The 144,179-nt window shown below is 44.9% G+C and overlaps 1 protein-coding gene and 1 long non-coding RNA gene across 3 annotated transcripts in view; one reads left to right on the top strand and one right to left on the bottom strand.

Moving 5' to 3' along the window:
• Nucleotides 1-17,629: 17,629 nt before the first annotated feature.
• Nucleotides 17,630-73,427, top strand: LOC140732657 (uncharacterized). Its single transcript, XR_012100111.1, has 3 exons — nucleotides 17,630-17,818; nucleotides 72,645-72,798; nucleotides 73,262-73,427. It is a non-coding gene; the product is annotated as an uncharacterized lncRNA (long non-coding RNA).
• A 56,958-nt stretch (nucleotides 73,428-130,385) lies between these two features.
• The window catches only part of has2 (hyaluronan synthase 2), a 26,757-nt gene continuing 12,963 nt past the window's right edge, over nucleotides 130,386-144,179 (bottom strand). For both annotated transcript variants that reach the window (XM_073050282.1, XM_073050287.1), the window contains 2 exons: nucleotides 135,605-135,706; nucleotides 130,386-133,111 (listed from right to left, as the gene is read on the bottom strand). In XM_073050282.1, the coding sequence (XP_072906383.1) occupies nucleotides 132,182-133,111; nucleotides 135,605-135,706 (1,032 nt within the window). In that variant the 3' untranslated portion in view covers nucleotides 130,386-132,181. The remainder of the gene's footprint in view (nucleotides 133,112-135,604; nucleotides 135,707-144,179) is intronic.

Consider the following 144,179-nt stretch of genomic DNA (forward strand, 5'->3'; position numbering starts at 1 on the left):
ATTACTATGATTGCACATTTAGATAGAGACATAATGTAAAGATGTTTTACTCATGTATGTGAAGGATGTAAGAAATAAAGTCAATTCAATTCAATAATCACTGCAGTTTAGCAACACCTTGTCCAGTATTGTCACTCAGCACTAGAATGAACTTATGTTTTTTGGTCTAATTGTGTTCTTTCTTGTAAGAATTATTTGTATTTATGTTTAACCTAAGTTTTATTTCCTTGAGAATGCTGCTTATTTGATACTAGATGCCTGTGATATATCCCAGCATGCAAAGCCAATCCGGTGGACTGGGCCGATGAGATCAACTACAAGAACCAACAGCCAAGTAGGCGGTGCTGCGTGGATTCGTGGAGAAAGAAGGGCACAGAATGCATCATGGCTATCCACTGCAGTCAAGGAAGTCCCCAGTTGTGACCATCTTTTGTGCCAGTGGACCAAGATTTCTGAGGCCGAGAGAGTGGAACCGCCCCAGTGCAACAGCTTTTTCACTACAAACTCCTCCCGCACAGGTTATGTCACCGTCGGAAATGACGGACAGCCAACAAGATGTGCCTGTGATGCAGCTGTGAGTCAGTTTTTTCATTGTCTCTGTGCACAGATGTATTTGTGTACATGATAATAAACTGGACTTTAACTTTGATAGCAACTCACCTCTGCTTCTTCCACTAGTCCCGCTGACCTGTGTCCTCCGGTTACGTTTAAAATTCCACAATGGTTTTGAGAATAGCAAAAGGAGGGGGGATAAGATTTCCGAGGACATTGCCCAAACAAGGTGCATTTATTTGCCTGGTGGGGCTTTCCTGCCCATTAGTGTTCTGCTAGCCCTGATGGTTTGTGCATAAGGGAATGGTATCAGGGTGTGATACACGACTGAATACACGGACGCAGTGTGCCGTGGCTGGTGGAGGCACTGCCTTGCACGGCAAGGAGGAGGGTTCAATCCTGACCTCGGGTGCTGTCCGTGTGGAGTCTGCAAATTTCCACTGTGACTGCATGGTCTCTACGTCCTCTGTTCCCTCCCACATGGCAAAGGCACGCAAGCTGGGAGGTTTATTAACATCGACATACTGTGTCGCATGAAATTTGTTGTTTAGTGACAGGACATAAAAATACAGTAAGTTACAATGAATAAAAAAATAAACAGTGCTAAGAGGAATAGTGAGGTAGTGTTTATGGGTTCACAATCGCTTAGGCAGAAGGGAAGGAGCTGTTCCTAAAGATTGAATGTGGGTCTTCAGGCCCCTGGATGGTGAGGGTCCTTTCCCCGAGTGTGTGGGTAGGTGGTAGATTCTGGAAGAGTTGATAAGAAAGTGGTGTCAGTAACATGTGGGATTAGTGTAAGTGGGTGGGTTGATCGTCAGCATGAACTCTGAGGACCACAGGCTCGGTTTCCATGTTCTCTAGTTCACTCTCTATTCCTGATACGGGGATGGTTATCAATCGTACATCCTTCTTATCTTACTGTGCCAGCTAAATTGATTTATCAATAAGCTGAGGGAGGTGTTATTGTTCTTTCAAACCTCAGTGTCAAGCTGTAACACTCGAAGTCTGCCTTCCCGAGTTTCCACCAAGGTCAGGATCACATTGTTTCATTCCAGTCTCCCTGCTTTCAATAAACTGCACAGGATTTTATCCAGAGCTCCCTGACTTCCTCTTTCACTTCCTCTTGTAAATTTGAATGCCGGCCATCTGGGCCTAATCCATTATAAATATTCCAATTTCTTAATAAGAATCGCCTTTGTTTGCCTCTATTTTCATTAACAATCCTGCTGGATTCCTAGCCAAGCTAATTACAGCATGTGGGATATTACTGCCATAGATCTATATACAGTGATGTAGCATGACAGGATGGCCATTTGGCCCACTGTGCCCATGGCAGCCCAATCTGGTTCTCAGGAGGACTCATTGTTTCTACTTTCTGTATTCCTAAGCTCTGCTACTGTTATCCTAACTCCCACCAGGTCCCTTTCACACACCACCCCTGACCTCAAGATAACCAGTAATTCGACTTTAACGTTATCACTCTTCTTTTCAAATCCCTTTCCCTGGCCTTCTAATATCAGTAAACTCCCTGCACAGTGAAGCCTTCCCATATCTGTGTGTTTCACTAACATCTATGCTTCACTTCACCAGTGCTCCTGAGCTCCAGAGCTCTCTCCTAGACCTCCTCACCTCTATCTGTCCTCCTCTAAAACACATCTTCAAACCAACCACTCTTATACATTAAGTGTCTCAATGTTGAAATCTCCCTCATAGAGAGAAACAACATAGAAACTAGTCTGGGCTGACCCATTTATACTAATCTCATTTTATTCTTCCCACATCCCCATTAATTCCTACTAAATTGTCCCAATCTATACACTATGGGCAAAGTACAGTGGCCAATTGTCCTATCACTGACCCAAAATTCTATTTGTTAATCGTTTCCAAGGCTACGACCTAAGTGGAAGTTGTATTTGTTGGAGGTTCAGTGGAAAGTGATTTAGTAGGCGGGGCCTGCACTTTCTGGAATTTGGGCATTGTGAGATGATCACACTGACAGAAATTAAATTCCTGAAGGTTTGCAGGGTGGCGGGGAGTGCGAATTCTGAACGTGCTGCTAAGTAGAAGGGGGTCACAAAATGACTTGTTTGCCTTTTAGGACTGAGAAGAAGGGCAAGGAGCTGTAGCTGCGAATATCTTCCAAACTGGGATTGGCAGATGAGCAGGAGACACTGGAAATGGTCAGAAAAAGGCTTGAAATGGAGGATTTGCAACGATCCTTCAAAATCCTTCAAAAATGATTTGTGGGTTGATTGACTTCTCTCAAGTTCATTGTAAGTTACACAATGCTCAAATCCAGATGCAAGCGAAGCACCTGTGCCTACATACAGCAAGATCTGACCAGCACTCGGGCATGGGCTGATACATGACAAGCAACTTACACCATCGACCAGCAACTCAACATGACCAGGTACATAAACACCACGGTTACAAGGGTTCAGAATCCTGCAGCATGTGACTCATCTCAGGACACCCCAAGGCATTTCCACCATCTTACATGGCACAATTATAGAGCAGTCTCCACTTGTCTGTATGACTGCAGCTCCAGCACCTCCCAAGAAGCTTGACGCTATCCACAGAGCAAAGGACCTGTCTAACGCATCCCATCCACCATCCTGAATATTCATTCCCTCCACTACCAGTGCACAGCACTGGAGTGTGTACATGCACAAAATGCACTCGAACTAACCACTCCCAGTCCTACCCTGGCCCAACCTGACCAAGGCCAATCAAGCCCTAACCATGACCATGTACAAGTCAATCACTTTCTCTCAATTTGCTTTTGTGTTGTATCTTTGTCTTCTCTGTGCACTGTACAGGCCCTTCAGCCCACGATGTTGTACTGATCTTCTACTGCTAGATCAATGTAGCGCTTCCCTCTAAAATAGCCCTTCATTTCTACAGGGGCACAATTGAGAGCATCCTGACTGGCTGCATCACTGCCTGGTATGGGAACTGTACTTTCCTCAATGGCTGGTCTCTGCAGAGAGTGGTGCAGACAGCCCAGCGCATCTGTAGATGTGAACTTCCCACTATTCAGGACGTTTACAGAGACAGGTGTGTACAAAGGGCTTGAAGGATCACTGGGGACCCATGTCACCCCAACCACAAACTGTTCCAGCTGCTACCATCGGAGAAACGGTACCGCAGCATAAAAGCCAGGACCAACAGGCTCCGGGACAGCTTCTTCCACCAGGCCATCAGACTGATTAATTCATGCTGACACATGCTGTATTTCTATGTTATATTGACATACTATTTATTATTATTATTATTATTATTATAAGTGACTATAAATTTCACATTGCACACTTGGATAGTGACATAACATAAATATTTTTACTCATCGTGTATATGAAGGATGTAAGTAATAAAGTCAATTCAATTCAATTTTTTCATCCATATGCCTCTCTAAGAGCCTCTTAAGTGTTCCTAAGATATCTGCCTCAACAACCACCTGCGGCATTCCACACACCCACCATTCTCTGCACAAAAAACTAACTCTGACCCTCAATCCCCCAACTAATGAGGGCCAACACATCATATGCCAGCTTAACAACCCTATCAAATTGCGTGGCAACTTTGAGTGATGTATGGATATGGATTCTAAGATATGTCTGTTCCTCCATACTGCTAAGAATCATGCTATTAACCCTGTACTCGGCCTTCTAATTTGACCCTCCAAAGTGAATTACTTCTTACTTTTCAGGATTGAACTCCATCTGCCACTTCTCAGCCCACCTCTGCATCCTGTCAACATCCTTGTTGTAATCTACAACAACCTTCGACACTATCCACAACTCCACCAACCTTTGTGTCATTGGCAAACTTACTAACTCATTACTCCACTTCCTCAGCCAAGCCATTTATAAAAAACACAACAAGCAGGGGTCCCAGAACAGGTCCTTGCAGGGCACCACTGGTCAGAATATGCTCCAACTACTACCATCCTCAGCCTTCTGTGGGCAAGACAATTCTGAATCCACACAGCCAGGTTTCCATGGATCCCAGGCATCCTGACTTTCTGAAAGAGCTTACCATGGGAAAGCTAATCAAACACCTTGTTAAAATTCATATGCGCCACATCCACTTCTCCAAGTTCATCAATTTGTTTTGTCACTTCCTCAAAGAATTCAGTCAGACTCCAAGCGTAAGCTTGGAATCGTGTGTGCAATATTTTACTTTGAGCCTTCAGAGCAGCAGCAGTTGAACTTCTTGAGTCTGGTGTTCTGTTCAATGTGATCTGCCTCTTGCCTCTGCGATACAACCTCACCTAACCAGGCCGGTCCCTCAGGAATGCAACTCAAATGGTATCAACGTGGGCTGTAGTTCTGGGGGTTCATTCCTGCCTCTGACTAAGAGAGTTGTGACTTCAAGTCCCACTCCTGAACATTCTGGGGAGTAGACTAGAAATGTTATAGGGCCTGTTAGTCCACTGAGTGAACCAGAAGAATCACAGAAGAGAGCACTTTGAGGCTTGTTTCACTGACATGGCTGTCTTTCTGATCAAAATGTAGGGGAAAGGGATCGTTCTGTGGAGCTGGGTGACAGTTCAGCCATAACATTAGTGAATGGCAAAACAGAATGGGCCCTTCTACATTCATTGATTCTCGGGAAGTCAGGACTAGGAGGGACACAGTCTTCAGTTTAAGTGTTTCTCTCACAGTTTTGGAGACTGAGCACCAGAATCCAGACTGCACACCCGTTCCAGTATTGAGGAACTGCTATAGGAGGCACTGCCTGTTTGAAGAACACAAACAGAAGACTGTGTTCCTTCACTCCTGATGATTTCTGCTCTCTGCTGGTCGGATCTGAGATCCTCCAGCCCCCTGTAAACCTCTGCTGTTGATAGCCAATCATTCCCAAGCCCTGCCTCCTGTCCAGGCTCTGTTACCCCCATGATGCCTTTTCACCTGGGTTCTTAAGGCTGTTATAGTTGGGGGGGTGGTAATGGGCATAAACTCCGATTAAATGTTCCCAATGGCATGCGACTCAAATAGTCTCTTCCAGACATCTGATTCCAGCTCCCCGGCCTTTACGTGTGGCTCAGCTACTAAGCCTGGCAGAAACGTTTCTATGGAGAGGAGAAGGGGCAAAGGTGGGTGACTGGCACCTTAAAACCAGTTGCTTTGGGCAGATGGGGCTTATCAGCCACAGTTGGCAGCTCATCTGGGGGAAAGAAAACTCTGATCTCAATCCTCCGCTGCCTTGTGGCTATACCCACTCATGGGGATGGCTCCGGGTGTAAGCCTCGAGGTAAAAGATCCAGAGCTGGAGTCCCTAAGGCAGTCCTTCGTTGAGTTCAGTGCTGACTGGCAACTCCTGCGATGCTGCCAGTGTCAAACTGTGTCTGTCTTTGGGTTATGGAGAGGGGGAGCTTGCTGCATGGGGAACAGCTTGCTCTCCATATTGTAATGCCCTGGCTTGTGTATTTAGACAGCTAGAACGCAACGTCCATGGTCAACCCTGACCTACGGAGGCCTCAACTACTTTCATTTCCCTACTACAGTATTTACTGAAAACCACTGAGTGTGAAAGAGATCATTCTCCTCTGCCATTCGCTAATGTTATGGCTGAACTGACATCAGCTCTATAGACCTCTCCCTTTCCCCTGTACTTTGACTAAGGAGACAGCCAGGTATATGAAACAAGCCTCAAACTACCTTATTCTCTGATCCTTCTTGTTCACTCAATGAACTGTCCGACGCAAAAACATCCCTAGACTAACCCAGAAAAGAATAATCAGGTAAACTTGTTACAGAAAAAGCCAGGAATAAAACTGGCATTTAAAATATACAATCTGTGGATTTCATGCAGTGGTTAGGAGATCCTCTGATTAAATTGGTATTTAATCAGGTCAAAAGTACAGTGAAAACTTAGTTTTGAAAGCCATCTCTTTCAAAATATCAGTGCACCAAGGTAGTAGAAAGGTAAACCAAAAGCAGAATCAGAATATAGTGTTGCAGTTGCAGGGAAAGTGCCTTATAGCTAGACAATAAGGTGCAAAGACCACAACAAGATAGATTGTGAAGACACGTTCCTTTTTAACATACTGAAGGTCCATTCAAGAGTCTTATATTCCCAGGGTGCCTGGAGGCGATCTCGTGCAGCCCAGCTCGATGGATACGATTAAATATCCCTGTTTCCGCCCGATACACAGCTGAGAATCACAACGGCTTCCAAGGTCGGTACAGTTAATAAAGATGTCTTAATGTGATTGAATAATCTGTCGCTGCTTAAAACCGATGGAAACAATGCCGATTGTGGCCATACTTCTCGTTGGACTCCTCGTGGGAAACATGGCTGCCGATCAGGGATACAGGTGGGTTTAAGAAAATGGGGTCCTCAACTCCAAAAACCGATTATCTTGCTGGCAAATGTACAGAATCCAGTAAATAAAATCGAAGATCTCAGAGCTAGGGAGCTGTATCAGAGGGTCGTTAGGACCGCTTGTGTCCTCTGCTTCACGGAATCTGGGTTAACCCCTTCTGTGCTGGACGCAGCAATTCAGATTGACGAGATCATGGTGCACCGTCAGGATAGGATGTCGAGTGGAGAGGTCAGAGGTGGAGGCGTATGCCTCATGATCAACTCCCTTTGGTGCACAAATGTATCAGTGTTGTCCCAATTCTGCTTACCAGACCTAGAATATCTAGCAGTTAAGTACCATCTATTTTATCTGCTGTGGGACATTTCTGCGATCATTTTGGGAATGAGGTACATCCAACCTCAGGCCACTGTCAAGCAGGCTCTGGATGATCTGAACAATGGGATCGACATGCATGAAACAACACACCCTGATGCCTTCACCATCATTTTGGCATTTTGGGGGATTTTAACCAGGTCAGCTTGAAAAAGGTCACTAAATAATTACCATCAACAAATCATTGCATCACCAGAGGAAACAACACTCTGGGCCACTGTTACACTTCCATCAAGAATGCCTACCATGTTATTCCATGCCCTCACTTCGGGAAGTCTGATCACCTGGCTGTACTTCTACTCCCTGAGTATAGGCAGAGACTGAAGACTGCAGCACCAGTAGTGAGGACCAAGAAGGTGTGGACAAGGGAAGCACTGGAGCATCTACAGGACTGCTTCGAATTGGTGGGCTGGACTGTATTCAGGGATTCATCTTCGAACCTGGATGAGTATGCTGCAGTTGTTACCGACTTCATTAAAACCTGCGTGGATGAATGTGTGCCCACGAAAACTTGCTGTACATTCCCAAGCCGAAAGCTGTGGACGAACCAGGAGGTTTAAGTCTGGTGACCCAGATCTGTACGGGAAAAAAACAGGTATGACTTGCGGAGGGTTATTTCAAGAGCGAGAAAACAATTCCAAGCAAGGTTGGAGGCGATATTGGACGCACGTCAACTCTGGCGGGGTTTGCAGGACATAACTTTCTACAAAGCGAAACCCAATAGCTTGAGTGGCAGCGATGCTTCACTACCAGGTGAGCTCAGCGCCGTCTATGCCCGCTTTGAAAGGCAGAACACAACTACAGCTGTGAAGATCCCTGCTGTACATAGCCACCCCATGATCTCTGTCTCAGAGGCCAACATCAGGCTGTCTTTCAGAGGTTGAACTCTCACAAGACAGCAGGCCCCAGTGGAGTAATTGGTAAGGCTCTGAAAACTTGTGCCAACCATCTGGCACTCAAGGATATTTTCAATCTCTCACTACTATGGTTAGAAGTTCCCACCTGCTTCAAAAAGGCAACAATCATACCAGTGCCCAAGAAGAGCAGGGTGAGCTGCCACAATGACTATCATCCAGTAATACTCACATATACAGTGATGAGATCATTTGCGAGGTTGGTCATGGCTTGAATCAATTCCTGATTCAGCAAGGACCTGGACCTACTGCAATCTGCTGATCACCACAATAGGTCTACAACAGACACAATTTCAATGGCTCTTCACATGGCCTTAGACCACCTGGACAACACAAACACCTACGTCAGGATGCTGTTGATTGACTATAGATCAGTATTTAACACCATCATTCCCACAGTCCTGATTGAGAAGTTACAGACCCTGGGCCTCTGTCCATCTCTCTGCAATTGGATCCTTGACTTCCTAACTGAAGGACCGCAATCTGTGCAGATTGGTGATAATATCTCCTCCTTGCTGATGATCAACCCTGGCACACCTCAGGGTGTATGCTTAGCCCACTGCTCTAATCCCTCCATACCCAGCTATATTTTATTAGGAGTTTGAAGGAATTTGGCTTGTCACCTAAAACACTCAAAAACTTCTATAGATGTACCATGAAGAGCATTCTGACAGTCTGCATCACCGTCTGGTATGGGGGGAGGGGTTTGTGAGCTACTGCACAGGACCGAAAGAAGCTACAGAAAGTTGTAAAATTAGTCAGCTCACTAATATCTTAGGTATTTGGCTCTGCAGTATTCAAAACATCTTTTAGGAGCTGTGCCTCAGATAGTTGGTGTTCTTTAGTAAGGACATACCCTCTTCTCAGTGTTCCTGTCAGGAACGCGGTACAGAAACCTGAAGGTGCACACTCAGGAAAAGCTTTCTCCCCTCTGAAAATCCAATTCTTAAATGGACATTAAACCCATGAACACTATCTCACTTTTTTATATATATTATTTCTGTGTTTGCACTATTTTTAATCTAGCTATTTAGCATATATATACTTACTGTAATTGACTTATTTATTTTTTCTTTCTTCATTATCATGTATTGCATTGAACTGCTGCTGCTAAATTAACAAATTTCACAACACATGCCAGTGATAATAAACCTGATTTTGATTAGAACAGTGGGATAGAGACTGTCCCTGAGCCTGGCGGTATATGTTTTCAAACTTCAATCAAAGATTCAAAGTACATTTATTATCAAAGTGTGTGTGCAGTTTACAACCCTAAAATTTGTATTCCCACAGACACCCACGAAACAAAGCAAAACATCAAAGCCCCCAAAGTGCAGGAAAAGAACAAATCGCATAAACAGCAAAAAAAATAAGCAAAAAACAAAGATATAAAACAACAACCCACAGAGTCAATGAAACAGACCAGGAATGTTCAGTTTCAACTCAGTTCAGTTCAATCTAGTGCTGTGTAGTTTGTTGACTACCGGTCGTAGAGCCAGTCTGCCCCAATCAAAATTGCGCAAATTACCCACAAAAAGACTCCAGCATCTTCCACCAGCAGTTCTGAGTGGGAGGGGGAGAGAGAGGCCAATAGAATGCAGACACTTTCTGGGGGCAGTGAGAAAGGAACTTGCCACTCCGAGGCAGACGGCGCTGTACACCTATTCGTCTTCCACTCTCGTCCTCATTGATTTCAGTCTTCCTCGACACTTTAATCAGTGCAGTTCCTGAGAAATGGAGTCCACCATGGGCTTGTGCCCTGTCTCCAGGCCACACACTTCGCTCGAAACCTCCCTCAGAGGCAGCAAAGCGCCAGATTGCTCAATTGGCCCAAAAACACGCCATCAGAATGTAGGCCACAGACTGCAACAGCAGCAGATTCATGTCTGAAAGAAGAAGCAAAGGAAGCAATATTGTGAACTGTCTGAAGGATCTCACCTTTGCTCCCATTGTTTGTTTGTGCCAACTTCTTTTGTGTCTTCTGAAAATGTCTTCAGAAATGAGTTCTGTAGTCTCAACTTCTCATGCTCTTTAATAAGGCAGATTTATCTTGCTCAATATTCCTATGGCTGAAATGTGAGGCCAAAAATGTAACCCCTAGAAGTGGGTGTGCATTGCAGAGTGACTGAGCCGAGACTCATCACTACCACAACTCCTTTTCATGTGGCATCCAAACAAGTCTCAGTCAAATGTGGTTACAGAACACAATCCATCCTTTGCAGACGGGACTGTCTCGAAGCCCCACCAAGTGAAGGGATCAGTCTTCAGGAACGCAGACATGGCTTTTTGAAGACACAATTAAACCATCGAATGTTTAATGTGATATTTTAAAATTCTCACCCTCAGCACTCATGAGAAAGCAAAGAAAAGCTCAAGGTTATTTTTGTTCCTTCCGTTCTTTATACCTGCTCAGCTAGGACAGTAGAGATACCAGGCAGGATAGTGGAATTTCCTCTTGCCAGATGAGGGAATGCAGGGAGACACCTAGTGTCTCTCACAACTACAGCTGTGAGACGTGCATCCAGCTGCAGCTTCTAACAATCTGCATGAAGGAGTTTTAGCTGGAGCTGGATGAACTCCGGATCATTCGGGAGGCTGAGGGGGTGATGGATAGGACATACAGAGAAGTAGTAACAGGACACAGGAGACTAGGTGACAGTCAGGAAGGGGAAAGGAGTTAAGGAGACAATGCAGAGTACCCCTGTGGCTATCCCACTCAACAACAGGTATATCAATTTGGATACTGTCAGGGGGTTGACCTAACAGAGCAAAGTCTCAGTGGTCGGGTCTCCGGCACTGAGTCTGGCTCTGCGACTCAGAAGGGAAGCGGGAGAAGAGGCACGCTGTGTTGATATGGACTTGTTAGGGGAACAGACAGGAGGCTCTGTGGGCGAGAACGAGATTCCCAGATGGTACTTTGCCTCCTGGGTGCCAGGGTCTGGGATATTTCAGATCGGGTTCTCAGCATTCTTAAATGGGAGGGTGAACATTCAGAAGTTGTGGTCCATGTAGATACCAATGACAAGGGTAGGAAGAGTGACAAGGTTCTACATGGGGAGTCAGGGAGATAGGTGCTAAGTTAAAGGACAGGACCCCCAGGGTTGCGATCTCAGGATTGCTACCAGTACCACATGCAAGTGAGACCAGAACTAGGAAGTTTAATACATGTCTAAGGAGTTGGCATAAGATTTTTGGATCATTGGGCTCTCTTCCAGGGAAGGTGGGACCTGTACAGAAGAGAAGGTTTGCACATGAACTAGAGTGGGACTAATATCCTAGCAGGACGTTTTGTTAATGCTGCACGGTGTGGTTTAAACTAGGACTGCGGGGGGATGGGAATCAGAGTCCCAGAACAGTTAGTGGACAGGCTGTGAAGGCAGATGTTGCTGGAGAGGTAGTAATGGGAGCAACGCAATGGCAGACGAACTGAACAAGTATTCTGCATCAGTCTTCACTGTGGAAGACACTAGCAGTATGGTGGAAGGTCCAAGTGTTAGTGGTCATGAAGTGTCCGAAGTTACCATTACTAGAGAGAAGATGCTTGGGAAACTGAAGGTAGATAAGTCACCTGGACCAGATGGACTACACCACAGGTTGCTGAAAGAGGTGCCTGAAGAGATTAGTAATGATCTTTCATGAAACTCTAGATTCTGGAATGGTTCAGGAAGACTGGGAAATTAGAAATATCACTCTACTCTTCAAGAAGGAGAGAGGTAGAAAAAAGGACAAGAATATAAAAGCAAAGATGTAATGCTGAGACTTTATAAAGCACTGGTGAGGCCTCACATGGAGTATTGTGAGCAGTTTTGGGCCCCTTATCTTAGAAAGGATGTGCTGAAACTGGAGGGTTCAAAGAAGGTTTTATGAAAATGATTCCAGGATTGAATGACTTGTCATATCATTGAAGTATTTCCCCCCTGTACTGATGTGATGAAGTAATCTGTATTGTTGACAGCAAAACAAAGTTTTGCACTGTATCTTGGTACATGTGACGATAACAAACCAGTTATCAATTACCAGATTACCAGTCATTGACGACCAACACAACTCAGCTCGGGCAGCGTGTTTAGCCCCCGACTCTGCTCTCTCTATACCTATAGGGTTTATCATTGGTCAAACGCCATGTACAAATTTGCCAATGACACCACCATTGTTGGCAGTATCGCGGGTGGTGATGAGGCAGCACGCAAGGGTTAGCTTGGTCTGCTGATTGAGTGGAGTCGTAACAACAACTTGGCACTCAGTGTCAGCAAAATGAAGGAATGGGTTTCAGGGCAAAATAGACAAAAACATGACAGCCCTCTCTGCAGGAACAGTGGAAAGGGAGAGCAACTTCAATTTCCTTGGTGTCAGCATCTTGGAGGATCTAAACCGGGCACATAGATGCACCCATGTCAGCAACTTTCTCAGAAGTTTAAGGACATGTAGCATATCCTCAAAAACTCTGGAAAACCTCTACAGATGTGCAGACAATACATTCTGACTGGTGACATTACAGCCTGGTATAGAAACTCCAACGCACAGGAATGCAAGAGGGGTGGAGAAGATGGCAGACTCGGCGAGCTCCATCATGGCTACCGCTTTCCCCACATGCGAGGACATCTACAGGAGGTGATGTCTTAGGAAGGCAACATCCATCAGGGACCCTCCCACCGTCTGGGTCATACCGTCTTCTCGATGCTGTCATAAAGCAGGAGGTACAGCAGCCTGAATGCCCTCACTTCCAGGTTCAACAAAGCCTTCTTCCACACAGCCATCAGATTCTCTAACAAATCGGAGAAACCCTAACATTGTCTCAGGCTGTGTATTTCTTTCTCCAGCAACTTTGCATGATCTTGTTGTTTATTTATGCATGCTTAAATTGTGTATAACGTGTTAATTTAAGTTTATGTTATCTTATGTTTGTCATGTTTTTAATGGCGCTATAAAAAGCTAATTTTTATGGCATTTATACACGCTCTGTATGGCCGCCCATGGCAATAAACTTGAACTTGACAGAATAAGGAAAGATAATGCTGGAGAAGCTCAGCAGGACAGGGCTATCATTTTAGGCTGAAGACCTTTGGCAAAACAACAGCATTTATTTGTGTGGTTCCCCTGACAAACAATATTTTTGAGCAAAGCAAGTATCTGTAGATGCTTGAGACAGGGAAGAGAATCGCTGGGGGTACTGAGGCTCTGAAGAGCTGCTTCTCTCCCAGCTGCTGATCTGCTGAGCATCGCTGTTGTTTCCTGCTTTTATAACTGTGCTTTTAGCTGAGTCTGCCCCTGGCCATTGCAACAGAGGAGACCGGGTGAGCAACCAGGCCTGGGCAAGACTCCGTGCTCCACCTGCTTCTCATGTCCAGCTGTGAGAACATCTGCAAATGGGTGCTCCTCACCTGAACATCGCTTCTCCTGGGACAAGCCAGAAAAGAGATCAACGTTCCAGGGCTCATTATCGGGGAGAGGAACTGTGGTTGGTTCTCTACCCAAAGGAAGGACTTGGTTCTGATTGTCATAGGGGTCCTCTTTTGGCACAAAGACACAAATTATATCTGTATGAGCATGCCAGCTGTAAATGGTAGGCATGGGCTGGGGTCACAGCTGAGATGCATTAACTAATTTCCAGGGAGTTTCCCCTGAGATCCTATTTAAATTTGTCAGGTATTTATGACCATTCAGTCTGGTCACTCCCATCTCTTTTGGTTGGCATGCATGAGTCGGGCTGAACGGCCTGTTACTGCACTGTATAATTGTATCGCTCTTCCCAATGTTCAGCCACCCAGCCCAGAGAGGAGTTGAGACCAGCATAGATCACGTTGGGTGATGGGGCAAGTTTGACGGGTTGCGTGACCTTCTCCTGTTCTTATATTCTTGTGTTCTGCCGAGCAAGTCAAAATTAGCATTTCCTACATCAGGATTAAACAATTTGCCAGATGTAACTAATGGATAATTTATTGCGTGGCATTTTGCCAGCAACATTCAGAGTCGGCAGAGACACAAAGATTGTGATCTCATTAGCCCCTCGGCTTTGTGTGTTGTGAGTTGGTGACCAGAACTGTGCAAGATATTTTAACATCTTATTTTATAAGTCTCTCATATTTTCTCACAACACAAGAGACCTTTCAGCCCATCAATGCCAGGTCTCTGAGCAATTCCATCAGTCCCCTTCCCCACTTACTTCCCTGTGACACATTATTTCCCACATTCCCATTAACTCCTTGCCCCCACCCAGATTCTACCACTCACCTATACATCAGGGGCAATTTACAATGGCCAATGAATCTCCCAACCTGCGTGCTTTTGGGACGAGGGAGGAAACTGGAGCACCTGAGGCAAAACTACACGCCCATAAAGAGAGCGTGCAAACACCACTCAGACAGAACCTGAAATGAGGATTTGAAGCTGTGAGGCAGCGCCAATATACTGCCCTAAAGTGTGAGGAAGTTACCAGATGTGGGAAATCTGGAGCCAGGGATTATAAATGTAAAACGATCTCTAAAGGGAAGTTTGGAACGGTCTTCTCTCTCAGAGCATGGGGGGGGGGGGGGGAGTGAGAAGGGGAGGGGAATGTAAAGCTCTCTCCCACAGCAAAGCCTTGAGGTGAGCAGTGGGGATTGAAAAACCCTCAGGAGGGAGAGGGGCCGAGACAGTGATGGGGCCGTGGAGATAGTAGGAGGGAGTGTATGAGGGGCAGGCGCAAAGGAATGGAGTAGTGGGACAGACTGGTCTATTCTGTGCTGTAAGTTTGTGGCGGCTCAATTGGCAGCATAATGAGGCTTCAGTTACTAGGAAAGCATGAGGGATGAGCTCAAATCCCACCATGGTAGCTGTGGAATTTAAATTCAAGTTAATTAAAACATTTGGATCATAAAAGCAAAGCCTCCGTGACAGGACCATGAAACTACCAGAGTTTTATCAAAACCCAGCTGTTCGTTTAGTTTCTTCAGGAAAGTGAATCAGCTGATCTCCTTCCCGCCACCCCCCACAACACCCCTCCCACCTCCCAGCCTGTTTGTACCTTCAGGCCAATTAAGCTGGATGGCATTTAACCACCTATGAGAAGATCCAACGAGACATAGAGCTCACTGCCATCTTCTCAAGGGGACAATCAGAGATGGGTAATAAATGCCAGCTTTATGAGCCATGAGCCAGATTCTAAAAAAAATGCATGAAAGTACCTCCAATGAATTGTGCAGCTATTGGAGAGATCACAATCTTTGTGTGAGAAGCAAGTTAAACCATGGTAACTCAGCTGGTTCGGTGTACCGTCGCCATCCTCACACAGACACCGTGCTAAGCATGACCTGGCAACAGTTGTGCTTTGATTCCGGAATGAGGTCAGACCAGAACACGGACACGTTTAAACCAACTGGCAGAGAGCCCAGCTGTGTCAGGCCCGTCCATTCAGGCTGGGGACTCTACAGTGCCCTTGTGTGTGCTGAGGGAGAGCTTGAACTGGGTCGCTTCCAGCACGGCTGGTCCACCAGGAGCTCACCACGCTCGTGAACCAATCACTCTGTTCCCAGCCAGGGCCTTGCAGATCCAATCCCACACAACCAGTTTCAAGAACCGCTACTTTCCTTCAACCATTCACCTCTTGAACTGACCAGCAGAGTCCTAATCACTACATTTTAGCAATGCTATGAACGTTTTTGCACTAAAATGGACTTTATTGTTCTGTGTTTTACCGTAAGAAATAGTGTATTATTTTTATGCTTTTCTTGTGAATGCTGCTTATATGATGCCATGTGCCTGTGTTGTTGCTGCAAGTGTTTCAAACATGTAACTGTGCATGAGAATGAACTTGACTTTCACAGCTATCAGGTTCTTAAACTGGCCTGAACAGTCCTAACCCCATCTCAGCAACAATATATTACTGATCATCTTTCGCAAGACCACGGACTTGTCTATGATGGTGCATTGTTTTATTGCACTAAGGTCTTCCTCTTGCTCAGTCTTTCTCTTCGTGTATAGTGTAATATTTATGTATTATTAATATCCTGTTAGTTGTCCTTACCTGCGTGCCATGATGCTGTTGCAGGCACCATTTTCATTGTATCTGTAACTCACCATACTTGTTCATGATACATGATGATAAATTCAATTGACTTGTTGGATCACTTTGAGGCAGAGAGCACTACAAAACTTCGACTCATGTCAAAGAGTAATTCTGCCCAGCCCCATCGACCCTCACCTGGACCAAAGCCCTCCATTCTCCTTCCGTTCATGTACTTATCCAAACTTCTCTTAAATGTTGCAATTGAACCCACATCCACCATTCTGCTGATGACAGCCTGTTCTACACTCGCTCCATCCTCTGAGTGCTTAAATATTTCACCTTTCACCCTTAACTATTGACCTCTAGCTCTAGTCTCACCCAACCTCGGTGGAAAACATCTGCTTGCATTTGCTCTATCTATACCCCTCATAATTTCCCAGACTTCTCCGTCTTTAGAAGCAGCTGCCCGTTCTCTCTCAGGGAGTTCCACCTGACGTTCCAGTGGAGGAGAAGGAAGCCAGGGATAATGAATGCAAATAAAATCAAATCAGAATGAGACACTGATGTAGGAAGCAAAGTGCACAACAGGCTCCCACAAGCAAGGACAGGATTATCAGTACTGTATATTCCACATGTTTATTGGACAATAATGGGCCAGACGGCAGGGAAGATAAACACCCAGCACACCTCTGCATTCTCATCTTAGTATCTGAAACATGAGAGGCTGGAGCTCCCCCCTCCACTTTGTTCCTCGTCCATGCATCACTGACCTCCCTAACCGTAAAACCTGACGCCAGGCGTGTGTGAAAGAGAGTGGGTCATAGGGAATGCAGTCTAACACTGTGAATGGTGGTTAGCCTTGAGGAGATAAGCAGCCTCCTCATGTTCCTATTTTCCTGTGTTCATTGGAGACGCAGATGAAGACTTGGTGACAGTCCACTAATTCCATGGGTATTACTGATTTATTTAAATTCCACTGCTGCTGTGGGAGTTGAACACATGCCTGCAGTTTAAGCTTCTGGTAATGTAACCACTGTACTAGCTGCTCCTGCTGACTGGCAAACCATCCATTTTCTTGGGCTCTGGGTGTCATCACTTCTGCCGGCAAAGGAGACTGTGTATAGAAGCAAAAGTAGGTTAGACAGAAGGATTGGTGAGGTCCATCTTCCACATCTGGGCCTGACCAGAGCTGGGATGGAATATTGGAGGCTTATCAGGGAGAAAATCAGGAGCCCGATCTCTGGTTTAACACTGCACAAAAGAGCTGTAGAAAGGGGAATATTTGTGGGATGTTTTGGAATGAAGTATGTCTATTGGCAGCACACCATCTCCAAATGCGGGGTTTATTTCTCCCAGCCATACCCTTCGCTTGAAAGAAGCGCTTCTTTGTTCTGCCAGCAGTCGTTGCATCATTACAGGAAGAGAACCGATTTCCAACTGCTCAGTCTGACACATGGTCTGTGGAGAACAGCGGAGGAACGTGAGAGCCTGGGGCTGCGTCAGATTCTCCAGAAGTAAGGCAGGCAACCTGGACTCCTGGATGGTGGACAGTTTAAACACTGACGTCTTCTGCAAAGTTTCAGACTGGTGAACATTGGATATTCCAAAGCACTCAGCCAAGTATGTGCAGTTTGTGTGCAGCAACCTCCTGAAAACACCGACAAGGTAGTTACTTTGCTTTGTTTTAATTTGCCCAGAAGCCAAAGGAGAACTCTCCCATTGTGAACTACTTGACTCCATACTATGTGGGTCTTAGTTTAATGTTTCAACTATAATGTGCCACAGAGACACCCTCTCTCTGCAATATATTGACAACGCTAACTTAAAGTTAGATGCTCAAGTTACAGAGTGGGACTTGAGCCCACACTACTTTGAAATCCAAGCCATGAGTGGTATTCACCCAAACCTTGTCTGGCCAAGGAAGGTGACAGACAGTATGTAAGGCAAACCTTTGACTGTATGTCAGTACATGTAACATAATAAACCAATTCCAATTCCAATTCCAGACAATTCCAGCTTCAGTATCCCGTCACAGCAGATGCCCAGGGTACGAAGACGTAACAGGGTGGGAGAAGGAAATTGATCCCTTACGTCACAGGAGGCAGGAGAGCCAAAGTATTGACATCTTCAACACAAACCCAAAATGAAAAACTCCTTGATGGAGGAACAGGAAGAAGCCATTCAGCCTCTCTGTCAGCTGATGAGACCTTACCTGATCTGTAAGCTCCTGACTAGTGGAAATAGATTCTCTCTCTCTCTCTCTCTCTCTCTCTCTTCCTCTGTATACCATTGTCTCGGTCTCTCCATCTGTCTGTATCTGAATCTTTCTCTATCTTTATGTCTGTCTGTCTTTTACTATCACTGCCTCTTTGTCCTTCTGTCTTTCTCTCTTTTTCATTCTTCCACCAAATCCTATCAGGCTTCCTTCATATCCTGAAACTTCAAAAACATCACCTCTCAATCTTTCTTATTGCCTTTTGTGTTTATAATCTTCCCTTGTTGTCCAAGTGACACTTCCCTCTTCCTGAGACAAGACATACATATTGTAATTCTGGAGCCCTGAGCCATATACATTGCTCCAGGTGTAACCACACCAGGATTTGCGTTGCTGTGGTGCAACTCTGGCCATTTCCCACTCTTGTGATTCTTCCTGGGTCTGCAGTACCATGTCTCATTCTTTATAAACACACAGAAAGTAGCAAAGCTATTGAGGGTGGGAATTTAAAGGGATACAAATGTCCAAAAATGTTTGTACATTGGAGGACAGTAGATTATCTACTTACTAGGAGTGCTGTTGAAACGTAAATGACAGACCAGCCATAATAGTCGATCCATCACGTGTTCAAACCAACAAATCCTTCGATGGCTGAACCATGTTTAGGGGAATTTGTTGCATCACTGAAGAGAAGGGAGTGGCTCAAAACACAACTGTCTATTATAAAAAACAGAATTTACACTGAAATACTCAACAGATCAGGCCGCATCTGTGGGAAGAGGAACAAATGAGAGCTAACATTTTGGGTTGAAGACTCCTCATCAGAGCCAGGATGCAGAGAAAAGAAGTTTGTTAAGCTGCTGAGAGAGTGGGGACGGGGGTGTATGTGACAGGTAAAACTGGGGTGACCATGGGGATAAGATGTAAGCAAGGTTGTCCGGTCAAAGTGCGAATGGGAGCAGTTACTGAGTGAGGACATAGACAAAAGACCGTGGGAATTGTGAAATGCGGAGCTGGTGGACATATTGGGTTGGTCAGACTGCTCCATGCTCAGAGAGACAAAAACAAAAAAAGGAAAATAAAATACATACTAGAGAGATATCGTTTCCTAAAGTTGTACTTCAATATTGAGTCTCTTCCCATCCAGCCTGGATGAACACTTGACCTCACACTCTACCTGGTTATGGCTTTGCACCTTGTTGTCTGCCTGCTCTGTCCTTTCTCTGGAACGGTTACACCTGATTCTACATTCTGTTACTGTTTTCCTTTGTACAACCTCAACGTATTGCATAATGATCTGACCTGTATAGATGGCTTGCAAAACAAAGTTTTTCCCTGCACCTTGGTACATGAAAATAAACCAGTTTAGCAATTTAAAAAATAGTTAAATTTGCAGAGTTCACTTCAATAATTTTACATGCAGGCAAGTGGAATTACATAGTTGCAATGGGAGCACATCTTATTTGAGAAGATTTTCTTAATTCCTGTTATTTTCATAATTTGTAAGCAATGGCAACTAATTTTAACCACAATATATATGGCAAGACAACAACATAGATGAAAATAAGACATTTCTAGTTTTACCCTAGTTCTCCTTGAAACCTTTTTTGATTCTCCTCTCCTTACTCGGGTGGCAAGGTAGCATAGTGATTAGCAAAATGCGATTACAGCGCCAGCCACATAGGTTCAGTTCTGCCACTGTCTGCAAGGAGTTTGTATGTTCTCCCCATGACCATATGGATAGCTTTTGGGAGCACACTGGTTGGTAAGTTAATTGGTCACTATAATTAGGCTAGGATTAAGTTGGGGGTTTGCTCAGTGGTGCGGCTTGAAGAGTTGGAAGGATCTGTTCCAGGCTGTATCTCAATAAATAAGTAAGACCATTCAATAGTCTTATAACTATAGGATATAAGCTGCCCTTGAACCTGGTGGTATGTGCTTTCAGGGTTATGTCTGATGGTGACTGCTTTGTCGAGACAGTGAGAAGAGCAGGCGGCGTCCATGGAGGCTGAGTGCTGAGTGTGTTCACAACTCCCTGCAGTTTCTTTCAGTTGCCATACCAAGTGCTTGTACATTCAGAGAGGATGCTTTCTGCAGTGCATCAATGTAACTGAAACTCAATTTAATCACCTGCTGCTACCTTTAAGCTTTAAGAGTATAAACTCATTGTACCCTAGGTTCAGAGAGACTCTCCCAAGAGATTTTCTACCAGATATCATCCTGAACGTCTGCTTCAGCTGAATAAAGTCATGCTTTACATCTACGTAGCCCATTGAAAGTCACAACGATGCCTCTCCGTGGTTCTTTTCACCCCACCTACAACCCTTGAAGATCTCTGTCCTCATTTAATCCAGGTTTAAATATGCTGTCTTTGTGATCTCGGTTGCTGTAGTAAGTGGTGAAATAGTTGTATGGTACACTTATCTTCATAGGTCGGGGCTTAGAATATAGGAGTTGGAGTGTTACGTTCCAAATTTCCAAAGCACTGATTAGACTGGACGTACAAACAAGCTGGATGAACTCAGCAGGTCGGGCAGCATCCATTGAAATGAGCAGTCAACGGATGCTGCCCGACCTGCTGAGTTCATCCAGCTTTTTTGTACGTCTTGCTTTGACCACAGCATCTGCAGTGTTCTTTGTGTTTACTGATTAGACTGGCATGGTTAGAGCATTGGCTGATAGGTAGGAGGCAGCGGGTGGGAATAAAAGGATCCTTTTCCGGTTGGCTGCCAGTGACTAGTGGTGTTCTGCAGGGGTTGGTGTTGGGACCGTTTCTTTTTGTGCTGTATATCGATGATTTAAATGGTGGATTAAATAGCTTTGTGGCCAAGTTTGCAGATGATGCGAAGATTGGAGGAGGGGCAGATAGTGTTGAGGAAACAGGTAGGATGCAGAAGGACTTAGACAGATTGGGAAAATGGGCAAGAAAGTGGCAAATGAAATACAATGTTGGAAAATGCATGGTCATGCACTTTGGTAGAAGAAATAAATGTGTGGACTATTTTCTAAACAGGGAGAAAATCCAAAAATCTGAGGTGCAAAGGGACTTGAAAGTCTTTGTGTTGAACACTTTAAAGGTTAACTTGCAGGTCGAGTTGGTGGTGAGGAAGGCAAATGCAATGTTAGCATTCATTACAACAGGTCTAGAACACAAGAGCAGGGATGTGATTCTGAGGCCTTATAAGGCACTGGTGAGACTTCACCCTGAGTATTGTGAACAGTTCTGGGCTCATCATCTTCGAAAAGATGTGCTGGCATTGGAGAGGATTCAGAGGAGGTTTACAAGGATGATTCTGGGAATGAAAGGGTTATCATACGAGGAACATTTGGTGGCTCTAGATCTGTACTTGCTGAAATTTAGAAGGATGAGAGGAGATCTCATTGAAATCTTTCAAATGTTGAAAGGCCTAGACAGAGTAGATGTGGAAAGAATGTTTCCCATGGTGGGGGAGTCTAGGACAAGAGGGCACAGCCTCAGGATAGAGGTGCGTCCATTTAAAAAAGAGATGCTGAGAAATTTCTTTAGCCACAGGAAGGTGAATTTGTGGAATTTGTTACCACAGGCAGGGTGCAGGCCAAGTCTTTGGGTATATTAAGGCACAGATTGATAAGTTCTTAATTGGACACGGCATCAAAGATTCGGAATGAGAAGGCAGTGGGAGAGCACCTAAGGATTTCCAGCAGGAAGACATTTTGAGTTCTCGGGGAAGAGAGAGGCCAAACTGCGCAGGCGTGTGACGTCAGCCAGTTGAGCGCGAACAGTTTAAAAAGAAGGCAGCCATATCCAGCGGGCAGCGTTGGGAGTGGGCAGCGGAGTGAGAGGCAGCAGAGGGAGAGGGCTTTGGCTCCACAAGCTTCGGTGGTAACGGGACGAGGTGAGGCAGTTGTCGATTGCAAAAGGAGGTAGTATGTATGTGAGGCCAGTTTTCTGTGGTCGGTGTCAGATGAGGGAGATCCTGGAGTCTCCCAGCATCCCCGTCGGCCACATCTCCCCCCAGTGCATCGAGATACAACTCCTAAGGGACCGTGTTAGGGAACTGGAGATGCAGCTCGATGACCTTCGTCTGGTCAGGGAGAGTGAGGAGGTGATAGAGAGGAGTTACAGACAGGTGGTCACTCCGGGGCCACGGGGGACAGAGAAATGGGTCACAGTCAGGAGAGGGAAGGGGAAGAGTCAGGTACTAGAGAACACCCCTGTGGCTGTACCCCTTGACAATAAGTACTCCTGTTTGAGTACTGTTGGGGGGGACAGCCTACCTGGGGGAAGTGACACTGGCCGTACCTCTGGGACAGGGTCTGGCCCTGTGGCTCAGAAGGGTCTGGAAAGGAAGAGGAAGGCAGTAGTGATAGGGGACTCTATAGTCAGGGGTCTGACAGGTGATTCTGTGAACGCAGGAAAGAAACTCGGATGGTAGTTTGCTTCCCAGGTGCCAGGGTCCAGGATATTTCTGATCGCGTCCAAGATATCCTACGGTGGGAGGGAGAACAGCCAGAGGTTGTGGTACATATTATTACCAATGACATAGGTAGAAAAAGGGAAGAGGTCCTGAAAGAAGACTACAGGGAGTTAAGAAGGAAGTTGAAAAGCAGGACCTCAAAAGCAGTAATCTCAGGATTACTGCCTGTGCCACGTGACAGTGAGAATAAGAATAGAATGAGGTGGAGGATAAATACGTGGCTGAGGGAATGGAGCAGGGGGTCAGGGATTCAGATTTCTGGATTATTGGGACCTCTTCTGGGGCGGGTGTGACCTGTACAAAAAGGACGGGTTGCACTTGAATCCCAGAGGGACCAATATCCTGGCGGGCAGGTTTGATTGAGCTGTTGGGGAGGGTTTAAACTAGTTTGGCAGGGGGTGGGAATCAGAATGTGAGTGCAGGGATTAAGGTAGAAGGACAAGGGCATGCTAAGAGTTCTGAGTTGATGAGGAAAGACAGGCAGGGGACAGAACATAATTGTAGCCAGTTCAAGGGGTTGAAATGTGTCTATTTCAATGCTAGGAGTATTAGCAACAAGGAGGATGAACTTAGAGCAGTGGTTCCCAACCTTTTTTTGGCCATGCCCCACCTAATCACCTCTAAAATCCTGATGCCCCCTGTGGTGATATATAATTCTTATTATTCAAAAAGTGAACTCCTATTCACCTGGAGGAAGCCTAAAAGACCATTAACTTGGTTTAAACAAGCTTCCAAAGAACATGGCATTCATGAAAGAGAAAAATAAAAGAACCAAAGGTCTGTTAAAGTTCTGAGGAAGAAATTACTAAGAAATTGTAAAAAAAAGAACATTAAGTGATATTAAAATAGTAATAATAATAAATAAATGAAACAATGCCGATTCGTTTCTACAGCATACAAAGACAGATACACCGTTTAAAAGAGATGACGCAATGTACACACCTTCACACCACCAAGAACCGAAAGCTACTGCAAAAAGCAGCATTGGCGCGACCTCGTACGAGTTTCTTACGCGTTTGGACTTGTTCATTCGTTCCTTCCTACATCAGTCAATTCATTAATTTAATTATGAAAGCCATTTGATGGTTGTAATGATGGTGATACACTATATATACAGTATATACGCAATTACACATGTACATACACACAAGTATTTTTATGTATGCATACTGTATATACACATATGTATTAACTCGCACACACACTCATACTCACACAGACTTAACAAGAAAAAATTCACTGTTAATAACTCATTCTCGAATTGCCCCCCTTAAAAATCAAATTACCCCACGTTGGGAACCACTGACTTAGAGCATGGATTAGTACGTGGAACTACGATGTTGTGGCTGTTACTGAAACTTGGCTGGAGGAAGGGCTTAATTAGATGATGCAGGTCCCGGGGTTCAGGTGTTTTACAAAGAATAGGAGGGGGGTAGAAAAGGGGGAGGAGTGGCATTGCTGGTCAGGGATAGTATCATGGCTATAGAAAGGGAGGACGCTGCAGAAGGAGTGTCCACGGAGTCAGTCTGGGTGGAAGTCAGAAATAGGAAGGGATCAATCACTGTGCTGGGAGTAGTCTATAGGCCCCCAAATAGCCCTCGGGACACCGAGGAGCAGATAAGCAGGCAGATTTTAGAATGGGGCAGGAAATACAGGGTCGTAGTTATGGGTAATTTCAACTTCCCTCATATTGACTGGCACCTCCTGAGTGCAAGAGGGATAGATGGGGCTGAATTTGTCAGGTGTGCTCAAGAAGGATTCCTGACACAGTATGCAGACCGGCCAACGAAAGGAGCGGCCATACTGGATCTAGTTCTGGGTGATGAACCTGGTCAGGTGACAGACCTCTTGGTGGGGAGCATTTTGGTGAGAGTGACCACAACTCCCTTAGCTTCAGCATAGCTATGGAAAGGGATAAAGTCAGACGAAATGGTAAAGTGCTTAACTGGGGAAGGGCTAACTTTGAAGGGATGAGGCAGGAACTAGCGAGAGTAAACTGGAAACAGATCTTCAAAGGGGAAAGCACAGAAGTAATGTGGAGGAAGTTTAGGGACCACTTGAGCTGGGTTCAGGATAGGTTTGTCCCACTGAGGCAAGGAAAGAATGGTAGGAAAAGGGAACCGTGGCTGATGAAACACGTGAGGCAACTCGTCAAGAGGTAAAAGGAAGCATATGTTAGGTATAAGAAGCAGGAAGTAGGAGGGGCTCATGAGAAACATAGGGCAGCCAGGAAGGAGCTTAAGAAAGGATTTAGGAGAGCTCGAAGGGGGCATGAGAAGGCCTTGGCATGTAGGATTAAGGAGAACCCCAAGGCATTCTATGCATATGTGAAGAATAGGAGGATGACGAGAAAGAAGGTGGGACCGCTAAAGGATAAAGAGGGCAACATGTGCCTGGAGGCGGAGGAGGTTGGGGAGGTCCTAAATGAATACTTTGCTTCAGTATTCACAAGTGAAAAGGATCTTGATCAGGATGAGGTCGAAGTAGAGCGGGCCTGTGTGCTGGACAATGTGGAGATTAAGGAAGAAATGCTGGATCTTCTTAAAAACATTAAGATTGATAAATCCCCAGGGCCAGATATGATACACCCCAGGTTGTTGTGGGAATTGAGAGAAGAGATCGCAGGAGCATTAGCTATGATCTTTGAATCCTCTTTGGCTACAGGGGAAGTGCCAGAGGACTGGAGAATAGCAAATGTAGTTCCCTTGTTTAGAAAGGGTAATAGGGAGAAACCAGGGAACTATAGACCGGTGAGTCTTACGTCAGTGGTATGCAAACTACTGGAAAGGATTCTTAAGGATAGGATCTACGAGCATTTGGAGAAGTACAGTCTGCTCATGGATAGTCAACATGGCTTTGTGAAGGGAAGATCGTTTCTCATGAGCCCGATTGAGTTTTTTGAAGAGGCAACAAAAAGAATTGATGAGGGTAGTGCAGTGGATGTGGTCTACATGGATTTTAGTAAGGCATTTGACAAGGTCCCTCATGAGAGACTCATCCAGAAAGTCATGAGGCATGGGATAAGTGGAACCTTGTCTGTTTGGATAAAAAATTGGCTTAAAGGAAGAAAGCGGAGGGTAGTTGTGGAAGGAAAGTATTCTGCCTGGAGGTCGGTGACTAGTGGAGTGCCGCAGGGATCTGTCCTGGGACTCCTGCTCTTTGTGATTTTTATAAATGACCTGGATGTAGAGGCGGAAGGATGGGTGTGTAAATTTGCAGATGACACGAAGATTGGAGGAGTTGTGGATGGAGCTGCAGGTTGTCGAAGGTTACGAGAGGATATAGACAGGCTGCAGAGTTGGGCCGAAAAATGGCAGATGGAGTTCAATCCGGACAAGTGTGAGGTGATGCATTTTGGAAGGACAAACCAGAAGACTGAGTACAGGATTAATGGTCAGTTACTTAAGAGTGTGGATGAACGAAGGGACATTGGGGTTCAAATCCATACATCCCTCAAGGTCTCTGCACAGGTTGATAGGGTAGTTAAGAAGGCCTATGGGATGCTAGGCTTCATTAACAGGGGGATTGAGTTCAAGAATAGAGAGGTCATGTTGCAACTCTACAAATCTCTGGTGAGACTGCACTTAGAGTATTGTGTTCAATTTTGGTTACCTGATTATAGGAAGGATGTGGAAGCTATGGAGAGGGTGCAGAGAAGATTTACCAGGATGTTGCCTGGTTTGGAGAACAAGTCATATTAAGCAAGGTTAGCAGAGCTGGGACTTTTCTCTTTGGAGCGTAGAAGAATGAGAGGGAACTTGATAGAAGTCTACAAGATTATGAGAGGCATAGATAGGGTGGATAGTCAGTACCTGTTTCCCAGGGCACCAATAGCAAACACCAGAGGGCATATGTACAAAATTAAGGGAGGAAAGTTTAGGGGAGACATCAGGGGTAAGTTTTTTACACAAAGTGTTGTGAGTGCCTGGAATGACTTGCCAGGGATGGTGGTGGAGGCTAAAACATTGGGGATATTTAAGAACCTCTTGGACAGGCATATGGATGAAAGAAAAATGGAGGGTTATGGGGTAGTGTGGGTTTAGTACTTTTTTTAAGGATTATATGGGTCGGCACAACATGGAGGGCTGAAGGGCCTGTACTGTGCTGTAGTGTTCTATGGTTCTATGGTTCTATAGTTCTAAGGTAGGGACATGTTTGCCACATCTTTGTGGGCCAAAAGGCCTGTATTGTGCTGTATGTTTTCTATGTTTCTGTGTTACAGGGAGAAGGCCGGGGAGTGGAGCTGAGGAGGGTAAAAAAGGATCAACCATGACTAAATGGTGGAGCTGACTGGATGGGCCAAATGGCCTAATTCTACTTCGATGTCTTATGGTATTTTGGTCGAGACCACACACCGAGTACTGCATGCAGTTCTGATCACCAGACAAGAGGAAGGAAGTGCTGGCACTGGACAGAGTGCAGAAGAGGTTCCCCAGGGTGCTGCCTGCTTTGGTGCACTTTAGTTATGGGGAGAAAATGGAAAAGAGAGAATGGACTGGGCTTGTTTATCCTGGAACAAAAGGGGACTGAGGAGCAACCTTATACAATTATACAGCATTTTAATAGGAGAAATGGTAAGAATAATTTACCCCACAGTAAGGGTATCAAAAGCAAGAGAGTTTTGGTTTAAGGTGACAGGATAAATTATTAAAAGGGATTTAAAGGGAAAGTATTTTGATTGTTTGATATCTAGAACTCACTGCTGGGGAAGTGATGAATCAGATACAATCACTATGTCCATCAGACATTTAGACAGTCACTGAAATAGATAAGGCATATATAAGCAGGTTAAAGAGATGGGGAAGAAAAGTTAGCATTGATGTGATTGGCTGACAAATCTACTTCTATACTGTACAGCTCTGAAACTCTCTTCCTCAATGTCAAGAAAAAAGCTCCACAAAATCTACCAGCTAGGCTTGGCTCTCACTCAACTGCTCCAGTACATCTTCGCATGTTCATTATATTTCTCTTGAAAGCATTTCTATAAAGCACTGTGGGATACTTTACTGTGTTCTATAAATACAACTTGTTAGTGTTACTGGCTGTGTTGAGTGCACAATCCTTTCATCATTTTGTGAATGAGCAGTTCTGCTGCATGGCCACAAGATGATTTAAGACTGGTAGTTTGGATTCTAATGAAGCTTAACCACTCTGCTCTCTCGCTGAATGTTCAAAAATGTTTCCTTAGTTGTTCCCAGAAGATGTTACCTTGGTGAGACTATGTTAACTTGTTAATTGAGCTACTGGAACAGGACATTCATAGCATGTATTGTGGGATTATTCAGTGATGACATTACATTCTGTGCCGTGAACAATCCGTTTTAATCATTGAATTCCTCCCTAAATTCTTAAAACAACATCTGAATAGATCAAGAGTCAGTCCAGTGCTGTAAATAAGTTTATGCTATCTACAGGTGTCCCCCCCCCCACCCCGACTTTACAAAAGTAGTGTGTTCCTATGAAACCTTTCTTAAGCCAAAATGGCGTAAAGGGAAGAACCATTAATTTACATGGGAGAAATTTTTGTAAAAACGAGAATCCTCTTCGTAATGCAAAAACAGGTTACCAATGTAGGTCCTTTGTAAAAGCGAAATGGCGTAAAATGAACATTCGTAAAGTGGGGGAGACCTGTACTGGGGTTTGGAAATTTCATAAAATGAATGAAATGATGGTTTTTGTCAGAGAGGGAAACAGAAGCTGGTAATTGGTAGTAGGTTTATTGTTGTAGCATATACTGAGATACAATAAAAAGATTTTGTTTGTATGCCATCAGGACAGATCATTCGAGACAGAAGTTCGCTGAGGTATTATGGAAGGAAAAACAGTAACAAAACTACGTAGAAGCAATAAGGTGCTAAGTCTATGACGAGCCAGACTGAACAATCAAGGGTTCATCTTAGGTCCATTCAAGAGTCTGATAACATGCGATAGTTGATGTCCATAGGCCTAGTGGTAGCATGTTATGCTTTTGTATCTTCTGTCTGATGCAATCCCCCTTCCTCAACTCTTTGAAAAGCACTGACCCAGCTTCTCCTCAGTTTGCTATTTCCTTCACTCCTCCCCCTTGCACTCGACAGTACAGCATTGAGAACTGGCAACAGTGCAGTGAAGGTAGCAGGGCAACACAGTCCAACAGTATTTAGAGTGGGTTTTCTTGTTTATTTGTGTATTTAAAGTTCATAGTTATATATTTGTTGCTGCTTATGTGTGATTCCCTGGCTTTGTTAGCATATGTTTAGTGTTTCTGTTTTCATTTGTGTTCAATAAAAAGAGGAAAATGAGCAACACACAAAAGAGCTGGCGGGACTCCGCAGATCAGACAGCACTGTTCACTTCTCTCCATAAGTGCAGCCTGATCCACTGGGTTCCTCCAGGGTCTTTGTGTGTGATGTCCAGCATCTGCAGTCTATCTTGGATCTCATGCCATGCCATCCATACCGAACAGCTCCTCACATCCGTGCGTTGAAAGTGCAAGTGCTGTAGTTCTAGACAAAGTGCAGTGCAGTCAACGAGGAACGTTGTGAGGTCAAGAATGCATCTTACTGTACTTGGGGCCCATTCAATTGTCGTATAACAGCGAGGTAGAAGCTGGCTTTACGCTGGCTTTCAGGCTTTTGAATTTTCTGCCCAATGGAAGGGCGGCGAAGACAGAATGTTCAGGGTGGGTGGGGTCTTTGATTTGTTGGCTACCTTACCTAGACAGTGAGTATAGAGAGAGTTCACGGTGCTACCACCAAATCTAAAAAAATGTACCCCACCAAACCCAATGAATTATAATGAACCAGATCCTCCAAGTTCTATCCCAGCAACCCTGCTCACAATAATACACCTTACTCATGACTTATACGGTAGAAGTGATCAATTCAGGGCAAAGACTGGAGGCCTGGGGGTGCCCTGGCCTGTCTGGGTGTGTGAGTGGATGTGAAAACGTTGTTTTGCTGCTGTTGTCTTCTCCTGTTTTGTTATTGTTGCCGGGATGGCATGGTAGTGTAAGAGCGCCAATGACCCGGGTTCAATTCCCGCTGCTGTGTATGTTCTCCTTGGCTCTGCGTGGGTTTCCTCCCCCATTCCAAAGACGCACAGGTAATAAGGTTAATTGGTCACATTGGTGCCAATGGGCAGAGTGGGCTCTTTGGGATGGTAGGGCCTGTTACCATGTTGTATCTCTAATCTAAATTAATGAGTGAAAATAAAATAAAGTACATCTCCTTCTTTCTATTCATGTGCTGTCAATTAAAGTTATTTTCCAACAATATGTTCGCAGAATGCAAAACCACCTAATTATATCCCCTAAATACCAGTCCCAGGAACCATGGCCCTTGGACTTTTCAGTAATTATGGGAGCAGCAGTGGTCAGTTTTCACGTCAGACGCAGGAGCAAACTTGTTTGACTATTGACTGAAAGGATGACTTAAAAACCTCTTTGATTCACTTCTGGCATCATTGTTTGACAGGTGGAAATTTCACCCAGCACTGACAGTCTGGAACTGGAACTGAAGTCACTATTTTTTGTCACTAAGTTAAAATAATGATCATTAACACCCAACAACTAGCCGTTGATACATTCAGACTCTTGACAATAGCAAGAAATAGCGGGTGGGACCAACAAGAAATAACAGATTCCTGCAGTGTTAATATTGACAGGACATGCATTAGGTGTTATAGAGCCTGTGCTCTAACTTAAGGTTGCTATATCTGGTTGATTATTCCTGCAGGTTTTAACACCTGACTTTGACCCAGCAGTAGGTCCATCCTCCCACTCTCATCGACGGACCTGGTTCACCATCTCCCAGGCCAACTGTTCTATCTGTGGCTTGGTGGAGTCCGTGTTCCAAGTTCACACTGCGCTCCAGAGGTTGCTGCCTCTCTTTGAGTGTTTGAAGGGACTGCTCCTCAAGTTCTGGTCGCACCTCAGACCCACTCTTGGGGTCCTTGTCCACCCAGTTGGCCAGGGAGCCTCTCTGTCAGTCTTCTCCTGAGCTTTGCCAAGGTAGCTGTTCACAGGTCCAGACAATAGGCTACAGGGGGTTCCAGCTGAGCTAGCACCTGCCAATTTTCCGAGAATACAACAGTGCCCAGGTGTCCTTGGAGAGGGAGTGCTTGATGTCCACAGGATTATTGGGCACTGTAGAGGCTAGAGAGTGCCTGGACCAGAATTTGAATTTGATATATGTGCATATTCTGGCAGAAATATATATTTTGCAAGTTTGCAAATAAATGTTTATATATAAATGTAACACTCGCTTTGCCTAGCAAGCTTAATATAGGGGGTGATAACCCCCGGCCCAGCCGAACTTAAGAAATCTCGATTGAGTGGATGCTGCATGATGTGTCCCCTGTTACAAATCAGTACCCCAAAATAACAAACAGTACACAATATGTGATTAAACAATCAAGCTTTATAACTCTTACTTTGACTATACGGTTAGTAGAGAAACGAAATATAAAAGAAAAAGGGCCCAAATCTTATTAAACAGTCTGTGCACACAAAGTTGGAACTCACAGTTTCACCTTCGCTGATCCTTCTTCGATCATTGCTGCCTTTCGGACCCCCGCTTTGAGTCCACCCCAAATTGTTCCATTTGCGTCTTCTCTCTTCATCTCTCTCTCTCCCTCTGGCAAAAGTCCTCGAAAACAACTGCTTCCAGAATCACAAGACAGGGCAACAAAATCCCGATTGGCTAACATGCATCCACAGTCCTGTTATCTCCAGCCATAACCCAAACATTGCTGCTACAGAGAAACAGTTACCTCAGCGGTGAACATTACAAAAAACCAGTACACTACAGAGAAGCCATTACGTAAATAAGAAACATAGAACTGGAGACAACCCTACAATCTCTTGAACCTGTTGTCATTCAGTGAAGTTATGGCTGAGATGTGAACCCTCCTTCTCACCTTTAATGTCTTTGCTTAACAAAGAACTGTCAATTTCAGTTCCAAAATTAACAGCTGCTTGAGGTGAACCATATTAAGGAGCCTTGCATCCTCTTCCATAGACTCTTGGCAAATCCACACTCCACAAACTTTTTAAAACTAAAACTTTGACAGATGCACAGTGGAGAGTATCCTAATTGGTTTTATTAGTGTCTGGTATGGAAGCAAAAATGGTAAAGGCTACAAAATGTACTGGATACAGTCCAGTCCATCATGGGTAAAGCCCTCACTACCACTGTGCACATCAGCATGGAGTGCTGTCACAGGAAGGCAGCATCCGTCATCTAGGGCCCCCACTATCCAAGCCACGCTCCTTTCTCACTGCTGCCACCAGGAAGGAGGTACTGGAGCCTTAGTTTTCACTCCACCAAGTTCAGGAACAGCTAATACCCTTCAACTATTAGGCTCCTGAAACAGCGTGGGTAGCCTCACTCACCTCAACACAGAACTGATTCCATAGCCTATGGACTCACTTTCAAGGACTCTGCAACCCATGTTCTCGGTATTATTCATTTATTTGTTTGTTTATCCGTTTATTTATTTATTTATTATTTTTATTATCTGTTTTTGTATTTGAACAGTTTGTTTCCTTTTGCACATTGGTTGTCAGTCTCTGTGTGTAGTTGTTCATTGTAGTTTTTTGTTCAGCTGTGAATGCCTGCAAGAAAGCGAATCTCAGGGTTGAATATGGTGACATATACGTACTTTGATAATAAATTTACTTCGAACCTTGAACAAAGAGATAGCTGATGGTCTCATCGTTTTACATTATCGACCCTCAAGACTACTTTAACACAATAGGATCTTGATTCCTATGCCCCTTATCACAGCAGGGATCCTGGTTCCCTTCAGCCAATCAGTGTGTTCTCTTTTCTTCTTAAACTGACTATCTGTTTCTTGCTGACAGAGAAAAGCATAATCTTCATAGCCAATATTTGTTTAAATGGGCCATTGTTATTCTCGAATAAGAATAGCATTTGTAGTTTGCCAAAATGTGCTAAGGATTTTATTTTGTGGATTACTGAGTCACATCAATCAATTAGGATTAGAGGTCGGACAGACAGCCCAGGGTTTTGTGCTCAGTTCCCTAGTGTAGCATTTGAACTCAAAGCCTTCAGAAACAGAGACAAGGGTGTTACCCAGTTATCAACAGCTCTCTGTGAAAGCTTTTAATTATAGAATTACAAAGACGTAAAAAACGTCACATTAACCATAAATTGTAACTAGACGCAAAAAACCAAAGCTCTGCTTCCTCTGCCTAAAAAACTTCAGAATCAGATTTAATATATTGTGAAATTTGTTAAATCAGCGGCAGCAGTACAATGCAATACATCATAAAATACAGAAAAAAGAATAAATAAAATGAATTACAGTAAGTATATACTGTATATGTATATTAAAAAGATAAATAAAAATAGTGCAAAAACAGAAATAATTGAGAAAAAAAGAGAGGTAGTTTTAACAGTTCAATGACCATTTTGAAGTCAGATGGCAGAGGGGAAGAAACTGTTGCTAAATCACTGAGTGTGTGCCTTCCAGCTTCTCCACCTCCTTCCTAATGGCTACAATGAGAAGAGGGCATGTCCTGGGTGATGTGGATCCTTAAAATGGACACCGCCTTTCTCAGGCACTGCTCAGAAAACTTGTCGTAATATTATTCAAAGTTCAAAGTAAATTTATTATCAAAGTGTGTAGTTTGTAGTACATAAAATTCACAGAATTTGAAGTTAAATGTACTGTTGAGGTATACCAAATTGGAAATAGTTTTACGCACAGAGATGGGAGAGGTTTGGAATGGACTCTGCACATTCCAATTCATGGAGAATTGACTGGTAATTTTAGACAAGAGCCTGACAAATTTTTGCTAACCAAAAGACATTTTGCAAAATTTCTTAAATAGATTTCACAGCTGACAATGAACACGCTGGAATATCAGGATATTGCAAAGTTTAAATGTATTTCCAATGGTACAGAGAGAGACAGTCAGCTGCTTGTCACAGTTACAGCAATTGAGGATGGGCCTTGTCAGATGACTGATCTGAAAAAAGAACTTTAAAAAAACAGTAAAGCTCCATTAATCTGGTACACTTGGGACTTCAGTGGTGCTGGGCTGACAGATGTTCCAGAGTGTTGATTAATATTCCAACACAGCTCTAAAGTACTATTTTAGAAAGATTTTGCAAGGGGAATGTGGAAAAGTGAGTTACTAGGATGGGCTGAAATCGGAGCCCTGTCTGTTAAAGGGAGCCTGGTGTGTTAAATGAAATAGGGGAGTTGGGGCCCTAGTGTGTTAGAGGGAGCTTGGGAACAGGGGCTCTGGTGTGTTAAAGGGAGTGTGGGAACTAGAGCCTCAGGTGTTAAAGGGAATTTAAGAACCTGAGCTCTCATTACTAAAGGCAGCATAGGAACTGTGTTAGAGTAAGTGTGGGAACCCGGGCCTGGTGTGTTAAAGGGAATGGAATAGTCAGGGTCCTCGTGTGTTAAAAGAATCCTGGTCTGGATCCCAAAGCACTTGAATTTCCGAAAAAATTGGAATACAGGTTGTAGAATTTCACTGTACTAACCGATAATCCAGTTGAAGTGGAGAATGGACAAACTGAGCAGCTGTGTGGAATGACAAATCATTTGAGAGTGTGGGCTCCCGAAGCAGAGCTCATGAACAGAGAGTGGGGGTCATGGGAAGGATGGAAGATGAGGTACGTGAAGGAATCTGGTACCAAAGGGTGCAGTATGACCAAAAATCAAACCTTTCAGGATCATGGAAATATCTAATCAAGCAATCCCAAATCCACAGCACATTCAGGGCAGAAAGAGACCGCTCAGCCCTTCATACTCGTGTTAGCTGACTGAACAAGCTCCCCAATTAGACCCACTGCCCTCTTTCTTCATAGACTTGCAACTTTTACTAGTGGTCCCAGAGGGTGGTGAACCTTTGTCTACCCCGAGGAGCTGTGGAATCTGAACCTCTGAGCATATTCAGGCCTGATGCTGAATGAGTATTGGTCCATAAGAGATTGAAGGGTTGTGAGGGAGATTAGAGCAGCCATAATCTCAGTGAATGGGGATACAGGATCAAGGCCCAATTCCTTCTCTTGTCAACCTTCGGTTTTTATAATATGTCTTTCCTCTGGCTCTTTATCAATCATCTCAAATTTGATTTCCTACATCACTACACTGTTACCAATCATCTTAAATCTGATGTCCAACACCATGACACTGTTTTCCTACATGACTGCACTTCATTGGCTGAGAAGCATTTTGGAACATTCTGAAACTTCTGAATGGTGGTAGAAGTACAACAAGCTTCCTGTGGGTGGGAATGTTCTTCTTTCCAAACATTTCACACGAGCATCTGTTTGTTTTCAGGGTCCTGGTAATATGGACAATGATGCCATCAGTGCCCAGTATCACAATACAAATCGATAGCCTTGTCTTGTGGGTTGCTGTAGATCAGGTTGGCCCCTTTGTCTGGAACCATTTCGACCCCAGCCACCCAGTGTGACTGGGAGCACCACATCACAGTATTTTAATGATAAAATACTATTTGTGCTTGGGCAGGATAACATTGTTGTCTCTATCATCCACATCTGACTACATCTACATTTTGTAGGAACTGTGGAACTACCTCTGTCCACGTTGGAATATTGGGCTGATAGAGATCTAGTTGATGAGGGAATTGTGTGATGAGTTGGGACTTACATCTCTATGTTCACTAAGATCTTCTTCTAATGGCTTCAGAAGATGAAGAGAAGGAAGAACGTTCATTTTCCCAGTCATGTTTACCTTCTCAGGAGGTCACAGGTCCTCTATGGCCATTTGCACAGTGTGGTCATGACTTAAGAAGCAGTAGTCTCTGTTCTTGTAGTAATATGGTCATGTTGACTGGAGAACAAGTATTAGCCAGGACATCTGTGAGAATGTACCTGTCACTTCAACCTACTTGAGATTAGGCAGTTTGACATCTGAGCTGAAGTTGTCAGATCTTGCTGAGAGTGTTTCTCAGAAACCCACCCAGAGCATCAGCCTGGGTTAAATCCTTGGGACAAGCCTGTGACTTTCTGAATTTGAGCTGAGAGGGAGCCTAACGCTAACACTTGCTTGACTGTTACAAAGAACATTCACAATAGATCCAGTATTAAAGTCTCTATGTTATTCTCATCCTGAAGTAACATATTATTTCACACAGTGTGCAGATCGTAAGAACATCAAAATGGATTATTTTTATATCATGACTAAAACCTTGAGGTGATGATTTATGTGAACATTGTTAACTTATCAAGGCAACGGAAGGCTCTGCTAAGTGTTTATCAGAGGGTGATTTCCTAAGTTAGCAAGTAGAAGCAATATTGCCAGGCCAAATTATTGCTGTTACATCTCAGAAAATTTCCATGTGCCTTGGGCCAATCAACTTTGATTTACTTAGCAACCATAAAAATAACATTACAATAATCACACTGCATAAACATTACAAAAAATTGGACCACTGTAATACAACAGGAAAGTCAGGCAGTATCGCCAACAACAAACAGTACATCCCTTCCTAATGAACTTAACACATTTGGAACAGAAGGGAATGAGTATATCACCACCTACCCAACAACCTCCAGTGCACCTGAATCTACAGTCACCATCGTGAACATAGATCAGTCTTCCGGAACGTGAAGCTGCAGAAAGCATCTGGCCTGAATATCCCCCGGCTGTGTTCTTGGACCGTGTGCGGGTGGGGCATTTGCTGATATTTATAACTTTTCCCTGCCTCAACCTGTGGTTCTCACCTGCTTTACAGACAGACAGACATACTTTATTGATCCCGAGGGAAATTGGATTTCGTTACAGCCGCACTAACCAAGAATAGTGAAGAAATATAGCAATATAAAACCATAAATAATTAAATAATAATAAGTTAATCATGTCAAGTGGAAAAGTAAGTCCAGGACCAGCCTATTGGCTCAGGGTGTCTGACACTCCGAGGGAGGAGTTGTAAAGTTTGATGGCCACAGGCAGGAATGACTTCCTATGACGCTCAGTGTTACATCTCGGTGGAATGAGTCTCTGGCTGAATGTACTCCTGTGCCTAACCAGTACATTATGGAGTGGATGGGAGTCATTGTCCAAGATGGCATGCAACTTGGACAGCATCCTCTTTTCAGACACCACCGTCAGAGAGTCCAGTTCCACCCCCACAACATCACTGGCCTTACAAATGGGTTTGTTGATTCTGTTGGTGTCTGCTACCCTCAGCCTGCTGCCCCAGCACACAACAGCAAACATGATAGCACTGGCCACCACAGACTGGTAGAACATCCTCAGCATCGTCTCAGTCACTATCATCTCAGTACATATTGTAAGAAAAACAGTTGATATGCCTTACGTCGAGAGGCTAGTCATAGTGGCACACACTAACTCCAGCCTTCCAGATACCCTCAGTTCATTGCAATTTGCTTACTGCTGTATCAGGTCGGCTCTGGATACTATCTTCCTGGCCCCAAGCACAGGACTATATCAGACTATTGCTTATTGACTACAACTCTGCCTTCAATAGCTCCAAAGAAACTATAAATCCAAACAAGGTCTTCACCAAAATTCCAGACCTTGGGAATCAACACCTACCTCTGCAAATGGATCATTGTCTTCCTGGCCACTATCAGTGAGGATAGACTGCGAAACCTCCTCCATGATTGTCTGAATACTCGGACTCTACAGGGTTGCATCCTCAGTCCTTTATTCCCTGTGCACTCAGGGCTACTTGGCCAGACTCTGCTCGAATTCCATCTACAGGTTTGCAGATGATACCACCATAGTGGGCGATATCTCAAATAACAATGAGTCGGAAGGAGATAGGGAGCTTAGTAGCTACAATCTTTCTCTCAATGTCAGCAAAACAGAAGATTAAGTCATTGGCATTAGGAAGGGGGATGGTGCACATGCTGCTGCCTACATCAAAGGTGTTGAGGTTGAGAGGCTTCACGTTCCTTGTTCTACCTCAATACACTGTGCAATGATTTGATCTGTGTATGAACTGTATACACAAGACTAGGTTTTCACTGTATTTCAGTACATGTGTCAATAATAAACCAATACCAATAACAATAATGCAGTCCCTTCTGAAAGGAACAGTCAGATTATAAACTACTTCATTGAACCCATATACTGTGACTGTAGGAATGGTTCAAAAAAATCCGAGGAATAGGGACTTTCGGCTCTGTGGATAAACTAGGTTTGTTCTCCTTTGTACAGAGATGTCTAAATGGAGACTTAAGAGTCATAGAGTCATACAGTATGGATTCAACCTGTTGGACTAAATTGTCCATGACAACCAAGTTTCCTATTTCTATTTACCCCTTTGTATCCATGTACCTGTCAAAGCTCTGTTTAAATGATGTTAACATACCTGCCTCAACCACTTTCTCAAGCAGCTCTTTCCATATACTGACCACCCTCTGGTGAAAAAGTTACCCCTGAGGTTCCTATTATATCTTTTCCCTTTCACCTTAAACCTATGACCTCTAGTTCTTGATTCCCCAAACCTGAGATGAAGAGTATGCACGCTGGCCCTTCTGATTTTATACATCTCTATACGATCATTCCTCATTCTCCTACATGCCAGTGAATAAAATCCCAAAGTGCTCAACCTTTCTCTGTAATTCAGTCCCTCAAGCCCCAGGCAATAGTTCCCCAGAGGGATCCACAAGTTCTGTGGTTGTTTTTGTTCAAGGTTGATAATGGATGGATTGTTAGACTCTCTTTCACCTGGTAGATAATGGATGTATTTGTCTGCCGTCAGGCACCATCAAGAACTAAGAATCAGAAAGGGTTGGATGCATGAGTGGATATATACCTCAGTTTCAGTGATGAAAGATAGCACTAGAGGAAAATTCAAGGAGTGGGGTGGCAGACATAAACCAGATCAGCTGAAGAGTCTGAACACACTTGAGCCAAATGGACCACTCCTGCTCCTATTAGTGTTTGCTTACCCAGCACAACCTCATGATCAAACACTGCAGCAGGAGAGAGAGCTTCTGCATATCATTCACCAGGCACACAACATTACCCTTTGCCGATATGACTGCCTGGTTTCAAGTCTTCCTTTCTAAGCATCTGTCTGGAAATTCTGTCAGAGTAACGTTTAATTCCTGATCCATGGGAATGAAAAGGAGTTCTTCCTTCCTTAAGCACCCAGGACTCTGTCAAGACTTGAGGAGCTGAGTTATAGGGAGAGGTTGGGCAGGCTAGGATTTTATTGCTTAGCGCGTAGAAGACCAAGGGGTAAACTTATAGAAGTTTATAAAATCATTAGGGGCATAGACAGGATGAATGCACACAGTCCTGAACCTGAAACTAAAGGGCATAGGTTTAAGCTGAGGGAGAAAACATTTGAAAGGGACCTCCAGAGAAACTTCAAGTGCAGAGATTTCATCTGTAGAACAAGCTGCTAAAGGGAGCAGCTGAAGTAGGTAAAATAACAAAATTAAAAGACATTTGGATAAGTATATGGATAGGAAAGGATCAGAGGGATGTGGGCCAAATGCAGGCAGATGGGATTATCTTAGATTGGCACTTTGGTTGGCATGGACAAGTTGGGACAAAGGACTGTTTCTGCACTACATTACCCTGCGATTCCATGAATCCAAATCACGAGGAGCCCTCTCAAACTCACAGAAAGGAATCCTCCCCCACAGTGTTTCATTGAGAAATGCACGGCCATCACTTTCTGAGGTTAGGGGAGATTAGACTGAGTGTCAGGGCCCGGAGATTGATTCCCAGAGTCAGCCAGAACAAGGTCAGACTCCCACTAATAGCTCTGACGAACTGTCAAACATGAACATTTTGTAAAGTGAGTAACTCACGTCCTTTATTACTGTGTATCTGTGAATGGCTGGTGGCTACAGCCTGTGTGGTCTTGCTAAACTCCACGTTTTCCACAGACACGAAAGCAGCCTTGCTAGTCAGTCTATGGCCTTGTTAAGGACATCAGCTTCATATCCCTGGAAGTGTCCTGAAGCTTGATATACCACGTTCTGTCTCCAGCCAGGAACATCCTTGAGCTGCTCAGTGCACACAGGCAGAGGGAAGGGAGTTGGAGTGGGATTTGTACAGGAAGCAAGAGAGTATTTAGTTTTGCTTTCATGTTACTAATAGCACTCAGGAGAAAGCTCTCGCACAAAGGCGGCACTCACGTCAGCATCCTCATCGTTCCACATCAAAGGAACAGCCTTTCACAATGACACTGGCCTTATTTGAAATCTTTATTAAGAGATTACTCATGCAATAAGTGGCCACGACAAATATATTTTGAAAGAGATATTGTTTTTGAATTAAGATTTATGCAGGTGAAAGGTCATGGTTCAGAAGTCTTCCGAGAATTCCGAATGAAAGGGAAGCATCGCCAGTCCTGATCTCATTGCTGTATGGTCCATGCTGTACCCTGAGAGCACAGCCAACCTGTAATGATCAGAAAGCTCCCACATTCCGAATCATACGACCATCAGACAAAGGAGCAGAATTAGGCTACTTGGCCCATCAAGTCTGCTCTACCATTCAATCATGGCTGACCCTTTTTGTTCTCCTCCTCAACCCCGTTTCCCAGCCTTCTCCCCATAACCTCTGATGACATGTCCAATCAAGAAGCTATCAATCTCTACCTTAAATACACCCAACGACCTGGCCTCCACAAATTCACCACCCTCTGGCTAAAGAAATATCTCTGCATCTCTGTTTTGAATGAACGCCCCTCTATCCTGAGGCTGTGCCCTCTTGTCCTAGACTCTCCCACCATGGGAAACATCCTTTCCACATCTACTCTGTCTAGTCCTTTCAAGATTCGAAAAGTTTCAGTGAGATCCCCCCTCATCCTTCTAAATTCCGGTGAGTACAGACCCAGAGCCATCAAAGGTTTCTTGTATGATAACCCTTTCCTTTCTTGTTGACTGTGGGTATTCATTGATTCAAGGAATCACTGCTGACTGTGGGTAAAAAGGGAGCATCGGTCATGGAGTGCGAGCAGGAGGAATGAGCTACTGAAGGCTGTTGGCGGATAATTCGGCTTCTTGTCAATGCCGTACGTTGCTGATGGCAGGCTCTAGCTTATACGCAGCAGATCAGATTGTACCGATGGAGAGGCCAAAACTGGGCTCATCACAAATGAACGAGTGGCAGATCTCTCACAATTCGGCACTCAGAAGTGTTAGTGAAAATGCAACTTTTAAGCTCATAAAATAACAATGAAGGAACCAGCCACAGATGTTCTTTGGGGAGTCTAGTAGACCTTCAAGTATCTGGGAGTACAGTTGGACGAGAAGCTAGACTGGACTGCCAACACAGATGCCTTGTGCAGGAAGGCACAGAGTCGACTGTACTTCCTTAGAAGGTTGGCGTCATTCAATGTCTGCAGTGAGATGCTGAAGATGTTCTATAGGTCAGTTGTTGAGAGTGCCCTCTTCTTTGTGGTGGCGTGTTGGGGAGGAAGCATTAAGAAGAAGGACGCCTCACGTCTTAATAAGCTGATAAGGAAGGCGGGCTCTGTCGTGGGCAAAGTACTGGAGAGTTTAACATCGGTAGCTGAGCGAAGGGCGCTGAGTAGGCTACGGTCAATTATGGAAAACCCTGAACATCCTCTACATAGCACCATCCAGAGACAGAGAAGCAGTTTCAGCGACAGGTTACTGTCGATGCAATGCTCCTCAGACAGGATGAAGAGGTCAATACTCCCCAATGCCATTAGGCTTTACAATTCAACTGCCAGGACTTAAGAACTTTTTTTTAAAGCTATTATTAATGCTTTTTGAGTTAGTGATTTAGATGCATATCATATTATTACTGAGTTAAGTATTGTATGTAATGAGTTTTTGCTACAACAAGTGTATGGGACATTGGAAAAAATGTTGAATTTCCCCATGGGGATGAATAAAGTATCTATCTATCTATCTATCTATCTATCTATCTATCTATCTATCTATCTAAGTACAGACAGGGTATTATGTGGTAAATCATTTCGGTTCGTCATCAGCAATACGCAAGATTCCCAGCTAACACTGAGGGCCCATAGAGTAAGTCCATATATAGAAGTTGCTCCCTGTCTCAGTGAGCCTCATTCCTGGCCTGCTCATTACCCATTTCCCAAAGATGTGCAGGCTGCTAGGTTGGAATCAGAATCACTCACAAATGTCATGAATTTTGTTGTTTAGTGGCAGGAGTAAAGGACAATATAAAAAATGACTATGTGTTACATTAAAAAATATATATAAATTCATAGGTAGGGCACAAAGAGAGCAAAAACAGAGGTAGATTTCATGGGCTCATGGTCCATTCGGAAATCTGTTGGCAGAGGGGAAGAAGCTGTTCTTAAAATGTTGAGTGTGGGTCTTCATGTCCTATGCCTCCTCCCTGATGGTAGCAATGAGAAGAGGGCATGCCCTGGATGGTGAGAGTCCTTAATAAAGCTGCCTTCTTGAGGTATCGCCCATTGAAGGTGTCCTCGATGGTGGGGAGTAGAGTGCCCATGATGGAGCTGGCTGAGTTTATTTTCATTGGCCGCAGTAAATTGCCCCTGATATGTAGGTGATTAGTAGAATCTAGGAGAGTTTATGGGAACGTAGGAAGAATAAAATGGAATTAGCATAGGAATCGTGTAACTGGGTGTTTGATTGTCAATGTGGACTCAGTGGGACAAAGGGCCCATTTCCATCTATGACTCTATTAGTCAATAGCACAGTTTATATTCTCAGTGATCGTTGGCACAGACTCAGTGGGCGAAGGGCCAGTTTCTGCGCTGGATCAGTCTGTAACATTATACCGAGGGCCAGACTCTGCCAGTTGATCCTTTATTCATTAATTCACAGGACATCAATGTTACTGGTAATGCTGACATTTATTGTATATCCCTCATTGGTCCTGAGCCTGAAATGCTTTTTCTTCGCAAACATCCACGAAAACAGAGAAGTACCCCAAAAAATGAATGACAGATAAACGTAAGAACCCCAAAGTCCCCCCCAGCTCCCCTCCCCCACGCATAAGCGGCAGCGAGCAACGATCCCCCCCTCCCGCCACCGGAGAAAAAGCATCAGTACTGCCACCGAGTGCCCAGCGTGAGCAAAACAACAGCAAAGACACAGACTTGCGGTTACCCCAAAGACTTCGCGTTTCACACGGCATTCGACATACCACAGGTTCTCTCTCTCCCCAATAAGGGGGAAGGAGGTCTCTCCGTTTTTCCCCAGCGAGCAGGGAGAGATAACAAACAACTCACTGGTTTACGATGTTGAAGGTCCATTATGTCACTTTTTCTGAGCTCTTTGCCTGAAATTCGCAAAGATCTCAGATCTTCGGGCCACAGCAGATATCCTGACTCCCCTGATGACACACGGGTCTCCTGCCGTGACACCAACCCTCAATCTGCCCGTCTCCAGGGCCCTGAAATCTTGGGCTTCTGAATTTGAGTCGGACTCTCAGGCCGAACCTTTGGCGTGTCTAACAACGGCCAGTCCTGAAACCTCGAGAACGGGTCCCATTCCCCCAAAGAACCGACGTCAGTGTGTAACTCCAGGTCAGGGTCTTCAAAAGCACCCTGAAAGGGAAAAATAAAGATATTAAAGATTGAAATAGAGCTGTTTCTAAAGATGCAAGCAAAGGAGTCGCTCTTTAGCGCCATCTTAATTTCGCCCTGAAGTTGTGGGTCAAGTCAAGTTTATTTTCAGATGCACCAGTATGGAGAGGTACAGGTACAATGTGAAACTTGCTTATGGTGGCATCACGTGTATGTATGTACAGTCAACACACTGAATATAACTATTGGGAAACCATGGTAATGTAGCGATTAGCGTGACTCTGTTACAGCGCGGGACGCTCTGGAGTTTGGAGTTCAATTCTGTCAGGAGTCCCTGTACATCCTCCTGTGGTAATACATGGGCTTTCCACAGGCACTTTGCTTCCCTCCCACAGTCCAAAGATATACGGGGAAAGATTAATTGATCATTGTAAATTGTCGTTTGATTAGGTTAGGATTAATTGGGGTTGTGGGCCTGCAGGGGCAGTGTGGCAAAAAAACACTGCAACACTTTAATGCAAAGAAAAACGCAATCAGTACGAGAGGTGGTTTACACTGTTCCTTTGCTGATGCTGGGTTAGGCTTCTGAAAGTCAGTTCCGGAACTTGATGGTTGCAGGAAAGTAACCTGGTGGTGTGAAACCTTAGGCTTCTACACTTCTTGCCCAATGGTGTCAGGGAAAAGAGGGCGTGGCCCAGAATGATGAGGTTTCTTTATCATAGATGAAGGCAGCTACTGGAGTCACATTAAAGCCAAGATGGATAAGGAGTCAGATTTCCTCCTCTGGTCCACATTAGTGAAACAGATGGTCCAGTCATTAGATGGTTTTTATTGCTGGGAATAGCCTTATTTCATTAGCTGATTTGAAATTCCCCAGCTGCTGTAGTGGGATTTCAGTTCTTGTGTCTGGATCAATGCTTCTGCCTCTGCCTGCTGATCCAATAAGTCATCAAAGACACCCACAGACTTCTACAGGTGTACTGTGGAAAGCACTCTCATTGGTTGTCTGATTTCCAAATCAGAACTCCAAAGTACAGGACCACAAGAGGCTGCAGAGAATGGCAGACTCAGCCATTTGCAAGCCACACATACAAAACGTAGGAGGAACTCAGCGGGCCAGGCAGTGTCTATGGAAAAGAGTAAACAGTCGACATTTTGGGCCAAGACCCTTCATCAGGACTGGAAGAAAAGATGAGAAGTTAGAACCAGAAGGTGGGGGGGAGGTGAGGTAGATGTACAAGGTGGTAGGTGATAGGTGAAACTGGGAGAGGGGGAGGGGTGATGTAATGGGTGGGGAGCTGATAGGTGAAGGAGACTAAGGGCTGCAGAAGGGAGAATCTGACAAGAGAGGGTAGAAGACCATGGAAGAAGGGAGAGGAACACCAGAGGGAGGTGATGGGCAGGTAAGGAGATGAGGTGAGAGAGGGAAATGGGAATGGGATGTTGAAGGGGTCGGGGCAATTACCAGAAGTTTGAGAAATCAAGGTGCATGCCATCAGGTTGGAAGCTACCCAGAATATAAGGTGTTGTTCCTCCAACCTGAAGATGTCCTCATTGTGGCAGTAGAGGAAGCCATGGACTGACATATCAGAATGGGAAAGGGATGTAAAATTCCAGTGGGTAGCCACCGGAAGATCCCTTTTTTTCTGGCAGACGGAGTGTAGTCACTCGACCAAATGGTCTGCCAATCCGCGTCGGGTCTCCCCGATATATAGGAGGCCACACCGGGAGCATCGGATACCGTAGATGACCTCTGACAGAGTCACAGGTGAAGTGTCACCTCACCTGGAAGGCACGTTTGGGGCCCTGAATGGTACTGAGGGAGGAGGTGTAGGGGCAGTTGTGGTTCTTGTTCCATGTGCAAGGATAAGTACCAGGAGGGAGATCGGGGGGAGGGACAAATGGACAACAGAGTCATATAGGGAGCGATATCTGTGGGAAGTGGAAAGTGGGGGAGAAGGAAAGATGTGCTTGGTGGTGGGATTCCTGCTGGAGATGGTGGAATTTTCTTGTCCTTCAGCCAGTTCCATCATGGGTACAGCTCTTCTCACCATCGAGGACATCTACACGAGGTGATATCTCAGAAAGGGGACATCCATCATTTGGGACTTACCCTCTTCTTGATACTGCTGTCAGGCAGGAAGTACGGGAGCATGAAGACTCGTACCTCTAGGTGTAACAATGGCTTCTTCCAAACTGCCATCAAGTTTGTGTTCTGACTTAAAACACACTCTCTCTCCTTCCCTCTCTCTCTCTCTCTACTGCACAGTGTCATTATGTTTATTTTTTATTTAATTTGCACACATGTAGGTTATGTATAATTTATGTTAATTTAAGTTATTTATTACTGCAGTGTTTCTGCATAAAAACTTACTTTCACAGCATTCATACCCTGTCCCTCTGACAACAGTAGCCCTGAACTTGAACTTGAACTCTTACTGCTAGCAGTCAGACTTGAAGTGGGTGCGAGCTAACCCATGGTGTTGTTTTGAGGAAGAGCAGAGGGGTTCACCCCTGTTCTCTCAGCAGTTATTCCTTCCTGAAAACGGGTGGTCTTTTTACGGGATCTTGCTGAGCACATCCAGCGGCTGTCCTTACTACATTAGAGAGGTCAGCGCACTTCCGAAAAAGCTTGGCTGTCCCTGAGGTAGTCTGGAACATCCTGAGGGCGTGAAGAGCTCTATGTGGCAGAGAACAGGATCAGTTACCCTGCAGAGGATCCCTACCCTGGAGAGAAGAAGAATCAGAATTGCTTTATGTGAGACACTGATCATGGCTCGGTGCCGGTCTTAAATCACAGGACAACACCACAAAAGGCAACACGACCACAGCCAACAATTTGCAAGACAATCGTGCAACCAACAATCTGCAGAATGGTCAGATGTGCAAAGGTCAATAATCAGACTCAATAATTATCAGCAGAACAGGTGGAGCAGGAAAGACCAAAGAGAAGGAACCCAGGGCCATCTCAACCTGTGGGCCCAAGTGATGGCAAGTGGGATTGGTATGGATGGGATCTTGATGGTTGGCACAGACGTGGTAGGTGGAAGGACCTCTTTCTGTGCTGCTGAACTCTAAAACTCAATGTTCTCCAGCGAATAGAAGTGCTGCCATGGTTATATTGTAGAAAAAAGTGGCCACCAATTACCACAGCGCAGGATTCCATAAACTGCATTCCCTCAGATCCTCAGAATCTGAGGTCCGCAGAATCGTCGAGTTTTACAGCCCAGAAAAAGGCTATTCGGCCCAAATCCTCCATGGCAACCAAGCTGTCTGTCTAAGATGGTCCCATTTACCCCTCTAATCCTTTCCTATCCGTGGACCTTTCCAAATGATTTTAATCATCATAGCCGTATGCACCTCTACCAGCTCATTCCAAACACCAATCAGGTCTGTGTGGAGACTTGCTTCTCGAATCTCCTTTAAAACTTTCCCCTCCCAGTTCCAACCTATGCCCTCTAGCTTTTAGATTGGCTTGGGATAAAGACGGTGATCATCCACTTTATCCCTGCTTTTTATGAGTTTATAAACCACTCAGCCTCCGGTGCTTCAAGAAAATGAGTCCCGGTCTACCCATTCTCTTCTTATAACTCAGTCCCTGTGACTCATTTCTGTACCCTTTCTGCCTTAATCACATCCTGTTGGTGGAGTGCATCCTCACCAGCATCTTGCAAGCTGTATTGCAGGAGTAACTGTTTTTGACTTCTTTTGCCCTTTCTTTTCTCTTCTCGCCTGGAAGCACCTTGTGCTGCTTTATTAATAAGTTTGACATTCTTCCCCTCCCTGTGCAACAGATGTTCCCACTCAGCTAAAAGTTTCCAACTCTCTTTTCATGTGGTAGCTCTCCCTTTTAAGTGGGCTCCATTGCATCTACAGAGATCTGGTGCAAGATCTCCTAATCTTCCCTCTAAGGATTATGTGGCCCACGGAGAAAACCTTGGAGAAAGCGTGGGCGAAGATCAGGGTTACAAGTGTGTTTAAGGAAACGGGGTTTTAAACTCCCTATACTGACGATCTTGCTGGCGAACGTGCAGTCTCTAGTGAATAAAATCGATGATCTCAGAGCCAGGGTGCTGCATCAGAGGGACATTAGGACCACATGTGTCCTTTGTTTCACGGAAACCCGGTTAACCCCTTCCATACCGGTTGCAGCAATTCAGATCGACAGGTCTACTATACACTGTCAGGATAGATCTATAGAGTGTCTCAAAAGCAGAGGTGGAGGAGTATGCCTCATAATCAGCTCTTCTTGGTGCACAAATATATCAGTGCTGTCCCAATTCTGCTCACCAGACCTGGAATATCTAGCAGCAAAGTGTCGTCCATTTTACTTACCACGGGAGTTCTCTGGGGTCATTTTGGTAGCAGTTTACATTCCACCTCAGGCCAGTGTCAAGCAGGCTTTAGATGATCTGAGCAATGAGATCAACATGCACGAAACAACGCACCCTAACGCCTTCACCATTATTTTGGGAGATTTTAACCAGGCCGGTCCGAAAAAATCACTAAGCAATTACCATCAACAGATAACTTGCAATACCAGAGAAAACAACACATTGGACCATTGTTACACCACTATCACAAATGCCTACTGTGCTACTCCATGCCCTCACTTCGGGAAGTCTGATCACCTGGCTGTACTTCTACTCCCTGAGTATAGGCAGAGACTGAAGACTGCAGCTCCAGTAGTGAGGACCAAGAAGGTATGGGCAAGGGAAGCACAGGAGCGCCTACAGGACTGCTTTGAATCGGTGGACTGAACTGCATTCAGGGATTCATCTTCGAACCTGGATGAGTATGCTGCAGTTGTTACCGACTTCATTAAAACCTGTGTGGATGAGTGTCTGCCTACAAAGACTTACTGTACATTCCCAAACCAAAAGCCATGGATGAACCAGGAGGTACGTCGTCTGCTGAAGGCTAGATCTGTGGCATTCAAGTCTGGCAACCCAGGCCTGTACCAGAAAACCGGGTATGATTTGCGGAGGGCTATTTCAAGGGCGAAGGAACAATTTCTAATGAGGTTGGAGGCAATATCAGATGTATGGCAACTCTGGCAGGGACTGCAAGACATTACTTCCTACAAAGCAAAACCCAATAGTGTGAATGGCAATGGTGCTTCACTACCAGATGAAATCAACACTTTCGATGCACGCTGTGAAAGGGAGAATATAACTACAGCTGTGAAGATCCCTGCCGCACCTGACAACCCTGTGATCTCTGTCTCACAGGCCGATGTTAGTCTGTCTTTAAAGAGAGTGAACCCTCGCAAGGCAGAAGGTCCTGACAGAGTACCTGGTAAGGCTCTGAAAACTTGTGCCAACCAACTAGCGGGAGTATTCAAAAACATTTTCAACCTCTCACTGCTACGGGCAGAAGTTCCCACTTGCTTCAAAAAGTCAACAGTTATACCAGTGCCTAAGAAGAATAATGTGGGCAGCCTTAATGGCTATCGCCCGGTAGCACTCACATCGACAGTGATGAAATGCTTTGAGAGGTTGGTTATGACTAGACTGAACTCCTGCCTCAGCAAGGACCTGGACCCATTGAAATTTGCCTATCGTCACAATAGGTCAATGGCAGACACAATCTCCATGGCTCTTCACATGGCTTTAGACCACCTAGACAACAGAAGCACCTACGTCAGGATGCTGTTCATTGACTATAGCTCAGTATTTAATACCATCATTCCTACAATCCTGATTGAGAAGTTGCAGAACCTGGACCTCTGTACCTCCCTCTGTAATTGGATCCTTGACTTCCTAACTGGAAGATCACAATCCGTGTGGATTGGTGATAACATATCCTCCTCGCTGACAATCAACACTGGCGCACCTCAGGGGTGTGTGCTTAGCCTACTGCTCTACTCTCTATATACACATGACCGTGTGGCTAGGCATAGTTCAAATACCATCTATAGATTTGCTGATAATACAACCATTGTTGGTACAATCTCAGCTGGTGACAAAAGGGCGTACGGGAATGAGATATGCCAACTAGTGGAGTGGTGCCGCAGCAACAACCTGGCACTCAATGTCAGTAAGACAAAAGAGCTGACTGTGGACTTCAGGAAGGGTAAGACGAAGGAACACATACCAATCCTCATAGAGGGATCAGAAGTGGAGAGAGTGAGCAGCTTCAAGTTCCTGGGTGTCAAGATCTCTAAGGATCTAACTTGGTCCCAACACATTGATGTAATCATAAAGAAGGCAAGACAGCAGCTATACTTTATTAGGAGTTTGAAAAGATTTGGTTTATCAACAAATACACTCAAAAACTTCTATAGTTGTACTGTGGAGAGCATTCTGACAGGCTGCATCGCTATCTGGTATAGGGGCTACTGCACAGGACTGAAAGAAGCTGCAGAAGGTTGTAAATCTAGTCAGCTCCATCTTGGGCATGAGCCTACAAAGTACCCAGGACATCTTTAAGGAGCAGAAAGGCAGAAAGACAGCATCCATTATCAAGGATCTCCAGCACTCCAGCACCCAGAGCATGCCCTTTTCTCACTGTTACCATCAGGTAGGAGGTACTGAAGCCTGAAGGCACACACTCAGCGATTCAGGATCTGCTTCTTCCCCTCCGCCATCTGATTCCTGAATGGACGTTGAAGCTTTGGACACTACCTCACTATTTTAATATACAGTATTTCTGGTTTTGCACATTTTTTGATAATCTATTCAATATACATAATTGATTTACTTGTTTATTATTATGTTTTACTTTATATATTATTTTTTTCTTTTTCTCTCTCTCTCTGCTGGATTATGTATTGCATTGAACTGCTGCTGCTAAGTTAACAAATTTCACGTCGCATGCCAGAGATAATAAACCCGATTCTGATTGAGATTCTGATTCAGACAAAAGTCATTTCTATAGGGGACAGGTTTGTGAAGAAATAAAAAATCAGTACAATTTGCAAAGCTCAGCTCTAATGGCAATAAAACAAAACTATTTCCACAACCCTGGCTCTTCTGCCTTCATTTCCAGTCCTGATGAAGGGTCCCTGCCAAAAACATCAGCTGCTTATTCTTTTCCACAGATACTGCCTGACCTGCTGGGTTCATCCAGCATCTTGTGTGTATTGATTTGGATTTCCAGCATCTGCAAAATCTCTTGTGTTTCTAAACTAGTTCCATCTCTTGTTCCCTCTTCCAGTCGCAGCCCCATTTTGGGAAGTTCTTTTCTGAGCGAGGACAAGGGAGAGTGATGACTCAGTATCACGATAAATTTTGTGTAGAGACAAATAAGAACAGTGCACTCATGCAGGGTTTTGACCCAAAGTGTCAACAATTCCTTCCCCAACCTCCACCACCACAGATGCTCCAGACTCCTGAATTCCACCAACAGATGTTTTGCTGTGTGAAGACAAAACTCCACCTTGCCCACCCGTCATCTGATTGATAGATCAGAGGAAGGAGGAGGAGTGGAATATTTGGCCTCTCTCATACTTGCTTTAACTTCCATAATACTGCTTTAATACTATAGTCAAAGACAGAATAGAATGTGAATGTGAATATAATGTGAACCTGTTGCAAGATGGCGGCGCGACGCAGCGCGCAGCGGCCACTCCAGGAATGAATATCTGTTATTTGTAAGTAGGGGCCGTGTACAATCCTGATTTGATGGAGACGGACGTGTGAAGCACGGAGGAACAACTGGTGAAACTTTTGAAATGCCTGTTTTGCTGCCGCTGCTACTGTGCAATCGGATAAATCTCCGAGAGGAAGGCCCCGAATCCTCGGCTTTGCCTGTTGCTTGGCGGCTGGTGCCGGAGTTGAAGCGCTCGGTGTCGGAGGGCTGGTCGGAGGCTCGAAGTTTTCAGACAGACTCGGAGTTGGCTGTGGTCGGGGCTCCCAAAGTGCTGTATCGGCAAGCTGTGGCGCTGGAGGTTCATGGCAGGAAGAGTTTTTCTTCCTTCTACCGTCTGCATGAGATGATGGGCTGTCGGGACTTTGAGACTTTCCTTTAAACCGTGCATGGACTGCTCTTTATCAGATTACGGTATTCCTTTGCACTGTTGAAACTATGTGTTATAATTATGTGGTCTTTGTCAGTTAGTCTTTTATCAATTATGGTATTGTCTGCACTGTTGAAACTGTATGTTAACTATAACTATATGTAACTATGTGGCTTTGTGTAGGTCTTGTAGCTTTAGGTTTGTCTGATGGGTTTGTAGTTCCTTTCCTGGGAACGTGCTAAGACGGTAGCGCGATATTGATACGCAGCAGCCTCTCAGGACTCTGGATTGGGGATTACCAAACGTTATGTGGTTTTTCTTGTGTGGTCTGTTTTGTGCTTTTTCGTGATAGCATTCCGGAGAACGTTGTCTCATTTTTTAACTGCATTGTATTTGTGGTTTATAAATGACAATAAACTGAATCTGAATCTGAAAATACTTCACTCGGATGGAGGACAGTTACACTCCTGATCATCAGAACCAGGTCATCAGAACCCCAGTGAGTCTTGCACCGTTACATCTGATCTCAGCTCATGGGACAACCTTCTCATCTCTGAAATGGATTCAGTGAGTTTTCTGGGCTCCGTAGGATAATTGCTACCTGTCGTCAAAACCACGGACACTGCTGTGGAGCCCAGGCGCTCTCGCATGCGGGCAGCGGAAGGAAGACGACAATTATAATGTGAGAACACACACATTCCAGCCAATTAGGGATTCACTGTAACTGTATTTAACTCTCTTCCTTTTGTCTCAGTCTTGTCAGGTCTTGCTCGAAGAACAGTGACTACAAAGCTCCCTGCTTACCTTAGTCCGTGTTCCAGGAAAGAAGATTAGTGATTTCGGTAGATACTGTTAAAGGTATAAATGTAGTTGTAGGTATTAATATAGTTATAGTTGTAGCTTTCAAGCTGCAGTAACAGCATCAGTTTGTAGTTTGAGAGTTTTTAGTGGAGCCTGGGTTGCAGAAGTGTGACAACTACCCTCAGAGAGGCAAGCCCAGTTCAAGCAACTCACAACAGTCAGAGTCAGGTGGCAGGTGTTACTGCTCCCACTGCTGCTACTCAGCAGCTCTCTATCAGGCAGCCCCACTTCCAACAGTGGCAACACCCCATCCTCCTCTATTGCATTATCAGCAGCCACAGCCACTAAGGTCCTGATTCCCTTGGCTGCTTCTGGACCCGAACTGAACATTCCTCCACCAGTCAGATACTCCGATGGCCCCAACAGCTGCAGAAACTTTAGTGCCCAGTGTGAGCTGACATTCCAATCCCAGCCAGGCCAGTTCAGTGATGATCTACATAAACTGGTGAGACACTTAAACAGACCTTCACTCTGTCTGCTCAACACCCGACAAGAACAAGGTGCTCTTGCAGCCCGGTCTTTCCGGCAATTTACATTTGAGTTCAAGAGAGTGTTTGACCTTCCAGTAGGGGGTCAGAAGGCTGCCCACTGACTCTTGGGCCTGTACCAAGGAAGAGGGCCAGTGAGAAACTATGCGGTAAAGTTCCGTACTCATGATTGAAATGAGTTGGAAGAAGAGGGCTCTCATTTCTGCTGTCCAACATGGGCTGAGCACAGATTGCAGTTCATGATGAACAGGATAGCCTGGTTGGCCTAATAGATCCACCATTCAGACAACCGGGCAGCTGAATGGCACAGAGAGAGAATGCTCTGAGCCTACTCATCTGATTATGGCCTGTCTTCGTTCTTTCTATCATCATCCAGTACATAGTCTGCTGAGGAGCTCATGCTGGTGAGGGGCCTACACATATTGTATCTCAAGAGAAATGAGATGGTGCAGAAGAATAGATTGTGCCTCTGCTGTGGCTCTCTAGGACACTTCTGGGCATCATGACCCAAGTGTCGAGTTAAAGAGGAGACCAATCAGTAAGAAAGGGAATTCAGATTCTCCCTGCTGGCATCTACCCCTAGTCAAATAATGCTTTCAGCTTTGTTAACGCCCAACCAAAAAGGACACATTTTTCTTTTGTTTGAACAACTTTACATTCAATATCTCCATTCAATACGTGAGGGCTACCAGCTTTACATCCCACAATTCCACCCTCTCCTCCTGTGCACATGTGCATAACAGGGACAGTGTGCACGAGTATTAAATACTCACATAGTCCAAATGAGCAGAACTCAACAATCTCTCATCCTTCTCATGCTTACATTAAAAATCAAATTTGAAAAAAATTTAAGGACAAATCAAATGTCCAAACAATCCAAATTTCCACTAGGATATGAGAATTAGTTCTAATCCTTGATGTTAATACAATTCTTAAAAGTACTGGTTGCCTTCTTCACTAAGTGCCTTTAACAGCACAAGAGCTGGTGCTCCTTCCTTTGTGAGACAGTCAACTAGCTGTTCCTTTGTAGTTGACCGTAAAACGTGATGAATTTTCTGTGCTTGGACAAGTTCTTTGATGCTGTTCTTTCTTTGTAACCGACTTGGTGGAATTGATGGCATCAAACAGAGAGTAGTTGTCTGTGACACAAGTGTTCTGTAGACTGTCCTTCTTTGTGTCACCATGGAAAAGCTCAGAACAGAGCGGCCAGAAAATAGCATTGTCAAAACCTTCAGACATTGCAAGGGCTTCTCCTGCCAGTGTACTCCACACAACTCTTTGGATCCTTTTTGATTGTCAGAAGAGGTGAAAATCTTCCCTGTTCTCCCATCAGTACAATAAAATGTCCCCCTTGAGTATCTTCATCAGGAAGGTTCCCAAATGAGACAATGAGCCTCAGTGAGTTATCTTTTTACAAGCTGTTGAAATTTCAGGACCAGTTTTTCAGATTGAATTCTGCACACTATCTTGCTTTCTTCATGTAAAGATTGTAGAGTGGTACCTTTTGTGCTGGATGCCAAGTTGCAGGCATCAAACATGATATCAGGCCTGTTGTGCCTTGCCACACTTAGAATCTGACATACCTTTGACCTAGGTTACTCAGCTTCAGCTTCTTTGATGGTGCATCCCATTGTGTGGCATGTGATTTCTTGTAGACACTGTCTTTTGGTCAATGTCTCTAGCTTGCTCAAACATTCCATTATTTCTCCAACTTCTGATTTCATCCTGTTCTGCAGATTTAAATGACACCTCTTTAGTCACTAGGACATCTTCAATTGATATTTCCCAGATGGTCCAATATGAAGTCTGTCTACACATGACAAGTCAACTGGCCCTGTAGTGTCAGTGACCATGACTGGTTCTAGGTAAATCAAGTTGTACCAACTTTTGTTTCTCCCAGTGGCTTTGCCTGCTCATCCTAAGACTTCAGCTTTGTATGAGATACCAATGTTTTGGTTTACAAATCTCACAGTTTGTACTGTTTTAAGATGGAAACTTTCATGTTGTCTTTGCACTTGTGATAATCTCTGTTCAGCTAAGTCTGTTGATTTCCCAACTGCACTCTCTTCCCCACTGAGAAGCAACTCTGTTGGGTCCTTAGCTGCACTCTCTGCATCCCTGTCTCTGCTATGTGACTGTGTAAGTGCTTTTCATTTTTTGTGTCATTCTCCATGAAGTCTGATGGTCTTCAGTTTGTGCTTTATGTAGTCTGGAATGATGCACTCTCACATATGTACCTCCATGTCTCACGAATACCATCCTGACATCTCCAGGACCTTTCCATTCTGTACCGTCTGCTCTTTTGTAATACACTCTGTCCCGTGTCATATTTGTCATTTGTAGGACAGACCTGTGCCCTCAGTGCTCTTTGAATTCTTTCTGAACACTCTGCGTTAGTGAAAGCCTTCCTTGATGCATGCAATCTGAAATACGTTTCCCAACCCATTCACTCCTTGTAGTGCCCTCTAGAGCAGGTAATCTGTCAACCAGTACAGAGGGAAGGTTTGGATTCTGACCAAACACCAATTGATACGGGCTCTAGCCATGTACACTGTGCATGGTATTCTTCACCATAAGGGCCCAGTCCAGGGCAGTGTTCCAATCACAGCCATCGCTTTTCTTTACTCTCAGTATTATTTCAGTAAATGTTTGATTGTGTCATCCAGAAGTCCATTACTCCAAGGACTGTATGCCGCTGTTGTCTTTGTTTCAATGTGAAAGTTCTCTGCCATATCTCTGTATTCATCATTATTAAATTCAGGACCATTATCACTGAATACTCTCTGAGGTGGGCCATGCACACTTATCCAGGAATGGATGAAGATTTTCTTTACTGTCTCTGGGGTATTTACAGTGCTACCTGCAATGAAACATGTGAACTCATCAATGATGTGGAGCTACCACACTCCTTGCTCCAGTTCACAATTAAGAGAAAATCTGCAGATACTGGAAATCCGAGTAACATACACAAAGTGCTGAAGGAAATCAGCAGGACTGCCGAAGAGTTTTGGTCTGAGATGTTGACTGCACTTTTTTCCATAGATGCTGCCCTGGCCTGCTGACTTCCTTAAGCATTTTGTGCATGTTGCTCCAGTTCATGTAGGTCTACGGTTACCATTTCATTGTGTTCAGATCTTTGTTTACATCGACGTAGATTGGGAGACCGCTTCGCTAAGCATCTACGCTCTGTCTGCCAGAGCAAGCGGGATCTCCCAGTGGCCACCCATTTTAATTCCACTTCCTAATCTCATTCCGATATGTCCATCCATGGCCTTCTCCACTATCCACATTTAGGTTGGAGGAACAACACCTTATATTCCGTTTGGGTAGCCTCCAACCTGATGGCATGGACATTGATTTCTCAAACTTCCAGCAGCGCCTCGCCCCCTTCACCATTTCCCATCCCCTTTTTCATCTCTTATGTTCTCTCCTTGCCCACCCATCGCCTCCCTCTGGTGCTCCTTCCCCTCACCTCTTTTTCTTCTTTCTTCCATGGTCCTCTGTCTCTTTCACCCATCAATTTCCTTGCTCTTTGCTTCATCCCTCCCCCTCCGAGTTTCACCTATTGCCTAGTGTTTCTCTCTTTCCTCCCCCACCCCACCTTTCAAATCTACCCTGCTAAAGAGTTTCGGCCTGAAATGTTGACTGCTCTTTTGCATAGATGCTGCCTGGCCTGCTGAGATACTCCAGCATTTTGTGTGTGTTGCTCAGATTGCCAGAATCTGCAGATTTTCTCTTGAAAGTGTCAGGAAGTTCCATTTTGTATCTATGCATGCGACTGTTCTTCTGTTAAAAATCAGTAATAAAATCAGCCCTAATTTTAGAATTGTCGCTGTAAATTTTGTCAAAGTCTGAAAATGCCTCATAAATACGATCTTTTTCTTCCTTCAAAAAATACAGTCAAGTGGATTTATTAGCGTATTCATACCGTCATCTTTGTTCATGTCTTCCTCTGAAATTCCCATCGCAGTCTCTCTTGCTCTTCCCAAAATTGACAACACAACAGCCAAGGCTCACTTCATCTTCTCCAGTTCCGTAACACGTCCATATTCCAATTTCACTTCTTCAGCTTTCGTAAGGCTCGCTCTTGTCAAATGCTGGCTGGATCCTATAATTGGAAACCACCTCCTCTGTTACCACTGCTAACGCCCAAACAACAAAGACACGTTTTTCTTTTGTATAAACAACTTTACTTTCAACGTCTCTATTCAATCCCTGAGGGACGACACCTTTATATTCCACAATTGCTCCCTCTCCTCCCATGTGCACGCGCATAACAGGGAGAGTGTGCATGTATACTAAGTACTTCCATAGTCCAAACAAACAGAGTTCAACAGCTTCCCTGGCATTTATTGACTCCGGAAATTTAATGTATATCACTCAGGCTCAAAAGTGGAAAGTTCCCACTCAAGAATTGAGAGAGAATATTGTTATCGAGGTTCTGAATGGTGAGCTTTGGGCACCAACAAGATCACCTTTCCACAGCACCCCTCCAACTTGAGCTAGAGGGCAACCATAAGACAATAGCTCTCTTTCCATCTTGTTGATTTACCTGAACTGCTGCTGATGCTTAGCCTTCCCCGACTCTCTCAACACAACCTATGGACCGATTGGTCCCTAAAAGTGCTCCAAGAGCATGCCCATGCCCATCTACCTGTCTGGGTCCAGCTCCAACCCTTGTCAGCAGCCTGAGTCAACAGTTAGTGTGGACCTGTCTGAATATGCTGACCTTCAGTAAGATTACCACTACTCTGCCTCCATAGGGCCATTGACCTCTTACCTTGTTGAGGCCCTCCTCAGGGCCAGCTCTTTCCCCTCTCTCATCCAGAAAATCTGTGGCCATGGAAGAATTTCAAACATCAGAGGTGCAGAAAGTCCTTGTGCTGGACTCCCAGAAGGTTATTTTACTGGTTGAATCGGTGGTAAAAAGGCAGATGCAATGTTGCTGTTTATTTCAGAAGGAATAGAACATAAAAGCAAGGAGATAATGCTGGGCCTTAATGAGACACTAGTCAGGCCACACTTGGAGTATTGTCTACAGTTTTGGGCCCCATACCTCAGAAAGGATGTGTTGTCATTGGAGAGAGTCCAGAGGAGGTTCACAAGGATGATTCGGGGAATGAATTAACATATGAGGAGTGTTTGGCAGCTTTGGGCCTGAACTCACCGGAATTTAGAAGAATGCAGGGGATCTCATTGAAACCAACTGAAGGTTGAAAGGGCTAGATACGGTGCATGTGAAAAGGATGTTTCGTATGGTGGGGGTATCCAGAACTAGAGGGCACAGCCTCAAAACTGAGAGATGACCTTTTAGAACAGAGGTAAGGAAGAATTTTTTTTTAGCCACAGTAGTGAATCTGTGGAATGTTTAATCCACAAACCGTGTTGGAGGCCAAGTCTGTGGGTACTTCTAAGGTGGAAGTTGATTGTTTCCTAGTTGGTCAGGGCATCAAAGGATATGGCAAGAAGGCAGGTGTTTGGGGTTGAGTGGAATCCAAGATCAGCCATGATGGAATGGTGGAGCAGACCCAATGGGCTGAATGGTCTAATTCTACTCCTATGCCTTATGGTCTTATGGTCTTAATACATCAAGGAGGTATTGCCCTTAGGATCCATCTGGCTCACCAGCAGCGGCAGGCTTCTTTTTGTAGGCAAAAAGGGTGACGAGCTCCACCCCTGCATTGATTACTGGCCCCTCAACAACTTCATGTTGAAGAACTGTTATTCTCTTCCCCGCTTGCCTGTGCATTTGAACATCTGCGTGGAACAACCATATTCCCTAAGATAGATCTGTGCAATGCTTGTAACTGGCTTCACATCCAACAAGGAGATGAGTGGAAGACGGCACTCAACACTCCCATTGACCACTGTGAGTACCTCGTGAAGACATTAGGTCTGGCTAATGCCCCTGTTGTTTTTCAGACCCTGGTCAACGATGTGCTCCAGGACATGTTGAATCAGTTTGTTTTCGTGTAATTGGATGACATTATTACCTATTCCCACTCGCCCCCAGGAACACATCTAGCATGTCTGGAAGGTTCTCAGATGGTGCCTTGAGAGCAACCTTTGTGCTGAATCAGAGGAGAGTGAGTCCACAAAGAGTAGGTGTGGCTCTTGGGCTACATTCTAACTTCTCCGAGAATCAGAAACAGATTTATTATCACCAGCATGTCTTGTGAAATCTGTTAACGTAGCAGCAGCAGTACAATGCTATACATGATAATATAGAAAAATAAATAAATACACTATTAAATAGAGTACAAATAGTGTAAAAACAGAAATTAATAATGGACATCACCTTTCTGAGACACTGCTCCTTGAAGATGTCTTGGATACTATGGAGACTAGTAGCCAGGATGGACCTGACTAATTTTACAGCTTTCTGTAGCTTTTTTCCAGTGTTCAAATGGACCCATGTAAAGTTCAGGTAGGCACAGAATGGACAATGCATCTACAGTCAAACAGATGTGGCATTTCAGGGGTTGGTAAACTTTTATCGCTGCTTTGCAGTTCCATCGTGGCTCCCATAAATGTACTCACCGAGACCTTTGCAAGATTCCAATGGACAAGTGAAGAAGCCCAAACATTCTCAGAGTTCAGATTGAGAGAGTGAATCAGGAGCTGGAGAGAAACCTGTGCTGCCTTGTCTCTTCAACCCCCAGAACCTGGAGCTCCCAACTGGTTTGGGCAGATTGTCCACAATAACCTCCAATTGTCCTCCATGGGTATGTCCAACTTTGAATGGCAAAAGGGATTCCAGCCATCAAGAGATTGGCCTGAGAGTCACTTCTGCTGAACAGTTGGTCCAATGCTACAAATACGCATGGAGACGGACCAAGGCTTCTTCGCTGTGCATCCTGAAACAGTATGCCTCGTGGACACAGGGCTCTGGCACCTCAGGAAGGGGGCCCTCTCACAACTGTAGACACTGCCGTGGAGCCTGGGCGCTCTCGCAGGTGGGCAGCTGAAAGAAGACAGCAATCATGCATGTGAGAATGCACACATTCCAGCCAATTAGGGTTTCTTTGTAATTGTATTTAACTCTCTTCCTTTTGTTCAGTCTTGTCAAGTCTTGATCAAAGCACAGAGACAACATTCCCTGCTTACTTTAGTCCATGTTCTGGGAAGGAAGACTAATGATTTAGTTAGACACCGTTAAAGGAGTGAAGTTAATTTAGTCCTAGTTTACTGCTTTCAAGTCACGGCGACAGTGCCACTGTTTAGTTGGTTTGAGAGTTTTAGATAGTGGTCCTGTTGGCCTAGAGTTCATTGTTTTCCCTTGTTCTCTACAGTTCTTATTGAAACTCAGTGAACTGTTCATTTTGCGTCTGTGTCTCTCCCTTGGCAGTTTGACCCTCACTGAACTCCTGTCACCAATGGATGGCACATTGAGGAGTTTTGAACATTTTCTCATCTCCCTTTTCCATCAGGGAGAAGATATAAGGAATTGAGAATACATTATCACCAGGCTCAAGGACAACTTCTAACCCAGTTATCAGACTCTTGTATGGACTTCTCATATGCTAAAGGACGAACACCTGATCTGATGATCTACCCTTTACACATTCCTTGCATTGGTTTGTTTATGCACACTCAACTTTCACTGTAACTGCAGAACTATATCCTGATTCAGTTTTCTATTGTTGGTGTAGTGACTGTCAATAAAGTCACTAGGGAGACACTGAAGCTGGTGGATATAAAGGTCTTTATTCAGCAAAACAAGCAACAGACATCATACTCGAGACTCTCTTGGAAAAAGAGGCCTGCCTGACCCAATATTACACGACATTTTTATATGCTAAAGATCGAAGGTAACAGCAGGACAATTCTATAGTTCCCATGTATCGACAATGCTTCCTTTGAATTACATATAGTTTTCAAACACATCCATTTTCACACCAACACTCCAGACACCCAAAATAAGACATAGGAGCAGAATCAGGCCATTCAGCCCATCGAATCTACTCTGCCATTCCATCATGCTGATCCTGGATCCCATTCTACCCCATACACCTGCCTTCCCGCCATATCCTTTCATACCAGGACCAATAAGGGAACCATCAGCTTCTGCTTTAAATATACCCACAGACTTGCTCTCCACGGCAGTCTGGGGTAGCGTATTCAACAGATTCACCACTCTCTGGCTAAAAGAAATTTCTCCTTACCTCTGTTCTGAAAGATTGCCCTTCAATTTTGAGGCTGTGCCCTCCAGTTCTGGACACCCTCCAACACAGGAAACATCCTCTCAGCATCCACCTCATCCAGTCCTTTCAGCATTGGGTCGGTTTCAGTGTTAATCACCACTCACTCTGCAGCTGCATCAGGCACACGCAGACCCCTCAGGTGAATGGGTGTTCACTGCCAGGCTGCCGCTCCAGGAAGACTATTGCTCCGGGTGCATCTTTAACTCAATCTACAATCTACTTTCTAGTCTGAAGACTGGCTGCTGTGGAAATTAATATTTGCTGTAACTCCAGAATATGCCCTAACATATGGCATGATCTGTCTGGAAGATACACACACAAAAAAATTATCATTGTGTTTTAGTACCCATGACAATAATATTAGTGAACTAAACTGCATGGTGTGTATGCCAGTTTGGAGAATGAACCTATTTTAAGAGCCAGCAAAGTTACAATAACTGACAGATAAACAATATACTGCTCATTAATTTTCTTGTTTCTTTCAATAATCTCCACTAATCCATATCACTCTGCTCATTTACGCTTCACCAAATACCGTCAGAACTCCGAAGGCCTCTATTGAATCTCTGTTCCAAGGAGAACGTCGGGGGTACCTACACCAAGCAATGCTTCAAGAAAGCAACATGGAGCGTCAAACACACCAGCCATCTGCACCGTACCATGTTCTCACTGCTACCATTGAGCAGAAGGTACTGAAGCATGAAGTCCCACAGCATCACGTTCAAGAACAGTTACTTCCTTTCAACTATTTTTGAACCATGGTGCACAACCATAATCACCACCTCAATAGCAACATTTTGATCACTTTGCAGTACGATGGACTTTATTTTTGTTCGCATTGTGTTCTTTCTTCTATGATTTATGCTTAAATCATTGAGAACGTTGTATCCCAAATGCTATGTGCCTATGATGCTGCTGCAAGTCAATCTTTCACCATATCTCTGCAGATATGTACTTGTACAGATGACATGAACTCAACTTTGATTTTGATTTTAGCCCCAGCCCCTCCGATTTCTCCATACAACCAAAATTCTTCATCACCGAGACCATTCCAGTCAAACTCCTCCATACTTTTGACTAGGGTCTAAACCCTGGAATTCCCTCCCCAGCAGCACCGTGGGGGCTTCACCAGAACAACTGCAGCACTTCAAAAGGGTGACTCACCTTGACCATCTCCAGGGCAGGTGAGGTGAGCAATAAACACCAACTTTGTAAATGACCTTTTCACTTGTCGGCAATGTATACAGGGAATGGATGAATGACCTTAAGATATAGGAGCAGCATTTGGCCATTTTGTCCAGTGAGTCTACGCTGTCACTCAATCATGGCTGATTTTTTTCAATCCCATTCTCCCACCTTATCCCTGTAACCCGTAACTCCCTTACCAATCAAGAACTTATCAATCCCTTCCGACCCAACGACTTGGTCTCCACAGACCTCTGAGGCAATGAATTCCACAGATCCAACACCCTCTGGTTGAGGAAATTCCCACTTCAGTTTTAAAGGGACATCTTTTTGAGACTTTATAAATCTCTGGTGAGGCCTTACTTGGAGTATTGAGAGTAGGTTTGGACCCCTTATCCTAGAAAGGATGACACAAAAGTTAGAGGTGTCGTGGGTAGTGTGGAGGGCTGTCAGAGGTTACAGCAGGACATTGATAGGGTGCAAAACTGGGCTGACAAGTGGCAGATGGAGTTCAACCCAGATAAGTCTGAAGTGGTTCATTTTGGTAGGTCAAATATGATGGCAGAATATAGTATTAATGGTAAGACTTTTGGCAGTCGTGGAGGAGCAGAAGGATCTCAGGGTCCGAGTCCATTGGACACTCAAAGCGGTTGTGCAGGTTGACTCAGTGGTTAAGAAGGTATATGGTGCATTGGGCTTCATCAACTGTGGGATTGAGTTTAAGAGCCGAGAGGTAATGTTGCAGCTATATAGGACCCTGATCAGACCCCACTTGGAGTACTGTGCTCAGTTCTGGTCGCCTCTCTACAGGAAGGATGTGGAAACCATAGAAAGGGTGCAGAGGAGATTTACAAGGTTGTTGCCTGGATTGGGGAGCATGCCTTATGAGAATAGATTGAGTAAACTCGGCCTTTTCTCCTTGGAGAGACAAAGGATGAGAGGTGACCTGATAGAGGTGTATCAGATGATGAGAGGCATTGATCGTGTGGATAGTCAGAGGCTTTTTCCCAGGGCTGAAATGGCTAGCACAAGAGGACACAGTTTTAAGGTGCTTGGAAGTAGGTACAGAGGAGATGTCAGAGGTAAGTTTTTTTATGCAGAGAGTGATGAGTGTGTGGATTTGGCTGCTGGCGACGGTGGTGGAGGCGGATACCATAGGGTCTTTCAAGAGACTCCTGGATAGGTACAAGGAGCTTAGAAAAATAGAGGGCTATGGGTAACCCTGGGTAATTTCTAAGGTAAGGACATGTTTGGCACAGCTTTGTGGCCCAAAGGGCCTGTGTTCTTCTGTAGGTTTTCTACATTTCTACTTTTCTAAAGGATGCGCTGAAACTGGAAAAGGTTCAAAGGAGGTTCACAAAAGTGATTCCAGGATTGAGTGGTTTGTCATATGAAGAGTGTTTGATGGGTCTGGGCCTGTATTCACTAGAATGCTCCTATATCTTATGGTGTTATTCTGAGGCTGTGCTTTTGGCAGCTATACTATTAATGAAAACATCCTCTCCTCATCCACTCTATCTAAGCCTTTCAGTATCCGGTAGGATCCAAGAGATGCACCATCAACTTTCCGAATTCCATTGAGTACAGGCCCATATACCTCAAATTCTCCTCATTCCCGTGGAGCCTTTCATTCCTGAGATCATTCTTGACATTCTTGGCTGTTGGAAGAAAGTACTGCAGAGCTGTTTATAAAGCAGGGTTTAAGATGTTATCTGTTGGGATGCCGATGATCCCAACCTCCGAAAGCCCTATGAAGATTGCTGTCCATTTGACACTGGGCAGTTTCCATAGCATTAAACCTGTCCTAAACATGCAGGCAAGCCAGATGCAGAGTTGTCGGTTTAAGTACGCATTCCCTGCACCACTGTCCCATTAGTGAGTTGTGGCCTGAGCTCCCATCTCCCTCAGCATCCTGTCTGTGACACATTGCCACCTATTAGATCCCCCTACTCAACTCTGACTGCCTGGAGTAAACATTGGGGGGCCATGGGGATGAGGAGGGAAAGACATCCCCCTCAAACCTGGGTGTGAAGGGCAAGGCATCCCCCAATTCCTCACCCACCCCAGAAACACCCAACAGAAATCAGCAAACTTCCCCCACCACGCTCTGAGCAACTGTTGAAACAGTAGACTTCAGAAGAAGAGAGTGGAGGGGATGTGGAGGCTTCTTTTAAACATCATTGTCTGTTCACCGGTTTGCTCTGTAATCATTGCTGGCTCCAAACCTTTTAATGTTTTGGGCTATTGATACAGAAAACAGCAGCCTGCTGCTGAATTCCGACCACCTATTACCGGAAAGATGAAGAGATACACCAGGATGCTGCCTGGATTAGAGAGTATGTGATATAAAGAGGGTTCGGACAAAACTGGTCTGTTGTATCTTGAGCGCCAGAGGCTGAGAAGAGACTGATAAAAGTTTATCAGATTATGAAAGGCATTAATAGGGTAGGTAGCTAATAATTTTTCCCCAGAAATGAAATGTCTAATACTAGAGGCTATGCATTTAAGCCAAGAGGAGAAAAGTACAAAGGAAATGTGCAGGGTTGTTTTTTTACACCCAGTGGCGTGTGCCTAGAATGCACTGTCAGGGGTGGTCGGTAGATATGATAAATGTATCTATAAAGGGCCATGAATATGCAGAGAATAGAGGGATTTTGCTATAATAAGTGTATGGGACATTGGAAAAAATGTTGAATTTCCCCATGGGGATGAATAAAGTATCTATCTATCTATCTATCTATCTATTTGTGGGCAGAAAGGATTAAGTCTTATTACTTAGTCAGTTCAGCACAACATTGTGGACAAATCAGTAGATAAACTCACTGATTCATTAGTGTCTTTCATCAGTCATATACAAACCAATATACAAAGCCTTTGCTGAATAGAATCCCTAATGTGGGGATGATTCACTCTGAAACACCTCGACAGTCTCTGGATCTCCTTCACAAACAGTCTGTGAGCATCGTGGGTGACCTGTTTCCTCACCAGTTCCATGGGTTCTGAACTAACCGATGAAGCCAACATGGGGACTGCAGACATTTCCATGGATGGGGCAGGAGGTGGCTGAGGGCAGCCCGTGATGATCTGCTTCCACACCGACCGGAAATGGAAATGATTCCATGGGGAAGTGTCAGCCGTGGGCCTCCCTCAAACCTCCTAAGTGATCTCATTGAAGGAATGAGTCAAACTGGACTCATTTCAACCCTTCTCCAGAATCACAGAGCACGGAAACTGGACATCAAACTGGCTTGATAGCAGCAGGCTGAGGGCGGTAGGAGAGAGCTGTTTCTCAGATAGGAGAACAGTAACTAATGGTGTGCCACAGAGATTGGTGCTGGCTCCATCGTTGTTCATCACATATATTAATGATTTGGATGAGAATGGAGGTGGTGTGATTAGCAAATTTGCGAATGACACTGAAATTGCTGGCATAGTGGAAAGTGAAGAAGATTGTCTAAGGTTACATAGGATCTAAATCAACAGGGAAGGTGGGTCAAGGAAAGGCAGGTGGAATTTAATTCAGACAAGTGTCAAGTGTTATATATTGGGAAGGTCATGACTTAAACAGTCAATAACTGGGCCCTGGCAAACAGTGTAGAACAGAGAGACCTAGCAATAAAAGTACATAATTCCCAGAAGGTAGACAAGGTGGTGAAGAAGGGTATGGTGTACATGTCTTCACTGGCTGTGACATTGATTACAAGGGTTGGGGCATCGTGTTACGGTTGTGCAAATTATTGGTTAAGTCACACTTCAAGTATTGTGTGCCTTTCAGGTCACCGTGCTATATCAAGTATGTGATTAAGCTAGAGAGAGTTCAGAAATGATTCACAAAGATATTGCCAGGACTGGAGGGCTCGAGTTTTAATGAGAGATTGGATAATCTGGGTCTGTTTTCCCTAGAGCAATGCAGGCTGAGAGGTGACGTGATAAAGGTTTATAAAATTATATGAGGTATAGGGTAGATAGAGTAGGTGACCAGAGTCCGCTTCCTGTGGTCAGAGTGTCTAAAACCTAAAGGGCTTCAGTTTAAGATAAGAGGGCTGAAGTGTAAATGGGGACCAAGGGATAAGTTTTTCACGTAGTGTTGTCTCGTGAACAAAGTCACTGGAAAGATGCAGCTGGTAGAAGCGAAGTGGTCTCGTTATTTGACAAAATGAAACTCAGCAGGCATCATATTGAGACCCTTTCAGAGGAAGAGACCTGCTCGACCCAACACCACTTGACATTTTATATGCTAAAGATCAAAGGACAATTCTATATTTACAACGTATCTACAATACTTCCTTTGAATTATATATAACTTTCATACCTCCTTCTTCACACCCATGCTGCAGACACCCAAAATGCATGTTAAATCAGCATTGTCCGGATTTCCAATTAACTGCAGTTCACAGCTCTTAGGAACCCAGTGTCCAGGACTGCATTTTAAATTTAATCTACAGACCATTTTCAGATCTGAAGATTGGTGGCTGCAGTTAGTTGCTGAATTTATTTGCTATAGGTCCTCTAACGCGCATTATGGCTGGCATCTGGAATGAGCTGCCAGCGGAGGTGTTGGAGGCAGTAGCAGTATTGACATTTAAAAGACATCTGGACAGGGACTTGAATGAACAGGGCATAAAGAGATGCGGAATTAACACAGGCAAGTAGGATTAGTATAGATAGGTATGGAGGTCAGTGGTCTGAATGGCCTGTTTCTATGGTGCACAACTTTAAGACTATAACTTCAAACAGACTATTCAGCCCCTCTTCTCTGTGATGGTTTTCTACACCTCATTACCCTCTTCTGAACTCTTCAGCTCATTCCATCACATCATTCCTTCACTCCCCCCCCCTCTCATGTTTGCAGTCTCCTCTCCAAAGCCATTCACCTCAGCTCCTCGCTGTGGGAGTGACATTCCTATTTTCTTCCATCCCAGGGGAAAGGACTTCTCATGAACTCCCAGCTGGATATTTTTGGGACTCTCTCGTCTTTGTGATCTTATGCCCTGGTCTCTACTTCTTCCTATTGAGCTCCTTTAAGCGTAAACCTCTTTCTATGGGAATACCCGACCTGTCCAGTCTCTCCTGCAGACATATCCTTTCCGCTCTGGTTAATCTATGCTGCACCTTGTCACTTCTGCCCATTTTTTCCAACCTCTGCATTCATTCAAGGGGTGCAACTTATCACTGTTGGTTGCTTCACAGACCTACCTCTTCCCTCCAGTCCTAATTCACAACTTCTTGCTTCAGGCTGCGTATTGTCAAGGATGCCTGCCGCCCTGGTCATTCTCTTCTCACTTTTGCTGTCTGGGAGAAGATACGGGAACTTGAAAGTCCGCACAACAAAACTCAAGAACAGCTTCTTCTCCACTGATTGATCTCTGAACCAGTCACCTCTTTCTCACCCTTTCTCTGAGGTGCTACCATCTTTTCAGACTCTTAATTCTTGGTTGTTCCGTTATTGTCACTTTAGCAATTCTTTTAGCACCACCTCAGATCTACACTGCAATCTTTGCACCATTCTGGTGTTTTGTGATTGTACGTGTTTACTCTCGAGCTTCGTGTGTTATGACCCCAGCCCCATCCTTTGTGAGATTCGCAAGAGCCCTAGTCAAGGGGAGGTCAAATGACCCAAGAGAGAGAGGGAGACGTGCTGAAGACCACGTTCCCCAGGGAAGCAGAATAAAGCGACTCTTTGACTATTGTCTCATGAAAACCACGTGTAAAGCCCTCGGGCAAAGTGGGCTGGTCGCTCAACAAGACAAAAGCCTCGGACATAGCCATTGTCTTGGGAGACACCTTTGTGGGATAAGGAACTGGCCTACGTGCAAAATCTCAGGGCAATGTGAGATGGGTGATGGGGGAAGAATTGCCTCGCCCCCCTACCCTGATGGACATCTACAACCCTGCCAGTCCAGATAAAAGGTGGGCTGCCGAGGTGGGGCGCCAGACGCACCAGAAGATACGCGAGAATTCCTGCGACTGCGTTTAGAGAGCGACAGCCGGTGGTGGGGTTCGTGTGCGTCCTTCCCTTGCCTGGGATTGGCGACCTCACCACGGAAGAACGGCCTAGCTACAGGGGAAGCCACAGATGAGAGTCCATTCCCCAACGAGACTTCCGACTACCTCCTACAGGTTGGAAAACCTGTCGGGTAAATGTTTCATTCTCTCTCTCTCTTTCTAACAAAAGTGCACCAACGCGACACCACAACCGACGGCGGCTGGTGAAACTGCAGTGACCGCAAAAAAACTTTTAAATATCCAGTAAACAATATATATCTACATTACCCCTAGACAACTGTAGAGCTTATTTCTGATTGATTATTACTATACCTGTGCTTTAGATTGAGTTGTGACTACATATATGATCTGAATGTTTTGTATTAACCATACGTTTGTGCCCCTTTATAAATAAAAACGTTTGAAAATAGTAGCATCAGGCTTCAGTGGATCCTTCTATCTTTGCTGGAAAATTACCCGGTTACTGGGGTACGTAACACGTGCAAGAAAGGAGTGCCTTTGCATCAACAGACGAATCTAAGTCAGCAACATGTGGTATCTTTCTTCTTAATGTAGCTGAGTACTACAACAAGTTGTGTTTACATCATCCAAAGGGTGTTCATTAAATGATTCTACATCAAGCCACACAAGGAGATGCTAGTGCTGAGGGCAAGAGTTGTTATGTTCTTGGGAATATGGCATTAAAAGAGGAGAGATGGAAAGGTTTGGAGATGGAATTCCAGAGCTTAGAGCATAGGCAGCTGAAGGGAATAGTTGCCAGGGATGGCTTTGCTCTGGAGATTAGATTTGGACAAATACTGAGATGTGAGAGAATACTGGTGCTAGAGGAAATTACTGAAGATCCCTGCCGAGGTCTGGGCCAGCAAAGGACTAGAACACAAGTCTGGGAATTTTTAAAACTTGCTCTTCCCTCGGTTTACCTTGGAACTGTTCTTCTCCTATTAATGACCTGGAAATAAGTGTTTGAATCAACTAATTAAGGCCATCATCAAGAAATAACTAAAGCTGTACTCTGAAAAGCAGCCTATCAGCAAGTTTTACAAAGCACAGCTGGTTAGTTAAAGCAGAATATAGCTTTCTGATATCCATTAGGTTTTAGCTGCAGTGTTGAGCAGACTGAATTATTGCCAGCTCTTTGCAATGGCCTTAATAATTAACAGGTGACAGGATGACATCAGAATTTAAACTCAAATTAAGATGTTTTGCAAAAGTGTGCCGTCACTGGTTCCATAACAGACTTTGGCTGTCATGGCAACGATTGAATTTGAAATGCTCCTTTATTCCCTCAACTTTATGTCAGTTAGGGAGGGAGGGAGGGAGCCCCATACGTCAGGACCACCGCACAAAGTATCAAGTTACTCTCCACTAAACTGTCCAAGGCTCAGAGAATCTTTGATTTGATGTGTTTTACACAGCACACATAGCCCCGGTCTTTAATAGACATGGTCTCGGAGATGCGATTGAGAGCATGTGCACCACTCCACCCCTCTCACAAACTCTCCAAGGGCAAGTGTTAATTGTCAAAAACATGTCGTAATGGACATAATCACCATACCAACAATGACAACACAGTGTGAATGTACTTAAGCAAGTCAAAACAACAAGTAAAAGTGAAATTTTACAATTAGTGTTAGCTCTGTGTAAGTATCGGGGGACATGGCAAAAGCTACAGACAAGCGACTGAGCCTGGTCGTCCTGAAACCCTACACCTCATGGCCTCTCAAGTGACCCCCAAGCAGCTTGCAGCCAATGAGACATTCTTAAAATCAGAATCAGAATCAGTATCGTGGACTTACGTGTCGAGAAATTTGTTGTGGACAGAAAACCACTATAATTACAAGAAGTAAATTGTGCAAAGGAAAGGAATAATGAGAAAGCACAATGGAGGTAGTGCAAAGGCCAGTCTGTGCACAGCAAGGTCAAAGTTAAAGTCAAGTTGATTGCCATATACACAATTGCATGTATGCAAAGGGGCGATAGAAATGTTGCAGCAGCATCACAGGCATAGAGCGTCATCCCCCACACAACACTGTGACAACAGCCCACTGACTTTGGTTCACCTGGAACAATGGTGGAGAATTCTCTCATTAGTTTTTTTACAAACATGATCCTTGGGGTCACCTCCCCCTACTGGTGGTTCAGTTTCACACAGAGCCATAGAGCTATAGAGCACTACAGCGCAGAAACAGGCCTTTTGGCCCATCTACTCCATACTGAGCAACACCCAGTGAATGCTGGAGCAACTCAGCATGTCAGCCAGAATGTATGAAAAAGAGTAAACACTCGAGGTTTTGTGCTGGTACCCTTCTTCAGTCCTGATGGAGGGTCTTGGCCTGAAATGCTGACTGTTTACCCTTTTCCATAGATGCTGCCTGACCTGCTGAGTTCCTCCAGTGTTTTGTGTGTGCTGCTCTGGATTTTCAGCATCTGCAGACTTTCTTGTGTTTATTACTCTACCTAGTCCCATGGACCATAGGCCTTCATACCACTCAATGTACCCATCCTTAAATGTTGCAGTTAAATCTGGCTGGCCGCTCGTTCCACACTCTCACCGCCCTCTGAGTGAAGACGTGGTGAACGCCAGCTCCTCTGGCAGGATGAGCATCAGCCCAGGGTTTTGAACCCACAGCCTGCGGGCTCAAGAGGGCAGGAATCTGCCACCCGAGTGGAGTTGTAATTGGAAGGATAGTGCAGAGAGCGAAGTTTGGTCAGTGGAGCTGCTAAGCTCCCTTGCAGTGAGGATGACTCACAGGGGCTTCCTTCTGCCTTTGTGAGATGGTAACACGTTGATATGACTCAAATCAGGCTTTTCTAAAGTAAAACCCTTTGTTCCCCAATCATTGAGAAGGGATAACCCTGTGATGCGACTAGTAATGCTGATATCTCTCAGCTCCAGAGATCAGATACACGCTGGAATTAAGGAGATTGAGAGGGAATCTGATTGCAACATATAAGATTATTAAGGGATTGGACAAGATAGAGGCAGGAAATATGTTCCAGATGCTGGGAGAGTCCAGTACCAGAGGGCATGGTTTAAGAATAAGGGGTAGGTCATTTAGGACAGAGTTAAGGAAAAACTTCTTCTCCCAGAGAGTTGTGGGGGTCTGGAATGCACTGTCTCAGAAGGCAGCGGAGGCCAATTCTCTGGATGCTTTCAAGAAGGAGCTAGATAGGTATCTTATGGATAGAGGAATCAAGGGATATGGGGACAAGGCAGGAACCGGGTATTGATAGTAGATGATCAGCCATGATCTCAGAATGGCGGTGCAGGCTCGAAGGGCCGAATGGTCTACTTCTGCACTTATTGTCTATTATCAGATTCCAGCGCTGTCTGCGTGGAGTCTGCACAGTCTCCGTGTGACCACCTGCGTCTTCTCTGGGTACTCTGGTATCCCGATACATCCCAGTACTGCGGGGGTTGAAAGGTTAATTGTGCGCTGTAATTTACCGAGTGTGTCGGTGAGTGGTGGAATCTGGGAGAAGTTGATGGGAATGTGCGGAGGATGAAATGGGATTGGTGCAGGCCTGGTGTAAATCAAGGATCAAGCATCAACTTCATGCTCCATATACACTTACACGTATTAGGAGTTTGCGGTGATGTGTTGCTCAGGGTGTGACATGCAACATAAAACAACAATTATAAAGAAGAAAGAATTATATAAAAAACAAAGTTAGAGGTTAAAGTATGGACTAAAATGTGCATAAATACATAAATAGCGGCATGTATTTACAATATTATAAAAAGTGTTTTGAAGTGCAGTGACGGGGTTAATGAATAGAGCAGGGTTTGGGGGGTGGGGCAGCTAAGCAGAACGTTGCTCAGATTAACTGCCTGAGGTTGTAAATGGATGCTTGGTTGTCATTGTGGCTCGGTGGGACAAAGGGCCTGCTTCCCTGCTATGTCTCTGAGTCAATAGCACCATGTAGTCTCTCACCGATGTCAGTAGAAATAAAACAGAGGGTGTAACCACTGTTGCTCACTCTACTTCCCCCAGTCGACACAGCTGACCGAGGGAACAGTCGACCACTGCGCCTGTAAGGTCACTAGCGGGTACTATACGTGTCTGGTCATTGACACTCAAGGCACTTTGTGAAACCTGGGCAATCTAACCCGGTGCATTGTGAGAGGAACTCCTGTGGATTAATATATCAATGCTGCCTTCAGCAACCTGGTCTGGGAGGTTGGGGGCCGTCTGTAGGATTAGTGAGCTGTGCCAATAGAAATCGATTGGTTCTGCTCACCGATCTTGAGGGGATTCCACTAGGTGCTAATAAATTCCCAGTCTTGTGTATGTCAGGTGGAAAATTGAGTGATATTTTATTCACCCCTGATTGTATCAGTGAATAAATTCACTGTCCTTTCCTCTCTGAAGAAAGCACAGACAAATCGCTCAAACCATACACCGTATCCTTTGGCCTCTGGGCTAGGGAGGATATGAGAAGGACCTTCCAGCCAGCGTTCTCTGAGTCAGAATCTCAGCATCAGATCTCTGCTGACATGCATCAGTGTTTTGGTCTCCCACATACCTAACAGAGGCAACACCAGTGTTCCTCCCTGTTCCTTTTTGGCGTCATTACTGTACCAACATCACTTTATAAACATTGTGATATCAGAGTGTGTTTCCTGTTTCCACAGATAATAACTCTTTCCAGGCTTGCGCAGAACAGGGGAGGGGATTGTGGTAAACTTCGGAATGGATTCCAGCAATGGAGAAAACTGACTCATTCAGTACCCCCTACCATTTGGACTTGGAGAAACTCAGGGACTCAGACTGGAGGACGTCACAAAGGTCAGATCATTATTATTACGATGTTTAAAAGACATTTGAGCACGCACATGGGTAGGAAAGGTTTAGAGGGATATGGGTCAAATGCAGGCAAATGGGACTAGCTCAGGTAGGCTCCTTGGCTGGGATGGATGAGTTAGGCCGAAGGGCCTGTTTCTGTGCTAACTCTGTGACTCAATGGATAAAGGGATCGGCATATATCAGTGAATGATTCTTGGTGCAGTAACTGCAAAGGGTCTGTGGGGAAAGATCACAGCCTGGGTCAAAAACCAATCTGCTGAAGAAATTCATTAGGTCAGTCAGCAGCTGAAGACAAAAAAGGTAGTTGAAGTTTTAAGTCGAGGCCCCACAATCATGACATGCTAAGCCTCCACGTATGCTGCCTGACCTGCTAAGTTCATACAGCAATTTGTTTTTCTCTCCTGAAAATAAATTTTCTGTCATTCACTAACTGGGGATGTTCCAGATTTCCGGCATCCATCATTGAAGACCCCCACCACCCAGGACATGCCCTCCTCTCATTGCTACCATCAGGAAGGAGGCGCAGAAGCCTGAAGGCACACACTCAATAGTTCCGGAACAGCCTCATCCCATCTGCCATCAGATTTCTGAATGGACATTGAACCCCTGAACACTACCTCACTTCTTTTTTTATTTCTATTTTTTGTATTTTTTGCAAGAAGAGGGACGCCTCACGTCTTAATAAGCTGGTAAGGAAGGCGGGCTCTGTCGTGGGCAAAGTACTGGAGAGTTTAACATCGGTAGCAGAGCGAAGGGCGCTGAGTAGGCTACGGTCAATTATGGAAAACTCTGAACATCCTCTACATAGCACCATCCAGAGACAGAGAAGCAGTTTCAGCGACAGGTTACTATCAATGCAATGCTCCTCAGACAGGATGAAGAGATCAATACTCCCCAATGCCATTCGGCTTTACAATTCAACCGCCAGGAGTAAGATATGTTAAAGTGCCGGGGTTAGGACTCAATGTGTTTAAGTAAACTACTTAAGAACTTTTTAAAAGCTATTTATTAATGCTTTTTGAGAGGGTGATTTTAGATGCATATCATATTTTTACTGAGTTAAGTATTGTATGTAATTAGTTTTGCTACAATAAGTGTATGGGACATAGGAAAAAATGTTGAATTTCCCCATGGGGATGAATAAAGTATCTATCTATCTATCTATCATTACTTATTTAACTATTTTATATCTATACCTACTGTAATTCACAGTATTTTCTCTCTATTACTATGTATTGCATTGTTCTGCTGCTGCAAAGTTAACAAATTTCAAATTTCATGACATATGCCAGTGATATTAAACCTGATTCTGACTCTGATCAAAGCAAATCAGGGCATCCAGATACCAAGTTCCAGCTGGCCCAAACCTTCTCTCAGAACAACTGATGATAATGGTAATGATAACAACACAGAGGCTTTGAGATGGAGCAGACACACAGAGGATAATTTCCACCAAGGGACACAACCGGCCATTGTATAAGAAAGCCTCAAAAAATTCCCAAAGGAAATTCAGGAGTTGTCCCTGCCCATGGAGAATAGGGAACTCACTCCCACAGGGAGTGTTAGAGGTGAACCACAGAGATGGATTTAAGTGAACTTGATTATATACACAAGTGGGAGAGGACCAAGGTGGTATGGGGAAGGTGTAGAGCTGTGGGGAAGGCGAGTGTGGGGCAGAAACATTGGTTAGGAGCAGAGGGGCTGAATAGTCTGGTTGTGTCTGCCAACTGAATGTACTTCACTGTAGTCGCTAAGAGAGCGAAATGTTGTGAGAGAACAACATTGCTTGAATTTCCAGCATCTGCAGATTTCCTCGTGCTGTAAGAGAGTACTGGTGTGGAAGATTTGTCAAAAGATATAAAGTCACTGCTGCTGTGAAACTAAATCTGAGGTAAAGTAATCGATCAGAAACATTAATCCTGTCCCCCACCCCTCAGATTCTGCCTGACTTGCTGAGTGTTTCCGATAGTTTCTGTCTTTTGAAATGCATGTAAAAATAGCCACAGTGGAGAGATGTGAGAATATTGGCCAGGACTGGTACTTCCAAAGGACTTCTAGTATTTAGCCATTTAAGTGGAACAACACAGAGGTCCTTCCCCTCCATATCTGATCGACATTAACTTCCATATCGTCTCCCAATGTCTAGATGGATAATATATTATCTGACGTTACACAAGGATCTTCCCACCATGTTGGAGGGGCGGAGGGGTTCTGTCCATTATTCTCAGAAATCCTTTCCAAGCCTGGGGCCAATAAAAATGTAAAAAACTTTTATATTTAAAACAGTCCAGGATGTTGTTGCCTGTACATCAACACAAAGCAATGGAAACAGGGAAAGGCATTGGAACCCTAATTGAGCCTGTACTTCTTTGTATTTCAAAAAGGATCTAGCATCAAGGATCATGGAATCAACATTATATGTATTAGGAATTTGCTGTGGAGTGTTGGTGTGACATGCAACAAAAATAGCAACAACATTCAATGATTCAGAAGAATAAAGAACTATATAAAACATGAAGTAGAGGTTTAAGTATGGATATGGAATAAAATGTGCATAAATACATAAATACCATAATATATTTACAATGTAAAGAGCATTATAAGAAGTGTTTACAGTGCATTGCTGTGAAGGGGTAATTGATAAAACGGCTGGGGACTAACTAAAAGAATATATACAAACCATAGCTTCATTGCCCCGTGTAGTCCCCTGGGGTGATACACCATTTCATTGTCTGAGGTTCTTCCCCACAACGTAGTCACTCCCTGTGCCTAGACTGTGGTCCTAACCCACAGAGCCTTTGCATTGGCAAAGCCAGGCGTACCCTCTGTAGCCTGGAGTGTGCCAATTAACAACAATACCAATGGACATAAAAAAAAGGTAATATGACAGAGCTAAGGTGAGTGGGAGGACAGATGATTGGGAAGTTTTTAAGGAACAACAGAACTTAACTAAAAAGACAATACGGGGAGAAAAAATGAGGTACGAACGCAAGCTAGCCAGGAATATAAAGGAAGATAGCAAAAGCTTTTTTAGGTATGTGAAGAGAATGAAGATAGTTAAGAACAATGTTGGGCCCTGGAAGAATGAATTGGGTGAAATTGTTATGGAAAACAGAGAAATGGCAGAAGAATTTAATGAGTACTTTAGATCTGTTTTCACTAAGGATGACACAAGCAATCTCCCAGATGTATGGATGGGCCAAGGACATAGGGTAACTGAGGAAATGAAACAGATTGACATTCGGAAGGAAACGGTGATGAGAAAACTGATGGGACTGAAGGCTGACAAATCCCCAGGTCCAGATGGTCTGCACCCTAGGGTACTAAAGGAGGTGGCCCTGGAAATTGCGGATGCATTGGTAATCATTTTCCAATGTTCCTTAGATTCAGGATCAGTTCCTGAGGATTGGAGAATGGCTAATGTTATCCCACTTTTTAAGAAAGGAGGGAGGGAGAAAACAGAGAACTATCGACCTGTCAGCCTGACATCGGTGGTGGGAAAGATGCTAGAGTCCATTATTAAGGATGAAATAGTGGCATATCTAGATAGCAGTGATAGGATTTACCAAGGGTAAATCATGCTTGACTAATCTGTTGGAGTTTTTCGAGGATGTAACCAGGAAGTTAGATGGGGGAGATCCAGTGGATAAAGTGTACCTCGATTTTCAGAAGGCATTTGATAAGGTCCTACATAGAAGATTGGTGGGTAAAATCAAAGCTCAGGGCATCGGGGGGAAGGCATTGACAGGGATAGAAAACTGGTTGGCAGATAGAAAGCAAAGGGTAGCGGTGAATGGGTGTTTCTCGGAATGGCAGGTGGTGACTAGCGGGGTGCCACAGGGCTCGGTATTGGGACCACAGCTGTTTACCATTTACGTTAACGATTTGGATGAAGGCATAGAAAATAACATCAGCAAATTTGCTGATGATACTAAGCTGGGTGGCAGTGTGACATGTGATGAGGATGTTAGGAGAATTCAGGGTGACTTGGATAGGCTGGGTGAGTGGGCAGATACTTGGCAGATGGTGTTTAATGTGAATAAGTGTGAGGTTATCCACCTTGGGAGTAAGAACAGGAAGGCAGATTATTATCTGAACAGTGTAGAGTTGGGTAAGGGAGAAATACAAAGAGATCTCGGAGTCCTTGTTCATCAGTCACTGAAGGTGAATGAGCAAGTGCAGCAGGCAGTGAAGAAGGCTAATGGAATGTTCGCCTTTATTACAAAGGGAATTGAGTACAAGAGCAAGGAAATCCTTTTGCATTTGTACAGAGCCCTGGTGAGACCACACCTGGAGTATTGTGTACAGGTTTGGTCTCCAGGGTTAAGGAAGGACATCCTGGCTGTAGAGGAAGTGCAGCGTAGATTCACGAGGTTAATTCCTGGGATGTCTGGACTGTCTTACGCAGAGAGGTTAGAGAGACTGGGCTTGTACACGCTGGAATTAAGGAGATTGAGAGGGGATCTGATTGAAACATATAAGATTATTAAGGGATTGGACAAGATAGAGGCAGGAAATATGTTCCAGATGCTGGGAGAGTCCAGTACCAGAGGGCATGGTTTGAGAATGTACAATGTCCTGTGTATGTTACTCAAAATGGCTTCTTTGGTTTGTTACGAGTAGGAATGCTTCTTTGTCTGATAAGTGTTTCTCTTGCCGTTGTTTCGCTTTAGAATGGCTGATATGGTAATTGTATTCATTTGTTAATCAATGGGGAATGTTATTGTGTTTTGTGAGGCTGGGAACTTGGGGGAGGGGTTGCGCGGACTTGTGGTGTGAAGGGAGTCGGGAGGAAGACGCCGAGGAAGGTGGACGTGCGCTCGGAAGACCACCGGGGAGTCCGAGGTGGAAGACGTGGAAGTCAGAGGCAAGCGACGAGGGGTCGAATGGTTCGATGGTTGAGCTCCAACGAGTGCACTAAACTGACTGAACTTTGATAAGTTGGCGCCTTTTGTTTTTTTTCCTTGTATATATATATTGTATTGCCTAATACTCTTTTAATGTTAGTAAACTCTTTAAAGTGTATTTCATACCGGTATTTGTTGTGGGTTTGATACTGTTGGCGGGCGCGAGGCATAAACTCGATTCTCACAGCACCTGCGTGTACGGGAGGTGGGTTGGTGAGTGGCTGGATCTCCTTTTCCCCTAGACATATACCAGCCTTTTGGGTAAGTGTTACAAGGATAAGGGGTAGGTCATTTAGGACAGAGTTAAGGAAAAACTACTTCTCTCAGAGAGTTGTGGGGGTCTGGAATGCACTGCCTCGGAAGGTAGTGGAGGCCAATTCTCTGGATGCTTTCAAGAAGGAGCTAGATAGGTATCTTATGGATAGGGGAATCAAGGGATATGGGGACAAGGCAGGAACCGGGTATTGATAGTAATTGAGCAGCCATGATCTCAAAATGGCGGTGCAGGCTCAAAGGGCCGAATGGTCTACTTCTGCATCTATTGTCTATTGACATCTCGCTGCAATGGAAGACAAACAAGTTTCGAGCAGACCCAAGGGCGTCTTCCACTGAGTTGTTGACCTTCCAGCAGCTCCTGATGTGAGCCCATACTGCTATCACCTCAAATACAGGTTCCTGCAGTGTCTTGGGGCCCAGAAACATTACCCTTCATTCATATCAATCCACCTTCAGTTCAATGGCATCACCCCACCCCACCTTGTTAACAAGCTCACAATGGACAGAAAAGGTCAGATGGACGCTTCCTGTCAAGCTCCTCCATTGTATGCAGTCAAACAGAACGTCCTTTAATCTCTAACCAATACAGCTAAAGCAAAGAAAGCATGTTGTAAAGTATTTCACGGTAAAGAGCTTTCAAACTCATTCTGTTGACCCAACATCAATTGATTGACTCGGAATTATCCTACTTCCTGAGAGATAAAAATCGTTCTCAAGCACTAGACTGTGGCAACTCCTTCATTAATTAAGCAGCCCCCTGGCATAGAACTGCAAACAGTTTTCCTAATCCTTAAACTCTTATCTGACACTTGGGTTTTTCAATTTAACTGTGAATTTATTGGCTCCTTATCTACCTCATAAGAGTTTGATTCTAGTTTACTAACCCCTAAAGTCTGGGAGGTAACGTGTGTGTTCATTCACCTTCCCTGAATCCCAGACAGATACCAATCTGCAGAGTAATTTAGGGATTTAGGCATTTGTTTGGGGAGAAAGATCTATTTTAATTAGCAGCTGGAAACAACAAAGATGTGAGTTGGGAGGTGAGCAGGTGGGCTGTGAGCTAACTGTTCCTCGCAGAACGCATTGCAAATTACAATAAAATATGGGGTGATTCATAGCTCCAGAGATCCCGGTTCAGTCTGGGTGGTCTGCTTTCCTCCCACATTCCAAAGATGTGTGGGCTGGCCTCTCTATATTACCCCTTGTGTGTTGGTGAGTGGTAGAATACGGGGTAAATTGACAGGAATGTGGGGAGAATAAAACCAGGTTAATGTAAAATTAGAATAAATGGGTGGTTGATGGTCAGTTCAGAATCAATGGGCCGAAAGGCCTGTTTCTGTGTTATATTTCTTTTCAATTCTTTGACTCATTAACCCTTGAAAAACCAAAGCAGTGCTGATGCTGCAAACCTACAGCAGAAAACCCTGTGAAGAGGGACCACGACAGGTAGCTGAGCATCCGGAGGATGGGTCGGGCACTTTCTGCAACAGGGACGATTTCTTGGCAGCCACCCCTTTTAATTCCAATTTCTATTCCCATTCCAACGTCTTGGTGCATGGCCTCCTCCGTTGCCAGAATGAGGCCACTCTCGGGTTGGAGGAGCAACACATCACATTCTAGTCGGGTAGCCTCCAACCTGATGGCATGAGCACGTTCTCAGCTCGTCACCACCTTCTGAAAGGCAACTAGGAATGGGCTGCAAATGCCGGCTTAGCTGGCAACACCCACATCCCATAAACGAATGAATTTCCCTGTCTTCCAGTAATTTCTCTTCCCTCCCCCACCTCACATATTCCATTCCCCATCGTGGCTGCTCCTTCCCTTCTCCTCACCCACCTATCGCATCCTCCTTCCATTTCTCTCAGTGCAGGCATTGGTGGTGGGGGAGAGAACAACATAGAGGAGAGACAGGAAGCCCGGGAGATATTCAGGCCATCGCCTCAACCCAAACATCAGGTGACAACAGATCTGCAAAACTAGCTTGGCTTCTTCAAACATGTAGGCCTGGACGTTTGCTCTTGACAGGCCAGTGGTAAACATCAAAAGGGATTTAAAAGTATCTCCCGCCCATATCTTTCTTGATGACAACAGAAAGCAAACATTTGATTCCCATTCAACAACACACAGTCACAGCAGCCCACGATCGGTACTGGCTGAGGACGTGCAAACTCACAGCATCTCCAACACCCCAGGGTGCTTAACGCTCAGAGGAGCAATTGGTGTGGTCACTGTTATCATATTAGAAGTACAGCAAGATCCCACAAACACATAGTGATAATGGATGTTGATTGAGGACTGTGTTACTGAATGACCAATTCAGTCCTCTCTCTCTCCCCCCCCCCCCTCTCTCTATCGCTCTCTTTCTCTCACATACACACATACATGCACATTCTTCCACTCTTTCCTTTTCTGTTTCTATCACCAATTCCTAGATTCCCTCTCTTTCCTGTTTTGCCTCTCTATCAGTTTCTCTCCCTCTCTCTATCACTCTTTTCACACACAGACATTTTCTTGTTAAATCTGTTTCCCTCAACTATTCCCTCTCATTTACCCTCTCTTTCTCACATTCTCCTTTTCACATTTAATTCCTCACTCACACACTTTTGCTATCTTTGTCTCTCGTTTTTCCTCCTTGCTCTTTCTTTCTCATGTTCTTACACTCTGTTTCTCAGAGTGGTTTAGGATGAAATGAACGCAGATTAAGGCTTGAATTGGGTTCATTGGTTCAAGAATAATTTAATTTCAAGATCAAAGCCTCGCTCTGTTGGCTCATCCTTTAACCATCACCGTGTTTAGCCACTGTCTGGAAACAGTTCCTTCCGCTTGCAGATTTATTGCAACACCGGTTGTCATCAGACGGAGGATCCTGCAGTGAGGGGCAGGCAACCTTCTGTGATAACGACATCTCCATTGGCGCAGGGGAGGGGAGGAGAATGGGCCAAGTGAACATCCTTTAGACAGAGACACACAGACGCACGTGCACACACACAAAAACATGCGTAAAACACACATATCAAAGTCACAGTTCAGTTTATCGTCATATGCACACGGGTATGTGTGCACAGTTGCAGTGAAAAGCTTACAGCAGCACCACAGGCACATAACATCACATAAGCAGCATTCACAAGAAACACATTAATAATACACTTTTTCTACAAGAAAACACCAGTGGAGCAGAAAAAAGTTTAATTTAGAACAGGGTGCAAGTGTGTACTCATACACTTGTAGAAACACATGGCAGGGTACGGACAAAAGAGAACAATTATCCTTTAGAATGATACCACACACACACACACACACACACACACACACACACACACACACACACACACACACACACACACACACACACACACACACACACACACACACACACACACACACACACACACACACACACACACAATCACTCTCACTCACTCACTCTACAGGCCAAATCTGTATTCTTTGGTCAGTTACCCAAAGAAGATACGGAAGGACAAATCAGTTGCAGAACCGGTGAGACAGTTGAGTCTCGGATAAATGTAGAGGGAGGAATGACATGGAGAGACATCCCCTCCCCTCTCCATTCAGAGGGCTGTGAATCCAGGTGTGAAGGGTATCCTACCATGCTGTGAACTCGTGCCAGACGATGGGGTGTGAAGGTGTGAGTCACTCTCTGCAGGATTCCCAGCCTCTGGCCTGCTCTAGAGGTCCCAATATTTGTGTGGGGGCCGTTAAGCCTCTAGTGATGCTGCTCTCCTGAGGCAGGTAACACAGGAAGGAAGGAGATATCATGGAGAGCAGATGCTGGAACTTGGAGCAATAAATCGCTGGTGGAACCCAGTATGTCAGAGAGCAGTTGTGGAGACAAAGGGATGCTTAACATTTCAGTTCAAGACTCTGCATCTGCAATGAGAACGTACAGGGAAGATTGTCAAAAAAAAAGAGGGAGGGTTGAGGTAGGAGTTGGAAGATAATTTTTACTAATGTGCAAAAGATGAGAAACTACAAATATAAAAAGAAAAATTTAAATACTGTACGTGCATACATGAACAGATAGATAGATAAATAGTCAGCCAATCAAATCATATCAAGAACAATGAGATGAAGAGTCCTTGAAAGTGAGTCCATTGGATGCGAGAACAGTTCAGTGATAGGGTGAGTGAAGTTGAGTGAAGTTATCCTCTCTGGTTCAAGAGCCTGATGTTTGAGGGATAATTATTCTTGAACCTGGTGGTGTGGATCTTGAGGATCCTGTACCTCCCTTCCTGAGGGCAGCAGAGGGAAGAGACCGTGGCCGGGTTGCTGGGGTGCTTGAGGATGGACGCTGCTTTCTAGCAGCAGTGCTCCCTGTAGATGTGCTCAGCGATGGCAATGATTTTACCTGTGATAGGCTGGGCTGCATCCACTACTTTTTGTAGGCTTTTCCATTCAAGGATATCGTTGTTTCCATACCAGGCCACGATGTAACCAGTCAATATACTCTCCACCACATATCAAGAGACCTTCATCAAAGTTTAAGATGACATGCAGAACCTTTGCAAACTCTGAAGAAAGTAGAGCTACAACTGTTCTTTCTTCATAACGGTACTTACGTGCTAGACACAGGACAGGTCCTCTGAAATGATTGCACTGAGGAACTTAAAGCTGCTTCAGTAACCAACTCTTCACTGGTATCTCTCCCCGGGTTAGTGAGCAATGGCGGCAAAGAGCCTACAGTCACATTGACCAGAACGCAACACCACCCACACACGCATGCCAGGGCTACAACGGCAGGTCAGAGACTGGGTATCCTGTGGCAAGTGACTCACCTCCAAAGCACTTCCAAATCTATAAGGCATTAGCTGGGATTGTGATGGAATACGCTGCATTTGCTGGCAGTTCCAGCAATACTCAAGAATCTCAGTACTATCGAGATCAAAGCAGCCTTCTTGGCTGCATTCCATCCACCACTCCAAACATCTATACTAAACATCTATATTTCATACCATCAGCATACCATGCTACTTACTCATCCAGGCTCTGACCATCCTGGCCAAGAAATCAATATCCCTCATCAAAGACACCCACCATCCAGGCTATGCTTTCTTTGCACTAGTACCATCAAGCGGGAAGTACAGGAGCCTTAGGTCCCTCATCACTTTTAAGGACTCTACAACTCATGTTCTCAGTATGATTGATTGATTTATCTATCTATCTAGTTATTTATTTACTGCTCAATGTCTTTTTTTTGTACATTGGTTGTTTGCCAGTCTTTATTAATGCAATTTTTATTCATAAATTCTATTGAGTTTCTTTATTTTTTTGTAAATGCCTGCAAGATAATGAATCTCAAGGTAGTATATGGTGACATATAAATACTTTGATAATATGTGTACTTCGACTTTGACCTTGTACCTTTGTCATCACAGAGTTTTGTTAATAGGTTTCATGGATCAAATGCGCTGGGATCTAGGATCTCCTTCTCCAGAAAGGCATGGACTATTTTCTAAACAGGGAGAAAATTCAAAAATCATATGTGCAAAGGGACTTGTGCAAGGTTCCCTGAAGGTTAACTTGCAGCTTGAGTCAGTGGTAAGGAAGGCAAATGCAATGCTGGTATTCATATCGAGAATGAAAGAGCAAGGATGTAATGCTGAGGCTTTATAAGACACTAGTTAGATGGCATGGAGTATTGTAAGCAATTCTGGGCCCCTCATGTATGAAAAGGTGTGCTGGCTTTGGACAAGGCTCAGAGGAGATTCACGAGAATGATTCCAGGAGTAAAAGGGTCCCTTTATTAAAGTGCACGACCATACACTTCCCTACAAAGTATTCCATCTGCTACTTATTTGCCAATTCTCCCATCCTAAGTTAGGGGCTCCCAGCCTTGGGTCACTCATTCAAGGAGGTAGCTCACCTTTATGAGGGCAATTAGCAGTGAGTATTAAACACTGTCTGCCATTCTCAAATCTAATAAATAGCATAACTAAAAATACCTTTCTTAATGGTAGCGGGAATGGGACGAATTCTAAGTCCACGTTTATTAATGCTTAATGTGCCATGGACAGATATACAAGCAGCCAGCATAATGAATGGAAATCTGGCTCATACCCTGAAGATGGAAACCAGAGGATGGAAGTTCAACTGCAACATTACAGGTTCAGGATGGACCACCCCTGGAGGTGGTGTTGCCTTCACATCTGAGAGAGATTACTTCGGCCTTGGAGAGGGCATTGTGCTGACTTGCCAGAACAACACCTGGTCTCAGGGGTTACATGATGAAGAGAGGTTGCTCCAACTCTTCGCAATTGGAAGGTCAGGAAGTGATCTTATTTCCATAGCTCTGAAGGAGTTTCCAACCATTTTAATGCTATGGACCAATACCATTACGCAAAGGGTCTGTCCAGCCCAGGTTGGGAACCCCTAAAATAGAGGGAAGAGAGGTGCTTATCATCAGAGAGCCTAATGCAGGAGGAGGTGATCTGAAAAGAAGATCTACTGTAGATTTTATTGGAGTGGACTGTACAATTGTTATTCTTCTTGTAGTTTAACATTCCTATGCTTGCTTGCATTTTCATACTGTAATTACCTATATGCAAGCAATTGTTCAGTGAATTTTCCAGTAACTACAGTACAGTTGTTTCTGTATTTTTCTAGAAACTTCTCAATCTTCAGTGGTCAGTGTCACACTACTTGAAACTTGCTCTTTTAAAGGTTAATTATCGCTGGTCTAAGCATGAGACAACCACACTGCTTTCTCCTTGTCTTTCTTTTATTATCTCAACTCCTCTTTTTTGTTTGTCTTAAGCTGTAATAAAATTTCTAGCAATAGGTTTTATGCCCACCTTGTCTTCTAAAGAACCTTTGTTTCGCAAAAGCATCAGAATCCAACAGCTTTTGCGAGAAATTTGCAACTTCCTAAATTTTAAGATCTGAAATTGGTAGATTTTTGTTTATTACAGCTGTTGAGGGATATAAAAATAGTTGTGAAGCTGGAGCTGGGTCAGACATCAGTCACTATTTTATTGATTCTTGAAGCAGGCCTGATGGGCTGAATGGCCACCTTCTGTCCATTGTGGACTATATTCCAATGTCACCCAGTTGATTCCTTTGCACATCACACTGTGCTAAGTGCTGATTAACCATTTAATCAGAGAAACATTTAGGACCCACGGTTCTCCTTTCTTGAGACAGAGGACGATTATGTGTGAGCCTGCCTTGTGGAATCCAGATGTGTTTGCTCGAACTCCTACTAAACAGAGAGGTGGAACCCAGCGCTGTGACAAATATGCTCAGCATACATTTCAGATGTGTTGGTTAAAGCTTAGGGACACTGGAGATTACCAAGTTCCTTGTTTACCGTGGCAGCTGGCAGATGTTGAACACATCTGCTCCCATCATTAATTCGAATGCGCTTCCAGATGCAGCACTGTAGATGCAGCATTTCAACTCTGAGAAGGACAGCGTGCAAGCTGAAAGTGTCCAAGATTTAGTAACGACTCGCCGTGCAGCTTACTGAGCCTTCAGAAGGAGCCAAACATCCAATGTGATGCGATAGGGCAGCGTGGTGGCCTCGTGGTTAGCACAGTGCTTTACAGCACCAATGAACCGGGTTCAATTCCCGCCGCTGTCTGTAAGGAGTTTGTACGTTCTCCCCCATGATTGTGTTGGTTTCCTCCAAGTGCTCCAGTCTCCTCCTACAGTCCAGAGACCTACTGGTTTGTAGGTCATTGGCCATTGTAGGGTTATATCGAGGGTTGTTGGGCAGCTTGGCTTCAAGGGCCGGAAGGGCCTATTCCACACTGTATCTCAGTCAATCAATCAATCAGTAGAAAGACACGCTGGACACCAGTAAAATCCTGACCCACTTTCTACTTCTGCGCATGAGTCTACAAACAAGTCACAGCTGTTGTCCCGTGTACTGCAGACCAAGACCTCGGATCCAGCACAAAGCTCATGGTCTAACAGGCAGCAGAGATTCCTGTCCTCTACACTTCTGAGACCTCAACCACCTACAGCCGGCATCTCATCCCCAGACAGGAAAAGGATAAACTGCTGGAGGAACGCAGTGGATTGAGAAGCATCGTGGAGGCAAAAGGACAGTCGGGACTCTGCACCTCTCCTAATGAAGGGTCTCCGCCAAAGTTCAAAGTAAATTTATTACCTCAGTACACATATATCACCATATACTGCCCTGAGATTCATTTTCTTGCAGGCATTCAAAGTATATACAAAGAAACCATAAGATAATAGACATAGGAGCAGAATTAGGCTATTCAGCCCATCGAGTCTGTTCTGCCATTCCATCATGGCTGATTTATTATCTCTCTCAACCCTATTTTCTCTATAACCTTTGACATCTTTACTGATCAAGAACCTATCAACCTCTACTTTAAATATACACAGTGACTTGGCCTCGAAAGCCATACTTGGCAATGAATTCCACAAATTCACCAGCCTCTAGCTAAAGAAATTCCTCCTCATCTCCGTTCTAAATGGATGGCCCTCTATTCTAAGGCTGTGTCGTCTGATCCTAGACTCACCCACTGTAGGAAGCATCCTCTTCAGATCCACTCCATCTAGGCCTTTTCATATTCGATAGGCTTCAATCAGGTCCGCCCCCCCCCCCCCCCCACCTTTCTTCGAAACTCCAGCAAGTACAGGCCCAAACCATCAAACAATCCTCATCCATTAACCCTTTTATTCCCAGAGTCATTCTCATGAGACTCCTCTGGACCCTCTCCAATGCCAGCACATCTTTTCATACATAAGGGGCCCAAAATTGCTCGCAATACTCCAAGTGTGGTCTGACCAATGCCTTAAAAAGCTTCAGCATTACATCCTTGTGCTTATATTCTAGTCCTCTCGAAATGTATACTAACATTGGATTTGCCTTCCTTACCACCAACCCAACCTGCAAGTTACCCATTAGGGAATCCTGCACAAAGACTCCCAAGACCCTTTGCATATCTGATTTCTGAATTTTCTCCCTGTTTAGAAAACAGAAGGAATAAAGTGAATGAGCATACACTTCTCTACACTATATTCCATCTACTTCTACTGTGTCTCTTCTCCTAATCTGTCTAAGTCAGGGGTTCCCGACCTGTTGTCCACAGACCCCTTGCTTAATAGTATTGGGCCATGGCATAAAGAAGATTGGGAGCCCCTCCTTCTGCAAACTCACTGTCTCTTCATAAATACCTGCCCCTCCACCTATCTTCATATCAACTCTAAACTTGGCCACAAAGCCATCAATTCCATCATCCTAATCATTGACATGTAACATGAAAAGAAATGGTCCCAATTCCAAACCCTGTGGAACACCCCTAGTCACCAGCAGCCACCCAGAAAAAGCCCCGTTTATTCCCACTCTGTCTCCTGCCAGTCAGCCAGTCTTCTCACCATGCTAGTACACAGTAGAAATAGTGTAAAACCGCACACAACAAGACAAACCACCAATGTGCAGAAGACAACAAACTGAGCAAAAAGAAAACAAAATAACAATAAATAAGTAAGTAATAAATATTGTGAACATGAGTTGTAAAGTCCTTGAAAGTGAGGCCAGAGGCTAAGGAATCAGTTCAGTGTTGGGGTGAGTGAAGTTCTCCACTTTGGTTCAAGAGTCTGACGATTGAAAGATAATAACTGTACCCGAACCTGATGGTGTGGGACCTAAGACTCCTACACCTCCTTCCGATTGGAAAAACTCCTCCACAGATGCTGCCTGGACCATTCAGTTCCTATGACAGTTCGTTTTTTTGCTCCAGGTCCCAGCATCTGCAGACGCTTGTGTCTCCAACTCACCTACAGTGCCACCACCACAAAGTCCTCCAAGCTCTCTGGAAGGTGACAGAAAACAACAGCCCCCTCCCAACCTTCCCCACTTACAATTGGAGCTCATCAGCAAACACAAGAGCTGCTTCTTTCAAGTCGAGTTTATTGTCTAGCGCACAAATACAGCGAGGCGTGTGTACAGTAACAAGCTTGTCCTGATGAAGGGTCTCAGCCTGAAACGTTGACTCTCTATTCCCATCCATAGATGCTGACTGACTTGCTGAGTCCCTCCAGGACATTGTGTTCTTTGCAATAACAAGCTTGCGTACAGCAGCACCACAGATAACACACAGAATATAAACTACACAGAAATTGTGTAAGGCAGTGAAGAGAGAAGAGAAAAACAAGATCTTAGAGCAGAAAGAAACAGAATCACAGGCATATCCATGCTAATGCAAGAAGTGGTCTGTAATATCCTATTGCTGTAGTAGGGGATAGGGTTGTGCAGGTCAGTTCAAGAACCTTCTGGTTGCAGGAAAGTAGGTGTGCCTGAACTTTATGGTGAGACTTCAGACTTCTGTACCTCCTCTGACAGTAGCAGCGAGAAGAGGGCATGGCCCTGATTTCCAGCAATCACGCAGAATATATTGTGCCGAGATTTGTCAGCACAGCCAAGCACATCACAGGAAACACCAGTAATACGTAATGTTTGACATTTGAATTAGAATTAGAATTTATTTCTTACATCCATCTCATAACATGAGGGAGTAAAGATCTTTGTGCTGCGTCTCTGTCGCTGTGTACAAGCAATAAGGAAGGGGGATATGGGAGGATGGTGCCCAAGCACAAAGATTGTACACATAATTGTTTTGTATCCATGTATATAAAGTCAGATATGCAATCAGATCAATGTGTATTGATCAATCTGATGTCCTGGTCAAAGACGCTGTTGGTCCTGGCTTTAATGCTGTGGTACCATTTGCCAAACAGAAGCAGCTGTATCAACTTGCGGTTGGGGTGGCTGGAGTCTGTGATGATCCTCTGGATAGAAAGCTGTACACAGAACAACGCAGGCTCTTTGACCCAGCACGTCTGTGCCAACCATGATGCCAATGTAAAGTAACCCCACCTGCCGGCACATGGTTAATATCACTCCATTCCCTGCCCAGAGTATATAATTCAGAATTGTAGAGTGCAGGAACAGACCCTTGGGCCCGTGATGTTGTGCCAAGCTAATCAAATTTGGAATTAAATGCCCAACTAAGCAATGTTCAGATCCCTCCATTCTCTGCACATTTTTGTGCTTCTGTAAGAGATTCTTAAATGCCACTATTGTATCTGGCTCCACCACCACTCCGAGCAGGGCCCGTACTGTGCTGCACTGCTCTCTTTCTATAGCACAGGCAGGTAAACTGGTTTATCATAGTCACATGTGCTGAGGTACAGTGAAGAATCATCCATTACAGATCATGTCATCGTTATCATTGCTTTGAAGTAGTAATAGCAGAACGTAGAACAAAGTGTTACAACTACAGAGAAAGTGCAGCACAGGTAGATGTTAAGGTACAGCCATGACTGGGTAGATTGTGACGTCAGGGGTCCATCGGGGATCATTCAATAGTCTTAGAACACTGGGATGGAAGACGTCCATGAGACTGATGGTGCACGTGTTCAGGCCTTTGCATCTTCTTCCCAATGGGGAGAATCACGGTGCGTGGGGTCCTGGATGTTGCTGTGAAATATGTCGATAGAGTGTATGGAGGGGAGGCTGGTTCCTGTGACATGCTGAGCCGTGTCCACAACTCCCTGCAGTTTCTTCCAACACTAGGGACATTTAAAAGGCACTTGGGTCGGAAGGGTTCAAAGGGATATGAGCCAAACACAGGCAAATGGGCTTAGTTAAGATGGCCATCTTGGTTGCCAGAGGCCGAAGCCTGCTTCCGTACTGTATCTTTGATGCACCATCAATAATTCTGAGACGTGAGTTAAGGTAGGCTTTTATTGGCTGGAAGAAAGCACAAGCAGCAAGCGACCACCACACTACATCCTGGAGACTGAGGCCGGGGCTGTGTCTCCAATCGCCTTCATACCGGGGTCCGTGGGAGACGCCACAGGAGCAGTCAGCGGGGGGCGTGTCCAGACAGGTATATGTAGTTCACCACAATCTTTAACTGCCACCTCACCTTCAGCCGTGACATCACACACACTACCACAGGTTTCCAATTCGATTACCATTGACCTGTAGGGTAATACTGCCATGTCCATGCTGAAAGCCGGCCCGTTGGCCAGGACACCTCATAGTGCATTCTGCATTGTCTTTGAATCCACGTGCTGCTGTCAGGTAACAGCGGAAACAGAATAGAGAAAAACTTACTGAAGGAAAGGATCGGAAAATGTTTGCTGAATTAACAAGCCGGCAAGATCCGGGTACCTTGACAGCAGAGGCATGGCACTCCTGTTTAATCGGATTTTCTAAAACATCCGTGACTTGGACGAGAGACACGGAATGAATGCATCTGTTATGCACAGGGCTACAGTGGCAATATTCACAGTAAACAAGTGAGCATTTTTCTGTCAATTAATGAAAGAATCCCTGCCTCACAAAACAGAGGCAGAGGCCATTTCAATTCTAAAGTACAATTTTAATCGAAGTGAGAGCCAGAATTACTTGTTGCTTACTACTTCAGCAAAGTCTTTTTGAAATTAGCATTAATTTAGATATTCAATCCCATGCACAATCTTATAGAGAAAGCCTCACTGTTAAAGGGGTCATTTGTAGATTTTACATGATGATTACAGATGGTAAGGCGGATACTATTTCAGTTTAATTTTATTGTCAAATAATTACAGAGTAGTTGGCAACTGGCTGGAGAAAAGGTTTATGTTTTTTTCATGGAGTTATCCAGCATGGATACAAACCTTTCAGCATGCTGAGTCCACACAGAAAATCAAGCACTCCTTTACACTAATCTGACATGATCCCATTTTATTCTCCCCACTTGCCAATCTTCTTCCCCCAGTTTCTATCACTCACGAACAATCAGCCCTCACGTCTTTGGGATGTGGGAGGAAATCCGTGCGGTCGCAGGGTGATTTGTGCCAACTCCACACAGAGCACAGCGGAGGTCCAGATCAAACTGGAGTCACTGGAGGTATGAGCCATCAGCTCTACTAGCTGTACCACAATCCTCACCAAATTCTGTCCGCCACCACAAGTAGCATGGGAAATCGGAGATTCACTTGGCGCAGCAGAGGTGTATCTCTCAGTGGCTGGCAGTTCTCAAACTCAACAAACTGAGCAGAGCAAAACACAGAAAGCTGGAGGAGCTCAGCAGGCCAGGCAGCATCTATGGAAAAGACAAAGCAGTCAACGTTTTGGGCCGAGACCCTTCATCAGGACTGGGAAAAAAGACGAGAAGTTCTCATTCTTTTTTCCAGGCCTGGTGAAGGGTCTTGGGCTGTTTATTCTTTTCTGCAGAAGCTGCTTGACCTGCTGAGCTCCTCAACCATTTTTTGTGTTGCTTGGATTTCCAGCACCTGCAGATTTTCTCATCTTAGAATCAGAGTCAAATTTAATATTGTTGGTATATGTGGTGAAATTGCTTAGCTTTGCCCCAGCATTACAATGCAATACATGATAATAGAGAAAAAAATCCATGAATTACAGTAAGTATACACATGTTAAATAGTTAAATTTAATGAGTACAGGTGTCCCCTGCTTTACGAATGTTCACTTTACACCACTTTGCTTTTACAAAAGACCTACATTAGTAACCTGTTTTCACATTACCAAGAGGATTTTCGCTTTTACGACGATTTTCCCCATATAAATTAATGGTTCTTCGCTTTACGCCATTTCGGCTTGAGAAAGGTTTCATAGGAATGCTTTACCTTTGTAAAGGGGGATCACCTGGTAATGCAAAAACAGAAATGAAAAAGTAGTGAGGTAGCGTTCATAGGTTCAATGTCCATTCAGAAAGAAGCTGTTACTGAATCATTGAGTGTGTGCCTGTAGGCTTCTGTACCTCCTTCCTGAAAAGAGAGCATGTCATGGGTGATGGAAGTCCTTAATGATGGACATGTAGCGGTGTGCTACGCGCAGCGCTGAAATTACGACACGGAGTCGGTAAACTGCAACCACGGAATAAGTTTATTTCACAAACACAGTCTTGCTTAAAAACCTGTCTCCCCCCACTCGAAACTTGGAGAGGCACGTAACTGAAACTCCCTGAGGCTATGTATCTTTGTCTCTGGCTCTGGCTAATTGTCAGCCGGTTCGAGTGTGCTAGTAATTGGGTCGCCACATAACCCCCCCCCAGAACCGGCGGTACACCCCCCAATGTCCACAGTCTGGGCCGGGCCCTGTTTGGGAGGTCTGCCTCTGCGCCGCGGTGCCGGAAACTCGACCGGTTGCGCCAAGTCCACGTGGGCCGGTTTGAGGCGGTCCACCGTGAAAACCTCCTCTCTCCCCCCAACGTCCAGCACGAACGTGGACCCGTCGTTTCTGATCACCGTAAACGGCCCCTCGTAGGGCCGTTGCAGCGGTGGCCGATGCCCGCCCCGGCGTACAAACACAAACTTACAGTTCTGCAGATCTTTGGGTACGCAGGTCGGGTGCTGCCCATGCTGCGAAGTGGGCATGGGGGCCAGGGCACCGAGTCTCTCGCGTAGTCTGCCCAGGACCGCTGCGGGTTCTTCCTCTCGCCCCCTTGGGGCTGGTATGAACTCCCCAGGAACGACCAGGGGCGCGCCGTACACCAACTCAGCCGACGAAGCGTGCAGATCGTCTTTGGGCGCCGTGCGGACGCCGAGCAGGACCCAGGGAAGCTCGTCCGCCCAGTTAGCTCCTCGCAGGCGGGCCATGAGAGCCGACTTCAGGTGGCGGTGGAAACGCTCCACCAGACCGTTCGACTGTGGGTGGTAGGCAGTGGTGTGGTGCAGCTGAGTCCCCAACAGGTTGGCCATCGCTGACCAGAGGCTGGAGGTGAACTGGGCGCCTCTGTCGGAGGTAATGTGGGCCGGGACACCAAAGCGGGACACCCAGGTGGCGATCAGCGCCCGGGCGCAAGATTCGGAGGTGGTGTCGGTGAGCGGGACCGCCTCTGGCCATCTTGTGAACCTGTCCACGATAGTCAGGAGGTGCCGCGCCCCGCGTGACACAGGCAGGGGGCCCACGATATCCACATGAATGTGGTCGAAACGCCGGTGGGTGGGGTGGAACTGCTGCGGCGGGGCCTTGGTGTGTCGCTGCACCTTGGCCGTCTGGCAGTGCAGGCACGTTCTGGCCCAGTCACGGACCTGCTTGCGGAGTCCGTGCCAAACGAACCTGCTGGAGACCATCCGGACGGTAGTGCGGATGGAGGGGTGGGCCAAGTTATGAATGGAGTCGAACACGCGTCGTCGCCAAGGTGCCGGGACGACGGGACGGGGCTGGCCGGTGGCGACGTCACAGAGTAGGGTCCTCTCACCTGGGCCTACGGGGAGGTCCTGGAGCTGCAAACCGGAGACTGCGGTCCGGTAACTCGGGATCTCCTCATCTGCCAGCTGTGCCTCTGCCAGCGCCTCAAAGTCTACCCCTTGGGAAAGGGCGTGAATGTTAGGACGAGAGAGCGCATCCGCCACGACATTGTCCTTACCCGAGACGTGCCGGACGTCCGTCGTGTATTCAGAGATGTAGGACAGATGGCGCTGCTGGCGGGACGACCAGGGATCGGACACCTTTGTGAATGTAAAGGTAAGCGGTTTGTGGTCCGTGAACGCGGTGAAGGGCCTACCTTCTAAGAAGTACCTGAAATGCCGGATTGCCAGGTATAGCGCCAACAGCTCCCAGTCGAAAGCACTGTACTTGAGCTCGGGTGGCCGCAGGTGTTTGCTGAAAAACGCCAGGGGTTGCCAGCGGCCCGCGATGAGCTGCTCCAGTACCCCACCGACTGCCGTGTTAGAGGCGTCCACCGTGAGGGCGGTAGGGACGTCCATTCTGGGGTGCACTAGCATCGTGGCATTTGCCAAGGCATCCTTCGTTTGAATGAAAGCGGCGGCGGACACCTCGTCCCAGGTAATGTCCTTGCCCGGACCGGACAGCAAGGCGAACAGGGGGCGCATGATCCGGGCAGCTGAAGGGAGGAAGCGGTGGTAGAAATTGACCATACCTACGAATTCCTGCAGGCCTTTGACCGTGGTGGGTCGGGGGAAATGACGGACCGCATCCACCTTAGCGGGCAGAGGGGTTGCCCCGTCTTTAGTAATCCTGTGGCCCAGGAAGTCAATGGTGTCGAGCCCGAACTGGCATTTGGCCAGGTTGATCGTTAGACCGTAGTCACTCAGCCGGGCAAAGAGCTGTCGGAGGTGGGACAGATGCTCCTGACGACTGCTGCTGGCTATGAGGATGTCGTCCAAATAGATGAATGCGAAGTCCAGGTCGCGTCCCACCGCGTCCATCAACCGCTGGAACGTCTGTGCGGCATTCTTCAGGCCGAACGGCATGCGGAGGAACTCGAAAAGGCCGAACGGGGTGATGAGAGCCGTTTTGGGGATGTCGTCTGGATGCATCGGGATTTGATGGTATCCGCGGATTAGGTCTACCTTGGAGAAGATCTGCGCGCCGTGCAGGTTGGCTGCAAAGTCCTGAATGTGCGGCACAGGGTAGCGGTCCGGTGTTGTAGCCTCGTTCAGCCTGCGGTAGTCGCCGCACGGTCTCCAGCCCCCTGTCGCCTTGGGCACCATGTGCAGGGGAGAGGCCCATGGCTGTCAGACCGCCGTATGATCCCCAATTCCTCCATCCGCTTGAACTCCTCCTTCGCCAGTCGGAGCTTGTCCGGGGGAAGCCGCCGAGCGTGGGCATGGAGGGGTGGTCCCTGGGTCAGGATGTGGTGCTGTACACCGTGTCGGGGCATGGCTGCCGTGAACTGTGGTGCCAGAACCGATGGGAAATCCGCCAGGACCCTGGTGAAGTCGTTGCCGGACAGCGTGATGGAGCCGAGGTGAGGGGCTGGCAACTGGGCTGCACCCAGGGGGAATGTCTGAAAGGTCTCGGCGTGAACCAGTCTCTTCCTGGGCAGGTCGACCAGTAGGCTGTGAGCCCGCAAGAAATCCGCACCCAGAAGCGGTTGGGCTACGGCGGCCAGTGTGAAGTCCCACGTAAACTTGCTGGAGTCGAGCCGTAGCTGCACCGGACGGGTGCCATAAGTCCTTATTGTGCTGCCATTCGCGGCCCGTAGGGGGGGACCCGGCGCCCTGCTGCGGGTGTCGTAACTCGTCGGAGGTAAGACGCTGATCTCGGCACCGGTGTCGACCAAAAAGTGGCGTCCCGACTGTTTGTCCCAGACATACAGGAGGCTATCCCGATGGCCAGCCGTCGTAGCCATCAGCGACGGCTGGCCCTGGCGTTTCCCGTGGAACTGGCAGGGCGGGCGACAATGGCGGGCATCTGCGCTCCACCGCTGGTGGTAGAAACACCAGTGTTCGTTGGGCTCCGCACCCCGGCCACTGGGGTTAGTGGGTTCTGCTGCCGGGCCTGGTCTGGTCTGCTGCTGGGATGGCCTGGTGATCTGTGCGATGGACACCCCACTCTCCTTCTTGGCGTTCCACAGCGCGTCCGCCCGGGCTGCCACCTTCCGGGGGTCGCTGAAATCCGCGTCGGACAGCAGCAGGCGTATGTCCTCGGGCAGCTGCTCCAGGAATGCCTGCTCAAACATGAGGCAGGGCGTGTGTCCGTCGGCCAGAGACAACATCTCATTCATCAAAGCCGATGGAGGCCTGTCTCCCAAGCCATCCAGGTGCAGTAAGCGGGCAGCTCGCTCGCGGCGGGAGAGCCCGAAAGTCCTTATGAGCAGGGCTTTGAATTCCGTGTACTTGCCGTCTGCCGGGGGAGACTGTACGAACTCTGCGACCTGGGCCGCTGTGTCCTGGTCGAGGGAGCTCACCACGTAGTAGTAACGGGTGTCCTCTGAGGTTATTTGCCGAACATGGAATTGGGCTTCTGCTTGCTGAAACCATAGGTGAGGTTGTAGCGTCCAGAAGCTTGGCAGCTTCAAGGAAACCGCGTTAACAAACACAGCGTCTGCCATCTCCGGTCCAAAAAAACGGTTGGACCGTCGGGGTCACCAATGTAGCGGCGTGCTACGCGCAGCGCTGAAATTACGACACGGAGTCGGTAAACTGCAACCACGGAATAAGTTTATTTCACAAACACAGTCTTGCTTAAAAACCTGTCTCCCCCCACTCGAAACTTGGAGAGGCACGTAACTGAAACTCCCTGAGGCTATGTATCTTTGTCTCTGGCTCTGGCTAATTGTCAGCCGGTTCGAGTGTGCTAGTAATTGGGTTGCCACAGACACTGTGTTTCTGAGGTACCGCTCATTTGAGGATATCTTGGATACCATGGAGGCTCATGCCCATGATGGAGCTGACTAATTTTATGACTCTCTGCAGCTTACTTCGATCCCAGTTAGTTAGAATGTTCCCCATGGTTCATCTGTAGAAATTTGTGAGTGTTTTAGGTGACATACCAAATCTCCACAAACTCCTAATGAAATATAGCCGCTGTCTTGTCTTCTTTACAGCTGCATTGATATGTTGGGACCAGGTTAGATCCTCAGAGATATTGACACCCAGGAACTTGAAATTGCTCACTCTCTCCACTCCTGATCCCTCTCTGAGGACTGGCGTGTGTTCCCTCAGATCGGATTTGATCTGGAACAGTTCAATAAAGAGGCACGTCTGCAGATCAGCTCATCAACTTCAGACAGACAGCCAGCCTCAAGCAGTCAGGTGGTGGTAACTATGAGAAGGCACTGCCACTTACAGAGGCTCTCTCTTGATCCAAGATCAACACAAGCCCCTTCTCTGGATCCAGAAAAGCACAGCAAGCTCCCACCAAGCACAATGTGCCAATGACTAGATTATCCTCGTTTCCAACCCACAAAGCAAAATACTGTATTTGCTGAAAAGAAGCTACAGAGGGAAGTTGACTCAGTTAAGGTGGGGTACCTGGCCGAGTACTAAAGACCTGGGCTGATCAATTGACTGGAGCGTTCACCGATATCTTTAACCTCTCATTTTGCAGTCTGAGTTACCCACCTGCTTCAAACAAGCTTCACTTATACCAGTGCCTCGATGACTCTCGTCCGGTTGCATTTACATGTAATGTGATGAAGTGCTTTGAGAGGTTTAAGATGAAGCATATCAATTCCTGCCTGAGAAGCAGCTTGGATCTGCTCCAATTTGCCCACCATCACAACAGGTTAGATGCCACCTCATTGGCTCTTCACTCAACCCTGGAACATCTGGACAGCAAAGGTGCCTGCATCAGGATGCTCTTCACTTGAATGCAGGTTTTGCATTTGATACAATCATCCCTTCAAATCTAATCAATAAATGACAAGACCCAGATCTCAATACCTCCTGGTGCAGCTGGATCCTTGATTTCCACACTGCAGATCCCAGTCAGTTCGGATTGGTGACAACATCTCCTCCACAATCTCCATCATCACAGGTGCACCACAAGGCCGTGTGTTTAGCCCTCTGCTCTGCTCGCTTCACACTTGTGACTGTGAGGCTAAGCACATCTCCAATGCCATACTTAAGTTTGCTGATGACACAACTGTTGTAAGCCAAATGAAAGATGGTGACAAATCAGCATATAGGAGGGAGAAAGAAAATCTGGCTGAGTGTTGCCATAACAACAACCTCTCACTCAATGCCAGCCAGACCAAAGGGCTGACTATTGAGTTCAGGAGCAGGAAATAGGAGGTCCATTAGCCAGTCCTCATCAAGGGATCAGAAGTGGACAGGGTCAGCAACTTTAAATTCCTTCATGCTATCATTTCAGAGGATCTGTCCTGGGTTTAGCATGGAAGTCCCATTATGAAGAAAGCACAGCAGCACCTCTACTTAGAAGTTTGTGAAGACTTGTCATGCCATCTAAAATTTTGAAAGACTTCTATAGATGCTTGGTGGAGTTTACATTGACTGGTTGTATCATGGCCCGGTATGGAAACACTATTGCCCTTGAATGGAAATGCCTACAAAAAGTGGTTGATACAGCCCAGTTGATCACAGGTAAAGCCCTCCCTACCTCTGATCATATCAACTTGGAGCGCTGTCATGGGAAAGTAGCATCCATCAGCAAGGACCCCCACCATCCAATCCATGTTCTCTTCTCACTCCTACCATCAGAAAAAAGGTACAGGAGCCTCAGGACCCACACCACAAGGATCAACAACAGTTATTACCCCTCAATCATCAGGCTCTGGAACCAGAATGGTAACTTCATTTAACTCAAAACTGAACTGATTCCATAACTCCAGCACTAAATTGTTCTTACAAACTACGGACTCACTTTCAAGGGCTCTTCATTTCATGTTCTCAAAATGTATGTATTTATGTATTTATTGGTTTGTTTGTTTATTTATCTATTCTCAGCTCAAGCTGGCAAAACCTGAGGTATAGGCATAGCCAAGCACATTCATTTTTCAATTGCTAGGAACTTTCAGACTATTCTAGAGGTGTTTAGTATTGTGGCTTTCTGAAGATTTACACAAATATTTCTGTGTAGGCCTAATTGTTTAATGCTGTTGTGTAGTGACTTTGGGATGACACCAGTTGCAGATACCACTCTTGGGACAATGTATACTGTGTTCATGTTCCATAGTCTTTCAATTTCCACTTTTAATTCAACATATTACTGGTGTTTTCACTTATTGATTGCAGTATGTCATGTGTGTTAGGAATAGCTGTATCTATTAAGTTGTTCTTGCTAGTCTTTCCTGTTTTATTATATCCGGATGGTTATTATGGATTGTCCTATCTGTAATTATGGATCGGTTGTAATATAATTTGTAGGAGTCGGACTCTAAAACTGGATCAGACTTGTATTTATAGTAAGGTATGGCATCTTTTATGAGTTTGTACTTTAAAACAAGATTTTGGTGAATGACGTTTGTCACTTGATTGTGCCTGTGTAAGTAATCAGATTGAATTAAACTGCTGTCAGATCCTGTAAGTGTTGGATTGTTTCTGGCTTCTTGTGGCATTTTCTGCATTTATCATCTTAAATTTGTGGGTGGTTTATTATGTAATGTTTGATTTTTTTTGTGTGTGTTAACCACCTGGTCCTGTATTGCCATAAGGAACCCTTTGATTTCTGGGGAGAGGTCTCCAACTCTGAGCCAGGTGTTCGATGCTTCCTTGTTGCCATCGAGTCTGCTCAGATCCTGGCAGTGTCTTCCTCAGAGGTTCATGCTCTTCCACTGCTTAACTTTTTCTTCTATAGCGACAATTTCTTCATTTGCCTGGGTTGTACTTTCATTTAGGTTTAGTGGTGTGTACTTCTTAGCAGAATTGCAAATACTTGCATGGAGCGCTGAATCCTCTTTTCACTGATGAAAACACAAGAATGTCTGCAGATGCCGTGAATCTAGGCAACACACACAAAACGCTGGAGGAGCTCAGCAGGCCAGGCAGCGTCTACGGGAAAGAGTCAACAGTCGACTTTTCAAGGCTGGACCCTTCATCCCGACTGGAAAGAAAGAGGAGAAGTCAGAGCAAGAAGGTGGGGGTAGGGGAGGAAGAAATACAAGGTGCCAGGTGGTAGGTGAAACCAAGAGAGGGGAAGGGGGTGAATAAGGAACTGGGAAGTTGGTTGGTGAACTAGATAAAGAGCTGGAGAAGGGAGAATCTGATAGGGAGAGGACAGAAGACCATGGAAGAAAGGGAAGGGGGAGGAGTACCAGAGGGAGGTGATGGGCAGGTAAGGGAGTTAAGGTGAGTGGAGAGAACAGGAATGGGAAATGGCAAAGTGGGGGTGGGCAGTTATCGGAAATTCAGGACATTGATGTTCATGCCGTTGGAATTAAAATGAGTGGCCGCTGGGAGATCTGGCTTTTTCTAGCAGACGGAGTGTAGGTGCTCGGCAAAGTGGACTTCCAATGTACTTCGGTTCTCACCGATATACAGGAAGCCACACCAGGAGCACCGGATGCAGTAGGTGACCAGATTGCCTCACCTGGAAGGACTGTTTGGGGCCCTGAATGGTAGTGAGGGAGGAGGTGTAGGGGCAGGTGTAGCATTTGTTCTACCTGCAAGGATAAGTTTCAGGAAGGAGATCAGTGGGAGGGATGAGTGGATGAGGGAGTCGTTCAGGGAGCGATCACTGCAGAAATCGGAAAGTGGGAAAGAGGGAAAAATGTGTTGGTGGTGGGATCCCATAAGACCATTAGACATAGGAGCAGAATTAGGCCATTTAGCTGATCGAGTCTGCTCCACATTCCATCATGGCTGATCCTTTTTTCCCCTCATCTGCCTTCTCCCCGTAATCTTTGATGCCATGGCCAGTCAAGACCTTATCGAGCTCTGCCTTACATACACCCAGTGACCTGGCCTCCACAGCTGCCTGTGCTAACAAATTCCACAAGTTCACCACCCTTTCGCTAAAGAAATTTCTCTGCATCTCTGTTTTCAAATGGCCACCCCTCTATCCTGAGGCTGTGCTCTCTTGTCCTAGACTCCCCCACCATGGGAAACATCCTTTCCACATCTACTCTGTCTAGGCCTTTCAACATTCAAAAGGTTTCAATGAGATTCCCCCCTCATCCTTCTGAATTCCAGCGAGTACAGACCCAAAGCTATCAAAAATTCACCATATGATAACCCTTTCACTCCCGGAATTATCCCTGTGAACCTCCTTTGAACCCTCTCCAATGCCAGCACATCTCTTTTTAGATGAGGAGCCCAAACCTGTTCACAGTACCAAAGGTGAGGCCTCACCAGTGCCTTATAAAGCCTCAGCATCGCATCCCTGCTCTTGTATTCTAGACCTCTTGAAATGAATGCTAACATGGCATTTGCCTTCCTTACCACCAACTCTACCTGCAAATTAACCTTTGGGGTGCTCTGCACAAGGACTCCCAAGTCCCTTTGCATCTCAGATTTTTGGATTTTCTCCCTGTTTAGAAAATAGTCTGCACATTTATTTCTTCTACCAAAGTGCATTACCATGCATTTTCCAACATTGTATTTCATTTGCCACTTTCTTGCCCATTTTTCTAATCTCTCTAAGTTCTTCTGCAGCCTATCTGTTTCCTCAACACTTCCTGCCCCTCCACCAATCTTTGTATCATCTGCAAACTTGGCAACAGTTATCTATTCTGTCATCTAAATCTTTGATATACAGCATAAAAAGCAGTCCTAACGCTGACCCCCTGAAGAACACCACTAGTCACTGGCAGCCAACCAGAAAAGAATCTTTTTATTCCCACTTACTGCCTTTACCAATCAGCCAATGCTCTAACCATGCCAGTAACTATCCTGTAATGCCATGGGCTCTTAGGTTGGTAAGCAGCCTCATGCATGGCATCTTGTCAAACGCCTTCTGAAAATCGAAATATACAACATACACTGCATCCCCTTTATCTATCCTACTTGTAATCTCCTCAAAGAATTCCAACAGGTTCGTCAGACAGGATTTTCCCTTAAGGAAACCATGCTGACTTTGTCCTATCTTGTCATGTGTCACCAAGAACTCCATCACCTCATCCTTAGCAATTGATTCCAACATCTTCCCAACCATTGAAATCAGGCTATAATTTTATAATTTCCTTTCTGCTGCCTTCCTCCTTTCTTAAAGAGTGGAGTGACATTTGCAATTTTCCAGTCCTCTGGCACCATGCCAGAGTCCAATGATTTTTGAAAGATCATTTCTAATGTCTCCACAATCTCTACCGCTAACTCTTTCAGAACCCTCGGGTGCAGTTCATCTGGTCCAGGTGACTCATGTACCCTTAGGTCTTTCAGCTTTTTGAGCGCCTTCTCTCTTGTAACAGTAACTGCACCCACTTCTCTTCCCTCACAACTTGCAACATCTGGCACACTGCTAGTGTCTTCCACAATGAAGACTGGTGCAAAATACACATTTAGTTCATCTGCTGTCTCTTTGTCCCCCATTATTATTTGTCCTGCCTCATTTTTTAGCTGTCCTATATCCACTCTCGTCTCTCTTTTATTTTTTTCCATATTTGAAAACGTTTTTACTATCCATTTTGATATTGAATGCTAACTTGCTTTCATATTTCATCTTTTCCCTCCTAATGATTCCTTTCATTGCTCTCTGTAGGTCTCTAAAAGCTTCCCAATCCTCTTTCTTCCAGTTAATTTTTGCTTTGTTGTAAGCCCTCTCTTTTGTTTTTACATTAGCTTTGACTTCCCTTGTCTGCCACGGTTGTACTATTTTGCCATTTGAGTGTTTCTTCATTTTTGGAATACATCTATCCTGCACTTTCCTCATTTTTCCCAGTAGCTCACATTGGAGATGATGGAAATTATGGAGAATTATGTGCTGGATGTGGAGGCTAGTGGGGTTGTAGGTGAGGACAAGAAGAACCCTATCCCTGGAGTCTTGGCAGAAGGATGGGCCCGACAAAAAGCAGGATCTCCCAGTGGCTACCCGTTTCAATTCTACTTCCCATTCCGACATGTCAGTTCATGGCCTCCTCTGTTGTCATGATGAGGTCACACTCAAATTGGAGGAGCAGCACTATATGTTCCACCTTGGTAGCCTCCAACCTAATGGAATGAACATGGATGTCTCGAATTTCCAATAATTGCCCCCCCCCCACCTCCTTCACCTGTCCCCATTTCTGTTTCCCTCTCTCACCATATTTTCTCCCCTCCCCATCACCTCCCTCTGGGACACATCCCCCTTTTCCCATGGTCTACTGTCCTCTCCTATCAGACTCCCCCTTCTCCAGCCCTTTATCTCTTTCACTAATCAACTTCACAAGTCTTTACTTCACCCCCTCGCCCCTCCTGGTTTCACCTATAACTTACCACTTTGTACTTCTTCCTCCCCTCCTCCCACCTTCTCATTCTGACTTCTCTGCTTCCTTTCCAGTCCTGATGAAGCATCTCAGCCCCAAACGTCAACTGTTTACTCTTTTCCATACATCCTGCCAGGCCTGCTGAGCTCCTCCAGAATTTTGTGTGTGTTGGTTTGGATATCCAGCATCTGCAGATTTTCTAGTGTTTGTAAAACAGTCAACATTTTGGACCAAAACATTTCTTCAGGAAGATGCCCGATTAAAAAGGTGGGGGGAGGGGAAAGAGGGTAACTAGAAGGTGATAGGTGAAGCCAGGTGGGTGGGAAAGGTCAAGAGCTGGAGAAGAAAGAATCTGATAGGAGAGAAGAGTGGACAAGAGGAGAAGGGGAAGGAGGAGGGGACATAAGGTTAGCTGGAAAGAGAAATTGGTATTCATGCCATCAGGTTGGAGGGTACCCAGGCAGAATTTAAGGTGTTGCTCCTCCACCCTGAGGGTGGCCTTAACTTAGCACAAGAGGAGGCCATGGACCGACACATTGCAGCAGAGAATTAAAATGTTTGGCCACCGAGAAGCCCCGCTTATGGTGTTTAGTGCAGAGGTACTTGGCAAAGCAGTCCTCCTCTTTAGAAGTTTTATTTGACTATTACATAATTTTTTTTGACTGTTATTCCTCTTCCCCCTTCTGTCCTAGGTAGAGTTAATCAAAGTGAGTATAAGTGGACGTAGTGTTTTCTAAAATTTGTAATTTCAATTTTTATTTTTCTTTGTAAATTTTCCAGAACTGTTTCAGACCAAGATATCATTGCAAAAAGAATACATTAATATGGGTATAGCAAAAGAATTTATTGCCTTTGTTATATTTTTCGCATTGAGCTCTGTTTAACAGATTTTCTTAAGCCTTGAAGTAAATTCTGACAGAAGTTTTCCCTATATTACATTATGATCTAATTTCTTTGCTTGTTGATATCCCAAATACTTACATATTTCATATTTTTCCATCGGTTATATGGTATCCTGCTGCTCTGTTTTATATTCTGCTAGCTCTTTATGTTTCTTTCATGTTTACCTTTCTTTATGTTTAATGAACTGCACCTATCCAGTCCAAAGTTCATGTTTATATCTTGGGAAAATTGTTCTACTATTTAAAATAATTACTTTAGCTTTATTGATGAAGATGCATATAATTTCAAATCATACATGTATAGAAGGTGTATCAAGGTTTAATTTGCTTGGATGTTTCTGATTTGATACCCTATTTTTGTTCAATTCAGTAAATTAAAGAGTGGGTTTAAAGCTAGACAAAACCACAATGGGATTAGAGAGTCACCCTGAAAAATGTCTCGGTTTATTTTGTTAACAGTGGTTGTTCTCATTTGTCATTAATAGATATGTGATTATAGCACGCCAATGCTTCATCAGATATTTTAGGAATTTCACAAGTATTACATGTAGTTTATATATATTAAGAAGTTCTATTGCCATGACTGTGGGACAGAATCAAATATTTTTTGGCAGTCAATATAAAAACATGAAATATTTCTGCTTTGCTGCCAGGCTTGATTTAGAATCATAGAATCTATTATCGGTTGTTCCTCACATCCTTTCATACCCTTAAGGCACCCTTTCTGCTCTTCTGTAAGTATACTCTGTTTACCTAAGTGAGTGGTAATTAGTTGCCAGATGCATGATGTTACAATTTGATATATAGTTTGTAAACAAGTAATAGGACAATATTTTGATTGTTCATTTGTGATTTCTCTTTCAGGTAAGAGATGTGTTTTACATTCTGTCAAAAATTTGAGCACTTTTTCAAGATTTTTAAGAAAGTTGTTGATATGTATTAATAGGAACAGATGAAGTTGTGGGTATTTTTTATAACAGCTTTTAGCATATCCTTTGTAACTTCAGGAGTTTGCATGTCTTCAGATCTTTGAGTGTGTTCTTTTCCCTCCCTAATCCAGCTTTCTCCTTCGCTCTTATCTCTTTTGTTCGGGTTATTCATTTTATATACCTTTAGCTGTTCTTAAGGTTTCAATTTTGTTTCTTAATCTCTTCTGTCATTTTGATGTTCTCAGTTCATTATTCAGTTTTTGGTTTCTATTAATGAGTGCCTCTATTTCAGAGCCACTGCACTGCAGTTAATGCCATGCAGTGTGTTATTGTGTGTAGTTCTTCAAATGTTTCAAGTTTTCCTAAATATTGTGGTAATATAATATTGTTCAGAGTATTAGCAATTTTTGCAAATTTTGATTATGTATTTTGTTTTGACACACAAGGTCTTTTTGTTGTGTCAGTACCTATATATTCTGTTAGTGTGACGTTGAATGTTAAGATAATTTTGTCTGTAAGCTCAGCTTCATCATCAGCTTATATAAATGTGTTGTTTCTATTACCATCAGGTTGTGGAGCAGTATTATTATTATTATGTTTTTCTTTTTGTATTTGCACAGTTTGTTGTCTTTTGCACGTCAATGGTTTGTTCATAATGTTGAGTGCGCTTTTTCATTGATTCTATTGTGTTTCTTGTATTTTCTGTGAATGCCCACAAGAAAATGAATCTCAGTGTTGTATACAGAGACATGTACTTTGATAATAAATTAAGTTCCTTGGCATTCACATCACCGAGGATCTCACATGATCTGTACATAACTGGCTGTGTGGTGAAAAAAGCACAACAGTACCTCTTTGACCTCAAATGGCTGAAGAAGTTTGGTATGGGCCCCCAAATCCTAAGAACTTTCTATAGGGGCACAACTGAGAGCATCCTGTCGCTGTCTACTTCCCTCAATCGCAGGACTCTGCAGAGAGTGGTGCGGACAGCCCAGCGCATTTGTAGATGTGAACTTCCCACTATTCAGGATATTTACAAAGACAGGTGTGTAAAACGGGCCTAAAGGATCATTGGGGACCTGAGTCACCCCAACCACAAACTGCTCCAGCTGCTACCATTTGGGAAACAGTACTGCAGCATAAAAGCCAGGACCAACAGGCTCTTGGACAGCTTCTTCCACCAGGCCATTAGACTGATTAGTTCATGCTGATATAATTGTATTTCTATGTTATATTGACTGTCCTGTTGTACCTACTATTTATTATAAATTGCGCATTGCACATTTAGATGGAAACGTAACATAAAGATTTGTATTCCTAGTGTATATGAAGGATGTAAGTGATAAAGTCAATTCAATTCAATTCAACTTGGAATTCTGAACTCCATCATGGGCACAACCCTCACCACCACTAAGGATATCTACAAGAGATAGTGCCTCAAGATGAAATCAACCATCATTAAGGATCCTCTCCATTTGGGACATGATTTCTTCTCATTACAACTATCGTGGAGGAGGTAAATGAGCCTGAAGGCCCACACTCAACACCTTTTACCTCTCCGTTGTCAGATTTCTGAAAGGTCCATGAAACGATGACCACTACCTCATTGTTTCTCCTTGATTTCCACTATTTCTTTATTTTTGTAATGTATAGTAATTTCATATCTTTGTGTTGCACTGGTTAGGGAAAATGGATTCCTTTAGAGCTTTAGTTCTACTCTTCTGATTAAGACCACCCTATGATGCCAGTGACGGAGGTGGGGAGAATCCCATGGGCTTCATACAGAGCCCTGAGTTATTGTCAGGCATGGACCCAGATTCAGCAGACACCATGTGACATGGAGCAGACTTGGAACCTCAGTCTAATTGTTACCACCCTCATTTCAAGTGTGTGAGTGGTGTTATGTACCCCGTAACTGGGTCACTTACCAGCAAAGATAGAGAGGTCCATTGAAGTCTGATGGTACTATTTTTAACAGTATTTATTGATAAAAATACACAAAAATAATATCAATGCAAACACACAGATAATATACGTCATCACTACTAAATCTAAAAGTGCGGGTATAATAATAATCTATAAGAAATAGCTCTATCGTTGTCTAGGGGATAATGTATTGTCCGATGGAAATATAAAAGTCACTTTAGTTCAGTCAAGCTGTAGGCTGCAGCCTTTGGTTGGAGAGAAAGACGGGTTAAAACTTGCCCATTCCTTTTATGATGTCAATCCTTTGAGAGTCATTGGGAGTTGAGTTCCCCGTTGTTAGCTAAAAACCGTTTTTTCCGTGGCAAAGGCCACCGATTCCGGGCAAATGGAAGCGGACGCATGTGGCCTTCCACCGGCTTTCGCTATTACAGGATCGCCAGCGTTTCTTCTGGTGCGTCTGAGGAGCTGTTCCCACAGATCCTCTTTTTATCCTGACTCACAGGGTCGCAGATGTCGATCAGGTTGGGATGATGCAATCCCTCCACCAACCTCCCCCTCGGTTCATTGCCTGGGGGAGGTTTCGATGCATCGTGCAGGATGCAATACACAAGTCCGTCTCCAAGAGACAATAGCCGGTATCAATGGGTCTGCCTTTCGGAGGCCAGGACACATTCCAACTCTTTTGTGGATTCTGCATGTCTTTCTCTCATTTCCTGTGTCCCCTGAACTGACTTAATAGTGATCGTGCGATTCTCACAAAGGAGGGGGCTACCCCGCACCCTTCGGCCCCTCAGAGCTGTGGCACATTTGTAACAGTGGAACTGGAAGAAAACCAGTGTCAGTGATAGATCAGACAACAGAGCTCTTGCCTGTGAGTCAGAGAGTGTAAGTTCAAGCCCTGCTCCAGACTCTTCAGTGCAGAATCCAGCCAATGCCTCCCTGTAACTCTGCTGTCCTGTCCACTGTGATTTCCCTCAACTGGAATGTTAAACTGAGACCTGATCCCACTTCCTAGCGGCTGTACCTGGTTCCCTGGACACAGCATTGGAGCGGTTGTTCCTGGGGTCCTTGCAGCTCATAGTTTTTTTAAAGAAATTATTTATTGTCCATTCCTAACTGCCCTTGAGAAAATAAAAATGAGCTCTTTTCTTGAACCACAGCAGTCCTTTTTGTGAGTGTGCTCCCACATTGGCATTCAAAGTTCAAATTCAAAGTTTAAAATAAATTTATCATCAAATTATGTCTATGTTACCATATTATACCTTGAGATTCATTTTTGTACAGGCATTTACAGTAAAAAAGGAATAAATACAATAGACGTTATGAAAAACTATACATAAACAGTCAAAGTCTGACACCCAACCGATATGCAAAAGAAGATAAACTCAGCAAATCAAAAATGATACTGAGAACATGAGGCACAAATGCTCTTCACACTTATCTGCTCACACCTGATGCCAAAAGCAAACTTGCTGGAGGAGCTCAGGCAGTGTTTCAAGTCGAGAACTGAACTGAAAGATAGAGGGAGATAGGTGAGGAGAGGTGAGGAGGAGTGGAGGAAGAGCATCGTTGAAGGCATCTCCAAAGCACAGTGCCTCAGGAAGGTGGTATCAGGCTGTCACCATCCACAACAAGATCTCTTCTCCTTGCTACCAACCACAAGGAGATATGGAGGCCTGAGGATGCGCACTCAATGTTTCAGGAGCAGCTTCTTCCCCTCCACCATCAGATTTCTGAACAGTCCATGAACACTAGCTCTCTTTTTGCACTATTTATTTATATTTTTCTTATTGTAACATATAATAATTTTTATGTAATGCACTATACTGCTGCTTCAAAGCAACAAATTTCTTGACATATGTCAGTGATAATAAACCTGATTCTGATCCAGGATAGTACTGCACTTATCAGGTGATTCTGTCCACAATATTGTGCTAATCTTAATACCAGTTTATACTCAATGTCCTCCTCCTGTGTACCATCCATATCCCTCCATTCCCTTCATGTTCATTTGTCTAAAACACTGATCAACTTCACCAAATTGCCTGCTGGTATGTACCTACCATGCTCTGCGTAAAATACTTACCCCTCACATCACCCTTAAACATTTTTACGCTGACCTTAAAAGCATGTTTAACCTTGCTACCCTGGGGAAAAGGTTCTGACAGTCTACCCTATTGACGTCTCTCATAATTTAAAGAACCTCTATCTACCAGTCCCTCGGATTTCAAACTGCACCAACTGTGCTGCCAACTTTTCCCAGTTCTCTTTGATTTAAAATTGTTCATAGCCATCTCGGAGTGTGGTAGGTAGGATGACCCCCAGAACCAGCAAAAAGTGTAAGTGCGGTCCTCTGAATTTTTAAACAAGTGACTTCATTCCTTCTTGAGGAAGGCAAAAATCTCACATGTCAAGTCCCATCTGGAGTCCTTGTGATATGAGATATTACAAGAATATGAGCTCTTGTTCCAACAAGTGTTTACCAAAGCGGAGTATTCAGCCAACATGAAAAGAAAGGAAAGGTCATGAGGATAGCATTTAGGGCAGAACTACAACATGGCCATGCCAACTCACAGAACGGAGATGGGAGACTCCCTGTTGTTGGCACTCTAGCACCACACTTGTGTTTTCTGGCTGCTGAGCACAAATTCGCTCCCAAAGTTGGAATATCTGCCCTAAGCTCTGCTATCACAAATGTTGTTTTGAATGCTGAAAGGAAGTTTGACAGCTGGCAGACGGAATATCTCTACAGAATCTTAATTTCAGAGAAACAGTGCTGTAGTTTTCTTCCTTTTTGTGTTTTTCCTTAATACATAGAAAGTGGACATTCAACCCATATAATTGGCATTCACGTGACAATAATGAACCATTTCCAATTCCAAATCCATTCCCCTCACTTATTTCCGTCACCATTCAGTTCTCAAACCAAATGTCCAAACCCTAATCACGCAGTTTAGTAACATGATAACCACTTCGATCACTTTGCACTAAAATGGACTTAGTTGTTCTAAATGTATTTTATCTTGTAACAAATTGTGTATAATTTACTGTTTATTTTTTCTTGTGAGTGCTGCTTATATTATGGCATGTGCCCCATGATGCTGGTGCAAGCAATTTTTTCAGTGAGCGAACCACACAAAGTGCTGAAGGAACTCAGCAAGTCGGGCAGCATCTATGGAGAGGAATATACAGTAGATGCTTTGTGCTGAGACCCTTCATCAGGACTGGAAAGAAGAGGGGAAAGGCAGAATATGAAGTCGGCGGGAGTGGAAGGAGTCTAAGCTAGCAGGTGATAGGTGAGACCAGGTGAGGGGGAAGGTGGATGGGTTGGCGTGGGGGGGGGGGAGGGGCACTGGTTATGAAGTAAGAAGCTTGGAGAGGATGGGTGGAAGAGGTAAAGGGCTGAAGAGAAGGGATCTAATTGGAGATGAACCAGAGAAGATTGGGGCACTGCTTTGCCAAGCACCTTTGTCTGCCAAAAAGGCAGGATCTCCCAGGGGCTACCGATTTCGGTTTGACCTTCCATTCCCATTCGGACATGTCCGTCCATGACCTCCTCTAATGCCATGATGTGGACAAGTTCAGGTACGAGCAGCACCTCATTTTCTGCCAGCACTGCCTCGCAACCTGATGGCAGTAAAGTCGATGTTTCTAACTTCCACTAATTTCCCCCCTTCCCACCTTCTCTTGTTTCCCATTCTCCATTCTAGTTACTCTTTTACCTTTACCTTCTCCTCACCAGCCCAGCACCTCCCTCTGGTTCCCCTCCTCCTCCCATTTTTTTTCCATGGTCCACTGTCCTTTCCTATTAGATTCCTTCTTCAGCCATTAAACTTTTCCACCTATCGCCACCCAGGAGAGATCCATTGGTTCTTGATAAGGCGGTTAAGGGTTATGGGGAGAAAACAGAAGAATGGGGTTGATATAAAAAAACAGAAATGAACAAATGGTAGAACAGATTTGATGGGCTGATTCTACTCCTATATTTATGGCCTTGTGGGAGAATTTGCAAACACTGCAGAGACAGTGCCCAGGGTCAGGACTAAAACTGACTTGCTAGGGCTTTGAGGCAGCTGCACTAACTGCTGCACCACTGGGCCTCCAGGTACAATCAGATCAAATTTATGGCCAACCTCGCCAAAAAGAGGGGGCTCTTAAGAAAGGTCCTTAAGCTGTGTTCTCCATTAGTAATAACAGAGCATAGAACCCAGATTGTGGAAAAGACCCCGTCAGTGAAGGAAAAATGAAATTCCAGGGATTGTTGGAGTGCAGAGAACAACAATCGAGTCTCACGTAGACAAGACAAAAAGGATGATTGTGGACTTCAGGAAGGCACAGGTTGACCACTCTCTGAGCATATCAATGGTTCTGCCGTGGACAAAGTTCATTAGTGTGCATATAACAGACAATCAAACCTGGACCCACAACACCTTCTCATTAGTTGAGAAGGCACAGCAGCATCTATACTTTTGGTGGAGATTGAGGTCTACAAGGCTCCCCACCCCCATTCTACAGGAGCACCATCGAGAGTGCTCTGTCTGGGTGCATCATTGTGCGGTACGGAAGCTGCAAGGCATTGGATCACAAAACCCCACAGATAGTTAAAACCTCCCAGAGGATTACCAGGCTCTCCCTCCACACTATTTGGGACACATACCAGGAAGGGTCTGGAGCATTAATGGAGATCCCTAACACCCATGCCACAATCTATTTGACCCACTACCATCAGGAAGGAAATACATGAAACATCAGGATTAGGGCTGGCAGACTGGGTACAGCTTCTTTCCTCGGTCTGTGGGACTACTGAATACCCTGCCACCACTGAGGTCTCATCACTAGGGCCACAAGCTGCTTACTGTTTACAGCTTACCTGTGCTGTGTATTTCAAATGCATTTTAAACAATATTTCAATGACATTTGTGGTAATATTTTGTTTTCTCTGCTGTGTGTGATGTATGTATTGTGCAACTTTGTTTCATTTGGTTGTGTATATGGAGAGTCAGAATACCATAAACGTAAACTTGATTTTGAGATCCTGGAAAGCTGCAAGTAGATTACAGATACAGATCAAGAGAACAATCAGGAGTAAACATTGAAAATGCTGGAAACAGGTCAGGCATCTACAGAGAGAAAACATCAGTGTCTCCAGTCATTTCAGAAGATTTGATTATCAGTCTGAGAAGTTAACTTTGTTTCTGTTGCCATAGATGCTGCTTGAACTGATGAATCAATGCTGCTCTTCAGTATCTGCAATTTTTGGTTTGTTTTTCAGAAAGAATTATTAGCTCAGTTTGAAAAGACATCTGCCCCACTTCACAGATTAGCTTTGGTCGTTACCAATTCTTCCATCTGGTTAATGAATAATACAATGTACAGAATTCCACATTGCAAAACCCTTCTCACGTATACATAAGAAAAATGATGTGAGTGGTGATCTAAAGAAAACTGCAAAGAGCTCTACATCAGAGAAATAGGCCCTTCATGCCATCTGATCCGTGCTGGCCTGGTCCACCTAGACCCATCTTGTGGATTCCTCCTTTCCTCCCAAGTTGGCTTTTTTTTTCAATCCTTTCAATTTTTCACAAATTTTTTTTGGAGATTTTAATAGACAGGAACAACCCGGTTATTTCCCAGGTACAGTTCAGAGATCAGGAGCTTTTTGTTGTGAGGAGAGACTGATAGATAGACTTTTCCTGGGAGCAGAAGAGAGAGTGGGGTTATTCAAAATTATGAGGGGCACAGCTGCAATAGATGAGAGAAAACGTTTCCAGAGGACCATAAGATATGGAGCAGAATTAGGCCATTCAGCCCATTCCATTCCTCTGCTATCCCATCATGGCTGATTTATTATCCCTCTCAACACCATTCTCCTGCCTTCTCCCCATAACTTTTGATGCCTTAACTATCAAGGACCTATCAACCTCAGCTTTAAATATACACAATGACTTGGCGCCCAGAATCGTCTGTGTCAATGAATACCGCAGATTCACCACCCCCTGGCTAAAGAGATTCCTTCTTGAAGGAATTTTCATTGCAGGGGTATCTAAAATGAGAAGGAATAGGTTTAAGGTAATGGAAAAAGGGTTAGAGTGCTCTTAAGATGGAATTTCTTTCTCCCAGAGGCTGGTTGGAATCTGAAGCACACTGCTCGAGGAGGTAGTGGAGGCAAAGACTTTCACAATGTTTATCAAGTATCTGGACATGTCCTCTTTTTGATACTGGCACCTGGGAGGAGGTATAGGAGCTGGAAGAAGTATACGATTCAGAAACAATTTTATTTTCATCCACCATCAGATTTCAAAACGAACCATGTGCTGTACCAATGAACTCTACCTTGTTGTCCAATTTTTGCAAAATGTATGTTAAAATTTATAATAATTGTCATACCTTTGCACTATACTGCTGCCACAAAACAATACATTTTACGTCATATAAGTCAGTGACAATAAATCAGATTCTGGATGACCGCTAGAATTACCAAGGCAGAGAAGGCTTTGAATCAAGAGCTTGCTGGTAAGTGGGATTAGTACAGTTTGGTACCTGAATGTCACCTGAACATAGTGGCCAAAGAGCATGTGTCTATGTATGGGACTTTATCTACTATAAGAGCTATCATGGGGACTTCAGCTGGGTGTAAAGCATCTGCTCACATTATAGAGAATTGTCTTCAGTGCATAAGACAAGTGGTAAGTAAGCTTTCATTTCCTGCAATCTATCTTCTTTCAGCTCTGTTGCTATTGTCACACACACTCAGTCCTCACTTTAATAGATACAGGATTTAACTAATAAAGTGGCCCCTGAGTGAATGTTCGTGCTCTTCAGTTGCTGTGGCCCATCCATTTCAAGGTTTGGAGTGCTGTGCATCCAGAGAATGGTCTTCTGCACACCACTGTTGTAACACGAAGGTATTTGAGTTACTGTCACCTTCCTGTTAGCTTGAACCAGTCTCAGCATTCTCTACTGACCTCTCTCACTTACAAGCCATTTTCACTCCCAGAATTACCACTCACTGGATAGTTTTTGCTTCTCCAACCATTCTCTGTAAACTTTAGAGACTGTTGGGTGTGAAAATCCCAGATCAGCAGTTTCTGAATTACTCAAACCAACCTGTCTGGCGCCAACAATCATTCCATGGTCAAAGTCACTTAGATGTTCCCCATTCCGATGTTTCTGAATAACATCTGAACCTCTAGACCATGTCTGCATGATTCTATGCATCGAGCTGCTGTCACATGATTGGCTGATTAGATATTTGCATTAACAAACAGGTGTACATGTGTATTTAATAAAGTGGCCACTGACTGTATTTTCCACAAGGAATACGCAACTATCATTTCCAAAAATTCTTCAGAAATGAGTTATTCAAAGCATGGAAATAGATAAATTTTCACCAAAGTCTGTGTTTCTCTGTCTTATCAGCACATAACAGATCTTATTCTGACTGAGGTAATTTACACACGTACACATGCACACACACACACAAAATTACACACACGCACACACTACATACACACAGAAACACACAAACACCCACTACACACACACGCGCGCGCACACACACATCAGTCCCATTTAGTTATAGCTGCTGAGGAGTTTTCTCAATATTTGTGAAAAGCGTTTTCATTTTTTTAAAATTAAGTGGTCTGGGAGACTTGCCAAAGTCTGAAGTTTTCATCACAGCGATGATGTGCTCCAATGCAGCTGGACTTTATCAATGCTGAGTAATATTTCAGCTCTGCAGAGTCTACTCTAGACTGAATCATCACAGAACTGGGACCACCACAGAGCTTGATGCACAGGCTACATTCTGAAAACCAGATGTCACACACAGTCTAAACACCATTGGGTTATATGGAAAGCTTTAAGTATATGCCTATGTATTGGCAAGGAAGGAACAATTTAATTACAGCCCAAACATGCAAAGCTTTGTCCTGCGTACAATAAACTGTCTCTGTGTTTCAGAGGCAGTTCGTTCAAATGAAACTTTGGAATTTGAAAGTTTTAAACTTCAGCAAACAAAACTGTGTTGTAAAGCTCAATAAGCTCTTTTGAACGCCCTAACTTCCTTCTTTTCATCACTAAAATCAGAATGTTGAAGTCAAGATGATGGCGTGTTCGGACACAGCTGTCTCTACAGGGCCAGCCAAAGGTGTTATTGTCTTTTTACGACAGCAAGACACTGGTTGACGTTAAGAACTTCAAGTATTTCAGGTCTACCACATCAGTGAGTTGCACTTTGGTGGAGGAGCTGGACTTGATGAGGACTGTATTGCTGTCTGCTTCAGAGGAGTCGGAGTCAGTGCGTGAAGACGGAGTGCAGTCTAGCCATGAGAGATTGTTGTAGTTATTTTTCTTGTGATCGCAAGACTGTGTTGGACGTTGGTAATGTGGAATGCTGCAAGTCCAGTTCGCTGGTTTACTGATGGGACCAATGGTAAGGAAGCAGCATGGCCTGGGTTGCTGTGCAGTCTAGACCTTGTTCTGCAGCATTGCCTGTGTGCAGCTGCCCAGGAGAGAAGCACTGGGGTCAGTGCCTGGAGGTGGTGTGGCGCGGTGGTCTATACTGGCATTGGCGCTGCTCTCCAGTGTTCGCTCGGTGGAAGACAAGCTGATTGGTGTTCGTCTACAGACTGCTACAGGCTTGCTCTTGCCGTTAACGTTCATGGATCAGTGACTTGGGCTATAGTATATATATTTTTGTGTGACTGCATGCTTATATGTGCTATATGTGCCTTGCGTTGTGTATGAATGTTGGTACTGTGTTCTGCACCTTGGCCCATGAGTAGCGCTGCTTCACTTGACTGTATACGTGGCTATTCATATATGGTTCGATGACAATTCAATTGAACTCACTCTGTAAGATAAGCAGCAAAGAAGGAGTTCTCCCCCTGATGAAAAGCCATTTACCTGAAATGGCATTCTCTCTCCATAGATGCTGCCTGTCCTGCTGAAGGTTTCCAGCATTTCCGGATTTAGATATATATTTCAGGAGTCAAACCCAAACCATGGAACCCCCTCCTCAACAGCACTGTGGGGGGCACCCTCATTGGAACACTCAGGTGCCAACATGGCTTGCCCGCCACTTACTAACCCTATCTGAAATGTCAGAGAAAACCAGCGCACAGAACCACATGGTCATGGGAAGAATATTCAGACTTCTTACAGTCAGAGGTGGAAATTGAACCCCAATCTCACAGCCAAGTAAAGCATTACACTAACTGCTATGCTACCGTGACACAAGTAGATGGCTCAGTCCCCACCTTCCAAGGGCAAGTAGTGATGGGCAATATCTGCAGCAATGCCCACTCAAGAGTCAAACTATCCAATCTGAATGATTTGATGTTTGGTTTGTCATCGTCGCCCTGTGAGATGAGACATTCAAGATGGCACCGTGGGCCAGCGTAGGTGCTGATGGTGCAGCTTGGGGCTGGAGGCTTGGGGGGGGGGGGGTCTGTGGATCAAGGGAGGGGATTAGGGTCACCGTATGGACAAGGGCTGAGGGATTAATGATTGTTGACCGTGGTTGGGTACTGGACCTGATTTCAGAGCCAGCATCTGATTGGAGGAAATGGGTTCCGACTGGAGGGGAGCGTGTGACCTTGTAAGTGCCATTAATGGCTGAATCCAGTAAGATGGGGTGAGTGAGGGGAAACAGGTTGACCCTCCCGCACTAAAAACTGTGCTGGCAAAACATTTACATCTCACCACAGCTGTCCTTGCCCACCTTCGGTTGACAGGGGTTCAACGTTTTGGCTAATGTTAGAGCTGGAATAGGTTAAGCCTCATTAACATACTTAATGGAACAATGCACAGCCCAGGGACTGAATTGGTTGCCTGTATATATGTTACAATGGATTGGATGGGTTTGAGCAGGTTGCAATGGGGTTAAGATTTTTTAAATAATATTCTGACAGCTCACTAATCCCAGACTCATCGAGTTTTGGCAGGGGGATAAGATCCGATTCACTCTTTGTCACTACCCATCACTGCTGGAGTCTTTCCTGCCATTTAGATTTTTATTTTGTTTAATACCTTGTGAATTCTAACTCATTCCTGCTGAGTCAGACATGAGGTATTAGGGTTGGTTAAACAAACTGCTGGAATAAGCAGCTAAGAATATAACCCGTTCTTCCATGTGGCTTTTTGTTTGAAGGCTCAACCTTTAAGCTTCCTATGACAGACATCATCGCACATTGAGGGCCTAGCTCTTACATTCTCCCAATCTGGCTTGCAGACTCGTCAGCTTGGTCAAACAGGAACCCAAATTGGATACTAACCCTTACAAATGGTCTGTGACCTGGCTCAAAGGAGACGTGTGGGTAATTTTTTATTATGCAGGGAGTGATTAATGTGCTGCCAGTGGTGGTACTGGAGGCATATCTGATAGAGGTATAGATAGGCACATGAATATGCAGAGAATGGAAGGATATGGGCATTGCCTAGGCAGAAGAGACCACTGTAGCAGGCTTTTAATTACTCATTTCATTAGTGCAATGCAACATTGTGGGCCTAAAAGGCCTGTTCTGTACTGCTCCATGTTGTTCTCGGTCTTTGAGATGTGAATGGAAACCAGAGCACCCAGACGAAGCTCACTGGTCACAGGGAAACTTACAAATCCCACATATACCATGTCTGAGGTTAGGATTGCACCTGGGTCACAAGCTGCCATTCCTGTCAAAGTTCATTGGAACTTTTTTCCTTAGCAACTCTTGTGAATCTGGAATGGAAATATTGGCTCTTCCATCATCACTGAACGGGTAAAATACTTGCTTCTCCCTATGCTTGCATTATTTATTTGGGACAGTGAACCACTTAAACCAAGAACACAGTGTGTATGTAGAAATCTTGAAATGAATTTGACAGACCTGGCCAACAAATGGTTTGATTCTCACTGGTTCAAGGAATAACAAAAGTCCGTGCCAATATTGCCCAAGTGCATTACAAATTGAGATCTGATATAAACAATGATTATCAAGAGATTGTCAGGAAAATGTAAACTTTCATTTTGTTCTCCTCTAAAATGCCAGAACAAGCCCAAATGCAGAAAATGAGTTTGGCTCACAAAAGTCAATTCTGGTTCAGTTAGCAAAGTTCCCACTTCAGATGACCTGTGAGCTTAAAACATACTCCAGACTCTGGACCTAGGCTCACATTCACAGGGCAATAGTGAGGGAGTGCTGCACTGTGAGAAATGGTGTCTTCCTGATGAGATATTAAACTGAAGCCTTGTCTGATAGAGCTTTTTCAGAAAGATCTGAAGGAATAGTTCACAGAAGAGCTCCCTCTTTCTCTCCCCACCTATCTGTGTTTCCCACTCCCACCTCTCTCTATCATTTTCTTGGCTTATGTACATTTCTTTCTACATGACTGTCTTTCTGTCTCTTGAATGCTTCTTTCTTTCTCCATCTGTTTGTGTCTCTGTCATAAGGTGGGTGTTGAGAGCGGATCCCAATGCAAGACACTGACACTGTACTAGGAACAGGACTGGGTGTGTCAAGAAAGCAAGGGAAGTGGGGTAGAAAACAACGCTGGACAAGACACAGGCCCTAGACGAGACTAGGATACAGGGCCTGGGCTATGACTAGACTAGGAAAGCAGGACTTGGACAAGGAACTTGGAACCTGGACAAGGACCCGGAATCTGGGTCTTGACTCAGGCTCGGACTCCGGATCTAGGCGAGGACAAGACGTGGCAAGGCAACAGGACTGGACGTGGGGGCAGGACGCGGGACTCCTGGGCTGGATGAGGACATGAAGCCCAGACTTGGAGTTGGAGACAGGAACACGGAACACAGAGCCAGGACCCCTCCTTGGGAACAGGACATAGGGCCAGGACTCATACACAGAAAGCTGAACACAGCGAGACAGTTCCCAACACAAGGCAGCAGCTAATGGCCAGACCTACCTAGCAAAGGCAAAGACACAGAGACAGTTCCCAACAACAAACAACAGTTCCCAACAACAAACAACAGTTCCTTATCTGGACACAGCAAGTCTCCAGTCTTGCTCCAGCAATAGAACTTGACACCGAGAATAGGCAAGGATGCAGGCGAGGCTCCAGGCAAGGGCTACAGAAAGAAGGGGAAGGGAACAGTCCAGCCTCAGGGTAACAGCAAAGATAGCCTGACTTACCCCACAGAAGCAAGGGCAGGATACTGACAAGACAAACCAGCCCCTACAATCAAACCCAGGGCCACTTATATTCCCAGCCCCAAGACGAGCATCAGGTGCCTATGATTAAGCCCAACTGAAACAAGGGACAGCCGGAAGACCCAGAGTCCGGAGTACATGGACCGGACCGTGAACCGGAACATGGATTTCATGGACTGGTCCACGACACTCTCCCCCTTCTCCTTTGTATACATACTTTTGCTTGTCTTTCTCTCCCCTTTCTCTCTCTTCCTGATGGACACACTTTCTGACTTTCTGTCTCTCTATCTCTATGTCTTTCCCTCTCTTTCCCCATCTCTCTCTCTCTCTCTCTCTCTCTCTCTCTTCTTCTTCTTGGTCACAGCAAAGATATTCCAGATAATTTCATATCTATTTATTACAGCACATGGTACCAAGACACTAATTAAGCACAGCTATATACTCAATTGTGCCAAAGATTTTTGAAAATTCACTCTGTTTAACCATCCCTGTGGTTTCAGATAGAGAAACTAATAACAACTTCACTGAAGGAAAAGGTTTACTCAGTATCTACAGGACAGAAAGGATCAAAGAAAATGAAACAGATTCTTTCTGTATTTACCATTTTTATTCTGCAATATAATTCATTTGATTTTTTTTTTGTCATTTTAAGTAGTTGCTTAGATAGAAGACAGAATTTCAAATCATCTGTTGATTCCAAAGTTTCTCCAAGACATTAAAGGATTATGAGGCCAATTTGAAGAATATTTATTATCAAAGAATGTATAACTTATACAGGCAGCCACAAGACAAGAAACCTGAAGAACCCTTTTAAGAAAAAAACCATAACCACTGCGCAAAGAAAGGGGAAACAAAGCACACATCTTGTAAACAACAGAAGCTATAAAATGTCATTGTGGTCGGTGACACAAAATTTTATCTTCCAGCACACCAGATAACTATTCAATGAATCCTCTTCTTAAGCAGTCCATTGAGATTGAGGATGGATTGCCACCACCCCAGATTCGTGAGTTCAGAAGTGACTGAATCCCTGACTCTTCCACAGATGGGGCAGGAGGTGGTTGACAGGGAGCATGGGTGGGTAGGGTGTTTCGGGAAAGGTGGCATGGGAGTGCACATAGGCAGTAGATGTGGAGAACTCTGCAGAGATGGCTTTGGTGCAATCTCTACAGTGCCCTGGGACACCAGTGCACCAGTAGACAATGAGATTTGTGCTCAATTTGGTTTCAGTCATCAGACAATCTGCTAGAAGGTTGAGTAGCCTGTCAGTATCTGTTGGGGGGGGGGGGGGGGAAGAATTCTCAGTGTTCCCAGTCAAAACCCTGCATCAAAATCAGGATCTATCCTGGTCCAGATTCCACTATCTGTGATCTCTTGAGGCTATAATCTTCCAACATCCCATTTCTCAAAGAGTCAGAAGTTGCGGTGGTAAAAGGAAGGCAGTAGTGAACTGCCTTTGACAAAAACGTTCTCTGAAAGATGCTTCCCAGCAGTACTAACCAAGGTGAATACAAAAGTCTGCAGAGAGAACTGGACACACCCAGTCTATCACAGGCACAGCCCTAATCCACCATTGATGTCATCCACAGGAGATAATGTGTCAAGAAGGCAGCATCAATCATCTAGGATCCCCTCCTTCTGAGTCAGGATCTCTTCTTGCTACTTGTGTTGGGTAAGAGGTACAGAAGCCTGATGTCCTACCTCACCAGGTTCAGGGACAGATACTTCCCTACAATCATCAGTTTCTTGTAAAACTCTAACGCTACATCAGCAATGGAAGGCTACTGGACCACCCCTTGCACTACCATGGACCTATCTCTGGGTGTGTCTTTGATTTTTTACACTATTTTGCACATATTTTCTCTCTCCTTCTCTCAGCTTAATGACTGAGGTTGGGGTGATCTTGATCCTGGACTGCAGGTGACAGGGGCTAAATGATTTCTCACTTGTCAGGTAGATCAGTCCCACCTCAGCAGGTAGCTTGTTGAAGGTGAGGACCAGCATTGCAGAGGGGAGTATGGGGAAAAGTGTTGGCGTGGAAACGCAGTTTGCTATTGATCTTCACTGAGTTAGTTGTGAGGCTTGCATGAAGCAAATGTAAAATGAAGATGGAATACGTTGTGGGAAGCTAAGTCTGAGGAAGTTGCTCCACAACTTGTGTTGGTCAGAATCTAGACCTTCAGTGAGGGTGAAGAGGCCACGTGTTATGCTTGGTGCTGCTCCCTTTATTTCCCGTGGTGAACATTATGTCCAAGGTGCTTCTCAGTGGACAGGTACCATGCCATAATTTGGGACATCCAACCTCAGTGTAAAAAACCTGCTTGCACTTACCCTATCTTTGGCCCTCATAATTTAGTATACCTCCATCAAATCATACACCCCCCCTCCCCCGATCTTCTGGGTTCCAGGGAATAAAGTCCTAACCTATTCAACCTTTGCCTGTAACTCAGGTCCTCAAGTCCTGGCAACTTCCTTGTAATTTTTTGCTGCACTCATGGGCTAAGGGTGAATGGTGAAATGCTTAAGGGGAATGTGAGGAGAAACTCCACTAAGAAGGTGGTGAAAGTGTGGAATGAGCTATGTATAATGCAAGACTCATTCATCATCCCTGAAGTCATAATATTCCCAGAAAAACTTGATTAATCTAATCCCCTTTTAAGATAGTTTATCAATCCAGCTCTTGCTGTTTCTTTTTTTGGAGTTGATATTTTGCATCCATCTCAGAAGAGCAAAAATTTCTCCTGGTATTCATAACTGCAGTACATTATATAATTGAGCCATCTCCATATTATCAGATTAAAGGAATTTGCAACCTGAACCATTAACTCTGTTCCTCTGTCTGCAGATGCCACCTAACCTGGTGAGTATTCCTCCTGGACAAACAAGAGAGTACGGATGCCAGAACTGGGAGCAACAAACAAACATCTGCAGCAACTCAATGGGTTAGGCAGCTTCTCTGACAGAAAAGGAACTGTTGGTGTTTCAGGTCAAGACCCAGCATTAGGATTTTCAACATTCTCTCTATTTTTCATTCCATATTCACTCATTTTTGGTGGATGCGGGATCAATTTCAACATTTAATAGAAATTTGTTTAGGTACACGGATGGAAGGTGTGGGCTATAGCCCGAGTGCAGGTCGATGGGACTAGGCAGATGAATGGATCAGCATGGATTAGATGGGCTGAAGGGCTTGTTCTATGATTCTAGATTCTCTTAACACAGATGGTCCCTGACCCTGCTGAGTGGTTCCAGTATTCCTGCTTTTTTAAGTTACAATAAATTTTCCAGGACCAAGGAACAAATCAATTTTTTACATGGTCTACTTCTGGAAAACATCATTAGCTGCACAATATTCCATGATTATGAGTGTGTGTGTGTGTGTGTGTGTGTGTGTGTGTGTGTGTGTGTGTGTGTGTGTGTGTGTGTGTGTGTGTGTGTGTGTGTGTGTGTGTGTGTGTGTGTGTGTGTGTGTGTGTGTCTCTCTCTCTCTCTCTCTCTCAGAGAGACTGCATGCATGTATCGGCATAGATATGTGTGTGCTTGCATTACCCAGGCACGTGTAATTGCTGCATCAACTATTGTGATTTGCCAGATCAAAATCTACACCTGCAAAGTACGGGCACTCTGCTAAACCTTCCTCTGCTTTCCTTAAAAGGCTCAGGGACGATATTTAGAGGTTGGATATTTATGCAGAGTGGTAAGTATCTGGAATTCTCTGTGGGGGTGATGGTAATGGCTGATACATTATGGATAGTTAAAAGACTCCTAGATAGACACATGGATGAAAGAAAAATAGAGTGTTATGAGCTGTGTAGGAGGATTGGTCGTGAAGTAGGTTAAAAGGCTGGCACAATGTTGTGGGCCGAAGGGACCATACTGTGGTGTACCCTATTATATTCTGTCTGTGTTCTATGAAAAGGTTTTAGCGGCTGGTCGATGGTCCTGACTAACACCAGTGTCAGTAAGAATGAGGCAGAGAAAATAGTCCACAAATTTGAAAAAATTATTTCATCCTGAAAAGTGCAGAAAAAGAAATTGTAGGTTGTGCTGAAACTTTTTCCTTGGGTCATTTTTCCAGAAGCCACTACACTTTGAATGAAATTCTTGGGGTTAAAATTTGCTCATGTTGCACATTGCTTTCCAGGCACAGAGTCAGTGAAGAGCTGTGTGAGCCTTTAGCCGTTGATTAAATAAATGCACAGTTAGCAAGGTTATAAGTCTGGAACTGGAAACATCCCAGTTGAGTCAGGCCATGTTTGAAAGAAAGCTTTTTCAGGTTGTACACTAAATGAGCCTTGTTCTAAATGTGCAAGTTCATCCAGCACATTAAATGGCTCCTTTCTGTTGACAGAAACTGCTTTCTATGTGTGAACTCAACTGGCAGCTTACATAATGTTTCAGATTCATAAATCGTTCAAATATTTTCAACCAAGACCTTCATTTTTCAGTTTGCAGTGTGCGTCTAATTATTAGTCTACTAAAATGGTTCCCATTCTCCAAGAATTAAAGAAGAAAATGTCAACACTTCACTTCCATAGATGCTGCTCGACTCACTGAGGTCCCCAAGCAGACTAAGTTGCTTCATATTCTAGCATCTGTAGTCTCTTGTGTCTTCACACAAAGTAGCATTTTCCCTTCATTGACTTAATATTTTCAAGCTGTAAAAGTTAGTTGATATAGTTAGAGAGAGAATCTATTTATTTTGATCGGGGAGCATGGAACCAGGGCTGGGTGTTAAAATCAGTTGTAAAATTAGCTGCTTCAAAAGGACAACAATCATACCAGTGCCCCCAAAAAGAGCAGGGTGAGCTGCCTCAATGGCTATGGCTCAGGACACTCACATCGACTGTGATAAAGTGCTTTGAGAGGTTGGTCATGGCTAGAATCAACCCCTGCCTAAGTAAGGAACTGGACCCACTGCAATTTGCCTATCACCACAATAGGTCCACAGTGGATGCAATCTCACTGATTCTCCACTTACCCTTGGATCACCCAGGCAATTGTAATATCTATGTCAGACTGCTGTTTATTGATCACAGCTCAGCATTCAACACGATCATACCCTCAGTCCAAAACCTGGGCGTCTGTACCTCCCTCTGCAACTGGATCCTTGATCCTCACGGGGAGACTCCTCCTCGCTGACGATCAACACAGGTGCATCTGAAGGATGTGTGCTTAGCCCACTACCCTACTCTCTCCACACCCAAGAATGTGTGGCTAGCACAACACAAACACCATCTATAAATTTGCCAACAACACAACCACTGTTGGTAGAATTTCAAACGGTGCCAAATGTCACCTGGGTGTCAACAACTCTGAGGATCTATCCTGGGCCCAACCTATTGATGCAGTTACAAAGAAGGCACAACAGTGGCTATATTTCATTAGGAGTTTGAGGAGACTTGGTAATCACCAGAGGCACTCACAAATTTCTATTACTGTACATTGGAGAGCATTCTAACTTACTGTATCACTGTCTAGTATGGAGGGACCACTGCACGAAATAGCAAACTTAGCCAGCTCCATCATGGGCACGAGCCTCCCCAGCACTGAGGACAACTTCAAAATGAGGTGCCTCAAAAAGGCAGCATTCTTCATTAAGGACCCCATCACCCAGGACATGCCCTCTTCCCATTGCTACCATCAAGGAGGAGCTACACACTCAATGTTTCAGGAACAATTTCTTCCCCTCCACCATCAGATTTCTGAATACACAATGAATCTCATGATTTCCCCTCTCTTTATATATATAGAATTTTTTTATTATGTATTGCAATCTACTGCTGCTGCAGCACAATGAATTTTATGACATATGCCAGTGATGTTAAACCTGATCTCAAACAAGAGAAATTCTGCAGATGCTGGAAATCTAAGTAACACACACAAAGTGCTGCAGGAACTCAGCAGGCCAGGCAGCATCTATGGAAAAGGGTACAGTCAATGTTTCGGGCCAAGCCCGTGGCTACACCTTCTGTTTGGAGGAAGTGGAAGGAGCCAAAGGAGAAATTATTGAGAGTGAGGAATGGTTCCGCCAGATGGAGGAGAGTGGTGGTGGAGGGCAACTGGTTGAGTATGGTGTCCAGAAAGAAATGGAGAGCTTTGAAGCCTTCTGGGTGAGGGATGGATGTGTATAGGGACTAGATATCCATAGAGAAAATAAGATGCACGAGGCCAGGGTGCTGGACCTCCTGGAGCTCAGGATCCCGATGCTTGGGATCTCTCAGTGGCCACCCACTTTAAATCCACTTTCCATTCCCATTCCGACATGTTGGTCCATGGCTTCCTCCACTGTCACAATGAAGCTGGAGAAGCAAAACCTTATATTCTGTCTGGTAGCCTCCAACCTGATGGCATGAACATGGATTTCTCGAACTTCCGGTAATGCCCCCATTTCACCATTTCCCATTCCCATTTCCCTCTTTTATCTTATCTCCTTACCTGCCCATCACCTCTCTCTGGTGCTTCTTCCCCTTTACTTTCTTCCATGGCCTTCTGTCCTCTCCTATCAGATTCTCCCTTCTCCAGTCCTGTATCTCTTCATACACATACTCCTCATCTTTCTTTCTCCTGCCCTGATGAAGGGTCTTGGCCTGAAATGTCAACTGTTTACTCTTTTCCATAGATGCTGCCCGGCCTGCTGAGTTCCTTCAGCATATTGTGTACGATATTAAAACTGAATCTGAAATTGGAACGTTTCTGCACGAGCGGTGCTGAAACTTTGGAAAATGTCAAACAAATAATAATTTCAAAGCTGAGGTTGGTATACTTTTGTGAATCAGTGGTTCTGTGTGGGGAAAGGCAGGGAGTGATGTTAGTGGGAAGATCAATTCTGACCTGGCTGAATGATTCGACGTTTCCTATTGAGACCCTTCATCAGGACAGAAGAAAAAGATGAGGAGCCTGTGTAAGAAGGTGGGGGGAGGGGAGGAAGGAACAGAAGGGGACAGGTGAAACTGGGGGGGGGGGGGGAGGGTGAAGTATAGAACTGGGAAGTTGATTGGTAAAAGAGATACAGGACTGGAGAAGGGGGAATCTGATAGGAAAGGACAGAGGCCATGGAAGAAAGAAAAGGGGGAGGAGCACCAGAGGGAGGGTAGGTAAGGAGATAAGGTAAAAGAGGGAAATGGGAAATGGTGAACGGCGGGCATTACTGGAAGTTCGAGAAATCCATGTTCATGACATCAGGTTGGAGGCTACCCAGACAGAATATAAGGTTTTTTTTTCCTCCAACCTGAGTGTGGCTTCATTGTGACAGAAGAGGAGGCATGGCCTGAGAGGTCAAAATGGGAATGGGAAGTAGAATTAAAATGGCAGGCCACTGGAAGATCCTGTTCCCTGGTCCCAAGCATTTTTTTTCTCTATGGAGTTCCAGTTCCCTGTACACCTCCATCCCCCACCACAAAGGCCTCAAAGCTCTTTGTTTCTTTCTGGACACCAGACCCAACCCGTTCCCCTCCACCCCCACTCTCCTCTGTCTGGCAGAACTTGTCCTCACTCTCAATAATTTCTCCTTTGGCTCCTCCCACTTCCTTCAAACAAAAGATGTGGCCATGGGCACTTGGCTGGATCCCAGCTATGCCTGCCTTTTTGTCAGCTACGTGAACTGTTTATGCTTCAAGCCTGCACTGATGTCACTCCCCAATTGTTCCATCGACAACTGCTTTGGTGCTGCTGTCTGCACCTATACAGAGCTCATCGACTTAGCCTCCCACTTCCACCCTGCCCTCAAATTTACCTGGTCCATTTCCAGCACCTCCCTCTTCTTTCTCGCTCTCTCGGTCTCTACCTCCAGAGACAGTTTATCTATTATAAACCCACGGACTCCCACAGCTACCTGGACTATACCTCTTTCCAGTCTGTTACTTGTAAAAATGCCATCCCCTCCTCTCAATTCTTCCTCCGTCTCTGCCGCATCTGTTTTCAGGATGAGGCTTTTCATTGCAGATTGAAGGAGATGTCCTCCTCCTTCAAAGAAAGGGGCTTCCCTTCCTGCACCGTCAACACTGCCCTCAGCTGCACCTCTTCCATTTTGCACACATCTGCCCTCACCCCATCCATCCACCACCCTTCTTGTCCTGACCTACCACTCCAGAATCATCATTCTCTGTAACTTCTGCCATCTCCAATGGGATCCCAACACCAAACACATCTTCCCCCCCACCCCACTTTCTGCTTTCCGCAGGGATTGCTACCCTACACAACTCCCTTGTCCATTCGTCTCCTCCAACTGATCTCCCTCCTGGCACTTATCCATGCAAGTGGAATAAGTGCTTCACCTGCCCCTACACCTCTTCCCTTGCTACCATTCAGAACTCCAAACAGTCCTGCCAATTGAGGTGACAGTTCACCTACGAGTCTGTTGAGGTCATATACCTTGTCCAATGCTCCTGGTGTGGCCTCCTGTGAGACCTGACATAGGTTGCGAGACCACTTTGACAAGCACCTATGCTCCGTCGGCCAGAAAAAAGGGGAATATCCCACTGGCCACCCATTTTAATTCCACTTTCCATTCCCATTCTGACATGTCAGTCCATGGCCTCCTCTCCTGTCACGATGAGGCCACACTCAGGTTGGAGGAGCAACACCTTATATTTCGTTTGGGTAGCCTCCAACCTGATGGCATAAACATTGATTTCTTGAACTTCCAGTAATGCTCCCTTTGACCATTCCCATTCTCACCTTATCTCCTTACCTGCCCATCACCTCTCTCTGGTGCAAACACGAGGAAATCTGCAGATGCTGGAAATTCAAACAACACACACAGAATGCTGGTGGAACACAGCAGGCCAGGCAGCATCTATAAGGAGAAGCACTGTCGACGTTTCAGGCTCAGACCCTTCGTCAGGACTAACTGAAAGGAAAGATAGTAAGAGATTTGAAAGTAGTGGGGGGAGGGGGAAATGCAAAATGATAGGAGAAGACCAGAGGGGGTGGGGTGAAGCTAAGAGCTGGAAAGGTGATTGGAGAAAGTGATACAGAGCTGGAGAAGGGAAAGGATCATGGGACGGGAGGCCTAGGGAGAAAGAAAGGGGGAGGGGGGAGCACCAGAGGGAGATGGAGGATAGGCAGAGTGATGGGCAGAGAGAGAGAAAAAAAACAAACAACTAAATGTCAGGGATGGGGTAAGAAGGGGAGGAGGGGCATTAACGGAAGTTAAAGAAGTCAATGTTCATGCCATCAGGTTGGAGGCTACCCAGCCAGTATATAAGGTGTTGTTCCTCCAACCTGAGTTTGGATTCATTTTAACAATAGAGGAGGCCATGGATAGACAAATCAGAATGGGAATGGGACGTGGAATTAAAATGTGTGGCCACTGGGAGATCCTGCTTTTTCTGGCAGACCGAGCGTAGGTGTTCAGCGAAGCGGTCTCCCAGTCTGCGTCGGGTCTCACCAATATATAAAAGACCACACCGGGAGCACCGGACGCAGTATACCACACCAACCGACTCACAGGTGAAGTGTCGCCTCACCTGGAAGGACTGTCTGGGGCCCTGAATGGTGGTGGGGGAGGAAGTGTAAGGGCAGGTGTAGCACTTGTTCCGCTTACAAGGATAAGTGCCAGGAGGGAGATTGGTGGGAAGGGATAGAGAGGACGAATGGACAAGGGAGTTGTGTAGGGAGTGATCCCTGCAGAAAGCAAAAAGGGTGGGGAGGGAAAGATGTGCTTGGTAATGGGATCCCGTTGGAGGTGGTGGAAGTTATGGAGAATTATACGTTGGACCTGGAGGCTGGTGGGGTGGTAGGTGACCTCTCTCTGGTGCTCCTCCTTCCATGGCCTTCTGTCCTCTCCTCTGATTCCCTCTTCTCCAGCCCTGTATCTTTCACCTTTTAACTTCCCAGCTCTCCCACTCCTGGTTTCACTTATCCTCTCGTGCTTCTTCCTCTCCTCCTCCAACCTTAATTTGACACCTCTTCTTTTTTTCTCCTGTCCTGATGAAGGGTTTCAGCCTGAAATAACAACTATACTCTTTTCCACAGATGCTACCGCCTGCTGAGTTCCTCCAGCATTTAGTGCATTGCAGAGCTAGGATCAGCTCTACATCAATAGACAGGCTCACATTGATTGGCATAACCCCTTAGTTCAAGTCTCATTCCCAGGTCCGCAAAATCTTTCCCGTATTTTCTCTCTTCTCTGCTCCCACTATTCTTTCTGGCCATTTACACCTTCTCCTGCACCAGCTTTTCTGTTCTAGTCCCATTATAACATCCATTTTAATTTGTCACACTGTGCCTTTGTCATTTAATCTCGGGACTTCCACTCCCATTACACTTCTCCCTTTTGTTCTCTCCCTCTTCATCCTTTGTTTTTCAGTTTTGAGCCTGTTTCAAAACTCCTGGATGCACTGGAAGATAATTGGGCTGATAGATTAAATCTCAGTGGTGGTGTTACCTGCGCCACTGACGAAGACCCCTTTTGCCAAATTGGGCTTTGCTTTGAGGGTTTTTGTGACTTTGCTTCTGGGCCTAGTTCTATTGAGGGCTTACGGACCGGTGAACTTTCACAGCCTGTATGATTGGTTTTGCTGCCAATGAATGCTTTGCAACATCAGTCAATGAAAGCAAGCATGCAGGTACAGCAGGCAGTGAAGAAAGCTAATGGCATGCTGGCCTTTATAACAAGAGGAATTGAGTATAGGAGTAAAGAGGTCCTTCTGCAGCTGTACAGGGCCCTGGTGAGACCCCACCTGGAGTATTGTGTGCAGTTTTGGTCTCCAAATTTGAGGAAGGACATTCTTGCTATTGAGGGAGTGCAGCGTAGGTTCACAAGGTTAATGCCCAGAAAGGCAGGACTGTCATATGTTAAAAGATTGGAGCGACTGGGCTTGTATACGCTGGAATTTAGAAGAATGAGAGGGGATCTGATTGAGACATATAAGATTATTAAGGGATTGGACACGCTGGAGGCAGGAAGCATGTTCCCATTGATGGGTGAGTCCAGAACTAGAGGCCACAGTTTAAGAATAAGGGGTAGGCCATTTAGAACTGAGATGCGGAAAAACTTTTTCAGCCAGAGAGTGGTGGATATGTGGAATGCTCTGCCCCAGAAGGCAGTGGAGGCCAAGTCTCTGGATGCATTCAAGAGAGAGTTAGATAGAGCTCTTATAGATAGTGGGGTCAAGAGATATGGGGAGAGGGCAGGAACGGGGTACTGATTGTGTATGATCAGCCATGATCACAGTGAATGACGGTGCTGGCTAGAAGGGCCGAATGGCCTACTCCTGCACCTATTGTCTATACTTCACATCTTAGCCCCACCCCTAATGGGTGGTTGATTGCCAGTAAGGACTCAGTGAGCCTAAAACTCAGCTTTGTATGTGAACACAAACACGGGAAAATCAGCAGATGCTGGAAATCCAAAGCAACACACACAAAAATGCAGATGCCAGGCAGCATCTATGGAAAAGTGTAAACAGGTGACGCCCAAAGTTTACTCTTTTTGATAGATGCTGCACGGCCTGCTGAACCCCTCCAGAATATTGGGTGTGTTGCTCTGCTTATGTAAACATTCCAGCATGCTTTCCTGACATCTTTTGGACTTCAAGCTGCACAAATACCCATTTGGAGGTTAAAGTCAAAATTCTACTTCAATTTTAAGTTCTTTAACTTAATTCTGTACTTATCAGATCTAGAATTAGATAAAAGTTTTCCAAAGCCCCATGTTCAATTTTTCACAGGCTCTACCTTCCACTGTCGTTCTCCAAGGACCCAAAGAAACAGAAGACTTGGCACCACCAAGGGAGCATTAACCTCTGATATTCCTTGTAGGATAAAGAATAAACAAGTGTTCTGTGTTATCAAAAATATTTATTCATAACTTTATCTAATACAATCTGTATTTTGGAATATGCAGCAACTTTGCTTAAATAAATATAGGGTGCTATGGTTAACATTCTAAAGGGAATGATATAGGCTACATAAAGACATCAAATGTTTGCAGATTTATGAGATTTAATGATTTGCATGTACATTTTTTGGTTATTATTTGCAATAATGACAAAAATTATCTTCTTTAAAAACTGCAATACTGCTGAATACATTAAGAAAATTGCCATTTTTTATATAATCACCAGAAAAAAGTCAATTTTAACAAGGAAATGTAAACAAAAGTCAATGTCTAGCAGACATGATGTAGTTATTCATAATCCCACATACAAACTGTGGATTCCACCTCTCACTCGAAAGTCTTGCATGCTCCTAACAATGCGTTCACAATGAATACAAATTATCAAAATCTATTTCTACCCCTTCTCCCTCTTAACCAAAGATGGACATATGGATCACATCCTTAAAAAGTCCCTTGGAAGTGTTCTAATGCGCATATGACAATCTTGTTCCTGAAATGTGTCAATTAAGAGGGTGACTGGTAGACAAGGAAAGGTCAGAAAAACCTTTCTGTGGAAAACACAACAAATGCAAGAGTCCTAACCTTTGATTCCCTCGGTTTTTCAGTCCCCAGTTCATTGCAGTGCAACTTGTCTTTGGAATAAATCACTCAAGACCTTGACATTGAACCTGGTGCTTTCTTCTATTCTAATAGTGGTATACGATCATTCCTCAATAATTCCAAGACTTTGGATAAAGGTGGATCTCACCGTCAATGGGATTAGGTTTGGCCCACAGGATCTTTGTTTTGCATTTTCACTTATCTTCAGCAGGCAAGGGACGGTGCCTTTCAATAACTCTCACCTTCGGGTGCTTGCTCTCTCTTTAGCCCACCCAAGGAAAGGTGTTTGTTATAAAGCACTCCTCATCCCAGCTGAGTGGACAATGCCAAGTGGTGGACAGCCCTGGGTTTCAAATTTAGTTTCTAAACTGGCTTGAACATCATCATTGAACCACCACTGATTGAGCAGCCAGTGTATAATAATCACACTTATGGACTAAACAAAAAAAGACATCTAAGACATATTGAGGCAGGGCGCAGATGCATTTTCCAGCCGCTTTACTGCTTGACTGGACACCAAATAGACTTTCACTTGCTGAGAGTAGAGGTTTCTATTTGCTGTCATTTTTAACTGCCACCTCAGAACCCAACCAGATTCTCAAACATTTCACATTTTTGTTCAGATATTCACATAAGTCATTCAAGCAAAAATTTTAACATTTGTAATAAAAACTTTTTAGATTTAATATTTTAAAAAAACAGGGAAAAAAAGGACAATAATAAGATATGCAAAATTCAAATCTCATCAGTCCGCTAGTCTGGAAAATTCAATTATAAAGTAAAATTTACATAAAAATCCTACAACTTCAGCCAAAAATTAAGCTAGAGGCACTTCCTCAGGGTGAGAGAGCCAATGGTGGCAAGTCGTTGACCTTTTTGCTTTCACTCCGCCTGTATGGCTTTGAATTAATCTGGATTTGCTGAGGTTGTGTGCAGGAGTGAGGGACTGATGCGTTTCAAGTGACCAAACATTGTTCTCCGCCTCGCTATCCACAAGTACTGCCAGTGAGGTATTCTGAAGCATTATCAAGCATTTTGTCCAATAAGGAAAACAAAGTGCAGCGACATCAGAACAAGTCGTAAATAGTTCCACACAGATTAGGTCCTTCAGCGTGAATTCCGTGCAGATCTCACGCACTTTCGTTTCTTTGGCATGAGCCACGTGAACCCTATTGCATTTCTTGAAGTTGAAGCAGCAACGATTCATATCCCGCAGCGGCACTGCTTGATGAAGCCACCGTGCCCTGGAATATTTCACTTGCCACGTGCCAATGTAAACATCATACATCGAATACCATGTCATAGTTCTGCTTCTTGCTTCGTCTGCAGCACTTGGTAACTAAGACAACGTAGAGCGTTAAGAGCATGACCCAGTAACAGGCATAGAGTATCGCCCCGATAATCAGAACCGTTTGCTCGGACTGGGAGAAGGGTTCCCGCGTCTCATTGTAAATGGTGTAAATGAGCCCTCCCAGAAGGATGCTGAACCACAGCGACACCGGGATCAACCCAATGAAGTTCACGACGATGGTCTTCCTTCCTGACGTGCCCCAGCCCGCCTTGTTTATGGTGGCGATGGCGAACATCTTGGCGGGAAGCAGGCTGGACATGTAGAGCATGGAGTAAAGGGACATGAAAACCATGACGATGTTGCCTCGCAGGCAGCTGGCGAAGGACGACTTGATGAGGCCCACCAGCTGGACGGTGAGGAGGAACAGGAGGATGTTCCAGATCCTTCCTCGGTAGAACAGCTGGATGACGGTGGCGATGAGGAAGAAGGGGAAGAATCCAGTGATGACTGCTTCATATGTCATCCACAGGTGGTGCTTGTGGAACCACAGGGCGTTGTACAGCCACTCCCGGAAGTAGGATTTGCTCCAACGAGTCTGCTGGTTCAGCCACCTCAGGTACTGTGTTGGGGTTTCAGTGAGGCACTTGGATCTTGCTGTGTACTTTGTGGCATAGCCCAGGCTGAGCACCCGATTGGTCAAGTGCCGGTCGTCACCAAAGCTGCACTGTGAGCCCAGGAACTCCTGGTTGTACCAGTCCTCCATGAACTGGTGCAGTAAGTCATTCCTGTACATGCCCAGGGGGCCGCTGATGCACTGCACGCAACCGAAGTATGACTGGCACGCTCTCTCAATGTTGAAAGCCATCCAGTACCGGACGCTACTGAGGAACGAAATCCACGAATCATACTTGTTGAGAATCTGTTAATTGGTGAAGAAAATCAATTGTTACTAAACATAGGGACTAAGTTCTGCTTATATAGCATCTTTCACACCCCTGGCAGTATTTCCCAGGATTCCTCAGATCCAGCAATTGTGGTTTAAGTCTACAGAGGTAACGTGGTTGAATGGGGTTTGGGGAGGTGGGACAACGGGCGGTAGGCATGGACGTGATGGGACAAAAGCTGTTTCTTAGCTATGTGACTGATTCTAATATTCTGTGTGGTGTAGCAACGTAGGAGCCAATTTGGGCACAGCAAGCTGCCAGGAAGAGTAATATGGTTAATTATCAAGCAGCAGAGTAATGCAGCCTCAACTATGTGGATTTCCTCTGGGTGCCCTGGTCTCCTCCCAAAGATGGGCAAGTGTAGGGTTCACTTGCCACTCTGTATTGCCCTAGTGTGTAGGTGAAGGGCAGAATCTAGGGGGAGTTAATGGGGACATGGGGAGTATAAAATGGGATTCATGTAACAGGCGGTTGATGGTTGACATGGACTCAGTGAGCCAAAAGCTTTGTGTGTGTGCTATCTCTCTCTCTCTCTCTATATGGTGACTGAGGGAGAAGAGCTGGCAATGGAGACGCAACCACCGTTATCTTTGGAGATGGTGTGATGGACCGCGCGTTCAGATCCTTGCATCTCGTTCTGCAGAGCTGTGCTCCCTCTACAACGCCCTGGAGGCCCAGTCTGCATCTTCACGGTCAGACGTCTGGAGTAGGGCCGGAATCCTCTGACGGGGTGATGAGGGCTGTCCCCCCCATGCTCCCAGAGTGGCACAAGCTGAATGTAAGGAATGCTAGGGAGAAACTTGTGCATTTGTTTGCTGGGATCCATTGGAACTGCTTGCATCCGGAGATATCAGTCCAACAATGTCATTACAGGAGAGACTGAGAGGTGCAGTATTGAGCAATGGGTACAGTTCCCTCTCCTGCTCGGTATCCAGGCGACGGTACAGCTGGCCCGTGGATTCTCCTCCCGTCCTTTCCCCAAACCCTGCCAGTATTTAATTGTTCAGCCTTAACTCAGCAACCTCTTGTTGAATCAGCTTCCACCTCCTCCCTTACGGCTGTGTGTCCCCGGGTCAGTGTAATTCATTGTGTATAGAAATACTCTCTCCTCTCCCTCCTGCCTCGTTCTGCCCTCTGATCTGCCCCCTTGTGTTACCCTCTTTCTCCCACCACTGGAATCATCTTGGTAATTGCTTTATTATTGTCACATGTACTGAGATACGGTGAAAAGCTTTTGTTTGTGTGTCATCCAGGCAGATTTTTCTGTACATACTGTAAGTTTATTGAGGTAGTAAAAAGGAAAAACAGAATGCAGAATATAAAACGTACCAGGAGCCCTTCAGCCCACAATGCTGTGCTGACCTATATAAACCTATGATCAATCTAATCCCTCCTTCCTATACAGCCCATAACCCTCAAGGATATAGTGTTACATTAAAGCAGGTAGGCAAATAAAGTGTGAGGGCTTCGATGAGGTGGACAAAGATCAGAGATCACCTTCACCATAAGTGGTCTGTTCAAGAGTTGTATATCAGCAGGATGGAAGCTTTTGGGTCATTTCCTACTCTTCATCGAGAGCACCCATTAAATCTCCACTTGACCTTCCCTGCTCGAAGGAACGATCTCCTCATGACTAAGGTGCCTTCGAGAGGTCTGTTACAACAAATCTCCTCTAGATCCCCTTCAACCTTCGTCAGCCATACTGACACCTGCTGCCCAGTACTGCAGACTGGCGCCACGCCCTTTGAGAGTAGTTGCCAGTCATGACCTGAAGCTTCCTTGTGGAATGGCCCCAGGGCCAGTCCATGGAACTGGCACTGCAAGATCTGAGCAAAGGATCCCATAAAGGAGCCAGTCTTTGGGGCTGGATGGGAAATCACTCAACTTTAGAAAGGTTTTAACCCATGGATGCTGGGAGCAATGGGAGAAGGGAAGCAACAACAAAAGGCCGTGGCCAAAGTGAGGAACAGAACTCCCCACACCTCCCACTGCCTGCTGTGTTACTGAAATGGAGGGGCTCCTGAATCTCGCCTTCATCCCTTCCCACAGCTCCTGAGACCCAGTCGCTCTCTCAAGCATCTGCAGCTGGGTGGACATGTTCTACCATTCCCAATTACCCTTTCTGACCAGACTTTAACCATCTGAATCCTATTTTTTTTTAAACCGCTTCCTAACAAAAACTTTTTGTTGCTTTGCCTAAGAAAACAGGGTGATGGGGAACTACGGTGGTGATGGAAACACAGAACTTAGCATCTAAATGAAGAGAGTGGTCACCTTGGTTGGTCACAAGGAGACAAGTCTTCCAACCTCATTGTACACTGCAGCGATGCTAAAAAATCAGTTCCCTTTGCTCTGCTCCCCTTCCGCTTATGTCCTCCCTCTTTGTGGCCAGCCACGGTCACCCACCCTTTCCCACTGCTATCTGACACAGAACAGTTTCATAAGTAACCACAAACACTGTCCTGTACCTGAACATCACCTCCAACTCCACCAACCATTGGATCTGCCTCCAGGATCTTCACCATCTCCACCGTTGCAGAAGGGTCCAACATGGTATCTGAGTCACACACCTGCAGAGAGAAGGGAAACCTTGTCAGCCCTTTATCACGCCTACCCACCTTCTTCACAGCATCACATTCAAGGATGGCCCAGGCTACCTGCTGCAAGTCCAGTGCCTGCCACTTGTTCCCCATTTCAGAAACTTGATTCCTTTCACTTCAATAATGATAAGTTTTCAAACAGGATGCAAAATGCAATGTGCTACTGTGTAGTGAACTTAATGCAGAAGCGAAGGTAGAGTTCACATCACAGAAACAGGCCATTCAATCCCCTCATCAGCTTCCTCCTGTCCCTCTCCAGTGCTCCTAGAGATAATAATTAGATTACAAATAACATGTTGGCAAAGAACTGGGGATGGCTGGTTGGCGATGGAAGAGATTTCCATCCAGTGATGCCAGTGCACCAAATGGTCGAGCAGCTAATTCTAAAGCAATTGCAACATCAATGTGGTCATTAGCTTATTTCTAATTTGGAATTTGTATGGCCTTGCTCTGTTCATTGACTTTTGATGACCTTCCCCTTCATTGGGCCCGAGACATATTACAATATATTGAAATGAATTTGGTTGGCAGTGTTAACAGCTGACAAACTGGAACCCCTTGTGTTACTCCCGACCTGCCATTCAAGATAGCACTGAACAAAATGGTCCAGCATCAAGGACATCACACAGTGGGTAAATGTGTATTCATTTTTTGGGTTCTGGCTGTTGCCCCACCACACAACAGTATTTGTTGTTCATTAGTTGCCCTTGAGAAAGTCACAGCGGCAACTGAGTGATGTGTCAGGAGCTGTGAGTGGGCATTGTCAAGTCCATCACACGATGTGGGTCTGGAGTCACATAAAGGTCATTCACATAAAGGTTGGCAGAGTTCCTCCCATGTAAATCACAGGTGAACCAGGTAAGCTTTTATGATAACCCAGTAAGTCGCTATGGTTACTTCTACTAATTATTATTCCAAATTCCGGATTAGTAACTGAATTTAAATTTGTCAGCTGGTTCACATGCATCCATCCCTCAAATTTGCAGCGGAAGTTGATACGGTACGGTGTATGGTGTGTTGGCCTTCATTAGACAGGGGATTGAGTTCAAGAGCTGTGAAGTATTGCACTTTGGAAGGACAAACCACGGTAGAACATACAAGGTAAATGGTAGGGCACTGAGTGCAGTAGAACAGAGGGATCTAGGAATATAGATACAAAATTCCCTAAAAGTGGTGTCACAGGTAGATAGGGTAGTAAAGAGAGCTTTAGGTACATTGGCCTTTATGAATCAAAGTATTGAGTATAAGAGTTGGAATATTATGGTGAGGTTGTATAAGGCATTGGTGAGGCCAAATTTGGAGTATTGTGTGCAGTTTTGGTCACTGAATTACAGGAAGGATATTAATAAGGTTGAAAGAGTGCAGAGAAGGTTTACAAGGATGTTGCCAGGACTTGAGAAACGGAGTTACAGAGAAAGGTTGAATAGGTTAGGACTTTATTCCCTGGAGCGTAGGAGAATGAGGGGAGATTTGATAGAGGTATATAAAATTATGATGGGTATAGATAGAGTGAATGCAAGCAGGCTTTTTCCACTGAGGCTAGGGGAGAAAAAACCAGAGGACGTGGGTTAAGGGTGAAGGGGGAAAAGTTTAGAGGGAACATTGGGGGGGGCTTCTTCACACTGAGAGTGGTGGGAGTGTGGAATAAACTGCCAGATGAAGTGGTAAATGCGGGCTCACTTCTAACATTTCAGAAAAACTTGGACAGCTACATGGATGAGAGGTGTATGGAGGGATATGGGCCAGGTGCAGCTCAGTGGGATTAGGCAGAAAATTTGTTTGGCACGGGCCGAAGGGCCTGTTTCTGTGCTGTAATGTTCTATGGTTCTATGGTTCCAAATAACATGCAGCTCTATGAAACTTTGGTTAGACCACACTTAAGAGTTTTGTGTTCAATTCTAGTTGCTTTGGAGAGGGTATAGAGGAGATTTGCCAGGATTCTGGCCTGACTTAGAGTGCATATCTAATGAGAAAATGGCTTTTCTATTTAGAGAGGAGGACGAGAGTACAAGATGATAAGAGGCATAGATCCAGTGGACAGCCAGAGGCTTCTTCTCAGAGTGGAAATGACTAGCACAAGGGGGAATAATGTTAAGGTGTTAACAGAAAAGTATGGGGGATGAAAGAGAGAGGTATTTACACAGAGAGTGGTAGGTTTGTGGAACACGTTATCAGGGCTGGTTGTAGGCGGAGATACATGGGCATATGGATGAAAGAAAAATGGAGGACAATGTAGGAGAGAAGAGCTTGATAGATCTTGGAGAAGATTAAAGGGTCAGTACAACACTGTGAGCCGAAGGACCTGTATTGTGCTATACTGTTCTATGTTGCTAGAATCTTAGTTGAAACCTCTATTATTAGTCTGGTAATTTAACCATACAGCACTGACAGTGGAATAGTCAGGACTACCTGCTTTGGCTGCCAGGGTTGTTACCGATGATCAGTTTTCAGCCCTACCCCATAGGAAAACCATTATAGGGACTACAACTTCTTGAAGGAAAGAATGTTGGGCAAAGTTAATTACTACATAGCAGATTATTGGCATCTATAAATAATAGACCTAAACATTTGAATTGATTCATCTGCAACTAGCTTGACAAAAGCTTTCTTGAACAACCATGAATTTAGATCCCATTAATTTTTCAAACCTGACTGAGAAATTATGGGAGTTTTTCACCAGACACTGACCCCTGCCCCCCACCCAGTTACAACCCTGCACCAGACATTTCCTCATTGCCTGTGAGGCTCACAGCATCAGCGACCTGGGTTCAATCCCAACTGTTGTCTGGATGTTCTCCCTATGATCACAAGGCTTTCCCCGGGAGCTTCAATTTCCTCCCACATCACAAATACACGCAGGCTGGTGGAGTAATTGCCCTGCACATGCAGGTGAGTGATGCAACCTGGATGAAGTTTAAGGACTGTTGGGAGAATTGATTGAAGTCTGCTATGCACTCTATGGGTTTAAGGACCTGCTCTATGACTCTGTGACTTTTCCTTAACAGGCATTGGAAGATGACCTGATGAAAAATGATTTTATAATTTAAACAACAAAGCATTTGTTTCTCCATTTGCATTTATTTAAGAATTGCCCTACAGCGCTGTCCTGTCTGGTGTCAATCATTGTCTCACCAGAACTGTGGGATCAACTTCAGAAGATTTCACCTGAGTTAAGGACAAGACAAAATTAATACAGATTAGTTGTATTAATATTTCCAATTACTACAAAAGACTCCAGAGAGACTAGGGAGTGGGGAGAGCTGTAGGGAGACACATTGGAAGAGGGAGAGAAGAGAGAGGCAGTGGGGAGACAGAGGAGAAAGACTGGGAGAGGGAAAAGGGAGGGGAGAGAGTTCAGGATTGAGGAGAGGGAAGGGAGAGACCAGGACTAGGAGGAGAAAGGGGAGAGAGTACAGGATTGAGGAGAGGGAAGGGAGAGACCAGGACTAGGAGGAGAAAGGGGGGAGAGTACAGGATTGAGGAGAGGGAAGGGAGAGACTAGGACTAGGAGGATGAAAGGGAGAGATTCTGGGTCTGGGGAGGAGGGGAGAGAGTTCAGGATTGAGGAGAGGAAAGGGGGAGAAACTAAGAATGGGAGGGAAGAGAGGCTGGGAGAGGGGAGGGAAAGTGAGACCCAGAGTGAGGAAAGAGAGAGATACTGGGAGTGGGGAGGGAAAAGGGAAAGAGACCACGAATGAAGAGGGGAAGGAGACCGCGAGTGGAGAGAGGGAGGAGACAGACAGTAGAAGTGTAGAGAGGAAGAGATTTATGTAGACTCTGGGGTGGGAGAGCTGGTGATCTAAAATCCAGGGCTAAAGATTAGATAATCTGCTCAGTGTGGTTAATGCCTGGCACATTTTTGGCAAAAATCACAGCTTAGGTAGAACCCAGTGATGATCACCCATGCCTCTTTGAGTCCTCCCTGCAGCTCCATGCCCGGGGAACCACAACCTGGAATCTTCCTACTCGATAGCACATCCTGACACAATGGGTCTCTGCTTGGTAGGGAGCTGCTGGATAAAGCAGTTGAATTCGTCAACCGAAGGGTCACTAATGTAGGCTCTCTATTGTTCGTCCTGCAAACTGCAAACAGCTTCACAGATTTATTACAATCTGAAAGCCATTTACCACAAATCTCTTTCACCCTCACTGCAGATAGATATATTTTCCTTCTCCCATTAGCTGCTGAAAGGATCAATCTGGAACACATTTACTGAGGAAGAATCAAATTGCTACATCAAAGGCCCTGTCTCCTGCACTTGTCTCCATTGTGTAGATGAACTAGATTTGTATTAGTCTCTTTATGATCAGACAGCCTTTGCTTTGACTTAAGCTGAGGAATGGGCTCTTGACTACCTATATATCAGGACAATGTTTGGAGATCCCAACATCTATTTCTTCTGGATCAGTGCATTTCATGAAGGATTTGACCTCCTGCGTTTAGTCTGAAGCTGCCTGGACACTAGATAAATCTTACAGGTAACAATACAAAGTTCTCTGACAACCAAGAACATCCAGGACTCACACATTTTAGATTTACCATGCGTTACTGGGTCTAGAAGAATTATTTAATAATCTATTTATTATTTTTATTTTTGTATAGAGATACTACACAGAATAGCTCCTTTGAGCCATGCCACCCAGCAATCTCCCAGATTTAAACCCAGCCTAATCTCAGGACAGTTTATAATAACAATTAACCTACCTTGGACTATGGGAGGATACTGGAGCACCCAAAGGAAAAACACGTCACCACGTACAAACTCCTTACAGGTAGTGGCAGGAAATGAACGCGGGTCGCCTGTACTGTAAATCGCTGTGCTAACCACTGTACGATGGTGCCACCATTTAGTGGGTGACATTATTGAAATATAAAAGGAATTGATAGGGTGGAGGCCGGGAGGATTTTTTCCCTTGTGTTGGAAGTGGGATAAAAGGGAGCAAGGGGTGATCCACTGACTAGAGGTTTTGCTCCCTGTGCCACTACTGAATTCAGGCAGATTTGTGGTCTGCAAGGGAGGCAAGGCCTTTAGGGAACAGGCAGGGCAGTGATGGGTCAGACATGATCTGAATGAATGAGAGAGAAGATTGATGGGCTGAATGGCCTACTCCTGCATATTTCTAGCTTACAGCTATTTTTAGAAATGTACTGTTGAGAGTATCCTAACAGGCCGCATCCTGGCCTGGTACGGCAGTTCGAATGTTGAGGAACCCAAGAAGCTGCAGACAGAAGTGAACTCAGCCCAGTACCTCACGGGCAAATCTCTCCCCACCATTGGTAATCTCTACACCAGGCACTGCCTCAAGAAGGCAACATCCATCATCAATGATTTCTACCATCTGGGCCATACCACTTCTCACAGCTACCAGCAGATAGGGGGTAAAGCAGCCTGAAGTCTCACACTACTAGGTTCAAAGACAGCTGCTTCCCTTCAACCAATCAGTTTTTGAACCAACCTGCACAATCCTAATCACTACCTCAGTACAGCAACACCATGACAAGTTTGACCACTTTGCACTACAGAAGTCCGTTCTCTTGTTCTAATTCTGTTTTCTTATAAAAGTTGTGTTTAATTTATGCTTCTCCTGTGAATGCTGCTTATATGATGCTATGAGCCTATGATGAGAACAGTTCCAGCTTCTCTGATCCTTTCGAATTACTGTGGTTTCTCCTTGCTGGACTATAAATGTTTTCTGGGCCTTCTCTAATGCCTTCACATCTTTCCTATGAAAAGCTGACCAGAATAGAGCACTCGGACTAGTGTTTTGTAAAGATTCAGCAGATCGCCTCAGCATTTAAACTCTGTGCTATTAATCTAGCCCATGGTTATATTTCATTCACCCTGCCACTTGCAGTGGGTCTCTTTGCTCCCACACTCCCGTTAAGACATTTCCCTTTATTCTCTCCTGCTTCTCAATCTTCCTCTCCACTTCGAGATTGCAACAACCCTTGGGGCAGAGGCTGCATGGTTTATAAAGACCTATTTGAGCCCTCAAAGACCACCTCATTGTTTTGAAAACATTGTGGAGAAGAGGGAGCTCATCCTGTCCCCACCAACCACTTCCAGTTCTGCAGGGAACCGCAGGAGGTCCAACGTTTTCACCTCTTCCCTTCCCACCACCCTGTAACCCCAAACATCTCCCCCAGGTGAAGCACCATTCACCTATACTTCTTCCAATTGGTGTTCACTTGTGTGTCCTCTGAACTGGAGAAAGCAAACACAGACTGGGTTTGCAGAACACCTGCGTTACACAGATCATGGGACAGGAAAACGCAGGAGCAGGCATCTTGGCTCCCTGTGTTGGCAATGAATGATGCCAAATAAAGCCAGATCTCTTCTGCTTATACATGATCCCTATACCTCTATTTCCTGCCTATTCATGTCTCTGTCTAATAGTCTGCAAGATGCCTCTATATCATCTGCTTCCACTGACCCTGCCCGTTCCACTCTAAAAACCCTGCTATGCACATCTCCTTTAAGCTTCCCCCCTTTCACCTTAAATACATGACCTTTAGTATTTGACATTTGTATCAAGGAAAAAAAATATTCTGACTGTCTACCCTATCTACGCTTCCAATAATTTTAGAAACTTTTATCGGGTGTCCCCTCAGCCTGATACTCTGGGAAACAACCCAAGTTTTCCCACTCTAATCCAGGCAGCATCCTCTCCTACACCCTTCTCCAAGGCCTCCACCTCCTTCCTGATGTCCAGAACCGTGGCCTAACCAAGGTTACGCATATGGCTGCATTTTGTCTGCAGGGCAACCTTGAGCTTCTTGTTGTCTGCCACTTCAATCCTATCCCCCTCTCGCACCTCTCTGTGACCCCCTGCACTGTTACACAGAGATCTACTCAGAAGGTGAGGTGTCGATCAGAATCAGGTTTAATAACACCAGCATATGCCATGAAGTTAACAAATTTCACAACATATGGCAGTGACATTTAACCTGATTCTGATAGGCTTGAGGAAGAACACCTTACCTTCTGACTGGGCACAAGGCAGCCTACATAACTTAAAGGAGATTGAATTCATCAGTTTTGGGTAACTTGATTTGTCTGATGCCTCAATGGTGGCCAATTCATCCATCTCTCCACATGCACTGGCTGATCTGCCGGGAATTTCCTACGGCTCTGAACGGCACCTCACAGCTGTTGTGTGTTCCTTGCTTTCCACTGTCTATGATTATACCTATTAACCCATCAACCAGATAACTTCAACACTTTATTCCCACTGCTCCCTGGGTCTCACCTACCAGAGGTATTTCCTGTGTCCTCCCTGTATCAAAACCAACTTGTTTTCTTTTTCAGTTCCAAAGAAGGATCTTCAACCTAAACATTAACTTGATTTTTCTCTTGACTGAGGTCTGACCTGCTGAGTGTTTCCAGCATTTTTTGTTGTTATTTTGTACTTTCATAAGATATAGGAGCAGAATTAGGATATTTGGCCCATTGGGTCTACTCCATCATGGATGACGCTACTTTAACCCAATTCTCCCACTTTCTCCTGGTAACCCTTAACCCCATACCAATCAATGACCTATCACTCTGTCTTACGTACACACAATGACTTAGCCTCCACAAATTCATCACACACCAGCTGAAGAAATTCCTCCTCAGTTCTAAGGGGACATCCTAGGGTACAGACCCAGAAACATTAAATGCTCCTCATATGTTACACCTTTCATTCTTGGAATTACTCTTTTGAACCTCCAGGGCCAGCACATCCTTCTTAATGCAGGGTCCATTTTCAGTATCTACAGTTTTTGTTTTATTTGTATTTAGAAGGAGCCGTGACGGGTGAGGTGGGGAGGGGTGAGAGGAGAGACTTGCATGAAGCAGCATGGAGCAATTGACTTAAATACCCTGTAAATGCACTGTAATATTTAACAATATTGGAATTCCTCCTGATAATGAGGAACGCTTGATGGCTCTGGAGTTCTAAAGGGTGAGGGGGTATTTCATTGAAACCTACCAGATACTGAAAGGCCAGGAGAGAGTGGAGGTGAAGATGTTATTTCCAGTAGTTGGAGAGTCTAGGATCTGAGGGTGCAGTTTCAATAGACAATAGACAGTAGGTGCAGGAGTAGGCCATTCGGCCCTTCTAGCCAGCACCACCATTCACTGTGATCATGGCTGATCATACACAATCAGTACCCCGTTCCTGCCTTCTCCCCATATCCTTTGACCCCGCTATCTCTAAGAGCTCTATCTAACTCTCTCTTGAATGCATCCAGAGACTTGGCCTCCACTGCCTTCTGGGGCAGAGCATTCCACATATCCACCACTCTCTGAGTGAAAAAGTTTTTCCGCATCTCTGTTCTAAATGGCCTACCCCTTATTCTTAAACTGTGGCCTCTAGTTCTGGACTCACCCATCAGTGGGAACATGCTTCCTGCCTCCAGCGTGTCCAATCCCTTAATAATCTTATATGTTTCAGTCAG

Source organism: Hemitrygon akajei, chromosome 1, assembly GCF_048418815.1.
Source record: "Hemitrygon akajei chromosome 1, sHemAka1.3, whole genome shotgun sequence".
Taxonomy (NCBI): Eukaryota; Metazoa; Chordata; class Chondrichthyes; order Myliobatiformes; family Dasyatidae; genus Hemitrygon; species Hemitrygon akajei.